The sequence below is a fragment of the Gymnogyps californianus genome, chromosome Z (assembly GCF_018139145.2).
Source record: "Gymnogyps californianus isolate 813 chromosome Z, ASM1813914v2, whole genome shotgun sequence".
NCBI lineage: Eukaryota > Metazoa > Chordata > Aves > Accipitriformes > Cathartidae > Gymnogyps > Gymnogyps californianus.
The window spans coordinates 59548921-59693099 of record NC_059500.1 but is presented as its reverse complement, the minus strand read 5'-3'; the positions used below and the strand labels follow the sequence as shown (position 1 = coordinate 59693099).

The 144179-nt window shown below is 41.3% G+C and overlaps 4 protein-coding genes across 5 annotated transcripts; 2 read left to right on the top strand and 2 right to left on the bottom strand.

Moving 5' to 3' along the window:
• The first annotated feature begins 21752 nt into the window (after window positions 1-21752).
• Window positions 21753-22337, top strand: LOC127027780 (E3 ubiquitin-protein ligase Topors-like). The gene has a single exon (XM_050913616.1). It carries the CDS (start codon window positions 21753-21755, stop codon window positions 22335-22337), a length of 585 nt encoding a protein of 194 aa, XP_050769573.1.
• Window positions 22338-32045: 9708 nt separating this feature from the next.
• On the bottom strand, window positions 32046-79576 carry LOC127027441 (cardiomyopathy-associated protein 5-like). The gene is made up of 14 exons (XM_050913171.1): window positions 79416-79576; window positions 64957-71873; window positions 60185-64899; window positions 57850-57945; window positions 56941-57174; window positions 55184-55206; window positions 53104-53225; window positions 48438-48587; window positions 47245-47391; window positions 43650-43794; window positions 35983-36116; window positions 35102-35201; window positions 33284-33460; window positions 32046-32329 (listed from the first exon to the last, which is right to left on the bottom strand). Exons 1-14 carry the CDS (start codon window positions 79574-79576, stop codon window positions 32077-32079), a joined length of 13374 nt encoding a protein of 4457 aa, XP_050769128.1. The 3' UTR covers window positions 32046-32076.
• A 4073-nt stretch (window positions 79577-83649) lies between these two features.
• Window positions 83650-129895, bottom strand: TENT2 (terminal nucleotidyltransferase 2). 2 transcript variants are annotated; one of them, XM_050913175.1, is made up of 15 exons: window positions 129836-129895; window positions 127157-127352; window positions 126393-126509; window positions 123919-124168; window positions 122718-122832; window positions 122506-122597; window positions 121624-121690; window positions 115231-115300; window positions 111443-111519; window positions 107947-108075; window positions 103853-103896; window positions 97539-97675; window positions 91184-91275; window positions 86681-86760; window positions 83650-84811 (listed from the first exon to the last, which is right to left on the bottom strand). In XM_050913175.1, the coding sequence occupies exons 2-15, from the start codon at window positions 127309-127311 to the stop codon at window positions 84737-84739; spliced, it is 1500 nt and encodes a 499-aa protein (XP_050769132.1). In that variant the 5' UTR covers window positions 127312-127352; window positions 129836-129895; the 3' UTR covers window positions 83650-84736. The 2 variants fall into 2 exon arrangements, with proteins under 2 accessions (XP_050769132.1, XP_050769133.1); XM_050913176.1 differs by having other exon boundaries at window positions 97539-97651.
• A 13588-nt stretch (window positions 129896-143483) lies between these two features.
• On the top strand, window positions 143484-144068 carry LOC127027779 (E3 ubiquitin-protein ligase Topors-like). The gene has a single exon (XM_050913615.1). It carries the CDS (start codon window positions 143484-143486, stop codon window positions 144066-144068), a length of 585 nt encoding a protein of 194 aa, XP_050769572.1.
• Window positions 144069-144179: the final 111 nt, after the last annotated feature.

Here is a 144179-nt window from a genome sequence, read left to right as displayed (position 1 = left end):
ACTCGCTGTATCACTCCAACATTTCTGTTTGCTGAAGATGATCTGCATGCCTCTGCTGCGCTGGAGACAGCAGGTGGCACAGTGTGCCTGTCCCTCCAGGGACTGTTGGGTTATGTATGTGGAATGAGTCTTGTTGGTGTCAACCCAGGCAGGTCTCATCTCAAAGGCGGTCATGACTGCTTCATATCCTGGCTGAAGCTCCAGCAGAGAAGCCAGTTCCGGATGTACGCAGCAAATGAACTGACCTGAAGTGTGGCTTCCTACTGGCACACCCCTCCAAATTAACTTTCGGTTGTTTTTCTTGGAAGAGACCATCCTCCTCCAGGCCCAGCACCTTCCACAAGTGTCAGGAATTTATGGCTTCTTAAAGAATATAAAATGCTACTCAGTATTTTATGAAAACAAGTACCAGTGAGATACCCAGAGTGGAGTTGTAGTGGCATTAGTGTGTGACATGGGACTATGCTTAGTTAGTGAGAGAACTTGCCATATGGTATCCTTTGAAAATCTCCATCCCCAAGCTATCCTGATACCTACTGGCAGGTGCAGAGATTTGTAACAGAAATATTACAATTCTAGGATAAAGTGGAAATATGTGTGTGAAAGCATGAGAAAAACCAACAGAGCAAGGGTTAGAAGAATGGGCTGTGGTCATAGCCAAGGACATGACTGTAACCAATAAAGTTGGTAAACACAGAGGAATGTGTTGTTTACACCAAGACCAGAGAGCCTGTGCTCTGATAAAGCCACGCTCTGGTGCCAGGAGGATGACAACAGAAGTACAGTCTGGTGCACATGCCATTCTTCTTCCAGGTCTCCCAACAGGACAACAGACCACAGCAGCACAGATACCCAAAACTGGGAAAGAAAACACTCAGGAAACTTGCTTATATGTCTTGCTGCTTTGGAATATGTGTGTGTGAGAATGTCACTGGGTAGAAGCAACTTACACAGAGATTTGTAAAATAAAATCCCACTCCCCTTTCACAGGGTCTTGTGCCTAGTCTTCTTACACTAATTTCCTACACAGACAGTAAATAACACTTTAATTTACAACTGGGAACTTGACCTAAAGGAGCCCACCCCTGAAGCTTTGTTAAGAGGTACTTGCCTTTCTCAACATTAGATCTCAAAAAATAATAATTGACAGCCTATTATACCCAGAGGCCATGGGCACTAGCTCCCACCTGCAAGACATTTTGATTGTCTGTTCCTTGAGAAGGATGACAGAAGGTGGGTTAAAAAAAATATGCATATTTGCACTTTCAAAATGTCATTAGTCAAATGGCTGTCTAGACCTGTAACTCCAAACATGTAAATCAATGCCCATTTGGGAGCTCAGAGCACACACTTCTTCTCTTTTCACCTTGTAGGAAATTATCAGAAGCAGTCAGAAGGAAAACTCCCTGCTGTTCCTGACCTGGAAAGTATGCTGGGGCTGAAATACTATTGCCTGAGGTGCCAACACAAATAGCTAGGGGGAAAAGTCAACCCCACAGCGTGGAGGGGTGGGAGAGGGGACAGGATGGGATACGTTACTGCAATAGCAAAGAAAAGATTCAACACTGCAGAGTTCTGTTCCAGTAGTTAATGGAAACGGCTTCTGAAAGAAATGAGAATAAATAAAATGCCAGAAATCAAGCTTTATGCTTGATACGCCTCGTTACTAGCTGGAAGGTACAAAGGCACAGAGAAAGTGCCTATAAAGAAATGGGAAAAGTGCCCGTACTTCAGAAAAATAAACATAAATGTCTTTGCTAACTGTGAGGCAGGTAGTCTGAAGTAAGCAAGTAGCAATAAGCGGGGGAGCTCACCCTGGGATCTGACTCTCTTAGCACTGAGATGTGGAGCAAGTGCTCTGAATCTGGGAGCAGGGCAGAGGCAGCTATGACAAAGAGCCCACAGAAGATGAGGTCTGTCAGATCACCAGAAAAACAGGAGTAACCTCACTGGAAGATGGAGCAGATCAAAGCAGAGGAAATAAATCCCAAGCAAAGGTGATCAGCAGGTCATTCCTGAGATCACTGCTGAATTGCGGAAGTCCTCAGGACAGGTGGCATCTGTAGCTCAGTATCTGCAATACTCTTCTTATATTCAAAGCAAAGCTTATGCCAGCTGGATTATAACAGGAAACCTGGAAACTTTGCTAAAGATGAGCCTCAGCCCATGACTGGAATGGCTCAAGGCCACTTTCCTTGCTAGATGGAGGGACAGATAATTCACCTAGGATGATTCGAAACCCTTGACAAGCTGCAAAGGCAAGACACATGCTAGGTCTGTACGAAGTCTGTACAGTTTTAACCAGGACCAGTGAAACAGAATAGAGGTTTTGTATTGTCCATTTGTCATGAATCTCACTTGTGTACTATATCAATGTGTCACAGGGGCTTCAGAAACTCTTCAAAGGACTGCAATTCTCTGACATCAAGAAGGGACTGGACCTCTGTACAAATGCCATTTAGGTAAGGGAAGCCATCACAGCCGTAACATGCAGTTAGAAGGCAATTGAGGACGCTGGACTAGAATTATGTGAAAGAAAGGCACGTCATTCAGAAAAGCCAGCTACTATTCTTAGGGCCTATGGCTGATACATAAAGGGAAGAGCACATCCAAAATAGGTCAAATCTGAAATGTCACCGCTATAAGTATGTCAGGACTGGTGCAGTCCCCTATGAGATACACGTACAGAGGAATACCATGATTAACCTAATCTCAGACAGTTTCTTGAAAGAAGACCCAGAAACACCTGTGAGGATTTCTCCTGGCCACATCCTGCAAGCTGTATCTGACATCATTTCCAAGCCCACAGCCACTGCAGCAGATGTCAGCAGTTTCGGTGTTGGTGGGTGCAATACAAGTTGTGCAGAGATCAGTGGAAGCCTGGAGCGAATTGTTCAGCTGGTTATCAGGCACCGAAGCTTAGGCAAAGAATATTTAGGGAACATAGAGCTACCTGTAAGACACTTGCTAAGCAAGTGTAGATTCTCAGTATCTTCACTGTCACAACAGGTCACAAGCACCTTGTAGCCTGAATAGACAGGAGCTGAATAGACTACGAAGCTGTGCTTCTCTCACAGTATTTTCTTCTAACCTACAAGTAAATGAGCTGCCAGAGAGAGCAATGCATGTCTATATTAAAAGAAAAAAAGTCAACAATTCAGAGACTCCGTATTGCTCACCAGAACAATCCCTTTATATCAGGTAGCATTACAGGGCCAGCTCAGTAGCTACAGGTTGAAAAGATCGGGACAGTGCACTACACAGTCTTGGGGTAAATCCCATCCTACCATAGGTAGCCCTGCTTAAAGCACATGGGGCTGAGAGACACCAAAACTGCAAAGATACTAACACCTCATCTGACTAAGACCAGATGCACCAGAACCCTTAGGGTTTTTTCCTGTCTTGGCTACAAGCCCATGGAGTGTGTCCATTTCTAGAGCCTCTATCTAGGTTCAGGTTCTTCTGAATGAGACATCTGTTGAGGGGTGAAGGCCTGACTCAGAGGAACTCACAGAACGGTGTTCAGACAACCTTCCCGGGGACTATCTTGCTCAAGAGACGTGGAACCAATACTGCATGTCCAAAACAGTCATTATCCTTGGGTTGCTGTGAGTTTACATGTCATTACCAGTGTCAGTTCTCATCTTTGTGACTCGGAACAGCATTTGGGTGAAAATGGTTTAAAGGCAATAATATTTATGTGCTACGACAGGAACTGAATCTCTAGTGGTAGTTTTTAAAAATAGCAGATATTCTATCATGCACAACATAAAGACTCATGACAACTGGAAAAAAACAGAGCAGAATTAACTGCACTCATGGTTTGCAATAAAATCCCATTGTGGATATCAGACATCTGCAGTCATTATCAAGAAGTAGGACATACTGTGGCTAAACTCCTCAGCAAATTCCAGACCACAGTCTTGGTAATCTCCCAGTTTTTCCATTGGGTGTCTATCAATAAAGCCTAGGGATCTGAGAGGATATCCAGATATAAAATTGCAATTTCTATTGCTTTAAGCCTGAAAGGTGATACATATTTTTCTAGCATCTTGTAGTATCTGGAATTCTCACTGGTGATCTTTCTGGCACAGCCTTTTATGGGACATGCTTTATTTGCTGCCAGACTGCCACAGTGACATTTCAGCTATATAAATGCGATGAAATCTAGCCTTTTCATGCATCCATTACCAGTAAGAAGGCAGAACCTGACCTCCTGAGGAATTCCTGCATCTTCTTGTTGTAGAGTCTCTGCACCACTCTGGCCCTTTCTCAAGTCTAGTACAAAAGCTGTTTATAGAATGCATTAAGTGCAAAAAAAGTTCCTTCTCCCTTATCTTTCTGATAACCTCTGCAGGTCTAACAAATCTGAATTGCTGAAAATTTACTGTTTCTCAGTCCCTCCACTTCTCCTTAGTAATCAGTTCGAACTACCTCAATGAAAATTGAGACCAGTTGCTATTGAAGACAAAACCCATTTATCTTTTAGGCCCAGAATAACTCAGTCCTTCTCTATTTGCCCAGATATATCTTTTTCCAATACTTTCTCTTCTTCTCTCTATGATGGTTTATAAATCCAGGTCATTGATTTCTCCTATGTTTATACCTTCTGTTTGGTATAAACACAGCTAGCACACTAGCACATTACATTTTTAAAGTGTACAACCAGATATGATTCAATATGATAAGAAGCAAAGGGCAAAGGCAGGAAATCCAGCCAGCAACTGGTTGGTGGCTGAGCGAGGGGAACATTCCTGCAGGGAGCAAACTAAAAGATGGCACAGAGCTTGAGTTTGCTGTAGCATTCCTAAAGAGAAAGACTTGGTCAAAATGCCCTCAAAAAGTGGAATAAAAAAGGTTGAAATCTAGACACCGAATACATTTATGTCTGTCCTAAGTGGACAACAAATACGAGATGCTGATCTTAACACTTCTAGGTGTGCTCAACACTAATACAAATTCTAGATAATGCGAGTCTGGGCTGGTGCCCTTTCCATAGTACAAAGGTTTGCAGGAACTTTTAGTTTTCAGGCTCAAGTTTTCCCTGCTTATGCTCAGAAAACAGCTTCCCAGAAGACCACACTACCTGCTGGCCATGTCACAGAGAAGGAGATCCGGTGAAGAGCCGGTCATCATTTTGAACATTTTGCTCCATTAGGCTGGCGTCAGAAGCAACAGGCAATCCAGATAGATGCTTATTGCTGGTTGTTTGAAAAGGGGAACTGAAAGTCTCCTTTCCTCTTAATTGCAAATTATGGCCAGAATATTTTCCTATCATGGATGGTGAAATGGAGTTAAAAGCTCCACGACAACCCCTTAGATCAAGCAGATGGGTAACAGCTAAAAGCTGACTCGGCAGAGAAAGTCTGCATGATCCCATTCCTCTATTCCGGCTTTTGGTTGGCTTAGGTGGATATGACAGAGTAAGGGCAAACCACAGCAGGATCCAAGGCAGAAGGGGGTCTGCAGCAGAAGAGCATCTTTCTTGGCACAAATCAGAACCAAGAAAGAAAGAAAAAAATAAGTAGAGCTCACAAAGGGGATGCATTTTTGCAGAAGTAGAAAAGACAAGCGAGGAAGCTCCCCCCACTCCATGTGTGCGAGGAGAGGCTCATACTCAGAGGAGCTCTGTTGCTTGCAAAGCTTTGTCAGACCACAGGGGCAAAAAGATGAGCAGTTCTAGGTTTTATCAAGGACCCTGGGGCAGTCTGATCCAATGCAACAGCAATACAAGGAGTTAGTTAAAACAGAGTTCTGAGAAGCTAATCAGACTAACCACTTTGGGCTAAGCATTCTTACTATGACACTCTCCCACTTCCTCACCAATCCTTCATCAGGCAGTTTCTCCTTGTTTGTTCCCTGCAGAGCCTCCAGTGTGTCTTCTTGGGTCACCACACTGGGAGCTAATGGTGTTCAAGCACATTTGCTCCTCCATCCTTGCTGCTGTTCTGGGCTCACCTATCTACTGCTTGGTAGGTGATACAGAAGCATTGATACATTCAGATTGCTTTCCAAAAGCAAGAGCTATCCACACATTGTACTGCCATGCACATGCAAACGATTATCCAGTCATATCAAGTGTAGTTTAGCCATCCAGGTCATTTATGTCTAGCCTTCAAAGACTGCTCTACTGGGCAGGGGATATTCAGTGGTCTCCAGAACTAGTTATTTAATTGTTTTCCTTTGAATGCTCTCATTTAACTACCACAAACCCATGAACTATAATGAGACAGCTGTTAGAGGCTGCTACATCCGCGTGCTGCTACAGAGGATCCACCTTTACTTCCCAGCATGAATTCCTAGCTCACAGTGACCTGTACTATATATTACGAAGGTCAGTCATTTGGGAACACAAGCAAAGAGGAAACACTTTGTAGCTTTCTGCACGCCCAGGAGTATTACCGGACTATGAACATGAGATTTGTCCACTAATGTACAGATCTCCAGACTGATGGCTCATGGGAAGCCTCAGGTGTTACTTTGGCAAGCACTGGCTTCCAAGAAAAAAAACAGAGCTCTTTTCTGGAATGGCTCAGTAATGAAAAGCACAAGAAAATACCTGGTAAACACATTATTCATGTGGATGTAACAGCTCTTTCGCAGTTCTGGGAAAAGAAATTATTTAGTCTAATTTTGATGTTGGGGTCTGCAGAAAATCACTCTAACATAGTTTCTTTTATCATCATAATAATATGTTTTCCTTTCCTAGTGCTTATTTTTCTCCCTGGTAGATATGACGTATTATGCTCTTGGGTCTCTTTAAGAGATCTTTTTTCTCTCTCAGTGCTGGTTTCTAAAACCATTCATTTTTATCCTGTCCTCACTTTACTGCTTAAGCATTTGTAATGTTTTAGCACTCCATCTATTTTAATTGAAAGCTTAGCCAATCCAATAAAGGCTGTTTTCTCCCTGTTTAGACTGATGATGTGGCAGGATTAGAATCTGATCCAGGCTGCTATGGGGTAGCTGGCTTATCTTGGTGGGAGAGCTGGAACTCAGTGTTAAATCACTGCAAGAAGAAACTGTTCCAAAACCACACAGATTCCGCACGGTGCTTTCTACTCCAAACATCCTCATTCCCACTGGAAAGAAAAACAGTGCAGAAAGGTGGCAGTGCTCGTAAGCTGTGTGACTAGAGCAGGATCTTCTCAGAGGAACAGCCTCTGAGCAGCCTCTGGCTCCACCGATTGGCGTATGATACCCTTAATAAAAGTGAAGCTATGAGTGGGCCCCGGCTGATATGGGATGAGGACTTTCCCTCTTGATCATATGTAGTTGGTATAAAATCTCCAGTTTAGTGGTCCAGCACTCATAGCTGGTGCTGAATGCACAAGAGGGGAGCTTTTCTGCCTGTCTCAGGGTTGAGGCAAGCTGTAGAGCTGGCATTTGAGGGGCAGAGAGCAGGAGGGTCCAGGAACCTGCAGCACGGTCAGGAATAGGAGATGAACAAAAGCCATAAGTGGCTGGTGTTCCCATTTAGCACTGCCCCATTGAGCAGTATTCTTTGCTAGAAATAGCACCAACCTCAAGTATCTGCCCTTGGGAGGTATTCCAGTTAGAAACTTTTCCGAATTAAGTGAGGAAAGCAGAGTGTTAAAAAGTGCCCAGTCTGGGCAACACTCAAGTAAAAAAAGTGATGCTGGTGTGATTTAAGCTGGAGAACAAGAAATAAATACATAAGTGCAACAAAGAGCATTCACTTTTTTTTTTTTAACCTATTTCTCCAGAATAGCAGCTTTGTGAAAGCGACCTTTTTGTAAAGGGCCTGTTGTATGTTGTGCCAGTTCAAAGGGAGGAGTAGTTTGCTCCTTCACTGTGTTACCACTTGAGTCAGTGTCCCATTGGAAGATGGGTACATCAGCAATTTAATTGATATGCTGTGATTCATTAAGCACAACAATTTGGAGAGAGCTCAGCATTTGGAAAAGGAAGGTTATTCAAATGCTGATGCACTCTAGGTCCAGACGCAATCCCTGTCTGCGGGTGTTGTCTGAAGGTATCCAGACAGAGGAGCTATACTGAGGATTTTCAAATGCCGTGATGCTCAAGTCAGGATCTGATCCCCAGAGCACCCACTGTTCTCACTTGGAGGCTAAGCTCAGCTCTCTGTTATTGTTTATTCTGCTCTTCTGAAGTGCCCAATATCCTAAGACTTTAACCCAGTTACTAAAGCGAAGCAAAATAGTTCTCCTTCAAGTATACCCATAAAACTCTAGCTGACTTCTTAACTCTAATGTGGCATTGGCTAACTAAAGTACCTAGCCTCAAGTATCCAGCATACTGATGTAGTAGGCTGTAGCAGGAGTATCTCTCTTTTCTCCAACTGAGTTTCCAGATGATCGAACATCCTGCACACAGTGGATTCAAATTCCTAGAAGACAATCTTCTATTTTCCAGAGGGATATGAAGCATTACCTTAGGTCATAAGGCACACTCCCTGCATAAGGAATTTCGTCCCGCAGAACAGAGTTAAAACATATCCCAAGCCAGATACTTGTGGACAACAAGTTTGAACTTGGCCTCTTCCAGATGAAGGGTGCTAATAGACAAGGGGTTATCTCAATACATTACTTTGTTAAGTTGATTGTGCCTTAGTTTCCTATGTCACTCTTTCCTTTTTTCCCCCTGAAGAGTGCTTTTTCCCCCCTCAGTCTTTTTGGGATCTCCACTTGTCTTCCTGTTAAGGTGCAAGCTTCTTAAATTACTCATGGTACCTGCACTCCCCCAACTCTTGAGATGTCCCATTTTGAACAGAAAATTAATGCTTTCAGCAAACAAAATCTTTTTGCCTTCTGGGCAGAATATATATAAAAAAATCTGCTTATTGTTATTTCGTCTTAATATTTTTTCAAGAAAAAACCCCAGTAAGATTCCAGGTCCACATCTGTCAAGCATATACACAGACCAGAACCATGCCACCGAACAGTAAGCTGTTGAAAAAACTTGCTTTCAAAATTTTCTTAATGATTTAAGGCATTAGCTGATATAAAAAACTTTCCATCTAACCTGGACACAATTAATTACACCACAAGTAAAAACAAACATCATTTTTCCAGTTAAACATAATGAGTTAAGGCAAGTCCACTCATTTCTGCTTAATAAGGAACCCAAATTGTTTTGCAAGTATACTGTTTTTGTCTTAAATCCTATCATCAGTGCAAATAGGCTGAAACCAATTAGCAGTTTATTAGTGTGTTAAGGTGTCAGTAATACTTATTATATAATGAATCAATGTTTCTGCATTAGCCTTCAGTCACTGATTAAACAACACACTTAAACACAGACTTAACTCCAATTATGGGAACAGTCCTCTGAAGTTATACATGTGTTCAAGCGTGTAAATTATAAAATGCATGTCATGTTCAGTGTAAGTGCTATAAAACCAAAGGCACTCTGAAGCAAGGAAAAATTTGGGCTATGTCTCCTACTGTTGTAGCTTTTCAAAAGGTACAGATGCTTCCATTTCTGTTCCTGTCCCCACTACCACGTTGTTAGTTACCAGTCAGTCAATCCAGAATAGCCTTGTGCGGAGAGCAGCAAAGAACATTGCTGCAGGTCCTAGAGCAGGGTGTTAGGTAGCAGTGCAAAGCACACAGTGTAACGGTGGGAGAAGAGATGCGCCCAGGCCTCCCATCTGCTTGGAGCCCCTTGCACTGCCATTGTGGCTCTGAGCCATCTGTGTATCAGAGTAAGCTGAGCAAGGAGTGCCCTAAGCCTGTAGCATGGTAAGGCATGAAGAGGGTGCTCTACAAAAACCTCTGTCTGAATTTGGAGATAAGCAGTATATACTTCTCACCGAGGTTTCAGGCCTCCAGCCCACGAAGAAGACAAGCAGAGCTGAGCAGTGCCTACGGAGCAGTCACGCCTCTGATCAACGCCAGGCTGAGCCAGGTGCTTTCAAGCTGACCCAGCAGAGTTCACCACCACCGACGGCAGGGTCTGCAGTCTGGTCAGTCCTCACACAGGCAGCATGATTTGCCTGTAGGATTTCTGTACTACCACACTAGCAGCCTGCCCATATCCATGCCCCAAAGAGGGGATGCAGACAGCAATTCAGAGTTGAGAACAACAGTAGCACCCTGCATATGTCTTTTACTTGTAAAAAATGTCTGAAGCAGGCAAGTGTTACTTTTTTTTTTTCCCCCTAAAAAAGAAGAGCCAAAATACTTCATCTTCTCACTGAAGTGATTAATTCTGGCAGGTTTCATCCTAAATACAATAGCAGACATGTAAAGATAGGTAACATTTGCTGTATCAGAGAGTTTTATTGCCTGCCTTTATAGCACTACCATTTCTTGGGGCTGTCCTTTATTGTACCAATCAGTGACCTACTAAATGGTGCCAAATTAATGAAGTACAGTAAATTCACTGCTTTAAAAGCCCTGAATTTGACAAAAATCCTCATGTGAACAGAATAACGCATTTTGAATCAAATAACTCATTTTAAACATGGTTTTCTTATGCCAGTGAAAGGTAGTACCTATTAGAAAAAAAAAGGTACAACTCTTATCCAATACTTTCTCTTTGCCATGTCTGTGTCAGCTCTGTTTCCTCACTTTGATATTTTTGGGGTGGGAGAATTTCACTCCACTGTATCCACTGGAGAATTTGTGACCTAGCTGATGTTCTTACCAAGAGGTAAAAATGAGATGACTAAGATGAAAAGTGATTTCTTCTGTGTTACTGCTGAAGGCACTCTTTATTATCTCACTCATTTTCAGAAGAGAGAGGAGAGAAAGAAAGCTTCCTTGTCCCCTTAAATCTGTGGACAGTGTTTTATCCACTTAACCAGTAAAACATGATACAGGGGACCAGTGAGTTCATAATGTGTTACCCCCTCACTGGGCTGTGCAACCCCTGAAGGCACTCAAGTGCAGTGCTGCTCCCCATGGAGACTAAGTGGTTGAAGCACGCAGGTGCCTGTGCCCCCCAGACCCTCAGAGTCTGGCCCCTTGCCCATGCTTCTGACATTTCTATGCCTCTTCCACCATGGCTCCCAATCCAGCTGAAATGAGAGGATTACAGTTAACACACTCACTGCCTCCATCAGTTGGGTTAGCAGTCTGTCTATTAGTAACCCACGGGTGGATGAGCTTCGTGGTAGCACGGTGCATCTCTGACATCTTCCACCCCAGAAATGTCCTTCCAACCCCAAAGTGGTGGGAGGTGGTGTTGGATGGGGGAAGATCTTCACACAGTTCTTGGGAGCCTGCACCACATAAGAGTGGTGGAACTGCTGATGGTCACCCTGTGTCTGGCAAACAATGCTATTTCATTACTTTGCACCAATGCTTGCCCTCCAGAAACGCCACTGACAATGGCAATGTTTCAGTCGAAACACATCTTATCTCAGCCACATCAGTTTGGCTTTTATTCCTCTATCACCAGCACCCTCTGGTTTTGCAGGACAGCCAAAACCCAAAATTCTTATCAAAAGCCCTGGGTTTTTTTGACAGTCCCATGATATGAGTACTCAAGCTGTAATCACAAGAATCTCCTCACCAGACCTGTCATTCTTTCTTCCTGCTACTAGCTTCCTGCACTGAGCAGCATGCTGCAGAAACACAGGTGTATGTGAGGGCAGGTGCAGTGCCCACTGCCTGTATTGGTGGCACAGGAAAACTTGCTGCTTTCCTTTCTCATTGCCAGACCAAAGTTATCATAGGTATCTTGTATATACTTTTTTTTCCAGAAAATTGTTTTTCTTTCATAGGCTCAAATCAATTGCTTCTTTGACAATAGAACAAGAGATCAGTAAGATGCTTATTAAATCTACAGCTGGTAAGAAGCATTGCAAGGCTGATAGGCATTGCTATTTTGGAGTCCTGCAACACAGTCATTTACTCTGTGGCTGTAGCCACCTTGTGATAATCTTTCCCAGTCAGCAGTCAGAATATCCTCTCTGGAGTCCTACTTCAGTGCCTCGGAGATATACCTACCTCCATTTCATGAGATATGAGTTTCTAAGGAGCTGGTCTGAGACCCTGGAAGTTGCTCTTCAGCCATGCCAGGAGCTAGGGAGCATCTCAAAGCTCAATGGTATTTACTGAAAGTGTGAAGAGTGTTTTTTTAGAGTTTGCCTTCTCTGATGTGAATACACAGCAAAATCAAAGCAAAACAGCCTCCTCTAAACAAGCCTCAAGAGCTCGCCAGACCATAAACCACGATCATACAAGTCTCTCCCTTTGGCAGAGAGCGTGACATTATGAACAATATACCAGAACTGTTAATTTTATTTTTCATCAGTTCTGGAAAGTATTTGAGTGTCAGAGCAGTACACAGCATGCTCAGATGCAATGCTGAGTCTATATCTCAGCTCCCTAGAGGAATGAGGTGGGGTTAATTTTTATGCAAACATTCACATCACAGTTACTTGTTACTTGTTTTCACATATAACTAATCAATATACTCTTGGAGGAACTTGCACAACCTCACTTGAACACCTATCTTAGTGAGTAAATTGGGGATGTAGACTTGGGCTCATCTCCTCCCATCTTTAATCATCTGGCTGTGGTGATAAGGCTGGGAATATAAGTGCTCTGACTCACTAAAAGGACTGGGAGGAACCTGCAGAGTACAAGCTGGCCCAACTGAAAGCTGAATCATCCTCTCAGGTGCCACCTCTCTCCACTCACCCCACACCTATCTCTGGGCAAACACACTTCTAACTTAGGCATCTCGGTCAAGTGGGCCTTGCATCATCCATATAGCTCTGTACAGACAGCAGTGATGTATCCAGGGGCATGCCTTTAAGTGCTTGTCCTCAAGCTTTGGGATCAATACCACTAATTTGTGCCTAAATCTTAACCATTACTGTGCATTAAATCTGCCAGATGCAAGTCAATATATTCTCTTGCTAACAATCTCCTTCTGTCTTGTTGTTGAGAAGCCTTCCCTGTGGCCTCCTTAAACTAGCACAGGTTAAATATATACAAACTATTTTCAAGTAAGAAGCTTTAAGAAGAAGGAAATTGGAGCCTATATTACTGTGGCAGAATGTATATTCAGCAGTGCTGAATGCAAGCAGAGAGCTCATTGCTGTGGGAGGCGCAGCATCGTAGCAGCTACTTGCCTTTCATATAAACAAAGTGCAAGGTGGGAAGGCTTCTGCATAAGACATGAGACAAGACACTCCCAGTGTGCCAAGTCTCTGTTCTGAGCCCAGGTATGCCCAGAGGCTGCAGCACTGAACTTGAGATATAAGAGAACTGCAGTATGAGGACTGAGGAGGCTTAGGGCACTTTTTGAAGTGGTAGAGCAAGAAGAGGTTGCGGAAATATCCCACAGGTTGATTCAGAGCATCCAGGTCAGGAGCTTCACCCTCTTCACTGAACTGACAGCAAACTCAAAGACAGAAGCCTGCCTTTAATCTGGGTGAATGTGCTTCCCAATATGTTCACATATCTCTGGAGTGCCCATTTCTCGTATGAACCTTTTTTTTTTTTTTTATCATCTTATGCTTTTTGATCTGCAAAGGATGGAAAGTCCTTGACTGTAGGGCCCCACTTCAGCTATTTCCTCCCCATGGATATGTATGGTAGGACATTTATAGATGCAAGCTTTTATGTGCGTGCTTACGTGGATGGGAAGGCAGTGGCTAGGCTGAGACACTCCTGGAAGTATGTCCCTACTCTGAGCCCATTTTCTGCCTACACCCCTTTTCCTTTTTGGCTCTCCCCTGATGATTTCACTCCGATACTATTTCTGGGTTTTAATGTCTTTTCTCCCCTTCCATCCACTCCTTTCCTTTCATTCACCTCTGTTTCTTCTCTAAGCTCCCTGAACACCTTTGTTTCCCACACAGAGGTGGTAGCATAGGGGTTGCTCGTCTATTTTTATTTCCCTTTTGATCCCCCCCCCCCCCCCCCCCCCCCCCTCCCCCCCCCCCCCCCCCCCCCATGTGTTTTTCTTCTTTTAGTTCCCAGTTCTGAATCACTTTTCTGTTTTGGTCTTTGCAGAACCATTATCCTCTGAATTGTCTTTGCTCTTGACTATTCAACACCCTCTGGGCTGACTCAGCCCAGGCTGAGTGTGAACTGATTGGGAGTGAATCAGCAGCTCAGTGCTCAGAAGGGAATTAACAATCTATTTACTCTCAAATGATTCCTGTCTCTCCACCTCCATCTCCAGTGACCATATTCCAAATAAAACTATTTATAATCCTCAGATATATGAACAGGCAGAGTGCTAGAGAGGGGCTGTAAAAGTTGCATTAAGGCAGTAGGTGGCTGAAACCATTAAAAGTTTCAAGTGGCAATAGCTAAAATTAGTCCAAATGGAGAGAAGATTATTAGCTAGGAGACTTAAGGGTCCTACGCAGCAGGTGGTCTGTTTCCAGAAATCAAAATGTTCTAAAAACCAGCAAATATCTTTCACATTCAAGTGTTATTTTTATTCAACTCTAGTTACAAAAATGGTCTTTCCTCATGCAGAAGTATCACAAAGCAGTAACAGCAACAAGTACGTATACAGGGTGGGAACTTTTATAGTATACAGAAACTTTTTGTGATAATGTTTTGAAGTACAGTTCCTGAATACTTCATTTCCAGCACTAAGGCCCTTTTCAGACATGCACTTGGAGCAGCCAAAGGATGAAAACCACAGAACGTGCAGAAGCTATTCTTCAGCAAAGCCAGATTCGTCTGCCTCTGGGGAAATGCTCTTGCTAATAGGATGCTTCCTAATTCTTTTACATAGTTTAATATTACTGTACTGCCTGCTGTTCCCACTACATTGGATGCGTGAACATGCGGGAATATACTGTCTGCTGTTGACAATGGGATAAACCAGAAGCTAGTCTATTAAAGTTAAGGTCTTACAATGTCATAAAGGGGATATAAGCGATCAGAGGACTGATTCTGCAGAGGAGAGGGAACAGTGTCTGAATGGCTATTTCTGTAATGGCTGCAGTCTGAATTTGACAGATGTCCCTCTAGATGAAACTGTGAGGTCTTTCCCTTGTTTGTAATGCAACTGGAATGAACTTGTTCTGTTTTGTTCCCCTTTAAAATGACTGTGATCAATGGCTCAGAAGCAATTAGAAAAAGCAGAGCCTTGTCATTTCCCTGAGTTTTTAGGCTTAGAGAACAGGATGATCATCCATGAAAAATGCTTCTTGAAAATTCAACAAGACTCTTGTGCTTCACTCTCTGTGCTTTGCCTCAGCTGAACACATGTCCATGGCTGGCCTGTAATTACAGTACTGCCAAATGGAACAAATTGAAGGGAGAGTACAAAATACAATACCAAAGCTGGGATAGAAAGCGTTTGCTTTGAGGAAGCATCCTTTGATTTGCAAGATGAAGGGTCCAAACCTTTATTTAGGAGGAAATGCCTCAAAATATTCTCCCTTTGGCATCTGGTAAACATTAAGTTTTTAACCAGTTCAATCTGAAATGGGCTTTGAATGTTAGTTCTAGAAGCAACCCTCCTTGTAAATATACTGTCACAGGCCTGCCACAGAAGAATGGTGAGAGACCAAACCAGTATAAATTGCTAATAACCCAATTACTTGAAATAAAAATGTACCACAGGAGAACCACTCACTTGGCCTCCACTTTCAAAATGATTCCCAGGTGATTCGAAAGCTGCTTAAGAGAGCTGTGACTACAGAAGGAAAACAAGACAAGATGGTTTGGGTTTTTGACAAATTTTGTGGTGCCCACCAAGGCAGGTACTACACTGACTTTAAGAAAAGTTTAGCAGAGAGTTGAAGGAACTGCTGGTCCTTCAATTACCACTTGTGTATCATTAGAGGGGAGGAAAGAGAAATACTAGTTTTTTGAAGAAGACAAATAATTTCTTACAGGTCAAACCCATTTCAACAGGTTTTACATTTCAGAGGCTAAGGTTTTAGTTAACAACAACTGAGCTTTACAGAGCAACCTCTGGAGAAGAACAATTCAGCTGTTTTGAAGCACACTGACCTGCTAAGCAAATGTCTGGAGGGCTGGAAATAGAATATATTTTAGAGTCAAGAAAATAAGAGATCTTACTATTTGCCCTTTCTTCTTCACTACTTTACTTGAGGAACAATCCCATTACAAACATCATTACAGAGAAATTGTCTAGCTCTTGCACAAATAGATTATTAATGAAAATGTATCCTAAGAAGGCCAGCTAAGGTTTCCAACTGACTGTGTGTTTCAGTGTCACATGATGTCATTTTGTTGCACACTGGTTACTGAGAAAAAAATGAAAAGAAGGAACTCTGAATTAAAAAAACAGAGCTGTTTCTCTACAGACAGAACCACTAAGGGATGGACATTTCCATTCAACAGAATAATCAACTGCATTAGCCTTTCAGCTGCTCATGGTCCCAGTGCAGTGGGAGTAGGATACAGACTCATTCTAGGCTCCTTTCTTCTGCCTGAACTTTTTTTTTGAGGACCATCTGTTCTGCATATCAAATTCATAAGAGAAAAATCTTTTCAGTTTTAGAATTTTAAATCACTTTATCTCCCTCTTCAGTTTTCTTAGTCTTCTTGTTAGTTCTAATTTTAACGATATATTTGGTATTAAAAGTCAGAGAGTATGTTGAAGTGAGGAGTTGCGTGGCCAGTTAGGGAGACTGTATACCCCTAGAGTTTATGGATACACTTTCGGACCCGAGTCCTTTAGTGCTCATTCTGCTTTGGCTTGCTGCAGCCATAGCAAAGGCAGTGTGACGGGGGTGGTTCACGAAACCCCACACAGAGGTCTCCTGAGGCCCACCGTCTCAGATCCTGGTGGGAGGCAGGGACATGTGTGCAGCGGTATGTGAAGCCAACTAAGAAGCAGCAACTACCTGCATAACATTTTACTGTGGCTAAAGGTCCAGACTAGGCAGTACAAATATGAATCCACCATCTCTTCCCAAGGGCTCAACTTCTGGCAGCACGGACCCTGGCCTGGATTTTCTGAGGCATTTAACGACAAGTGGCATGAGAGAAAAGTCAAATGGAGAAATAAATCAGAGCTCCACTGGTGGTGGCAGCTGTGGCCTAGAAAGGAAGAGGGGCACAAAAGAAAAAGAGGTTTAGGCTGTGCAGAGGGGAAAGAACAGCATCATGGAGACTAAAATATCTTTCTATGCACCTGCAGTATTGGGGCATAAAAGAGTTGACTGCCGGATAGCCCATCTCAAGCCTTGGGAAGTTGTGCTATGTTCCACATCAAGATCCCCAGCACCGTGGAACAGCACAGTAATTGCGAGGTCACTCCTCTCTCATGCCATTTTTCAGCAAAGGAGTGAATTTGGTTTCCCAAAGAGATGATAAGGACTGACTCACAGTGCCTGGTATTTGAATGATATTGGGAAGCCGGCCTCTGTAGAAGCTAACGACTTTAGTCATTAGCATAGTGAAGGTATTTTTTGCTACTGTTCCTGGCATGCATTCAGAAACATTACCATACCACCAAAATACTTAAACAGTACAATTTGCTCAGAGTGGACTTTCAGATGACAGCAGCTGGAACCAACCAAATCCTATCAGAGACTTGGTTAACAAGTGCAATTCCTGGCCTCCAGTTCACAATCACTGTCCTCAGCTAAGTGGATCTGGATACTGATTTATTCCTCAGATCTTTCAGTGTGTGTCTAACAGAAAAGAGGGTGAGACGGCCAGGGTCTCCTCTGCATGATTTTCCTTCTGCAACTGTCATGCAGTGTCTTTTCTTGCATATCACATACTACATGCTTTTCAGGACAGGGAATGATCACTGCTGTCGTCTGACAGAGAACGATGTAAACTAATTGTGCAAGTGCACATCACTGTGACACACACAGGACCGCACTACCACTTTTGCACTGCAAAAAAAAACTACAAGTCATGTCTAGCACAGGCAGATGCCCTGGGTGCCGCATACAAAAGAGTGCTATTGGCAGTGCACTGCTGTGTCCCGCTCCAAGACTGCGGCACAGGTAAAGGAAATAGGATATGGCTGGAACATCCTCTTCTGGCTAATCCCAACTGTTGGGTATTGATGGCACCTGGCCACAAGGCTTCTTTATTTTATGTGAAGGATCAGGCTGGTCCAAGAATGGAAAAAAGTCACACATGAGCTGGAAAATTATCTTTCCCTCTCCCAGTTCTATACAGAGCACTGCTATAAGAGCATAAAGGTGGATGAACTGCCAGTGAGCTGATCTAGATTTCCCTTTCAATACCACTGAGAGGATATTCCTCCTATAATCTCATACATTTCTGATAAACTTCTTTTTCCAAAATTGTATAGCTCCAGCTGAACAATATTTTTGTACTAGTTCTTGATATGGCATACCAGAAAGGAAAAAAATATTGCCGTGTTTTCTTACAAAGAATTTCTTCTCACCCTCTACAGGGAAGCAAAAGATAAATACAGCACAACTGTCCTAATCAAAGGCCATATTTGTGCAAAATTAAATGAGCTTCTCAACAGCCATCAGACATAGTTCTGTTTTTGAAAACAATAACACTGTAGGGTTGGGATCCTTCAAATTCCTTCTCAGATGAAGAAAAACAGAGACACTCCAGTGGGAAAAGCAAAGATACACCTAATCTTGGGTCCTGACAACACTTTCTGTGCAGTTCAACAGTTCTGTTCTTGCCATGTATTGCCCCCTTATGGGCAACACGTGACCAGAAACAGCAACAAAACAGATTCTTGAAAAAACCCTATTATTTATAAATTATTTATTGGAAAATACGTGTTTCTCATCTCCAAAATACCCAGATGGAAGAACAATTACTGTAAGAAATAGGAAGTGGAGGCCAGGAGTTGTGAGTCCACTGCTATTCTGGAGAAAGTTCAATGATTTGGATGCTGGAATAGGAGCCTACGCAAGAGCCTGATGATAGTCACAGTGACACAAGGCTGTGGGAAGACAGAAACAGAGCCCAAAAAGACCCTAACAATAGGAAGAGGGTGAAAATCCTGAAGAACAAGAACAAATACTCTGAACTTAGGTAAGAATATATATTTACACGTGTGGGGTGGGAATAATTGGTTTTGCAGCAGTATTTCAGGAGTGGCTGTGTAGGTTTCACTGGATCATAAGCTGAACAGCATTGTGCTATTGGACAAAAGGGAAACATTGTATGGAAGTACATAAATTTAAGTAAGACTTAAGGAAAAAACTCGTCTTGACTCAGTACTAGATTACCTCTATTTCTTGCATTAGACAATAGATGTCAGGAAAAAAAACCCCCGCAAAAAGAGCAGATCAGTTGGAGAGCATCCAGAGAAGGAAAAGTCGCTGTTCAGAGGTGTGGAAAATGTAACTTCTGAGAAAATAGAATAAAAATTGGATTTAAGCAAAGAATAGAGTTCCCTATTGAGCAGAGACATAATAATGTAAAAAAGTATCTGCAAACTGGAAGGAAATAGACCTTTCTGCATGTCAGTTGTGAGAAAGGTTCCTGCTTATATCATAGCAAAGAACATTTACATTTGGCACAACGAAAAAATCTGGAGCCACAAAAAACATCAAGTACCAGATTGCTTGTCAGAGAGGTTACAGAATTTAAAATCTTATTGGACAAGAGAACCTCCTAGAGCAAACCAATGATGAATTCTGCACACCAGCCTTCAAGACTGTGGGCCTAAAAATAGCTCCAAAATGTTGCCACAGAGACCATATAAGATGCTGGTTAAGACTGCCTTAATATTTATAGAAGGAATTCCAAGGCAACTTCTTAATATTTACAGAAAGGACCCAAAGAAGTGGCAGAGCAATGTAAATCACACATCAGAATGGACCTGTTAAAGGATAATGAAAATGACAGAAAAACTGAGAAGTGTGAGATAAATTAGCTAGGATGCTATCAGAGATTTAGAGTCAGTTTTTAACATATAGAACATTTGAAACACAGCTGAGAAGCACATTTTTTCCTTTTGTCTCCTCTTCGTATACAGTGTCTTGTTTTCATGGCAGGAAAGATGCAATAAAAGGGAAAGAGAAAGAGCACATATTCTTTACCCTCCAGAAGAGGTGCAAAGTATCAATGGGATTCCAACTTCAGGCAGTATTGATAACCCAGGACAAGCATCTCTTTGCCAGTGATTCTGCAGCTGGAGCATACTCTGAATAGACTGTGTCAGACATCTCTAAACATGCCAGTTACTCACTAGAAAATAACTGTTGCTCTCAGTCTGGGTCAGCAATTGCTCCTTTCCTTCCTCTCTCTCTCTGCAAGGGCAGTTCTAGAGCTCTGGAAGAAGATCAGTAGACACTGCACCTTATGGAGATTACTTTATCTCCTGTGGTAATTTTACAGGTGAGAGGACAGATCCCCGCTACACCAAGCAAGTACTGAGCCTCAGCTGGCCCCAGCTCCCCACTAGGTGCATAGCCAGTGTTTCTCAAGGCTGGGCTAATGCTACCTGGGCTGAGGAAATGAATAAACTTCATTAAAGTGTATAAAAGAGGGCAGACTTTCAGAGCAGCCTGGGTTCTGATGGCAGGACTCCTGTTGCAGACCTACAAGCAATAATCTTATTGAGGAAAGAAGTGAGCCTTCCTCACATTCCCAGAGCACCAGGGAAGTCTGCAAGGCAGTGGCTGGCTCTGAGCTGTGCTTGGTTCAGATAGTGACACAGATCGTGGTGTGAGGAATAAAGCCATTGGTATCTTTTTGGAGATGAATGTGCTGAGAGCCACTCACTTTACAGTTTCAGCTCTCCTCCTCCTCCCTGGATGGAAGTCACAGCAACCAACTCCCAGACTGCAAAGGATTTGCTTTCTCCTGAAGAAGCCTTTGGTTGCTAAGCAGTAACTATGTGGGCATTAGACCTCCACAAAATCTTGGGGATCTGCCTCACCAGAATGTCATGGTGAAGCTCAAACATCCCACTGAGATGTGATTACATGCAAAGTTTCCATTATATAGTGCTAATTTTACTGCAGCAGCTGCAAATAGTTTTTTTGAAGGGGTTAGAGAGGAGACTTTTGTCTCCTTGCGCAGGTGGATTCAGAATGATGATCAATGGTATGAAGTTTAGTTAGAAGCTGGTAACTAGCGGTGTACCCCAGGGCTCAATACCAGGTCTAATATTTTTCAACATCTTTATTAATGAATTGCATGATGAAGCAGAGTGTACCCGCAGCAAGTTTGCTGATGACACAAAACTGGGAGGAGTAGCTGATATGCTAGAGGTCAGGCTGCCATCCAGAGGGACCTTGACAGGCTGGGGAAATGGGCTGAAAGGAACATCATCAAGTTCAACAAGGGGAATTGAAAAGTCCTGCTCCTGGGAAGTAACAAGCATCGGTACCTGCTGGGAACTGGCTAACTGGAAAGCAGCTATACAGAAAAGGACTGGGGGGTCCTGGGGGTCCATCAGGACTGTGGACCTCCACCCAGAATGCTGCCTTTGGGCTGAGCCTTGGCTGGTGGGGCTGCTGCAGGTCCCGCACAGCGGCTGTGCCATGGCTGTGGGCACCGCTGAAGACTCCCAGCCAGTTCCTCCGCCTTCCCTGCCTGCCTCGTTCAGGTACCCTGCGCTAGCTCGAGTCGTGCTGGTTGTCTGGGGGGAGCAGAGGGGGTGGGGGGTCTTGGACTGGGGGCAGTGTCCCTGGGGGGAGCCGAGGGGGACAGGCAAGTGGGGAGGGCAGCCTTGGGGGCTGGCTGTCCCACAGGGCTGCTTCTGCTGCCGCTTTTCAGCCCGCAAGGAGACCCTTCGAGAGGCCCTTGCCTCCTCTTTCCCCCCCCCCCACTTTCTGGGGCTTGCTTTCCTTTCCCTTCCTAGCGCCAGGAAAGCTCAGGCACTTTGAACCTCTCTCTCGGCAGGACATGGCCTCGGGTGCTGAGGAGGCTCCGGAGCCGAGCGGCTCTGCCGTGACGGCCACCGCCAGCCAGCTGCAGCGGGCAGGGCGGTGGGAGGCAGCGGCAGGCAGCCCGTGCTCCATCTGCCTGGGCGAGATGGACGACGCAGCCTCCGTCGACGGATGCTTCCACACCTTCTGCTTCGGCTGCATCCGGCGGTGGGCTGCCACGAGAGCTGCGTGCCCGCTCTGCAGGCAGCCTTTCGACCGCGTCCTGCACGCCATGAGGGCGGACGACGACTACCAGGAGTACGTGGTCGGCTCGTCCGCCCGCCGGCAGAGGACCGCGGCCAGGGAGCGGGCGCGCAGCAGATCCCCGCAGCGGCGCTACCACCTGCGCCCGAGGCTCAACACCAACGAGCCCGCTGCTGGGAGAAGGGGGCCTGCGGGGAGGCGCCGAGGGGTGCGGGGCGACGCAGCTCCAGAGCGCTCCAACGCCTCCGCCCGGCAGGCTGCAGGGGAGCGCCCAGCCAGCCCGGCGGATGGACCTGTCCTCCGCTACGACCTGGTGGCACTGAGAGCACGGCTGCTTGATTTCTTGGAAATTCAATAAAGATTTAGAAGCTTTTGCAGCATGTTTGTTTCAAAACCAAAGCACAAGCCATTGCAGGGAGTGCTTTCCAGCCTCCCCTCCCCCTTCCAACCACCAGGGCAGAGCTGTCTAAATCCCTTGAGCATCTGCTGGGCCACCTGTCCTGAAGACCTGCGAAGCGAGGTGCCATGGACAGAGGCCATGCTGACAGCCCTGTCCCTGCTGGGTCCTCCTGTCAGTACCTCTGCACCCAAACAGCCCCTGTCATCCTCCAGTCGCAGCCCTCTGAGCCTTTCTCTAACCCTTCTCTACAACAGCAGCCCAACTCCTCCAGCCCCAAACACTGTGGCTGCGGCTGGGAGACAGGAAACATCAGGAAACAGTTTTTTACCTTGAGGGTGACAGAGCAATGGTACAGGTTGCTCAGAGAACTGGTGGAGCCTCCAGCCTTGGAGATCTTCAAAAGCCACCTGGACATGGTCCTGGGCAGCTGGCTCTAGGTGGCCCTGCTTGAGAAGGGAGGCTGGACAAGATGACCACCAGCGGTCCCTTCCAACCTCAACCATTCTGTGACTCTCTGATTCAGGCAATGGAGCTTTCAGATTGGTAGATCTTTGGGATTCAAGAGGAAATGGCACTATTTTCCAAAGCAGCATATATAATGAAAGATATAGACCATCTCATTTGAGTTACTGAGTAACTCAGAATTATGTGGCTGGGAAGCATTACCCTATCTTCTGTTCTCCCTCGAAGTTCCATACAGCCCATTTTTCTGAAAATAAAATACTCTTCTTCTCCCTTCCACCTCAGTTACAAGAACTGGTCTGCTGGCATAAAACTGCCCAAATACTCTTCGGGGGCACTGGGGTCATTCCAGGAGTGAGATCAGAGAAAACAATGTTTTAAAGATTTGTCAGTTCTTGTTGTGAAGCCATACTTGCATGATGTACTCCCACACATGCATACTTTGACTCTGTAGACTAAAGTAGGAGAAAGTGAGAGCGCTTCGCATACTTCTGCAGTCACTGAATTAGACACTTGCAAAAACCAAAATCAGTGCTGTCACTACAGCCTGCAGGAGAAACGAGAGAGAAAATGTGATACTTGCTATGGCTGCTAGTTTGCTTACTTGTAGATATTACTGGTTGTAGATATTACTTTCGGTGGGTGCAAGGACACTGCAAGCAGGGTACAAACATTTTAAAAGTAAAAAGCAATCATGTGCTTGCTAATCCACGAGGTAGGTAGGATTGGGGACAAACTTTTTAGCAGGGACTGTTGCAATAGGACAAGGGGTAATGGTTTTAAACGAAAAGAGGGTAGATTTAGACAAGATATAAGGAAGACATTTTTTATGATGAGGATGGTGAAACACTGGAACAGGTTGCCCAGAGAGGTGGTAGATGCCCCATCCCTGGAAACATTCAAGGTCAGGCTGGATGGGGCTCTGAGCAGCCTGATCTAGTTGAAGATGGCCCTGCTCATTGCAGGGGGGTTGGCCTAGATGACCTTTAAAGATCCCTTCCAACCTGAACTGTTCTATGATTCTACGATTGAACAAGATATTGGGTGACTGTTAGTATGCTTACCACACTGGTGAGCCAATGAAACAGTCTTTGCTAGCCAAGCAGGCATCATTCAGGAGGGGTGATATACTCTGGTCCCAGATGAGAGCTGGCCTGGATTCATGGCACAAACACCTTCCCCCTCCTTGGAGAGAATGGGGAAGCTTGTGGAAGGGATTACAGAGTGCTAGTTGCACATGGCAAGACAAGAATTACCTTATGAAGCAATTTTTCTTTTTAAAAAATGCCTATTTGTCAAAAATGGACTGTGCAAATTTCAGTGAGTCTTGCAGAACAATAATTGCACTCTTCCAGAATTACAGCAAGAGACACGTAGCTGTGAAATTGCTGTAAGTCGAGTGCACATCACACTTGGCTACCACTTTCAGCTGCAGTTAGGAGTTGTTGCTTTGTGGATACCAGCTGTTTCATGTGCCAGCACATTCTGTACTCTTTCTGCCACCTGATTTGAAACTTGCCATTTTGTCATTCCTGTGTTTTTTATCCCCCTAAGTGTAGAAGCCAGAGGCTGAGAGGGGTGGTTTAACAGTTTACTCTGCTGCACCTCTGCAGGGCTAAGAAAGGGCAACTGCACTCCAGCATCACGGTCCTTTTTGGCGGCCCCCTTGGTGGCAGTCCTGAGGAAGCTGGCCCTGCTGGCAGCATCTGTCTTTCTTCTCACTGTTAGCCTCGTTTATGCAGTTTTATTCTCCTTTGTCTACAAACCAGACTGGAAGTCTCAGCTGAAGCAGGCGGTGAATCGAGGATGGCTGTTCCACAGCTCTCAGCTGTGGGGGGTATCCAAGGAACTGGACTATGTCAAACCATAGTGTGGGAACTGTCACTCTGGATTCATTTCAGTGCCATGAGTCTGACATAATGTTTGCTTTTCCAACATGTATGTATGTGATCCATAAGGTTCATATACAGTCTAATTAACTGTATATTAAAAAGAGGAGTTAGACGTGCTGTTACATATCTGTTACAGGTTGACAAAAATAAGCCCCTGGTCCTAACATCCAGCATATCTCTCTTGCCTATTCACTCCTTCCTTTGTGCAGTAAAAGTCAGCATTCGCATCTTCCTTGGTTTACGACTCTATAACATCTCCAAGCTTTCGCTTTCCTATGCTAACATCCTGCTGTCTACACATGGGTGGTGCCAGTCATGGATTTGCTGCTTCGTTAGCATCCTCTTGAGGGTTACAGCCACAACGCCTTTCCTTTAACCCATTACTTCATAATCTTTAATACGTCCTCCATAACCACTGCACTGCAGATAGTAGAGCTGCCTTGCAGTTTCAAGACGGTATATGAGCAGAGCATGTGTACCACCTTAAAACACAGATACTTATCTATAAAAGGCAGATAACTATTTTAAGCTTGGAAAGTTAAAGCCAACCTGTTTAACTCAAGATCAAAACTATACTAATTAAGGGAAGAGTTACACTAATGTGAAGATCTTAAATTATTTCTAGTTTTCTTTGAAAAACAACAGTGTTAGTTTATACTCGTAGAACTGCTTGGGATTTCTTGTAACTCGTTTTGCTATTAGCAGAGATACTGCCTTTTTAAAGATGAGGAATACACTACAAAGCAGTTGGAAAATGAGCATTCAGTAGCAGAACAACAAATGCTTCCTTACAGTGGGCCACCACCCCACGGTACTCGGTGGAGTAACTGGGGAAGAGGACTTTTTTTTTCCCCCCCTGGTAAATTGAATGTGACCTACCTACCTTTGTCCTGTTAACTCAAGCAGAAGATGTGCCTCAGGCATGATTAAGGCCCAAAGTAAGCCCTTCCAGCATGAACATTTCTTGCAGCAGAAATACTGTTCAGAGGGACTCTAACTGCTGTGCTCCTTCTGTGAGGATTTCTAGGGTCCAGCAGCTGTGGAAGAATAACTGGAAGAAAAGCTGATGGCATTTTTCCACCATGGATACGCAGGTGTCCTGGGAATCCCACACTTCGAGGAATTGTCTGATTTATTGCTCTTTAATTACACAAATGAGCCACATGTGATCAGCAAGCCCAACCTATTCAGGCTCCACTGAACTTACTGAACGTGTGCAAAAATAACTGCAGTGCCATGCAGCAAAACTGAGTCTTGCTGCATTGCAATCGCAGAACGTAGCATCAATTTCTGCTGGAGAAGCGTATAATAGAAGTATATGGCCCTGAGCTAAAAAATGCAATTTTTAGCTTGGGCTCAGTGACACAATGGGCTTTTTTTAAAACCCCCAAGAAATGCCCTGGTTTAACTTCCAAAATCTGCTTTTATACTCTAGAGAGTAATGTCCTTTCTGTACATGGGCAGGCTATTAATATGTGTTCCTGTGTAAATCTGCTGTGACTGAACCACAGAAAACTCCTTACTTATCTCAACACACATTCTTTGCTTTGAAAGGAAAGCCCTCACTTGGTACATTAAATACCGATACACGTTACTTCCTAAGCACTAGCAGTCCTTTAATAGTTATTCACACTGCCAGTTGCACATCTTGCACATATTTTTATTAACATGTGTTTCAGAAAAAAACCCTTCGTGGGTAGAGGGAATGATACTAGTATCCAGTGTGGGACCCCAACACCAGTGGATGCTGTTGGAGCACTGCACAAAGCTCCCTCCCTTGTTACAAAGTATTCAGAGTTTATTTGTATTGTTACTTTTTTCTGAAGGCTGTGCTTCATGATACAAGTATAATTGTTCAGTTTTGTGTTTGGGTTTTTTTTTTTTTTTTTAAAGCAGGAAGTGGACAGACATACATAAAACACAATTACAGAATTAGGTAAAATAATCTCTGTTAATTTTACTTCAAAATGTAGTTTTCTTCTTTGTGGTGAATATGAAAATAAGAGTTGTGGGACTATGTATGCAGCGTGCCTTCTGAGCCGGGCTCATGAAGTGATGTGAGATAGACTTTTACAGCCTCAGAATGCTGGGCTATATAAACTGATGCTCAGCTAAAGGCCTCCTTTTGCCAGCCCCAGCATTAAAAGCCACACTGGCTTCTTGCTTGCTCAGCAGAAGCTAGTTCTCTCCTGTACCTGTTGTGGCCAGGGTCCAGCTCTCCATCCCTTGCTCCTCAGTAGTGTGGTAATGGTCTGGCACGTTGAAATTCAGCTGACCACTGCATTAACAGTGCTACAGGTTACTCCCATCTCTGCTTGCAGCACTGTTTCTTTGGGGTTGAGAACAGTATGTATTAGGAATATGGTGTCTCTGTAATACAAGTCCTGAAAAGGAAGGTGTCATTTCTGCACAGCATTTCCCAGAGTGGAACTGCACTTGAAATTATGCATTTTTTAACTGTTGACAAAATCATTGCAGGGTCTGGGGTGGACTTCTGTTCCATTTCCTTCCAGGTCGTGCTCCTGTAGGAACTGTGCTGTGGAGTGGTCTCTGGTCAGCAAATGCTGCTTTCCACTATGGCAGAAAATTGGACAAACTCAGTATGAAAAATGAAGGTACTGTTCTAGTTCAATCTCTCTTCCACAGCACATGGCTGGAAGTGGAAGAGATGATCTCACTTCCTTGCTGGTTGTGTGACTATCTGAGCACACTGAGCTTCTTGATAGCTAGTAAATCGTCCTGGTTTTGGCTGGGATAGAGTTAATTTTCTTCCTAGTAGCTGCTATAGTGTTATGTTTTGGATTTAGTATGAGAATAATGTTGATAACACACTGATATTTTAGTTGTTGCTAAGTAGCACTTATCTTAATTTAAGGACTTTTCAGTTTCCCATGCTCTGCCAGCAAGCCGGTGTGCAAGAAGCTGGGAGGGAGCAGAGCCGGGGCAGCTGACCTGAACTAGCCAAAGGGATATTCCATACCATGGAACGTCATGCCCAGTATATAAACAGGGGGGAGTTGGCTGGGAGGGGTGGATTGCTGCTTGGGCATCGGTCAGTGGGTGGTGAGCAATTGCATTGTGCATCACTTGTCCTTTCTTGGGTTTTATTTCTCTTTTTTTGTTATATTCCTTTTCATTACAATTATTATTACTATTATAATTTTATTATTCTTAGTACTATATTTTATTTTACTTTAGTTATTAAACTGTTCTTATCTCAACCCACGCGTTTTACTTTTTTTTTCCGATCATCCTCCCCATCCCACTGGGAGGGGGGAAGGGTGAGTGGCTGCGTGGTGCTTAGTTGCTGGCTGGGGTCAAACCACGACATAAATCCATCAGCAAAATGACAGTAATGTAATCATGATTCCACCACAGAATGTGATTTTTCAAATCCATTTTAAACCTTAACATGGCAGAGGTCTTATTAATTATTCTGAAATGAGGATGATTCAAAAAGACCACAATTTCATGTTATTCTTAAATCCATCTTTACACACCTATTCAAAACCCCACAGTGCTAACAGAAATCATATTTCACATATATATCACAGACAATATCACAGTACTGTGGATTTAGCAACAACTTATTGGTACTGTGCCTTACTGGGTCTATGTCTTACAGCAGGCTTAGTGATAACATGTAATTAAGTTCCACAATAGTGTGTGTGTGGGGGGTGTTAATGTACCTATTTCTAAAATAAAGCATCACTAGACCATTTTCAGTATAAACAGTTATATTTCAGTGACATTCCCCTTTTTAAAAGCAAAGTAGTGCCTGCATGCATGTGCACCGCACGCTCTGCAGTTTGCAGATGCATTGCCAAGTTCCTCTGCCTGACGTCGCACGGAAGCATTAAACTCTCTCTGGAGCAGAAAGACCTAAGTGAGGTTTGTGGATCAATACTACTGATACTAGCAATATTCCAGTTCAGCACTATTTTGACAGTAGAAATTAATGTTTCTCTTCTTACAGTCAGGCCTATATTCTCATCTCAGTGCACAAGGGTTTATGAGCCTAATCTAAAACCTGCCGAAGTGAAAAGAAATCGTTCCTTTTAATGCAATGTGTTTCAGATCAGTCCAAATATTTATTAACAATACTTACAGTGTTAGGCATCAGCTTTTGTACTTTCAGGATGAAAACAAACGCCAAGTTACTGGTGAACTCTTTTGCAGTTCTTTGTGTAATTCTTAAAATGTATTTCTATGTAACTCTAAGGATGGAACGATGACCAGACCATGTACATGTACCACTCAACCCTGCCAGCATTTGCACAAAGTCTTAGTTACTATCAGCTAAACTAACTAACATGCTTTGCTGAAAAATAAGTCATACAGTTTTTGAGGTATTTCTAAATGTTAAATTCATCAAGCACAAGAAAAATACAGTGACTGGGAGTTTTTTGTCTCTCTCTTTTAGTATATGGTTACAAACTATGATGGCCAGAAAAAAATGGATGCAACAAGCCTCAAAATCTCAGTTCATCTGAATGCAAAGTCATATGGACTGCACTGTACATTCAAGCGTCTGTGGACAGTTACCTTCTGGAAAGTGAATTCCTGAACTTGGTGCCACTTCATGCCTGTCAGGCAAGTAAAAGATCGCAGCAGATGTACCTCTAGGCTTTCCAAGGGCAGGAGAGTTTGCACCATGTGTTATAAGTCCTAGCAGCTTAATTGTGGCTTTCAGGATCTGCTTTCCTCACTAATATGAATTTTCTCCCTATACTGAATGTTAACTCTTGTATATTGTTTTTTGTTTAGTGTGCACTTTGTTCCATCTCTCTGAACAGGATATTCTCCCTAGGCATTTCTTCATCTGGCATAGCTTAATGCAGACCAGGTTTAGACATTCAAATTAGTACTGGTTAGGCTCTTTGAGTGACATTTTCAATTTAAAATACTTTATCCAGCTGTCACATAAACAGTAAATACACTTTTTGATACTGCCCAATCTAAAAGCTGAACCTTATACAAAAATTACCAAGAAAACAGGGTCAGGCAGTTTTTCAAAATGAACCAAATATTTCTAAGAATGAGGTGCCTCCAATAAAAACATTTTGCCAAGCTCAAATATTGCAGTAGTACCTGAGTAATAATGTGTGGCAATAGATGAGGCTTTCGCTTTTCATGTTAAAATTGCTATTTACTAATACGCAGTTGCCTTCGACAAGGCAATTGCTTCTTGCCTTCATTGAAAAAGCCACCCAAATAATTTCATGCCATTTTGCTCTCCTTCTCACTGGCTATCCCCTTGGCAATACATCACGTTGGTGTCCATGAAGCAATCCCACATTTGGGACAGCAGCGACCAGGGTGAGGAGAACACAGGTAAAATCGCCCAAGTGCTGTGATTTTTCAGGTTTACTTCAAAGCATCACATTAAGCTCTGGAGATAGCCAAACCTGCAGTGAGCTCACTGGCTGTGGGAGCCTCAGGAATGCACCCTGCCAACACCACTGACCTGCCTCTTAGTTTATCACCATCTGCTCTGTGTGAGTTTCCAGCCTGCCTTCTGCCTCCTCCTCCTCAGCCTTCATGATAACGCTACCCTCAATACCCTTTCTGTCTTTCTTTCCCAGTTAAACCTGGACATTTTTCTCACAATCCTCCACACCTCTACAAAACACTCACTTGAGCCAACAGGACACTACCTTGCTTTTTCATTCCCCTCTCTCCCCAGCAGGGACTCAGAACTGGCACTCTTTAATTGAAATGCCAAAAAGAGCTCTGGCTTAAAATAAACGGTCACAGTATCTTGTTTATCTTGCCTCAACCACCCCACTGGAGCTTGCTATGACAGTGTGGAGTGTGGCTCCTCTGGGACACCAAGCATACAGCAGGCTAAAGCAGCAAGCACATGCCTTGGTGGTGTTAAATCATAAATAAAACAGCAGCAGCAGGCACCTCCTCTGAGCATAAAAAGCAGAGCCTCCCTGTAACTCATTTAAGTCCTCTCTTCAGAAGCAAACCCTCTCCGTTAGACTCCTGAAATCTGCTTTACTTCGGGGAGTACAGCTCTTCAGCTGAGCTCAGAAATGAGTCTGGCAGTGTAGTCCCCTGCGGCAGAAATCTCCAGAGCAGGCACAGCATGAAAAGCATTGTCCACCTGCCTTAAGATTAATTTCCCCCCAGCATTCACTGGAGTTCAGCACCACTGGCACTCGTATGTTCAGCCCTTGGGACAGGCAAGAAGACAGCCATACCACCGATGTGTGAAGTGCTTGGAAAAACGGTTTGAAAAAGCCAAGGGGGAAAATCAGCAAGCATCCTATTCCTCTGCTGGCACCAGCCACTTTTAGCCTGCCTGTTTTGATGGCCCTGAAACACTGTGCCTCACTGGTGTGATGCTGGTGCTAGTGTAGAGAACAGGAGGGAGCAGGGCAGATGCAGGAAAATGTCCACAAGCCTGAAATTGGGAGCATCAAATCGGTATGTGCAAAGGTAAGAAGTGATGGAAAAGGGGTGATCCACAAGAAGGTCGCTGGCAATTTGACTCTTCCCTCAGGTCCCAGGTGGCAACCTTCCCTTCACCATTGAAACCACCTAGCCAACAAATTGAGGATGAGAAACATAGGGAAGACTTTTACCACTACTATCAAGTTTCCTCATTCATGTGTTTCATGAGTAGCTATTTACAGGCACAGATATTTACTGACACAGTCAGGTAGCTGTCTGTTAGTCTGCTGTGAGCAGGGTAGATAGGTGGTGCATACTCAAACTTTACATGACTGATATGAAGACTAGTCTGGGACTCACTCATTTTGGAAATGTGCAGATCTCTAAGTTTCCAAGTTTTCTTAATTTGTGTATTTAAAGAAAAGAGTTGGCAAACAATAACACAAGATACGTTAACCTGCAGAATGGCTCAGTTGTTGAAATTTTTGCACATTTTTCAAACATATCATCTTGGATTCAGGCTCCGATTGTCCGGGCAAATGATGAAATGATGGCTTTCATGTATTGCAGTGAGAGATACATTTATTTTATACACAGGCTCATCATCAACTTTAAAAAGACAGCTAGCACTGTCGCTATTTTCACAGGGAAAGTGCATTCCCCCCCCTCTTAAAGTTCATATCTAACAAAACTTTTTTCCCCTCAAAAGTACTTCTATGTATATCATTAGGTGCACACTCTATCTGAAGGAGTCGATTTTCTCTCCAGGCTCAGGGTGATTACATGGCTGAGCACTAACTACAGTTACTGTTGATGTGGGGGAGAGCTGTGTGCGTGGCATTCATCGGTGAAGACTAGACATCCCTCCCTGACATCCCCCTTCCCCTCCCTGTCCCCTGACACTGTAATTGTCAGTTTTCCTGACAGTATGAAGCAGGGGATTAGCTGTGCTTCACGAACTCCGGCAGCTCCATGCCCGTGCACAGAGTAAGCGCTCCAGCCTTCTCCAGGGCAAAGGCTGGGTGAGCAGCATCAGTGAATTTGTGCCTGATGGCAAACAGCATCAGTCCTCTCTCTGCATTGAAGAACAACAGTCTGCCGCCACTGTAATCCAACAGGATGCCAATCCTGGCCGGGTGTTCTGTCACATGGACTTCGCTCATCACACCAGTGTGAAGAAATCTGTAAAGAAAGCTGCGGGAAAATGGAAACCAGAATATAGTGAGCCTCCTCATGGCGATTTACCAGAAACAACCTATGGCTTAATTCCCACCTATTAAGAGGTGGCTGCATACAGCAGCATATCACGTGGCAACAGCATTTTGCTCAGTACATAAGCAAGGCGAATGTGGCATCACTCCAAAGTCCTGCCTGGCATGCTGATGAGCCCTTTCACTTGGCATCTTTGGACTCTCAGGATAAAAGCAGACTTGCTGTAATTATATTTATCTGTATCTTTCTTACTACATGTCTTTGTGGGGATTTAAGCACGAGCTCTGCTTTGACAAAACTCTTTGCATCTCAGATGTTTCATTTAGCTAGTTATGTTCATGCATCTATATGATTTCACACTAAAAAAGGCACACTTGTTTATATCAAGAGCACCTTTACACCATTAACAGGGTTATGCCTCACAAACCTCCAAGCAGCCAGTCACTGGCCTGCTGAAGACTACCCCAGCACCCTGCAGTCCTGCCACAGTGGCAGGTGGGTACCTATCACTGTGAAGGACAAGGTAGGAGAAGGCATTCCCTATGGAGGCTTGACATTTCCTGCAGATGGAAATAGATTCTAAAAAGACTGCATTTATGGAAATAAATACACTTGCTGGGATTTTACGAAGCAGTTCAGGATATGAGCCTGGAATGACAAAGCAGTGGCAAATTAGTTTTTTTAAGTTTTATTCACTGGCTGGGTGAAAGGTGGTAAACTGGTCTGAGATTACTTTTATTTTTTAAGGTGCTTTATAAGATTTTTTTAATTAAGAGGAGGTCTAAAGCTCCTTTGTAGTTGTCCTTTTCTTATTACTCAAATTTGCAGAAAGAAAGCAGATGGATCCGTTCTGTTCTTGTGATTCTTGAAGTTGGCCAGCTTTATTTACATGAAGGACAAGTAACTTCCCAAGCAACTAGACTGACTCAGCTTTACCTGGTTTGTGTAGGACAGCAGCGCATGCACCAGGAGGTATCAGTCAGCCCCAGGACGCTGCTCCGTGATATTGCCTCGTAGCAAATGCCAATCCTGTAACTTCTGCAGGCAGAGACAACGATTTCCCAGTAATGATGTCCCCGAGCAGGCAGCAGTTCACCCAGGACTGAAGGAAACCTGTTTGTGGAAGAGGCATACAGTAAAGTCAGTGTGGTGGTAGATCAACCATATTGTGATATTTCTTACAGTCATGTCAGGCAGCAGCATCGAAAACTACTGATTGCACTCTGTTCTTCTAATTGCAGGGTTTTATCAAAGATTTGAATGTTGTCACTGAGAGTCATTTCATCTTTGCATGGAGATGGACTCACCTTAAGGAGTGAAAACATGCAACTTTACCCCAAATTATATGAAGCTAGCAAAAGGTGGAAAAGGTGACTTCGGAGGCAAAAAATGGACCTCAAATTTAGAAGGTTTGTTCAAACTAGAAAGTATGGCTGTTTGAAGTAGACACAGTGACAAACATCTTGTATGCATTCAGCTGTAACAGTAAAAAAAGTGCTTAAATCAGTAATACCTCATTGCCTTTTAGGAAGCCATATCAGTATGGCACAACTTATACAGGTGGGCCTGTGCTTGTGATGGGACTGATATCAGTATGTCAAAAAAAAAAAAGTTTGCAATGGATGGAGCTAGCCTGGTACAACTGTTCTAAACATATCACAGGAGCACTTCCTAGTTCTCCAAAGCCACAGACGCTTTGGAAAACGTTACAAATAAAGCCCTCAGTAGAGGAACAAAGTGTGGAAGATGGATTACTTCTAGTCATAATATATTAAAAAATAAGCCCACAAATCTGGCCTTCTTGGGGCAGCAACAAATTGCTTTGAGACTGAAGTGCTCTGAAGGATTAAGCAGTGACCATGGACTGAGGCAAACCCAGCAGTCCCAGCAGGTACCACTGCCTTTGACTTTCTGGCGGTTCCTCAGTGTGACACTAAGCTCTTCCCAGCACCTACATCAGTGCTCCTCCTGGCTTTATTGAGATATTGCAGTGCTTGAAAGGGGGGTAGATCACACAAAGTCCAGGGGCTGCATGACTGAGACGATTCAGCAGTTCTACAAAATTAGTTAGGACCATGTGAAAGCTACCTACAGGCAAAAATAAGAGTGAGGAACTCTCCTGGTTTTGGCTGGGGCAGAGTTAAGTCTCTTCTTAGTAGCTGGTACAGTGCTGTGTTTTGGATTTAGTATGAGAATGATGTTGATAACACTCTGATGTTTTAGTTGTTGCTAAGTAGCGCTTATCTTAAGCTGAGGACTTTTCAGTTTCCCATGCTCTGCCAGCAAGCAGGTGTGCAAGAAGCTGGGAGGGAGCATAGCCGGGGCAGCTGACCTGAACTAGCCAAAGCGGTATTCCATACCATAGAACGTCATGCCCAGTATATAAACTGGGGGGGAGTTGGCCGGGAGGCGCGGATCGTGGCTCTGGCCTCGGTCAGTGGGTGGTGAGCAATTGCATTGTGCACCACTGGTTTCCCCTCCCCCCCTCCTTTTTTTGTTATATTCCTTTTCATTGCTATTATTATTATTATATTTCATTATTACTATTGTTAGTATTATATTTTACTTTAGTTATTAAACTGTTCTTATCTCAACCCACAAGTTTTACTTTTTTTCCTTTCCTCCTCCTCACCCCACTGGGAGGGGGGAGGGGGAAGCAGCTGCATGGTGCTGAGTTGCTGGCTGGGGTTAAACCACAACAGGAACCCATCCTGAACCCCGCAGGGTGGTGGTGCTTGTCATGCTGCTACTCACCCAGTGAATTTGGTTTTCTCAGGAAGGCGGATCACCATTGCATTGGAGGAGATTTGCAAAGCGGGATGGGCTGTGTCGCTGAGCAGGCGAAATCGAGTTCCTGGTACAATTCATGACAAAGAAACACCAGTTCTGAGAGGCTGGCAATGTTAACATGAGATGAATCATAAAATGTTAAGCAACAATTACTGCCCTCTTCGCTGGGCAGAGTTGTGTCTGATGGCCGGTAGGAGTGACAGAAAATTGGGTGTGAATGCAAGGAGTCTTCCAAGCTGTGCCCAACCGGGATGGCAGTAACATTCAGAAATGTAGCTAGGTGATAAAGAAGTCTTCAGTATTTAAGAAGGTTGAATAATTTTCAATCAATTGCTTTTTCAAAATAGCAAATTTGAATTTTGAGGCTGGTTTGGAAGAACCATTCATGATTTAACACTACTTATCTGGAAACATTAAAGTTTAAGTCATCCATTACATCTTAAAACTGCTCTGCATACTTCCTCATCCCTGAAACCCGAAGTCCATAAAGTATTAATTGTGAGGGTTTTTTTTAAGGTCATGGCATCTTTTACCAGAATGCGCTCTGCCAAACTCAAGCAAACCGAGATCTCTGAGAATATTTAATAATTTCATATCTCTGACAGAATTCAACGTTTTTGCTTCTGAGGTCACATCAGTTTTACATTTACATAAATATACAAACTTCAAGTGAAGTAGTCCCTGATTGTGCTAATTTTAAGCAGATAAAATACAGTCCCTTGTATCTCAATAACTTGCTCACTCCCGTATCAGAAAGTTCAGGTATGATTTCCGGAGGAAAATGCCATCTTTGGCTGCTTTGCCCCTCCATCCCATTGTTTTGACATCAGAAAATGGTGATCTACCTTTAGTTGAGATGAGAGCTGCTTCACTTTGTTCACTTGTCCCAAATGGGTTGACAGCCCTCAAGTAGAAGAAATAGTTCACATTGGGCTCCAGGGATACTTTCAGTTCAGGTCTCTTTATACCAGCAAAAGATCTGCAAATTTTGAAGATTTCGATACATGAAAAAGTATGCAGATATCCAAACCAGGCAAGACTAATTTATGCAAACAGCTAAGCCACCAAACAGTATTGTTGACTACTGAAACAACAGGCACCACAGAGAAACTCCAAACCGGAAAGGTGAACACTGTTTTCACAAACAACTGGGTTATAAGGAGCTTCGGCATTTTACTTGAGAGATCCTCCTTACTTTGTCTGACAAATTTTCAGGCCTTTGTTCCTGTACCACCTTCTCACTCAGTGCAGTCATTTGGTGTAATGCTCACTTTATGTTCATTTTGCAGTGTAAGTCATCGCACAAAATGCAAGCAGCACAGAATGAAATTCTCATTTGCCTCCTGTGAAAAGTCTGCTTTACAAAATGAACAAGCTTTTGAAGAAAAAAAACCCTTTTAATTAATTCAGTTGCATGACAGTGAATACACTTGTGTTTGTACTGTCTGGCCACATGCTCCAGATCCAAAAGAATGGATACCCTTATCTGAGACCACACAGAAACCATGCACTTCTTATGATGAACTCCTTGCTCACAAATTGTTCATCAACAAAGTCTTGGCTCTGTCTCCCCCACAGTGCTGTGCACTCTAACAGGCTGGTTTTGCAAGAGGCAGCAGCAGGGGAACTGCCTTTGCACAGTGCCCTGCTTTGACTAAGTCTCCCCTTTGTGGTGCCTCAAAAGCTCCAGCCCTCACATCCTCAACTGCTGATGTCTTGACACACTGCTGGAAAGCGAGAGTCAGCACCCACTCAATCTGCTTCGCAGGTGCTTTGAAGTGCCAGTGAAAGTACTTTGGATGGCTAGAAAGATGTCAATTTTATTTTCTATATTGTCAGGAGTATGAAAGATGGGCTTAACAAGTTCTCATACACTGGATCCTGATTTTCCTCATTTTTGCCTTGTATGATAATGGCAAAGCCAGACTGTATATACCCACTGCATTGTACACCTGCAGGTAAAGGCTGTTTATCTGTATAAAGTAGATAATTTCCTCCCAGAAATGCTTATAGGAATCTTCAAGGCAAGTATTTAAATTCACGAACAGGAGACGTGCGTTTGGAGAGCGTGCAAGGCACTTTCCCTTCCACCTCAGGTTTGAGAGTGGAGCCCAGGATGGTCTCCCTCCTGCAGGTACTGTCTCTGTGGGAAGCTAGATTAAACAAATTACCTTTTCCAGCACCAATTACTGTGACCCCAGAGGAGGTAAGGCAGGCAAATCAGCAATCAGATCAGATCGTTGCTATTCATTTGTAGTGACTGTTTTTCTGCATATGTCCCACCAGAGAGCAGTACAATCTGAGGAATAACCAGTGCTCATCCATCAGGATTTTTCACATGCCTGCCTCTGCTGCATTTATCATATAAAGGTGACATCCCACAGCCCTACACACACCAAATTCCTGCTAACACTACATAGAGCTCTGTGTCTAGGCCGATGGCATCCTGGGGAAAGACTGGTGCATCATCCTTATTAGTCTGTAACAGGTATTTTGTACTGACAGCTGTCATTAAAAGTGATTGAAAGCATTGAGAAAAAGCATTGGGTGCTCCTGTGTTCTGTTTTTTCAATTTGAAAGCATTTCAGAGAGTTTGGGGCTCTTGCATGATCAGTGCGGGGCCATGCTGCCTTTGGGGAACATGTTACATTAACGCTGGAACTGAAGCAGTAAACAGAAGTGGGTTGCCCAAACATGGTAGCAATTGCATGGTTTGCTTCACCCCCGTGACTAACCAAAGCCCTGACCACGACAGCACTTCAGCAAGGCACTGAGAGTTTGGCAGGCTGGTCGGTTCTTACTGAAAGGTTCAGGGAAGAGGTGCAACGTGATGAGTTGCCTGACGAGAACCTGAGATCTTTAGACTTGAAAGAGGAAAAAGGCTTGTCTGAGCATAGGGGACAAGAGAAAAAGGAAAGATGAGTTGAAGAAAAATACAAGATGGGAACTGAGCAAGGAGGCAAATACAAAAGAAGTGAGAGAAAGGAAAACTGGGATGGAAGCAGAGGCATGGGAAAAGAAGTGGGCACCTAAGCTTTGAAGAAATTTGTCCATGCTTTCCAGACAAGTCTCACCCAATCTGTTCCTTAAAAGCACCATCCTGACCTCTTTGACGTGAATCTGAAGCACAGACCACCAGAAAGAAGTCTTGATCAAATAGTCACAAGTGAGATGAAGGCAGGATATGCTAAGCTATTTGTCGGAAGCTGTTTGTGGCAACATGTAGATCAACATGTCTTAAGCACAGTGATGCCCTTGATACGACTCCCTCTTCTGTCTTCTGGAAAATGCCACGTAAGTCAGCATCTTTCCAAAGAAATTAGGAGATCTTCTTTTTCACTATGTGCTATTTAACTGATCATTAGTTAATAAAACACAAAATCGTTTCTAAATCCAAGTAGACAGGCACATTCTGGTCTAATGAGTACGAATAGACCTGGGGTATTCATATTCTGAAGTCTGGATCCCAGAGCCTGGGTATTCAGAGAAGATTTTCGGTCTAGCCAATTGCAAAATAAGGTTAGCCATCGAAGTTCAGACTTGGGTCTCTTTCAAATCCGAAATTCTCCAAATCAGGATTTGGTTGCATGTTTAAATCTGACAGCAATAGCATGCCTCTTTTCAGTTGTAATAGTGAGACAGAGAAGTCTGGACTTTAAGCAGATCTGGTCAGTAAAACAGTGATCAGATTTTAGAATAGCATTCTCTGCTTGGTAATATATTTTAGCCAGCTTTAAGCTGCCTAAGAATAAGAGCCCATCAATTTTAGCTATGATTAAGGCTTAAAAAACAGTCCTCCTGCTGCCAACCAATAAAACAGAATATGCCAACAAGAAGGTATTTCATTTGCAACACTCTGAGCCAGGTCCAAGCTCACAAGAGGCTGCACACAAAGAAATAGGTCTTGCTATCCCCTCTCCTTCTGTCTAGAGGATAGAGTGGAAGGGGTAAAGTAAATACTGAGGCCTCCCCAGCAATCACTGTAGTTTGTCATGCTTCAGGTTGACCCTGCAATTAGTGATAAAAAAGACAAGGATGAGGAGAAGGTATGATTAATGCTTAGCTTACAGCATACAGGTCATGTGTAGGAGAAGGGAAGGGAAAACGCATCCTGACTGTGTTGGGGGAAGCCTGCTTCACTTCCGAGTTCTTGTAACAAGCATTGCAGCTAGATCTTCCTCAAGCTCACTTTTAAGTGTTGAACTGTGTAATTTTGGTCATGAAAGAAAGAGAAATCCACCTACAACATTTCTAATGTCAGCTATTTTCTACTTTAAATACACCTGCCCACTTCATAGATGATTGGAAATGTAATAATGTTATTATCAAAGCATGAGGCATCCTGGCCTTTAGCCTAAATGTTATCATATTTGCACTGTCCCCACGATGTCTTGGTATCATGATACAAAATTCAGTGCATAGCAATTCAAGAAACATTTGAAGTTAAATATTTTAAGTATCTCCTCTTAACCTCTCTCTTCATAAGAGGAATCTTTAAGTCTCAAAATTCAGTCTCCAAATTTCAGGTACGTGCTATTCAAAGCAGAACAGAAAGGAGTTACATGTTTCTTCACCTTTAAATTGCCAAGGAATATTATAGTAGCAGTTGTCTGTTAAATTTGTGATTTCCCTGGTTTTAGGGAAATCTGACACTGTGTTTTGATGCATGTTTCTCTAATCAGCATCCTCATTTATTTCAAGGAAACAACGTCTAGAGGATATTTTTTAATATTGCATAAACCCAGCAAATTATATGCCTCACAGTGATTCAGAACGCCCTCTGTGCTGTAATTGTCATGTCCACCCCCAAGATCCCACTGAAACAGCACCTCCAGACCTGTGCTGGTACCACCAATGTGGAATTAGAGCTGAAAGTATGCAAGCTTCTCAAGATACATGTAGAAGCATACAGAAGGGTTGCATCATGAGCGGAAAAAAGCTCTTGAAGCTAAAAATAAAGAACAAATAGCTCTGAGTTTGCTCCCAGCTGTGCTGCATGCTTCCTTTCCTCTCCTCTGTCCCAGCTCTGGCTATTCTGGGGTTAGATCACCAAAGCACCACCTGCAATGGTCTTCACTGCTATCCGAGACGGCAAGCCCAGCGCCGCCAGAAGGGAGGAAGATTCCCTATTTTCCACACCTTGTTTCCTGAGCTGGCAGGACAGTCACGTGGGCAACGCAACAGGAGGGAGGCTTGCTCTCCTTTTTCCAGCATTAGACCTGCTCTATAAGTAGACAGAAAATTTTGGTTGCTAGCAGTGCCGGTCTCGCATTGGCGGAGAGGATGACACTCAGTCACTTCCACTTTTACGAACTCACCACATATTGTACTAATTTCTGCCTCCCTGAGTCTTACAGATTTCTCATGGTGTGATACATGGTTTCCATCTGAACAGCCCACACACTTAATTCCTGGACTACATTTCTCACAGTTTTCCATCTTCCACCCACAGCTCCATTGACTTCTCAACACAAAGAGGCTGAACGGTGAGAAAATAGCAGAGCTCTGGAAATGGAAAGAAACATTTCAAAGCCTCATAAAGATTCCGGAAAAAGAATCAACCCAGGAAGGACCTTTAAAACCACAGCAGCAGGCCAGGGACTCATTGTTGCAGAAGATTTAAGATGGTTTTATATGAAAACACGTCCCTCAGGTGGCAAGCTGGCAAGCAGACAGAACCCAGAGAGGAAAACACAGAGGTTTTTTTTGTTTTTTTTTTTTTACAGTATTTAGAAGGAAACTTTTACTGAGGATTTATTTCCAGATGTGCTTCAAATTCTCTCCCTGCGGAGCTGGGACTGCTCCAGGACTGCTCCAAGGACCTCCTTGGAGATATTCAAAAGCCACCTGGGCAACTGGCTCTAGGTGGCCCTGCTTGAGCAGGGGTATTGGAACAGATGGCCTCCAAAGGTCCATTCCAACCTCAACCATCCTGTGATCGTGACATGCTGAAGGCTACACGGGGCCGGCCCCGACTAGGGGCTCCACACTCGCTTCCGGCTATTTGATGGGGGCATTTCTCCCTGCCGGCTCCCTTGGCAGTGTTCCTTGCCTTGGGTGAGCTCCCAGAATGACATCTGTGAAAGCAGCCTTGTGGGATGGGACCATGCCCCTTTCTCCAGGACTTCCCTTGGATGTCCTTCCCCGACCTCTGCTTTCACGCTGTGCCCCCAGCAGCAGCTGTATGAACTTTCCAGGGTTGCTGAGAAATGTGTTTGAACTCCCATCCAGGGACTGGGAAATCGCTCAGCTACAGGGCCGCCGCAAGCATGATAGGCACAGGCTGGCTGTCAAAGGGCCCCACATTTGGCTGGTCCCCAAGTTGAGTGTTGCTCAGGAAACCTGTGAAAGACAAACTCCAAGCTTTCAAGGAAAGCAACCAGAAGAAACTACAGCATTTCCAGGCCCAAATGCTAGGTGTGCATAAAGACAAAGTTTTATTCCACCTGATGTAGGCACTTGACACAGGAACTCTACAGGTATTATTTCCAGAAGGCAGCTTCTCACTATGTCAGCTACATAAGGAATTGATTTCTAGGCCTAACTTGCACCTTGGGGGCCTTGGACAAGAGCAATACAGGCAGTATGCTCCATCTACCAGTGGGCTCTTTTTTCCTTGGCTTTATGCAAAAAATTAAATAGAAATCTTAAAAAAAAATTCTCCATCACTGAAACATCTTGTGCCCTTACAGAAGCTTTCCAGGTTAATCTCACGGGGTTGCTTCTGGAAGACGAAAGAGAGGCATTGCTTTGAGGGAAAATAAGTGGTAAAAGATGGTCTTTGACACTGTAAAAAGAGGTCAGAGCCCTTCTATAAATACAGAAATTTAAACTAGAGCAATTCTGAGAAAATTCATGATTTTGTCCTGTGGGCATCTTTCACACTTGTCACAGTAAAAGGCCAGCTTCTGCCCACATGGAGGCCAAAAAGCCAAATGTGACGCAGTATAATTATAAACGTGTTAGATTTCGCATGAGGTCACTTGAGAAAGGGAATGGGTCAGTTCTGGCAGCTTTTTGCCATAGTTATCACCACACAAGCAAACTGCTTGGTGTTAGCGACACCTCGCTCACGGATTACAGAAACCGGCACACTTTCTGGTTCATTTTTGAGAAAAAGAGGCAAATCCAGCTAACAGCAAAGAAACTCGAGGGCAAACACACAGCACAGGTTTTGGGAGCAGCTACATTATCCCTGACCAACAGTGACTTTGGCAGGTTGACAGAGACCTGATGGCCTCATGAAATATGTATGAAACAAAGCAGATCATGGCTGCCCTCTGAAAGACGGGAGGGCTGGGCAAGACCTTTTCTTGATTACATTAATGCAGCACGCTGGTACTGCGTGAAAAAAAGGTCTCCCAACCCTGCAGAAGTTTTTTATTTCAATTTTTAGCCTACTTTTGTAAGGAGTAAGGCGTGCACAATTTCACTGTTTTTCTTGTCTGCTAGAAACCTGTGAACCCTTTAGTCCACTTAACTAATTTTGACTGCAGGGGGTGGAGCTCTTCCCTCTCTGCCACATCTCCATGAAGTCCATGTGAACTAGACCCCGGGTGCAGACCCTAATCAGGCTCCCCAGGAGGTGAAGACAACAAACTCAGCTGGGCTGCGACTCTTCCACAGGGTCCCGTATGGCAAGTCACCCCCCCACCTCCCAAAGCTTCTCAGACCTTTGCAACTGTATTTTGCTAGAATATTGTTGTCATTGTTTTTAAAAAACAAACAATCAAAAAAACCCTAGCCCTAAGGACATACAGAGCACCACATAATTTTCTCTGCATTTCAACATAGTGCATGGTTTCACAGCTCAGTGGTGCCTGCGTCCCTCCTCGCCCACTCCTCTACACAGCACAGACTTAGCGTAGGGGAAACCAGAGAGGGTCTGGCATAAGCAGACACCATCCCCAATGTCAAAGCTGCTCTTTGGGCTGCTCTTTGACCCCTGTGGCATGCCTGCACAGCCGGGCAGTGCTGAGCTCAGCTGTGCTTTGGGAAGCATCTGCCCACACACCCAGACAGCGCAGATGGGTCACCAGTATTACTGGGACACCCGTATCACCCTTGCTATGCTCCAAGCCAGCTCCTGTCTTGTTCACCACAAAGCAGACAGCAAACTGGGCCAGGATCCTCCATCCCAATCCTTTCCATGGAGCTCAGCTGCCCTCCCCTGCCCTGCCCGGGGCCATGGCTGCTGCGGGGCAGCGATTGCTTCCCCAGCCAGCACAGCCCTGCAACTTCTGGTTGACTGCAGACAGTGCAGACTCCAGGGGTTTGGCCCCAAATGAAAGGGATTGCCTGGTTAAGCAGAATGAAAAGGAAGTATTTTTATGTCTCAGCCTAATCTCACAGATTAGAGTCCATCCTGTAAGTTCCTCAGCACGCAGAAGCAGATTTCTTCCTTGTGTGGTTGAAGGCAGAATAATCTCTTGCGTAATGACCTGCGGTCTGGGGGACACTCATTAGCGGCTGCCTAATCCGATCGAGCGGCGCTTGTGACTGTGGCACTGACCTGAGACCCTCTCCTTCCGGCGAGTGCTGTCGGCAGTACTCCAGGGTGAAGGACTCCGCCGACGCCGAGCCGGCACACCAGCGGACAGTGGCCATGTCCCAACACACCGTGCAGTCCTCGGCCTTGATGGTGGGTGTGGCGGGCGCTGGGGACACAGGGACACGTTAGCAGTACTGCGAGGAGGGTGCCAGCGGCTCGAGGGGGATGCTCGCGAGGGAAAGGAAGAGTCATTTCCCCAAAAACCCACAGGAGAGTTGGTTTTGCCCATCCAGCAGTGTTCTTTTGCTTGTTTGTGTTTCAATGGCAGAGGGCTACATTATGGGGAAAAAACCCCACACTGGGAAAGTCACTGTGAATATTCATGCATTTCTGCACATCCTTAGAACGCCCATGCAGATTTTTATGCCCTTCCTCCAGCACATTTTCCTCATTTCTGCCAATCTTCGAGGAGCAGAGCACCAAGGCAGTACTGCCTACAGCTCTCCCTGCATCACCTCAATCCTGCCCTCAGCAGTCCCTGCATGAACTGCATCAGAAACAAATGTGCCACTGCAGAACTGACAGGGAGATGCTGACTTTCTGTTTAAGTATGTCCTGTTTATTTTTGCAATGCTAAAATTTGGTCCTGTAATTTCTCTTTTTTAGAGCCTCAGTTTAAGAACTACAGGCCCAACTGCAAGACATAAAACAGAATGTAAAATAGTGCACTGAACCCAAGTAATCAAAAGCTATTGTGTGAAATTGCACATCCGACATCGTAGGCTGAAAATGGATTAGTTGTATTCACCTGCTCTTTGCCTTTCCAGGGAATAGCAACATAAACGAACTGTACAACCTTTTGTTGAAACTCGTATAAACAGTCTTAATACCAATCCTTAAAAGAAAGGTTATTAATTAAAAAAGGTCATATAAAGTTATTTTTCTTTTAAAGGGATCGGGTTCCATAGGAGGCCTAAGATGAAATTAGACAATTTTATGACAAGATAATCTTATAAAACTGCAACAAGCACTCCACATGCATTCCACTTTGTAAGAAAAAACAGTTTGTTATTAGTAGAAAAGGAAAGAAAAACACCCACAAGTACATATCAATTTCCTCCTTTAGTGAAAATCATGAGGTTAGCAGTTCAGGTTAAGATGCACTTGATGTTTTACTACAGGAACAGCTAATCTAGGTATGCAGTAGAACAATGAATCTGTGGGATAGATCCTCATCTGGTAATATATCTGTGTACCTCCTTAGCAATAATCCCTTAATTCTCTTCTGACATATTTGATTATTGTGTGTTTTTAAATGCACCTGTTCCTAAAGAATGGAAAATTAATAGCTAAATCCCCTAATACCTGCATTCAGCAACTGACACACATACCCACATTTATGTATGTGCAAACAGTATGTCACAAGACATCAAGCTTTTTTTTTTTATTTGAAACTATCTGTCTAAAGAGTAGATGGAGTGAGCGTACCAGAAAAAGTTGTTATTGTGCTTTGGAGATTTTTTTAACAAATTAACTGCAGTTAGAATCTGATCTCCTCGTAATATTCCAGCACTCATTTAAGTGATCTTGTAAGAGGCAAAGAGCCAAAAAGGGTAAGCTCTTACTCTCTCCCTCAGATACAGGGTGAGAATCACATAGGTTTTGAACAACAGAAGAAGGTGCATTCACTCCTATGTCTTTAGGATTGCAAAGAGCCTTCACCTGGAGATCAGTTTGAGATGGATTGGGGGCGTGGTAGAGGGATACTTGCTGCCTTCAGCATCATCCCCTTACAGAAAATACAGCTTGGAAGCAGCATGTTCCCCAGGGGAGGGGAGGACAAGCTGTGAGTTTGGGAGGTGGAGAAGCAGGAGATAGGAGGTGCTTGAGGGATGCTGCAGCACCACGTGCCTGTGTTCCCCACAACTCCCCAGGCCCACTGCCACCTCCACGAGTGCAATCCCAACAGAGAAACCTTGTGGGAGTTCCCAACACCTGGAAGAGGCACAGCTTTGATCCACTATTAACGTGTACGTTCCCGTAACTGCATATACCAGCAAATTATTTTCTTGTATGTGCCAACTTTTAATCTGAATTACTAAAAATAAACTCTAAATTCTTGCTTCTGAGTTCATTGGGCTACTTGAAGAATCAAAGTATTCTAGCTTTATATCAAAGTAGCTGAGCTCACACCAAAGAACTGGTTTCCATTACCGGTGCTCATCTTTCCGCCTTTGGTGTTAAGGGGGTGCAGCAATTTTGCATCAGTCAGTGCTCGGCAGTGTCCCCGCAAGTCCATCTGGGGCTCAGTGCACTCCAGAGGGAGTTCACCTCAGCCTGAGGTAAGGTGTTTAATGAGCCCTTATTTGATCTAGTTTATTTGTTTTCTTAAAGAAACAGGCCAAAAGAAAGCATCAAAGACTTGAGGAAATTAACTTCTCTATAGAAGGCTTCAGTTTTGGGAAAAAGAATGGTGAGCCTGATGCCAAAAGTCAAAGACAGTTCTTAAAAATAATGGCTTCAGAGAGGCGAGAACACCTTTTTAAATTATGATTTATTAGCTAGTAATAACTCATTATTATTTAACCATTTCACAGGAATTCTGTACCATGCTCACAATTACATTGTTGAGGCCATAAAATTTTAATTTCTATTTTGAACTCTCTGGAAAATAATCTCTGCTAAAAATATGAATAGCAAATTGAATATTAAGGAGAATTATCAACAAATTTGAAGTCTACTGGATTAAGCAAAAGGCTTGAAGCTGTGGTTGCTGCCAAGTGGTTTCAACTATACACTCAGTGTTTTACAGAGTTATTTCATTACAAAATTGTTAAATACCATCATTGGTATTTTGTGACTGCAAGAACGGAATGATTGTTTTCATCCTGTAGCACTAAAAAAATTGTCTGGCAAGAGGGCCTCAGACACAAGATGCTTCACCTTGCTCGTAATTCAAGAAGCAATAGTTTCGTCAATACAAATTATTAAAGAAATTAAAGCTCAGAAAAATTAATCAGTCAAATAAAGCTCATAAACAATACTCAACTAATTACTCATCTTAATTTACGCCACTTAAACAGCAGCAGAGCCTCTCAGCTGCACCTGAAATTTGTGTCCCACTGAGCTAGACGCAGCATGTAACCTTGGTAAAGCAGGCCTTCCCTTGAAAAGCTAGTAATTTAAATCAATGCAACATAGATGTATTTGGGAGGATGGCAGAGAGGCAAAAACCACAGCTGTCACCTCCATTTTCCACAGGAGGAGCAGCAGCAGCAGGGAGCAGCCGGGTGGCTTTCCCAGAGCTTCCCTGGAGCACTGCAGCACACTCAGAAGAGAAATTCATAACGTGCTGCCCCAATGCCCCAGTCACAAGGCCCAAGACTGGGAACATCTTCAGATCTGAATGCCTTTAAGTTTCCTCCCAGGAGCGATTATGCTGCTGTCTCTCAGCAAAAAGGGAAACAACCATGAGTTGCCTGCTATCTGCCAGATGGGCTAAATGAAGCAGTTTCTTCTGTTTCAGTAACACTATGAACTAGAATTAGTCTAAGGACCTCAAGCTTATAATAACCAAATGCAAAAATAATAATCAAATGCCATAATATGTACATACCCGTTTTAAAAATGGCTTTTTCACTGGGTAAGCTACAGCCTGTGCCATTCACAGCCATGATCCACACACTGTAGCAGCAATCTGGCTCCAGGTCCTCCAAAATGCAGTGGCTCTCCTTCACCGTCACTCTGTACTCTTCCACCAAAGCTAGGAGGAACACACACATGCATGGGACATCATACTTGCGTGTTGCACTGGTAGGGCCTACGACTGTGTCTCTCAACTAACGTGTAAAAAACAGTCTATTAAAAAAATCCAGAAAGCGTTGCTAGCCAAGATCTCCATATTTCTCTATGACTCAGTTTTGACAGAAATTTTCTGATGTGCCCTTGAGTTGAGTGCACTCAAACCCCATTGATGGCAAGGCAAGATTATGGCCCTCAGTCCTACTGAGGACTAGACTGCAAATTTGGGACATAGAATCAGCAGTTATCAACCCTGGTTTCACTGCTCTATAACATAACAATTTCTCGTAATGGACTTTATAGCTCTTAGCTGTGAATCAGCTATTATAAAAAGCCCTTAGCATCCTTTAGCATGCACACGCATACACACACGCACCCACAAACACACATGCACACTGGATTTGTGCAGAGCCCAGTTGCTTAAAGTGACTTTATGATCAGTCTGAGCTTTTAAATGAATAAGCATTTCAATCCTCTTTTCTCAATTTCATATTTAATATTTGAAATATTTTAACGTCATTTTGAAAAAAATCTTTGTCTACATGTGGAAATACTGATTATCTTTTCCTGTAATTTTTTTTATTAGGACACATTCTGAAGTACATGCAGGGCCCTAAAAACCTAATGAAACCCATCCCTCTGGGAGCTCTATCTGCAGTCCCCATGAGTACCCACAGGGCAGCACGGACAGATCCTCTCTGAAGGTCAGGCCACTTGATGAAAGGGCACCTCAACAGGGATATTGCTGCTTCTCTGCAAACAACTGCCCTGCACTTTACAGACCATGATGTTTATCTTGCATTTTGGGGGATGAAGGGGAGGAGAAGGAATGGCATCTACCTCACGCTGTCCTCCACTGTTACCCATCCTTAGTCCCACGCATGATATCTTCACAGGCCCTCCTGTCTCTGCATCCTGGGCCCTCCCCTGCAGCTTGGCCTCCCCTCTACTGACCCCAGACCAGAGCAGAAAGGACTCCTGCCATCATGAAGGCAAGACCTTACGCACCCCCCGCATCTTTGCTGGCTTGCGGCTCCTCCATACAGTAGACCTGGAAGCAGTCGATGGCATCCCCGTCATTCACAGCCCAGTAGACAGCAATAGAGGTGCTGGTGGCCGAGTTTGGTTCCTGAGGTACGACAGTTGGTGTCTGTGGGACTGAAAGTCTCCCATTGTTATTCACACTCCTGTATTTTCAGCCAAATTACCTACAGGTTCGTGAGGCAACCTGGTTGCTTATTTTCACCCAGGTTGCTTATTTCCATAGAACAACTACATCAAGAACATGAAATATGGAATACCGGTGCAGTTCTAGAGCAATAGGTCCTCCTAAACTAGGAACAGAAAAAAGTAATTGCTCGGCATTGGAATCTGTGCATTTCCCTCGCAGTCTGGACAAAATAAGATGCAGTCCTAGTACTGGGACCACCTGAACCCAGTGCAAAGCATGTGCCCACGCCCTGCCAAGGTCTTGGGGTCCTTCCCCATGGGGCAGGACCATCATGCAGATGAGTCACGGCACAGTTGTTTGTTTTCGACCTCCAGCAGGGAGGCTGCCAGGGCTGTGGCAATCCTGGACATGCAGACCTGTCATACAGCTCCAGCGATCTCCCTCCTTTCCCCAAGAGACCTGCTCCCTTCAGTCACAGAGAGAGCTCTCCAGCTCTGCGCTCCACTTTGAGGCATATGTGCTGATGAAACCCCAAGAGACTCCTGATAACTTCAGACCACCTCCTCAGAAAGGCCAGAAGACCCTGGAGCCTAACGCAGGCTCCTTTGGGTGACCACCTTCTGCATTACCTGACCTTGCCTTGCAGCACAGGCACCAGAGGATAGGACACCTTATGAAGAGGATGCTCGTGAAAGCGGAGACTGAAAGCACTTGTTTGTAGCAAACAGGATGGGATAGCTCACTGATAGGGAGACAGAGCTTGCAGAAGAAGAAAGCCTCCTCCAGAGACAGACGTATGTAGCTGATCCCAGAAAGGTGGGCAGGGGAAAGGACCTGCCACACCAGGGAGGGATTCATGCAGTGTGTCAAATCCCCTGACATTAACAGCAGCAGAGATGTGCTTTAGGCAAAGGAAGGCTCTAACAGCACTGGGGAGCAAGAGGCTCCCTGCACCCTGTCCAGAGGTGGACTCCTACTGCAGGTGCACAACTAGGTGCTCCTGCCTGGCATAGTCATTTTCCCCACAGATCCAGTGGACAGAGAATCCTTGGTGCGCAGGTGAACCCGAGCTCTGCCAAAGCACCTGAACCCTGTGAGACAGCCAGGAGCATCCCTCACGAAGAGTGCTTCAAAGACCTCCAAGGCTCCCCAGATTTCATATAAACTTTGTCTCCTGACCGGCATAGATCCATCCCTGATGAGATATTGTTCTCCTCTACGATTATGGCTTAAAAGAGAGGGAGGGGAAAGAAAGAAGCAAAAAGCCCCAAAAGATGTTCATTGTTAAAGTGATTGCAGGGAATGAAAATACATGGTTCTATTTCTTCACCCAGTAAATTTCCATATTGCATGAATTCTCTTAGAATCTCAGCAGAAAGCTTTTGCTTTTTTTCAGTTATCTTCACAGTAATGATGATGATCCCCTGTGGCATGAACAAGGCAAATGCAGATGCTGGCTGTTTCCTTATGATTTATACAGAGAGCTACCAGTACAGTAGGATTACATCTGCTTCCCATTGAAAAAAATTATCCTTCTCATTGCTAAAAACAATCCACATTTTGTCTTTTGACTGCCTCTAGGGTTGGTCAATTTAAAAATTGTTCGTCTTTAGGAAAAGACTTCCTTTCAGTGGACCCGGTGGGGAAACCAGCTTTTTTTTTTTTTCCTGTGAAGTTGCCTGGAAACCACTATTTATGATCACAGAAACCCCACATCTGCAAGATTTATTATTATGCCGAATCTGAACAAAAGCTAGTTTAATGAATGAAACTTCTGAAAAAAAAGTTATAGATCAAAATTCGGTTCGGTAACATTGAGAAACATTTGCTTACTAATTTCCTTTTGCATAATATGAAACAAATTTTTGAAAGGAAGTAATTTCAAAGCAAGAATTTGAACTATTCTCTTCAGAAACAGAACATTTATGTGTTATCAGAGTGCTGGTCCCTTTTAAAATGAATTTTAGTCAAAGAAATGAGATATTTGCACCACGAGTTTGACTAAATCATATTTTTCAACAGACAAGTGTGACATTTTCTCATCAGTTCAGTTTTCATTGAAGTGCTGTGGTGTAAGGAACTTTTTCCATCATGCCACCTAATCCCCACAGCCCCCGGGAGAAAAAATAATAATCCCAAATGTTTTATGGATATTTACCCCTTTCCAATGCAATAAGAAATAACATTTCCTTGGCTTTGGGACTTGAAGAAGGAGAGCAGTTACATTCCTCTGTGACTCTAATGGAAGATTGTTAAAATCAGCAAAGGTCCTTGCCTTCTGGTGTAAAACGGCAGGACTCATGGCAGGCTTTGGAAATAATAATTTTTCAATTTTTAAATTATTCCCACTCTTCTTGTGGCAGAACCTAGGTTCCAGTATGCTCTGTGGCATGTTGCAAGGGTTTTTTATGCTTATGCATTTGTTAATGGGGGTGGCTTACATGAAAGGAGGAAGAATATGAGGGAAAGGGCTTTTCATTAGTGGATATGGAAAATTTGGAAATGGAGGGTGTTTTGAAGGAAAGATGTTTCCAAAGTGGTGAAAATAAAGTTCTATGAAATTGTTCAGGAAAAGACTGTACTTTCTGAAGGAAAACATGTGGAGTGGAGAAACATGGCAAATTCACATGTATTTCATCAAATGGCTTCAGTCAAAAAAAATTCTGAGAGCATCTGACATTTGCCTCCAGTATGTGACAAATGATGTACTCAAGGCGTTCAATTCCAAATAAAGTTTCGGGTAGGCATTTACCTCTATCTTCCTTCAGGAAGGGTGTAATCTTGGAAAGAAAAAAAAATATATTTTATCTACTGCTTACCAAAGTAAAAATCACAATAGCAATTGAAACACTTGGTAGTAGAAGTGAAGAATGAAAAACAGGTATTTTAGAAAAAGAAGGAGAAGAAAGTATGAAGGATGAGAGCATTGAAGGTCACTTGCTAGTGGACAGTCATTCATTTCCAGTTTGTCAAAGCAAACTGGTCTGGAGCCATTTGGTGTTCAGCAAACATAGTAGCTAATGCAAATCAAACTGAAAAGCACATCTCAGCAGTTTAGGGAAAAACATGTTGGAGTGAATTGTGGGAAAAGGAAATACAGCATGACAAAAATGGGTCTGTCCTCCTGGACGACCTTGCCAGTAGGTAGCAGCCCAGGAGGAAAGAATGGTTGCACCCATGGGACTGCAAGAGGAAGTTTAGGAACTAAACCAAGACAAATAGCACATTTGTACCACTAAGTTAACTCTGAGAATGGATTACAAAAAAGATCTTTTTATCTGACTTGCTAAAAAAATGACACTGCGGTAATGTTGCATGCACAAATGCCTGTCCAACTTCACCTGAGAAGCTTTGAATGCCACAGGCAAATTCATACAAATCTGACAAGGAAGTTAAGGTCTCAGAGATATTCAGTTCCTCTAGGTCTAATAAAAGTAGTGGTGTGGAGGAGAGAGACAATCTCCCCATAGTGACACTGCTGAGTGCACTCAGCTCTTATTAGACACCAGAGAGTCTGCGCAAGACGGCATTCAAGTCTTCTCCAATGTGCCATTAGGCACCTGAAAATCCAGCCAGGAAACAAAGCACCTTAGGGAAATCAGTGTTCTAGTTCCAGTGCTCAGGGACCAAACACGGGAGAAAGAGGCTTCGCTTGAAAAGCCAGAGAGTGACTATGATGGCACTGGTGCATGTGATGGTGAATGGGAGGTCACAAAGCATGACAGTGACATGCAAGATCCCTAAACAAAACTTCTCTTGAGAAAGAAACATTGGAGTGAGACCCTGTTATGAGGAAAACGAATCCACAAATTGGTGCTGACAAACTCTTCATTGATGGCTGTCCAGATCCAGATAATTTCTATAGGTGTATGTACAGGCAGAGCAGAGAGCCCACACAGGCAGGCTTTTTACAGGACACGAAATATCAGCTAGAGATTAATAAACCACTTTATCGTGCGCAATTTGCACTTCTGCCCTCCAAAGCAGAGGCTGTTTCCAGCTACAGTTAACCACTTTCCCTTCACGTCCTGTGGGGTTTTCAGGTGCCTCCGTTCCCTTGGCACAAGCCCAGGGACCTCGGCTGTCAGCCAGCCCCTTGCTCTCCTCCCCACACCAGCGATGCTGGGGCTGCCCCTCTCAGAGGAAGAGAGCTCAGGAGACCCTTTGATTGCCTCTTCTGTCCCCGCCTGCAAGGGAACAGCAACTTCTTTAGCCCGGGGAGATTTACAGATAGAGAACTTCTGCTAGTCTGAGATACAGATATCTGAAATGATGGAAGAATCCCCCACTTTAGCACTTTTCCCTCTGTTGCTCATCTTAGTGTCCTACTATAAGCCAAACACTTCTGCACAATTAGACTTCATTTTACATTCAACTCTGATTGCTAATTACATGGTTTGCAAATTTATACTTCTCAAATAGATTCTGTTTTTAGCTTCCTAAAATTTCCAGAGCATTGCCAAAACATTAGCTTTTGTAAAGACGATACTCAGAGATTCTTACCAGCCACATGTTTCATGGAGTGCTGGTTGCTTTGTCCTGGACTGTCCGCGTAGTGCTCAAACAGTGCAAAAGCACTGGGCACCTTTTCTAAAGAGAGAGTAGTATCCATTGCAGAAAGTAACCTATTTGGAAGAAAACACATAGCTGTCTGTATAAATCCCTTGTGGCATCACATAGTTTTCCAAAGGCCAGAAGCAAAGACCATGCGACATACGCTTCTGTAAGTATTTCCCATGAACTTGAGGACAACATGCAAGGAGAAGCTGTTTCCCTGATTTTGAACATTTAGAGCATACTGTGATTTCAGATCAGGAGCACAGTGGGAGTGCACACAGTCTGTATACACTTAACCCATGAGAACGTAAGGATTTGAAATTCACAACAAGACTCCCAAGAGCACAGGGGTTCGGACTTACTAATGCAGTGCCTTTAAAAGTTACAAACCTTAGAGCTGAACTACTGCAGCTGACTCCAGAAACATAATGTAAAGCAGCTGCTTGTGGCAAGCAAAAAAAACATGAGAAGGAAGATAGATTCCACTTAATTAGCCCATATTTGCTGAGTTCATTACAGGAAAAAACACAACACATTTTCAATTCTGAGGCAGAAGCAGCTTCAAGGAAATGAAAGATAATTTTTTTCAAGGCAACTGAATTTTACCTTTCTCCTCTTCTTTTTTTTCAGTCACCAAAGTAGTTAATTATACATAATCTTAACAAAGCACAACAAATATATAATATACTTTCTTTATAAAAACAGGCATTGTTATATAGACTTGTTCTTAATCTTTTTTAGCAAGTCAGGTATTATCAAAGTAAAGTAATAACCAAACCCATGCACAAAACAGAATAAACTTTAAGTTTAGTGTGTAAGTAAACAAGTAAAGACCAAGTACACAGAAAGCCTTGGAAAATTGTTTTGTCCCATTATACCTGCTCTATTCTTATGCAATAAACTACATGCAGATATGTGGCCAGACTCTCACATTTTGACTTACAGCAGGTGAGTCCAAATTTATAGTCCTAATTCTGCAGATTAATAGGAACCATGAAAGGGTGTTTGGCACATTCTCTTCAGATCGCTCTCCTGGGGTTGTAATTTGACCACGAATTGGAACCCTCATGTCATTGTTATACCCCAGTTCATGTCAGCATGCGTATCGCTGTGATGGCTGAGGCAGCACTGACAAGGGTATGTTTGATATGCACTGCGCAATGCCCAGGCCCTTTGGGCAAAGTCAGTGGTGGTGGTGTGGGCAAGGCAGGTTTGGGGGCTTGTACAGGAGGAGCCTTCGGCCAGCCTGTCCGAATATTTGTAGTTCACCTTGGAAAATTTATTGGGGGAATACGGGCTTATAATCGAACACTTCTCTCAAAAAGGATGGGTCTCACCAAAATGACTCCCTTGAGGAAATCACACATGGCAGAGGACTGTTTGCGATTGTATGTATCTACTGGTATGTGCAGGCGGGCCAGGATGCAGCTGTGGTGAGGCACCAGCCTTCTGACACATCCTGAATCAGGCAGTGCCGATGAAGAGGCATGGGAAAACATCAGCCCATAGTCTCCTGGTAAGGTTTTGAAAGCTACTTAATCTCTTTTTTTCCTGGAATTGTGTTCAGAAATATAGTCCAACAACCCCAGCCATGTGAGTGACACTTTGCATTATAACCTTTCAGAGACCAGGTAACACAGAACCAGACTAGTGAAAAAAGAACATACCAGTGATGTCTAAGACATGGAAGCACAGTCAAAATGTTTTTTAGTATATATGTGTATAATAATAACTACAAGGAACATCTGTTTAAAAATGTCTGTGTAGTGATTTAAAATTGAGCTGAAATTTTTAAAAAGCTACTTGTTTAATTGATGTATTACAGAACACATTCAAAACACTTCAAAACCAGTCAGTTACAGCAACAAGCATAAAACTTCTTCTCTTAATTTCATTATTTGCAAGGTTTATAAAAATAGCTATGAATATTAGCAGTGTGTTTTCAAAGCTTGCAAATACTAAATGAAGCATCCAGCATGCCAGGCCTAGTACTCACTACAGTGCACTTAACCCATACTTCATATACCTTTTATTCAATTCTTTAGAGGACTAGAGAAGGAAAAAAAGAAATGTATTAACAGTTTTTGAAACCCTGAAAATGTTGAAGAGCCACTCATCTAACAGTCTTGCTACTCTCCACAGACATAAAATGCACACAGCTTTATTGACTTGATGTTGTCTGGGATGCTGCTTATTCACACCAGCAGAGAATTTGGTTTCTTAAGAATATTCCACTTCAAAGCTCTGGCTCAGCAGGCTATTAGAGTCTAAATCTGGTTTTAAGCTCCTGAGGGGTCACTATTCAATATCCAGGTTTAAAGACTGGAGCACAGTCAAATACTTTCTTAAAACAAGGCTTTGACAGAAAGAAATCACCTGCACATTAAGAACATTTGAATCCAAATTCTGGCTGAAATCTCCATTATAACTTCTTATTACTAGAAGCTGGGTGAGATTTGTACTCATGGAGTGAGAGTTTCTCCCATGCTCCATGAATCTTCAGCTAGTGTTTCCTGGCTCATGAACAGAAAAGTTCCTGTCCTTTATCACTACCAGAAAGGGGCAGGGAATCTAATAATTTTCACACCCCACAAAAGAATTTCAGATTACAAAGTTATCTTTTTGCCAAAGCACTGATCCAGTACCTCGCAAAGTTCAGGAAAATAAGCTATATTTTTCATCCATCCCAAAATAGCCAACCTACCACAGCATTCACTTGCTTACAGGATACTAATACATTGCGTAGCTTGGAGCAGGGGAGAAAGCCAAATATTGCTCCACCATTTCTATATCTGCTGGTATATGGGCTGGGGGCTTGTATTTGGAAAGCTGTTTTATTTTGAATGAATGATCAGTCTTTAGACAGTAATTTGAACTTTTCATTTCTTGCATCCTAGCATAGTTTCTCTGCAACTTCCAAACTGTGTGCTAATTCTGTAACGGGAGAAGATTATTGTCCCATAAATCCCATCCCCTTCAAGACTGCTGATACACTTCTACAGAGGAGAATGTGCCACGGCTCACTTATGGACAAGTCTTGCAGCACAAGAACAATCTTGGAGGACCCAGGCCATTAATGATTAACTTGCAAGACCCTCCGAAACCAGTTTGCAACTGACAACTGTATGAGCTAGGTAACCAGTCAAAACAAGGGATGTTTTTTACATCCAGAGAGGGCCATTACAGACACGCACCTCACACGCACATTCCTAAACCTAGCCCATTGTCATGGTTTAGCCCTGGCCGGCAACGAAGCACCACGCAGCCGCTCATTGTTTTTCAGCAGTAAACATTTATCACAGCCTCAGTAATTTGAGCGCATAACTACTGTCTGTGTCTGCTCATTTTAAAAAAACCACAAAACCCCCACAACTCAACAACAACTCTGCTTCAGATAATTTTCAATTACACTTTCTTGTTTCACTTTCATTTTTCATACAGTAAAGTACCTTTTACTCTAACATTTCTTACTCCTCAGTGGATAATTAGTTCTAGATAAATTATCAAACTGTCCCAGCCTTCTCTTCACAAAACAAAACAGAACCATTTTAATGGCATAAGTCATGTTTTCATCCTGTGCATCATCTTTGCAATTGTCTCTGCGCATTCACATGACAAAAGCAAATGATCTAGCAGTTTCAGAGCGGAATAGCTGAGCTTGCAGGATTTAGCTTTCTTAAGAAAAAAAGGAAGGTAAATAACTCATTCTCAGCCTAGGTACAGTATAAGTGCTTTCCTAACCAGTATCATAAAAGCTACAGTATGAAAGCCATTTTTACTTACATTTAGGAAAACAAATCCATCGAGTTCTTCCATTTCTTTTACTGTTGTCTCCAAAGCTTCCTTTGCTGAATCAACAGTTTGCTGGAAGTTAACCATCTGCTCATACAGGTACTCCATTTTCATCTTCTTCACTTCCTCAAAGTTCTCCGATTTCTCGTCATATTGTGCTACCACTTTCTTAAGCATCTCTTCATTCTGCTTTTCCAATAACTCTGCATTTTTCTTACAGTTTTCCTGCAAAATAAAACCAGATGTAAATAGGTCTGCAGAATAAAATTACAACATTTAATGAATACACAGAAATTCTCAATTACCCATATATGAGCCATCCACCAGACTCTTTCTGGCATCCTGACAATAACAGAACTTTATTTCTGTAAGCAAGCTCATCTGGGAGAAATAATGCTAGAGAAATACATTAAAAACAATGGCAGATTTTTTTTTACTGTTAGTGTTTAAAATTAAACTTCTATATTTAAGCACTAAGACAGGAAGTCTGACTACAAAATAGCTAAAAATCCATACTTTCAACTGAAATTAATAACGTCCTCAAGGCTTAAGAACTTGGGCATTAAGAACTTAAGACACTGGGCAACTCATTTAGATGCTTCATACAGGATTCTAAATAAAGACACAAACAGTGTGAGGTTTTTATAAGCATAAACAAAATTACAGGAACTTTTTCCTCCAGTGCTTGACAGTCACATATTCCAGTTTGCAATAATGCGCAAAAAAAGCAATCTTTATCTTCCCCTAAAGTTAACACCTTCCAGTGGGAGAAGTCAATTTGAGGACTGGAGAAACAGCCTGTTTTAGTGGAAGCAATGACGCTGCAAAACAAGGCAAGCATATCTTAGAAGTAATTTTGTAGAGGGAAATAAAACTAGTGTGATAAAACACTGGACTTACCTCAACAGAGTTAAATAGCGATTCAATATCGCTCACAAACTCTTCAGTCTTCATTGACTTTTCTTCCAGTGCTATTAGCAATTCACTTAATTGATCCTGAAATTTAAAATGTTTCAGTAACATAAGCATGTTATTTCATAAAGTTTTTACATGCAACTTATTTTAGCTGAATATTTTTGTTTTGCCATGAGCCACCATTGGAACAATTGCTAAATTAAGTTCAAGTATCGCCCTGGCTACAAAGACAAGCACAGAAATAGCAACTGGAACAGTCACAAAACTGTTTCCAAACCAAAAGAAGTGAACTCAGTTCGACAAGGTGCTGAGTGCCTATACAAGTTGTTGAAAGTTACGAAATCCAATGCAGCTTTGCTAGAGACTGAGGGTACTCAACGCCTCATGAGGGTCCTCGAGAGATCACAGGAACAAGGCCATAAAAAGGAAGATAATGCAGGTCATTATGAGGCTAATAGATTACGCAGTGTCAGGATTCTTTACATTAGAATTTTCAAGATATTTCCTATAAACCAGAATTCATCAAAATCACTGGTTGAATTAGATGTAGAAACAAAAGCAGTCCAAGCTGGCCATCTGCTCAGGTGCAATTTTTAATTTATATAAATACTTAGTTTTAATTAGCTGGCATAAATCTAAAAGGAAGGTTAACTTCCTTTGGTAATGGCTTCCTATTATGGCAAACTTCTACAGCTAGATCTGTTGAAAACTAGCATATGACTTTCCATTAATTAAAAATGTCACATTGGACTGTACGATTGAAAGCTCACTCTATAAATATTTAGGGCCAATCACCAAGATTCGGAGGCAAACTTGTGTTTGTCAAGATAACCTATAAAATCTGACAGATGCCATCCATAGCTCTCTTCATTCACTGTGAAGCTATGTTCCTACAGTTAAAATTCAGGTGACAAGCATTTTGCTATCTTAATGTTTTCTCAGTAATTATACAAAAGTAACAAGTAACATACAAATGCCGTCTCAGAGTAACCTGAGCCCTGAGTGCCAGAAATCATGTGAAGCCAAGCCTGTGTTGTGGTCAGATTTCACATTGGCTTCGTGTCTGTGCTCCACAGCCAGGGAGTGATATCATGGGATGTTTATTTGCAGCTTGACTCGCTGCAATGCAGGTACACTCGAGGGATAGCTAGGGTCTGTGACTTTATTACTGAATTACTGGTGGCTAATTATCACTTCTAAGTCAAGCATGAATGGCCATATATAAAAAGCAACTCTGCTGTCATACATCTGCACACCATGGAGACAGTTTGTAAATACTGATATTTGAAACTGCCACATTGATTCCTCCTACTTTTAATTTCTCTTTTTTGCGTATGAATTAACATAAAGATAACATAAATACCATCAATACGAGGCCTTCTGGAATTTTAGTGAAATTACACAAAATCTGTATTACCGTCAACTGAACATGTGTCAGGAAAGAGACCTCACTTTTCAGATACTGGGGTGAGATTAAATAGCTGGTAACCAAGAAAGGAACATCTGTATACTTGTACATGAACAAATCTAATATGGGAAAAGTGAGACATCACATGCATGCTGTTTTCACAAGCAGAACTGCAATTTAATGAAGAATAGGTTCCACAGAAACAAAAGCATTTTCACTAGTATTGATAGCAAAAGACTAGGCTACTGAAATGGAGGGTATTTTTATCTATCTTTTAGAGTGGTACAGCTTAGAGATAGTGGGAAGAAGTGGGACTTGCTAAACTCTTACCTGTTCTACAGCTAAAACACTATTGGCACAGATCAACATGAACTGAATAGAAAATGAGGATGGTGTTTCAACAAAACTGTGCAGTGTAAACTGTGTAACTTGTCTAACATCTCCGAGCAACCAACACATGTAACTGGGACAGGGAACACTTTATGATGATACTGGTCCCCACATATGGAGGTTTCTGTACCTTGTCAATTGAAATGAGCTGCTGTTACTGAAATTTTTTTTCATAGAAACAACACACTTCCCATTTCTCCCCCTACACATACAAACCAGAACGAACTTACACAGGCAAGAAGGCTAAAAGATGGAAAGTCTGGTAACAGCTACATATAAACAAGGTCATTCAAACTTCTGAACAAATGAAAATATCAGCTTAGCAAGCCTAGGACTCTAGAGAATACCTTAATAAGACAGTCTCCCTTCAAGATCTCTAACAGGTGTTATGGAATAGTTTTTATTTAATAGATACCGTGACTTAGCCTCTGGACTGCTCTCTGAAGCCTCTCCCCTGACAACACAGGAGGTCTGGAGAAATTAGCCTCAGTAGCTCCTTTCCTCACCCAAATTAATTCTTACCTTCATCTTGGCTGCAGCATCATCTAGTGTTGTGACTTCATGGTCTTTATGTTCTCCAAAAAGCTTGTCAATAGCAGATATTGGGCATTTGCAGTGGTAACAGTATGTGTCTGCATGTGCTTTCTTCAGTTCTCTTTGTGGGCTCTCAACTTGAGGAATGTTTGTTGCTGATTTTTCGGGATACATCACCACAAAGCCTGAATCTTCAAGCTCAACAGGTGTTCCTTGCTCTGGCTCATTAACAAACTCATAACTATCACCAGCATGCTCAAAAGAGTCCCTGTCTTCAAATAATAGCTCCTCGTGTGTTAATTCAGATGATATTTCATCTTGCAAAAGTTCTCGTGTAATCACATCATAGTCCATTGACTCAGCAAGATCTTCATAAACCTCAGGGTGCTGCTCCTCTCTTTGTAAGTCTGGCTTCTCTGTTTGCTGAATGGTAGGGACACAGGGAAGATTTTCCTGAGTATACTGATCATCTTCACTGTCTTCAACAGGAATCCTGACATATGGGACATATTTTTCCATTTGAGGAACTGCTGTTATGTCATGCTGTTCTTCCTGCTTATTAGCAGCTTCTTGATATGCAGCTCCCTGATAATCCACTGGTTGACTATATGCTTGATGACTTGATTGCTCTGGCAGCTCCTCAGTTGTTTCTACAGGTACATTTTCTTCTTCTCTTTGTTCAGTGGTATCAGTTCTTGCACCTGAAAGAATTACTTTGCTTCCAAAAGGAATGGCATGCATTGGTTGACAAATTGTTGCTTGAATGTCACTGTCAACTTGGACTCTCTCTCTCTCCACAACACCCCTTTCTGGCAGAACCTCAGTTCTGACACATTGAACATCACCAGATCCCTGCTTGTGTTTGTCCTCTGAACTCTGAACTGAAATTCTTCCACTAAAGGACTCTTCCTCTGGTACGTGATCCTTTCGAGGCCCTATGGCCTTACTTGGAATTTCATCTTTAAGAATGTATTTTTCAAAATATATTCCCGTTCCATCATCTGTGTCTGAATTTCTACTAGGGAAAGACGCATTAGAATTACCACTTTCCTCATCAGAGGGAGTCTCATCCTTTGCCTTTTCTCCTACTGCTTCTGCATAGAGGTCCTTGTATAAAAATGACAGAGCAGGTGGCTCCTCTAGAAGCTCTGGATTAACGGCAGCAACAGTGGTAGGGAACAACAGAGATCGTTCTAGCACTCCCTCTTCTGAATCAAAAAGTGGGGTCCCTGGTGACTTCCGTTCATCTTCTACATTTGTAACCTTTTTACTGCTAATATCAATTGATTTCTGCAGAGGTAAAGGTTTTGGAGCATCTGCATAGGACTGCATTTTGCTTTTTCCTTTCACAGTACCGTAAAAGACTTCATCCAGATCCTCCAGTAAGGAAAAGTCCTCTTCCAAAGTACCTACCTCAGGGCTTTCTTTAAAAGATGTGGCTTCTTCCACAGGTTCATTGGGATCTTCTGTCACAGGAAACAATGAACTTGGTCTTTCAAAATGTGGCTTAATTGGGGATTTGTCATCAATCAACGTATATTTTTCAAAATAATCCATATCGGCCGTACCATTATTAGGATCCAACACTGCATTATTATTGTTTTCTGGCAACACGGGATTTTCTTCTTGTGTTTCTCCAGTTTCCTCAACATTATCATTTTTGACCAATTCTTTTAGTTCATGGCTTGCAGGCTTTCCCAACATGGAGCTTTCTGCAATTTCTGTGGTTGTTCCAGAAGCTAGGGCTCTATGGCCATCATCAGCTAATTTTCTTTTAAATGAAGGATTCGTTTCCAAGTATTCTAGTTTATCTGGCATGTGTTTACTTTCTTCTTGATCAACAGAAGAAATATGTGTAGGAGCATGAATATTGAGTATTTCATAACCTTCTGAAATTATATTAAATAGATCTTTTTGTTCAGTAGTCTCTGGAGCATACTGACTGTCTTCTACAGTGCTCACATGTTCCATTTCTTCCTCTTCTCCTCTCAGGTAATGTTCAGGCACTTCAGACACTTTGTCTGCCTCCGGATGTTGCATTGCTTCCATTTTTGTAGGGTTTCCAACGCTAGTTTCACACTCTGGAACTTTGTCTGGACCTGGATTATGTCCTACCAGAGATGGTAAATCATACCTTTGCATTCTGTGACTAGTGTCTGAGGACATTTTGTGGGAAATTTCACTTGACACTGAATCAGAAACTGTAAACTTATGTCCTTTATTCTTTGTAGCACCATGAACAGTAAGTTCTGTGCAACTTCCATGTGGGAATTGTTTTGATCCAAAATCAGAAGCTTCATTTGGAGGAAGTCGGATTCCTTGCCTGTCTACTTCTGCAGCTCTTATTGGACTAATTGAGCGAGCTTTCACCTCTTCTGCCAGCCAGCTAGCTAGCCCAAAAGATGGAATATCTGGATTCTGCTTTTCATCAGTACTAGCGCTAACAGACTTCATCTCTCCTGAAGAAAGGCTACCCCATTCACCAGAATAATGCTGAGTTTTGTGTGTCACAGTTTCATAAACAAGATCTGATGAAACAGCTCCCAGATGCTCTAAGGATGTGTGCTTTTGGTCTGCAAAATATCGTTGCATTTCATGTCTATCCTCTCCTTCAGTATAAATGCCTGAAACTATGTTAGATTGCTTTCCAAGCATGCCTACTATGTCGGATAAAGATGATGGAATATTTTGTTTCTCTTCATCATCAGTGAAAGCCACTGATACTGACTTTTCAGGTAACATACGAAAAGGTGCAAATGAATCTGATGACACTGCTTGCTGGTCTGCTACAGCAGTCACCTTTGACTCTGTGGTCACTGACCTTGGCACTGTCTGCACATCAGGTTGCACTTCTTGCTTATCCTGCTCAGTAGTGAATTTGGGGGGACTTCTTAGCTGCTCTGATGACACATATTTTGTGTCCAACAAACTATCTTGGGATTCTTGCTCATCTTGGTCTTGGGTGTGCATTAGATACATACTCTCCAACTGCACTGTCTTCAAGCTTGCTGGTTTAGGTGAAGAGAGCTGAATTGTTTGCAATTCTTTTTCATCATGTGGTGGAATTACATGTTTACACTCTGATTGTGCAGACTGGGGAACACGTGGCTGCATGCTTTGCTTTTCTTGTTCAGCAAGGGACCATGTGGAAACCAAATACTCAGAGGCTGGTTTTGAATAAGGTGGAATTTCTTGCTGACATGTTTCATCAGCTGGATAAAATGGAACTGAAGGTTCAGACTGCAGTTTTGAAGGTGCAGTTAAATAATCTTGACTTTCTAGAGTTTCTGCTTTATCTGTAGAGTATGATAAATTTAATTGTTCAGATTCTAATTGTGAAGCTGTGTGGAAGTAATGTGCAGTCTGTTCTCTCTCTGTTTCAGGTAAAACTACATGTTCAGCTTCTGACTGTGCAGCCAAAGGCAAATGTAGATGATTTTTTGTATTCTCTGCTTCTTTTCTTGCAAAGAAGAAACGTGATTCAGGCTGGGCAGTTTCTGACTGCTCTGTTTTACAGTGGGTGTAAGATAAATCTAAGTGCTTGGGGGACAGGCTTCCAGTTGCAGGTGAAGACTTTGGACTTCCTTCTGGTTTTGTTTCAGAGACAGAATGTGAAACACCCAAAGGTACAGACACTGTTTGTTCAGTAAGAGATAAATATGGTTGAATTTTTTGGCGCTCTGCTTCCTCAGTGGAAAAGGATAAATCTTGTTGTTCAGTTTCCAACTGAGCAGTTAGAGATAAAGTAGCCCCAGTGTCTTGCTTCTCTGAATGTCCTGCTCTCAGCGGGGCCATTTCATGCTTTTCTGCTTTGTCAGTAGGACTTAATAAATCTGATTGTCCAAAGTCTGGTTGTGCAGTTCCATGTTCCTCGGTCCTGCCAAAGGTATATGATACAGAAGGTGTTTCTGGTTGCTCTGTTTCGACAACAGAGTGCTGCAAATTAATGCACTGCAGTTCAGGTTGGGCCCCCTCCCTCTGCTCCATTTCACCCATGAAATACGATGTCTCTGGACGCTCCAGCTGGGCAGTCTGAGGTTGCTCTGCTTTGCCATAGGAGCACAATAAATCTGGTGATTTCATTCCATGAGTCTCTGCTTTGCCAAGAGAATGTGACAAATCTGGACATTTTGATTTTAGTTGTTCCAGTTGCAACTGTTCTGCTTTTCCTGTGGAGTACGAAAAATCAGAAGGCATGAACCCTGCTTGCACAGTTTCCTGTTCTTCTGTTTTGCTGAGTGAATGTGATAAACCTGGTTGCACTAAGCCTAACTGTGAAGCTGGTTTCTGCTTTTCTTCACCAAGGGAGTGCAAAAAGCCAGGCTGGGCCATTCCCTTTTCCTCTAGTTTGCCCAAGGACTCCAAAAGCTCTGGCTGTTGCAGTACTTCTTGGGCAGGTTGTGAGTGCTCTGATCTGCCAGCTGGATAGGAGAAATCCATTTCTTCCACCTCTGGTTGTTCAATTTCATGGTGCTCTTGTCGACCAATAGAATATGACAAATCTGGAGAGTTTGATTTCTGATGTGTAGCTTCCTCTTCCATTCCTCTAACAGGATAAGAGAGCTGTGGATGTCGCAACTCTGGCAATACCACTTCTTGTTCTCTTTTGCCAGAAGAATACAACGAACCTGTATGTTCCAGTTCACCTTGCACAGTTTGCGTTTCATCTGTTTTACCAAGGGCATATGTTAAATCTTGTTGCCCTAAGTCCATTTGTGTTGCTTCTTGTGACAGTGTTTTGCAAATGGAATATGATAAACTGGGAAGTTCCCGCTCTGGATGTGCCATTCCCTGTTGTGCTGTTTTTCCAATGGGATGGGGTGTTACAGATTGCTCTGATTTCCGTTGTGTAGCTGGTGCCTGCTCTATTTTGTCACTGGAATATGCCAAATCTGGATGCTCAACCTCTGGTTGTGCTGTTCCTTGCCGTTCTGTTTTGCCAGTGAAATGCAGCAAGTCCTGATGCTCTGCTTCCACTTGAAGAGTTTGTGGTTGCTCTGTCTTTTCAGGGCAAGATGATAAATCTGGTTGTTCTAACCCAAGTTGTGTGGTTTCTTGTTGCTGTGTTTTATCAGTGTAATATGATAAACCTGAATGCTCCAACTCTTGTTTTGCCATTTCTTGTTGCTCTTTTTTGCCAGAGGAATACAAGAAGTTCTGGAATTCCTCTTCCATTGGGGCCCTATTTGGTTGCTCTGCTGTGCCACAAGAACTTGAAAACATTGGCTGTTCCAATTTCAGTCGTACTGTTTCCTCTGGGTGTAATGTATAGCTCCCCCTCTCCTGTTTGATCTCCAGTTGTGCACTTTGTTTTTCTTCACTAACAGAAGTGGACACATCAGAGTGCGGTACTTTGCCCATGGCATCCGAGACATCTGGATGTTCAGACTCCAGTGGGGCAGCCCACGATGGCCTTGTTTTGACAAAAGAATGCAAAAAATCATGTTCTTTCAGCTCTGGCTGTGGTGTTTCATGAGGTTCTGCTGTGCCAACAGAGAATGACAAGTCTCCATATTCTGATTTTGCTTGGGAATTTTGCAGTCCTCCTGTTTTCCCCATAGAACACTGCAGCTCAGGGTGTTCTGCCTGCGTTCCTGCACCTTCCCATTGCTCTTCTTTGCTGAGAGATGACAAAAAATCACCTGGCTGTTCCTGCTCTGCTTGAATCTTTTCTTGTTGCTGTACTGTGCCAGTGGAATGCAATAAATCTGGATACTCCAAATCCACTTCAGCAATTTGAGGTTGCTGTGTTTCACTAATTGAACGTGACAAATCCATTATTTCTGCCTCTGGTTGTATGATTTCACGGTGTTCTAATCTGCCAGCAGATAAATCTGAACGGTTTGATTTCGCATGTGCAGTTTCTTGTTCTGCTTCACTAACAGAATAAGATAACTGTGAATGTCCCAATTCTGGCTGTGCTTTCTCGCCTTGTGCAGCTTTTTTGAAAGAATGCAAGAAGCCTGGCTGCTCCTCTTGAGCAGTTTGTGCTCGCTCTGTTTTGCCAGGCCAAGATGATAGATCTGGTTTTCCTAACACCAGTTGTGTAGTTTCTTGTGTTTGTGTTTTATCAATGGAATATGATAAATCAGGATGCTTTGGCTCTGGTTTTGCCATTTCTCTTTGCTCTGCTTTTCCACTATGAGATGATGCATCCGGAGCTCCTAGTTTCTCTTTTGCAGCTTGTGGATGCTCTGCTCTGCTGACAGACTGTCCCTCATTAGGGCGTCCCAAGGCTGTGTGGGCTGTGTGCCCCACTTTGTTGGCAGGGGATGCCAACTCTGTGTGGCCCAGCTCCAGCTGGGCAGGTGGGAGTTGCTCTGTTTTGTCATGAACATACAACACATCTGGCTGTTCCAACCCCAGCTGGGTCGTTTCCTGCACTTTGTCGCAGGAACGTGCTCGACCAGGGTGTTCGGGTTTCAGCTGTGTAGTTTGCAGTCCTCCTGCTTTGAAAACAGAGTAAGGCAAGTCAGGATGTCCCTGCCCTGGTTCTGCCATTTTTTCTTCTTCTTCTTCTGCCGTACCCACAGAATGGGCCAAATGTGGAATTTCCACTTCTGGCTGAACCGTTTTCTGTTCTGCTTTTCCAAAGGGGTAAGTTTGCTTTGTTTCTTGTTGTACTCTTCGTCGCACCTCTGTGTTGTCCAGAAGATATATCACATCAGTGTGCTCTGCCTCTGGTGGGGCCATTTCATCATCCGGCTTGTCAATGGAAAATGATAAATCTGGTTGTTCCAAGTCCTCCTGGGCATGTTTTAATTTCTCTGTTTTACCAGGAGAATGTGGTAACTTTTCTTGCTCTAACTGCTGTTTTGTGGTTTGCTGTTGCTTTTCTCTGCCAACAGAAATTTTTCTGTGTTTCTGATCCAACAGTACTACTTCTTGTTGGTTTGTCTCATCAGTGGAATGTGACAAATCAGGATGTTTCATTTCCCATGTTGCAATTTCTGGCTTATTTTCTCTGCCAGGGGAACACGTCAAATCTGGATGTTTTGAGTCTATTTGTGCAGTTGCTGGAGAAGCTCTTTTTCTGGCCACTTTAGGCAATTCTTGATGTTTAGACTCAAACTCTTGAGTTGCTTGTTCTTTGGCTTTACCAAAGGAAGATGATAAATCTGGATATTTTGATCCCAATTGTGAAATTTCTTGCTGGTTTCTTTGGCCATCAGAACATGACAAATTTGGGCATTTAGATTCCACTTCCATACTTCCATCTTGTGCTGCTTCAGCCAGGGTTCCTGGTGAATCCAAATGTTCTGATTGTCGTTGTGTTTCTCCCAGGGAGTATGAGAGCTCTGGATGTCCTGACTCCTGCTCTATGATGTTGCCTGGTTTTGGTTCCCCACTGTTGCATGAAAAATCTGGGTATTCCATCACCAGCGGTGCAGTTTCTAGTTGCTTCAAATGCAATGGTAAGGTTGGGTGTTTCAGCTTTTTTGGTTGTTCAGCTTCATGAAAGAAATATGACAAATCTGGATATTCTGAACTCATTTCCATTTCCAGTGGAGCTTCTTTTCCACTGGAAGATGGCAAAAATGTTTGCTCCAGCTCTAGATGTACTATTTCTTGTTGCTCTGTTTTGCCAGTAAAACATGAAAGAAATGGTTGCTCTGATTTGTGTTGTGTCATTTCCTCCTGCATTTCTGTACTTACATAAAATGTCTGTTCTGGATATGCTGGCTCTGTTTGCATTTCTTCTTGCATTTGTTCACTGAAAGAATATGGCAAAGATGGATGCACTAACTCTGGTTGAGCTATTTCTTGCTGTGCCAAATTAATTTGGTCTATGACCTGTGGCTCTTCTTTCCCCCGGGTTTCTGACAAATCTGAATACTCCATTTCCATAGCTTTTTGTTGGGCTGTTTCCTGCTGTTCCAGCTCTCTTTGTACTATATCTTGTTGTTCCATTCTGCCAAAGGAATATGATATATCTGGCTGGGCCACATCCAGTGGTGGTGTTTCCTGTTCGTGACTACCAGCAGTGGAACAGGAGGGAAGTGACTGCTCCTGCTCCATTTGTGCCATTTCCCAGGGCTTTGCTCTGTCAATCGAATGCGAGGAACCCAAAGATCCTGACTCCACTCCTTCTTGCGTTACTTCTCCAGTGGTAAATGAGAAATCCCTATTTTCTGAAGCTACTTGTACATTTTCGTGTTGCTCTGCTTCACTAAAGAAACATGATAGCTCTGGACCTTCTAAGTCTCTTTGTACAGCTTCTTGTGCTGTTTCACACTGGGAATATGGTGAATCTGCTTGTTCCAACTTTAGTTGCAGTATTTCCTGTTGTTCTGTTTTCACAGTGGAATATGATGTCTCTGGCTGTTCTGCCCTCAGCTGTGAGGTTTTATGTTGCTGTTCTTTTCCAGTAGAATATGACAAAGCTGGATGCTCTGACTGCAGTTGAGTAGTTTCTGCTTGCACTCCCTTGGCACGGGAATACAGCTTAGCTCCAGGTTGTGAATCCTGCTGTACAGGCTGTGGCTGTTCTCCTTTGTCACCACAATATGATGCAAGAGAATTGTCCAAATCTGCTTGTGCCAATTCTTGCTGCTTTGTTATATTCATGGGATACGGTGAATCTGAAAATGCTGTTTCCAGATACCCAGTTTGCTGTGTCTCAGCTCTTCTGGTGGAATCCAATATATCTGGATGTACCAACTGGAGTTCTGCAGTGTTTTCTTTCTCTGCTTCTTCCATCAAACATGATAAATCTGAAGGTACCAGCTCAAGCTGTGCTGTTTCTTCTTGCTCTGCTTCTTCAGGGGAATAAGACTCTGGCTGTTCCAGTTCAAAAGGAGCAGATTTTTGTTTTTCTGTTTCTTCCCTGGAAGAGAAAAACTCCTGTTGTTCCATTTCCAGCTGTGCACTTTCTGATTCCTCCACTTTTTCCCTGGATAAAGAAAATTCTGGATGACCCATCTCCAGCTGGGCACACTCTGATTCCACCATTTCTTCTCTGGAATATGAGTAACCTGGGTGCTGTGTCTCCAGCTGTGCACTTTCTGATTCCTCCACTTCTTCCCTGGAAAAAGAAAAGTCTGGATGCACCATCTTCAGCTGTGCACTCTCTGATTCTACCATTTCTCCTCTGGAATACGAGAAGTCTGGGTGCTCCATCTTCAGTCGTACAGTTTCTGATTCTCCAGTTTCTTCCCTGGCGTATAAGAAATCTGGACGTTCTGTCTCCAGCTGTGCACTTTCCGATTCCTCCATTTCTTCCCTGGAAAAAGAAAAGTCTGGATGATCCATCTCCAGCTGTGCATTCTCTGATTCTTCTGTTTCTTCCACGGAATACGAGAAATTTGGCTGCTCTGCTTCCAGTTGGGCACTCTCTAATTCCTCTGTTTCTTCCTTGGAATATGAGAAATCTAGATCCTCTGTCTCCAGCTGGGCACTCTCCGATTCCTCTGTTTCTTTCATGGAAAAAGGCAATTCTGGATATTCTGTCTCCACTTTTGCACTCGCTGATTCCTCTGTGTCTTCCCTGGAATATGACAAATCTGGATGCTTGGTCTCCAGTTGTGCATTCTCCAATTCCTCCATTTCTTCTCTGGCATATAAGAAATCTGGATGTTCTGTCTCTAGTTGTGCACTTTCTGGTTCCTCCATTTTTTCCCTGGAAAAAGAAAAGTCTGGATGCTCCATCTCCATCTGTGCACCCTCCGATTCCTCTTTTTCTTCCTTGGAACAAAAGAAGTCCGGATGCTCTGTCTCCATCTGTGTTCTTTCTGATTCCCCAGTTTCTTTGCTGGAATATGAGAAATCTGGATGCTCCATCTCCATTTGTGCACTCTCTGCTTTTTTGTTTTTTTCAATGGAAAAATCAGGGTAATCCAAATCTACTGCTTTATTTATAGCTGAAGTTTTCTGAGTTTCTTCTGTTTCTGTGTGAATAGGATATGAAATACCAAAATATTTAGAATCTATCTTTTCAGGAATAGGTGAATTTAGTTTAATTCTTTGCTCCTCTGTTTCCTGAAGGGAGGAGGAAAAGTCTTGGTCGGACTTTGTTTGCTTCTCTAAGTGAACATTTTGGGTTACTGGTGGTGGGGCCTTTTGACTCCCTTTTTTTTCAGCAGAATACAATAGACCTGAAGGCTCAGTTTCTGACAGTGCAGTTGTTGATGAGTGACACTCAGTTTCTTGCTTCTCTGTTTCATCTACAGAACGTGGTAAAAGCATGTGTTCAGACTCAGATTGTGCCGTTTCTGATGACTGAGGAATAATATCCTCCTGTCTTGTTTCAGATGGAGTAGAATATTTGGATTTAGCTGATGGAGCACTAGGTAAGTAAGACTGAACTGCTGACTTCTGTGCTTCCCTCTCAGGATGTTCTGACACAGGTGCTGTAGGCAAAATAGGTTGGGTACTTTCTCCATCTAATTCATTTAAAAAATTGGCTGAAACAGATTGTGGTGCAGAATTGGGCTGAATTTCCTGCTCCTTTGGTTCATCCAGATGATCTGATGCTATCAGCAGGCATTGGTCTGGTTTCTTGTTTGCATTTTCAGCTGAGGGAAGCGGCACTTGTTTCTCTGATTTATCATCAGACTCTAATGAAACGGAGGTTGTTTGCTCTGTTATTGATATCTTGGCTGCAGGTGAAAAACTTTCGTGTTTCCTGGCTTCTTCAGGAGGGCAGGACTTCAGTGAATGTCCCGATACCTGATTTGGAGTCTCCAAAAGATAGTCTTTTCTTTCTTCATGTTGAAGAGTTGTTTCTGCACCAAAGCTTGAAAATCTGCTTGGTTTATCTTTTATTTTAATGGGTTTAATATTTTCAGATGGAACATCATCTTTATTAGTAAGTCGTTTTTCAAGAGGCTTTGTTGGTGAAGAATAGCTTTGATTTGCACGTGCTGTGGGCTGTTGTCTTTGCTCCCTTCTTCTCTCCGATAGTGTTTCAAGACTTCTACCTCTTGCTCTCTGGAAAGGTTTTGGATGTGTTGCTTCTGAAAGTAAACTGAACTTCTGCAATCTTTCTTTTACTGATGTTTCAAGGAACTGTTCAGAATCTCCTGAAACTGAGCTACTTCTCTGGATTCTGGTTTTCTCCAATGTTTCAGGGGCTGGCTCAGTCCCTGAAAAAATTGAGTTGAACAGCTGGATTCTAGCTTGTACTGGTCCTCCAAGGATCGGACTTACTTTTCTCAGTCTGCTCTCTCTAAATATTGATCTTATCGGAGCACGTTTTACTGGCTCTTCTGTGATGTCCTCCAGATCATCTTTGTCATCCAACATCTCCTCATCTGTGTCTTGTGCTTCCACCTGTTCAATGTTCAACACGGAGGCCTGCACGTCTCCTAGAACAGTTCTTGGTTCTTGCCTCTGCATTCCAGAAGAGTCACGTTTTTTATTGCCCTGGCCTCCCTTCAGGCTTGTAGCTATCGGCACCCTATTTGAAGATTTGCGCTTCCTTTTCCGAACAATCTTACCTTCATCCATAATAAAGATAACTTTTCCTGGAGGAGAACCTACCGGTGAACTTTCCATACTGTAAAGATCAGAAGTTGTACTAGTTTCTGAGGCCCAGGGAGTAGAACATCTGCTCGAGCTGGTTTCCCAGGTTATCCCACTGTCTTCACTTTGAACTGTTACCATAGAAAAGGAAGGGTTAGTCATGATGTACTGCAGCTTGGGTTTCACATCTTCGCTTTGGATAAGATCTTTTAAACTAAAACCAAAAAGAACAAAAGAAAAAAAAAAGCTGTAAAAACACACAACATTAAATTATTGCAGTAAAATCTAAATTTTTGCATTAAAGCAAAAATACTTTTCAAAGTTGTAAAAATACTGCATGTGCATAAATTTTGAAACACAAACATAAGCAAAGTCATATTTCATCTGACAAATGTATTTTAGATAAATTTTTGTAAAGCTGCATGTTGCAAGGTTAGTTCAATGAAGGGGAGGTGTTTAAATGCTCTTGACAATGCAGGAAAAACAGTCTTTGATCTGACCTTGTTTTGCCAGTGTGAGATTGAGCTGATTCTGGGGCTATTCTCCAGTGCGTGGTTATCTCACAGTGTAATTTAAACCTTGCATTAAACACTTATAAGATACTGTCAGTGTTTTAATAGCATCCACACTTGCTTTGCGCAAGTGTAAATGATTATACAACGCTCAAGGGAGTAGAGAATCTATCCTCTAGTTTGTTACTGTCTTCTCATATTCATCCTTTAAGCACTGTACATATTTAACAAAGTAATTCAGAATACATTCAACAATAAAAATATACTGAGCCCTCCCCAAAAGAAATAACAATGTTTTATAAAGGTAACTTTAAACCTTATGATATGAAATCAGTACAGTATCACATGCTGCAATCAAATCTCTCTCAGTTAAAAAAAAAGGCTGGAGAAACATTTTCTGGGAAGCTCTAGAAAAAAACCCAGTCTTAGAAATAAGAGTGTAAAGAATAGCAAAAGCAATTAAAAGACATAATAATTTTTTTTTAACAGTATTTTTAGGGTTGCGATAGTTATTCCAAAAAAAGCCTAGAAAGGGTAATCAAAACACTCAAGCCCAATATTTCTTGGGTAGACAGTAGTTCATTTAGGGAAATCATATTAGTAGCTGATGGAAAGAAAGGCAGAGTGCTGGCAAAGGCAGAGGCTTCAGTAGAGAAGAAGTGGTGAAGCCTCTCCCACTCCCATGGAAAGATGCAAACCTACGGCCACACAACGTCCTACTTCCACTGAACAGAGGGAAAGGTCACTTTCCAGGTGACTAGGATAAAGCACTTCTTCAGCAAGAGTCAAGAAATCTGTCTCCTGACCATGAGATTGGAGAAGCAGAACCCGTCTGACCAACTGCCACAGGCTGCGACTCAGCACCACGCAGGTGCCAGGGACGCCTGCAGGCTGCAGAGGTGGGGGGACATCCCTGAGGAGAAGTTGGCATCGCTCCGGAGGGCGCTGAGGGCCTGGCAGAAGGCAGCAGTCTTTGAAGGAGGAGAAGAGGAAATCCTAAGGAGAGCCATAATCATTCCATCAAGCAAACTCTCTGAACCGTAAGATTTTTGTAAAGGGCACTCAGCAAAACTGCTCAGTACCTATCGGAAGCAAGAAGGGAATCCTGATACTAGCAGTGCTGGCCTTACCTTTCCATGAATTTGCTCTCCAGAGCACAGAACAAGAAGGGCTGCCCTGGGCTGGCACATGCTGCGGTTTATGCAGACTGATGCACAGACCATCTCATCTCTGATATCCTCGGTGCTAACTGAAGACTGAAGTCACCCTGTGGGACAACAGCCTGACCAGGCAGTGGTGGGACAACACGGTATCAAAGTCCAGTGATGAGCTTAAAGCCAGTTGTGGTGACTGGGCTGGCCTGGAGACCATGACTAGCAGGACAGCTTGGACTAAAGCCCGCAATTCAAAGCGAGTCTCACAGTGCAATACTAAATAATTGCATCTTAGCCAAAAAAAAACCAAACCCCAAACCAGCCCTCAAACAGATACAAAACCCAGGATGTACAGTTGATTATCTGCTTTGGTGTAGTACTCTCTAGCAAGGCTAGCTCCATAAGGTAAAATTTACAGGCTGGAGGAAGAGGCAAAGCAAATAAATCTATTCCTACTTTGTTGCTAGCTTTTCCTTTGCCAGTTTCACGGCTTGGCATTAGGTTGACTTGGGCATAGCAAAGTAAAATAAAATAAAATAAATCAATAGCAATTGTACTAAGGAAGCTTTCAGGTCTTACTTGAGTCCACAATAACAGATGACTAAACTTTTTTTAGATTTTTCAACTTCTAAATCACCCTCATATATTTTTAAACCTATTTTTCTGTACTACCTGGTATTATTAGATAAAACCCCATGCAGAACAGAGCAGCACTCCCACTTCAGCTGATATCAGTGAATAAGAATGGGCTGCCCTGGCCCTGCCTATGCAAAAAGCTTGAATTATTCGCATCATTGTCTCATTTCCAAGGTTGCGGTCACAGTCCGTATTCCTCTGCAGTGCAATTAGATGGTGCTTTTTATTTTTAAGACCAGAATGAAAGACACGTAAGTCAAGTATTTCCTTCCAATATACTTCCAAATGCTGCCCTAGTTTTGTATACAATTTGCATGCTGCACAGTAGTAGCTGGAAGACCCCTCTCTAGTCAGAGGAAGTGTCTGCCATTGCAAAAAGACGTTTGCAATGTTTCAGCTCCGTAAATGCAGATATGAGGCCACTGACATCCAGGGACAAAAGCCAGTGCTGCCTTTTTTCCATGTAGACATTTCACACCCTATCCTGTTGCCACATGTGCTGTCAGCTTTTTATTTCCCTGCTAGGACATTGACTCAAACCTTTTATAATTCTTGAAGACACTGACAACCGGTTTTGTGCTTCCTGTCGTAACAGCTCAAAACCAGATTTTTCTTATCGCCTCCTTCTGCTTCTCACAGCCCTCTGCTTCTCACTATGATTTCCGTGCTGTGTCCACTGGGATTTCAGGTTTCTAGTCCAGCCTGGCAGGCTGGGCGCACATTCCCTTATGTATCATACCAGGGAAGAGTTTTCACCTCCCCAGCTGCCGGAGCAGTCATGTTCAGACACGCTGAGTGAGGTCTGTCCATCTGTGCTACACCACCACCACTGCAGAGAAGCACAGCCAGCCCATCGGCTTTCTAAAATCCTCCAAAGCCTCTCTTCACCCTCTTCACATCAGACCTTGTCACTCCTGGTATCATGAAAATTTGTTGCTGTTTGCTGCATAACACCTCGCAAGCTGAAAACAACCCAGATAAAATGACTGAGATGTCAAGCTGTGGCAGCGGCCTGCACCGACAAGATCTCTCATTCCCTGAAGGCTCCTACTCCAGCCCTGCAGGCACAGTGCAGGGAATGTGGAAATTGGTATTGGCCAGCTTGCCTTCCTAGTTGAAGGAAATACTTTTTTTTTTTTTCTGTGTTTGTGTTTTTGTTCTTTACATTCCCGTAGTTTCTGCCTTTACCACGCTGCCCCTTTCCCCCACAGCAATCAGTATGCTCAGCGAGGTCTCTGCCTATTGCTCTGCATTTCCTAGGGCTATAGCTCGTCCATCTGCTTCTTCAGGGTAAGAGGATTAGGAGCTACAGAAAGTCACCACTTTAAACCCAGCCTTTCACTTGTTTCACAACAAGTTTCAAACCTTAGCACAAGGTTTCACTACTGCTAACTTCGTTCAGTGTTAATGATGTCCCTTCTGGCAACACAGTGGCTCATGCATTTGTCCAAATTCAAATGAATAATTATCTAAAAGCAGTAAGAGGGCTGCTCGCTCTGCTACAAAGCTGATTTTTATTAAGAGTAGCTGGGAGCCAGGAGCTGGGCCCGTCTTACACATTTTGCTCCATCCCCGATGCTTGCAAATGTCTGGGAAGGGACACAACCTGCTGTGGTGCTGGTCTCTTTTCCAGACATCAGGTCATGGCATGGCCTGGTGGCGTTGCGGGTCGCAGCTTCAGATGCTGCTTGAGAAACCACAGCATCTCCATGCCCCAGAGGTCTGCCTTGCTCCTGCACTCTGGATTCTCCACCATACAGGTTGTGGAGGGAGCACAGGTATCGAACAAACACTTCGGTCTGGGTGGGAGACTTCCTTTACACAGTGATTTAGTCACTTTGTTGAGACCTAATGGGGAACTTCTTGAAGTCTGAGTGTTATTTTAGATCCAAACTGCGATGTAGACCTTTATCAAGGACTCAGTTAATATTATCTAAAAGGCTGAAGAGAAACAAAGCATGGAGTGCCCGGTTGCAGCTGCTGGCAGGGGCTGGGATGCGTGGTGGGGGTCACCAGCTGCACCGCTCCCCGCTGCAACGCCCCCACCTCGATGTTTTGCCCCGTTCAGCTGCTCCCGGTGCCCTTTTGCTTGAGCCTCTGCCCCGCCGTGCTCGAAATGGCTCGTGTGGGGCAACGGAAAGCCTCCGCTTCCCGCTGCCCTCGCCCTCGCCACATGTATGCCTTGGAGCCAGTGGCAGACAAATGGCTCTGCCAGCCCCTTCCACCCTGGCCCAAGGCAGGTGCTCGCTCATCTAGGAAACTAAAATCACACACCTTCTCCCCACATCCTTCTCTGGTTTGAGGAGGGTATGGCAAACTTTTTCTTGGGAAGACAAATCCCCAGCACTCCCCTTCCCGCACCTTAACCCACCATCCCATTTACTCTCATTTCACTCCTTCGCTCTCCTGGATGCTGCAGCATGCTCCACGTGGCAAGCAGTCCCCTTCGCTGTGGTTCCCCTTTCATCCGTTTTACTAATCATTCTAAGCTAGACTTGGCTCTAAAGCTTCCACACCTCTGATCTTCTTGTGGAGGGACTGCTTCATTTAAAAAAAAAAAAAAATTAAAAAATAATTGCAGAACTCCAGGACTTTCTCCTGATTTACTGGTCTTAGGTCACCAGTAAATGAATAGATAAAATGAGCCCCATACCAATTCCAGGCAAACCAGCTACCGGGAAATACGTATAAATTGGCTGCAGAGCCATTTTTATGTAAGCCTTGCACACAGACACATCCAGAGACCCTCTCACTGCAAAAGGAAATCAGCTGGGAACGGTCCGAGAGACAGAACTGTGTCAGAGCAGCTCACCCATCACGTAGCTGTTAGAGACACAGATATTCCAGTGGGTATGTAAACCAGTTAACCAGTAAATTATTTTCCTATAGCTAGACTTAATTCTCACTGTTACTAACACAAAAGCTGCTGCAGAGGGACTGGTGTGGAAATGGAGTGGGTCGGTTAGGGCTCAGGGGTTGGTGTCCCGGAGGAACACCAGGGCTCTTCTGCTTCTTTCACACAGGCACTTGCTGACCTTGGGCCAGCCATCTTGCTGCATAACTCTCTTATAAAATAGGTATGAGGATATTTAGCATGCTTGGAAGGTAGAAATAGGAGCCAATGGGGAATTTCCTGCTGAGTGCAACGTTGCACGACCAGGTGCTGTTCAACTGCATGTAGAGGAGGAAGACAAAAGCAGCAGAGAGCTTGGGGTTGTTAAAAATAAAGCAATGATGGCAGGGTCCAGGACAAGCTGTCTTCAGCCAACTTTGCATATTGGTTACACCTCCTCTAAGCTACGTTTTCAAAGCACACACACACACAAAAATCTGTTCTGCAACAGGGGCTTGAAAACCTGTTTGTCAACAGATAAGTAGCTTACACCCTGAGTAAGCATGTCCCAGGGGCTCGGCCCGGCTGTTCTTGCTTAGCCAGCACCTCCCAGGAGCTTTGCCCAGGCACTCAGCACAGAAGGCAGCCTTAAGCTCAATAACCGTGCTGACATTTGCAACAACAAAATGTAAGCAATTAAAGAGTTTTATTTAACTTTACTAAGCTATTGCTGAGTGCTTGGTGCAGTTACCGTATCTGTGCCAAACCCAAAATTTTACATCTCCTTTAACCTAATTAAACTAATCAAATGGATTTAAATACACTCAGTTACCACTGACCACAGCTGTTAAAAACCTCTCCAGTAGAGTCTGACCTCTCTTATTAGTAAGATGGTTAAGGACAGAGATAAACTCTGCAATGCTTAATATAACTGAGAGCTAAAGGGAATGGTTGCTGTGATTTAATTAAACAGTGAGATTATTAAGCCTGAGGCTTGCGTTGCAGAGGCTGCCAGCCAGAAGCAAGACCCAGCTGCGGGGAGCTGCTAGCAGGCACCCATGGAGAAGCCGTCCTCCCAGCACAAGCATTAAATAACTGCGAGGCTACATAGATTTCCCTCCCTTTAAGGGAAAAGTTAGCCATTCCCACTTATGTTTTACAACTTGAGTTTTATTATTAGCCATTTAATTGCAGATTCCATTGAAAAATATCCAGTCAGTTGTGTTTTAGCTGCTTGCAGTGAATAGCTCCACTCCACCGACTTCAGCTGGTTTTCTCGTAGGGTTGCACCCATGTGCAAGTAATGTTTACCAGCACATAACCCCTCTCTCTGCCAGTACAGGGCTGGAGAGTCAACATCTCCCTCGAAAGAAAAAGCAATGTTACACACTGGGTGTGTCCCCCCCACTTCTTTGGAAAACTGGCTTTCTATTGCCTCTGCACAGAGGTTTTCCTACAGTCCTGAGCTACATTTCCCTGTTTGGTTTTCATTCCTGCAGCACCCAGAGTGCATTAGGCTGCACAGAGCTCCCCTGCCTCTCTTCTGCCATCTTTTTTCTCCTAGTGACCATCAGCAATGTCAGAAAGCGCTTTGAACTGTGATACACCCAGCGAGGTTTGTAAACGTGGGATGGCTCCACAGCACTGAGGTTTTAGGAACTGTATGACCCAAATTTCTTAAAAAGCTGATTTCTGGAAATACCTTAAACTGTCAACATTGATGTCTTTGGTTCTTCCTACAGTATTCACCCAAACCCGACAGGCTTTACTAAAGACAAGGAAGAAATCTTGCAACCTGATATGTGCTGGGGGACTCTCAGGCCTCACGGTCTCTTTTTGAAACCAAGAGAGCTGGCACGGCTGGAGGAGTCCATCCGCGTGGATCGGGTTGCAGATGCCTCTGCATCCTGCGCAGGACCACGGCCATGCGCTGGGCGCCGGGCCACTGTCTCACTCGTTATTTTCCTGACGGTAGGAGCGCGATATTAAGACAACAAACTGTTTCTGTGCAAAAGTTATTAATAAAAAAAAGAATTAAAACCCCGCAAAATTATAAAATATTCCTCATTCCATTCCAGAAATCAGCCACACAAATCGTGACCGGCAGTGGTGAGCACGTACAACAAGTTTTTCCTTTTTTGGGGAAGATGAGACTGAAGAGGGAGGGACAAGTGGAAAGGAAGAAAGGGATGTAAAAAGGAACAGATTTCAATGCACCATTATAATCTTTGGCCATTTTCTCCCTGACAAGCAAATCTGCAGAGCATTTAAGATCAATGTGTGACAAAGAGTCAGCCGGAGAGGGAGGAGCAGAGGGAGATGCCACTTGAGCTGGCACGCCAGAGGATCTTTAAATAGAAAAGCTTTCAGGGAACTCAGGGCAGGCGCTTACTGCACAAAACTTAATTACAGCCATACCCATCCAACCCCCCCCCCCCCCCCCCCCTTAACAGCCCCCTCACACTTTTTATCTGCAGGGAAGGGGGAAGGGAAGGGGGAAAGGAAGGGGGAAAGGCACTAAAACCAGCACCGGACCCCAGCCCTGGCATCCCCCTGGGCTGGTGCTTTGGGATGGAGCTGGCAGCTCCCCCTGAGGCTGCGAGTCCCTGGGGAGCCAGTACCTGTTAGTCAGCTCCTCCGCTTCCTCCGGGTCCACAGCCTCCTCCTCCTCCTCCTCCTCTTCTTCCTCCTCCTCCTCCTCTTCCTCCTCTTCTTCTTCATCCTCTACGAAGGACGAGGTCTCAGACACCCTGTCACACTCGGCACCATGGTACCCCTCCATGCCCTTTCCAGCTCAGGCCCTCGCCGGTGATTTTTACCCCCGACCCTGTCCTCCCCAGGGTTGCCTGAAGCAACTGTCATCCCCAGCAGCTCTCGCTTCTCCTGACTCAGGGCAGTCTTTAAATAGAAGTCAGCGAAGTTACAGCGCCGAGTCGCTGCTGGTCCTACCCTGGGTCCTAGCACCAACCGGGTGCCAGGACACGTGGCAAAACCCGACGGCCATCTGTCCGGCTGCTCGCCTCCTTCACCTGCCCGCCGCTGCCGACGAGGTGTTTTTACAGCAAAGCCGGGGCAGCCGGGCAGCGGCAGGGAGGAAGGGGCTGGGGCCCCAGCGGACCTTCCCAAGCCACTTCTAGCAAATTTGGGGTGGACAGCACAGATGAAGCGCAAGGAGAGTTTTCTTGTGGCCCCAAGAAAAGGTGCATTTAGTACATTCAAAAGCAAGTTCCACCCCTCAGCACACCCAGAGTGCCTCAAATTTGAGCTAGAGAGGTCAAATACAATTACTAGCGGATGAGCCTAGGACACACGCCTTTAATAATTAATACCATACTGTAAAAGGTATCAGACGCACTGTAGTTTTTAACACCACACAGGGAATATATTTGAACCCCCAAATTTGTTGATGTGTTACATCACAGGACATTTCAAGTTTCCTCTTTGAGTGGACTTGAACCAATTTTAATTTAAAGCAAAGACAAACTACATTATCATGTAGGGTTTAGGTTAAGCCACGTTTACCCTTTATTATTCTGCATTTCACACAAAATGCAGTGCTTTTCACAGAAAAAATGGAAATATTTCCAACCTGTACTAGCCAAACTAATGACTTTTTTAAAAATTATTTTTTAGAAGAGGGGGAGAAGCACCGAAACTGATTCTAAATAAAGAACTTCCAAGTTATTTCAGGTATGAAACATTGTATACCCAGTATAACTCTAATCTGATTTTTTTCTTTTTTTTTTTTTTTGTTCTACAAATAAATAGCTGGTTACAAATCAATTAGCGAACTCTTCCTTGTGTTATAACTACAGAAACACACAAGCAGGTATTTCTGAGCACAAGCTCTGTCTGCAATGCTAAATTAAAATTCTACTGATAGATTCACTTGAAGTAAAATATTTCCTAAAGACTACGTACAGATAAAACCTGTCTGCTCTCTTGACCTACTCACTGAGGTACACAATTTAGAAGGTCAGAACGTAATTTCTCAAAGAAGTGTACTTGAAACAGATACTAACTTAAACTCCACATTTTATCACAAGCACAGAGACAGTGTACGCAGCACAATGAAATTTAAGGTAGAGGACTTCACATTCTTTACATATGGAAGACAAGGGCATTATGATCTTCTAGAAATATACAAAGCATACATATATTGCACAAGTTTTGATTTGGTCTTCAGCACAGCAAGAGGAAAGTAAGTACCCTTTTACCAGAACCCCTTCAAATTATTTCCAGACCTAGTGCTCTCCCTTCTGTACTTCTCACAACTTAATTTGACCTGTAAGTTGACCAAAATAGGATATTCCTTCATGCTCTTCCTACAAGCATCATACTCTGTAAAATCAATGAAGGAAGATTTATATCAAAACACACAAGGATTAGAGAAAACAAGACAAACATAACAAAAACAAACACTACAAAATATACGTCAGATAACCTAGAGCAAGTAGAGTCCATTAAATCAAGAGTGACATTCTCCAATTGACTTAAATTTAACACCAAATATACTGTGACTTGAGTCCAGTGACCCATGTTCAAGTAAAGCATTGGTTCCAAATAAGCATTTGGGATGGTATTCACAAATGCTAACTTCAGGTTATCTACAAATCGTCTTACATCCTTTTACCATGGCTGCCCATTTCTCCCAAATAACCATGCCACCCTTCAATTTGAGTCTTAAAATTGGTTTATATTGAATTCTTTGTAAGGGATTCCTTAAAAATAACCTCTCATGCTGTCGGAACACCTTAAGGTACAGAGAGTACACTTACACAATCACATTTTAGGAGAAGTGAGAGCAAGAGAGCTAGAAGAGGAACTTTAAGTTTCACAGTATACAGCCCTACTCTTACTGAATGGGAAGCTCTTGCTAATGTTTGGTCCTCCTGTACACCTCTGAGCCTGTTAATTAAAAGCACTGCTAGAGGACTAAAGACAGTTCCTAAAATCCTAGATGAGACACTAGCAGTTTCTGATGCTATATAAGGTGAGAAATGACAGGCAAACCCAATGCCAAAATGAGTAGTCAAAACTAGTCCTAAAATAACAAACAGCTGAACTAAAGCATTTTTATTTCAAGGCAGTAAGAAGCCTCAGAGAAGGCAGCAACTTGCACATGCTGAAACCTTGATCAGCCATGAAAAACACCTTTTATCAAAGGTCTCCCAGAAAACTATTCCTGCTAGGGTGTACACCAAGGGATAGGTGTGTGAAGGTTTTTATTTTGAAGTTGAGGAGAACGGAAAACTTCACGCTAAGATTTATGACAGCCATTAGTGGATTTCTCGCTCTGGATACCTGCCCAGAGTAGATGAAAATCCAGGTCATTAAACCTCTGAACAACTTTAGACTACGCAGAACTGAATCCAAAGTTAGTTAAAGTTCAGCTCCTACTCACTCTCCCCAAACCATTTGTTTTGCAGTATTTTATCTGAAGTTTTCTGACAGAAGTTGCAGCCCACCATTTAACAAATATCATTATGTTCACTCACGGAAACTAGTCCTGCTCTTGTTTGCCCTGACAGGAGAATAATATAATGTGACATCTGGTGAAATTTGTTTTCCAGACCTCTCAGATTATTGTTTAATATGTGAGAGCACTGCCACTTTCTGTGCTCTTGCCAGATTACCCACTAGCTTCTTTCGCTGAGCTAAGCCAAGTTACACCACCTTGCACCTTGCTTAGCTAACACAGTAAATTACTGGGGAGTTTTCTGTTGTTAGAGAGGATGTCACAAACAGGCTTATCCCCAAACAACTGGGGAAAACTACCATCTAGGCTTTATATTTCTGATTAGAAATGTAGCTTATCAGAAGTACATAAACTTGAGAAAAAAAACACAAAAGGATTATCTTGAAAGACACAGGCCGTTGTGGTTACAGATCTTGGCTTGTATTAAAAAGATCACTGAGTTGGTGGGTCAATTTTTAACGGAGTTGCATGGAGGAACCATGATTTTTTAAACTATTTTAAAACAGTTAGGAAGAAGCAGTTTCAAACATAAAGCAGTAATTTAAGGTGTGAGATATGTTGACACATTCGGTGATGCAATGCAAACTCGTAAGAGATAGACATGCATAAAGTTTTGTGCCTCACATCCAGCTCACTTGAAATACATTTTTGCCAAGTTTGGCATGTCACTTCTTAGTTATCCTACATTGGGTAAGTTTTAAATTTTGTAGACAAAAAGATAGCCAGCACCTTTTTAAAGAAAGAGCAGCCCTCCCCTCTCCCCAAAATCCACCTAGGGCTTGTAGAGCATCTTTGAATCCAGACATCATCCTGTACTAAAAACTTGTGCTTCCATTTTACATAAAGCAGGTCAAAGTGAATGTTTCACTGAGACCAAGTCTACCATCTTATAAATAGGAAGGGCAGTGGGGGGGGAACATATGCATGGAGGGAGAACATTTTAGTGGATTGCTCGAGTCGGATTAAAACTGAAAGACTGTTTAAATTGCAGAACAAAGCTGTTTTAAGAAGCAAGCCAAAATCTTACATAGACTAGATCATGATGAAGTGTGTAGTAAGTAACCTCACAGCAGGCAAATAGTTTAGTTTCTAGAACTTCTAAATTGTAAAACTTGAAATAAATTAAAACTTAAAAGTTTGCACAAGACGAGATAATGCTTGTTATTTTACACAGTTATAAGGGTTTTCACAATCTCATTAGAGATGGCAATAGATGAAACTTTTACCTGTACACAAATGCAGCGCAGAATAGCCATACAGAACTTTATGATTTGCAACAGGGGCCTTACATTTACAGGACATTTCCCTTTCTGCTTAATTATAGGAAATATTTTAAATATGCAGTACAAAATAACATAAACTGGAAAAATAAGCTGTATCTTCCATATGTAAACTTTATTCCACTGGACACCATACAAAATACTGAACTTAAATGAAAATATGAATTCGACATCAATGGTAAGTACAGTTTTAACAATGAATTGGTCTTCAATAACAAATATATGAGAGGCACAAATTGTGCTACAGGAGGTCTAAAAGAGGGTTCACAACTTTTTTTGGAAAAGCTGAAATTTTCAAGATTACTTATTTAAATTCAATTTACAGTAGCTGACCAATTTACAAATATTTACACAAAATCAAAACAGAAGCCCAGCTTATTGTAGCAGTGGTAGGGTTGTGTGGTGTTTTGTTTTTGGTTTGTTTGGGTGGTTGTGTTTTGTTTTGTTTTTTTAAAGTAGACATCAAATATGTAAAAGGAAGCACTAAAAAGTATCTTGCCTACTCTGTGTGAATATGAAGCATTTATGTATGTTGATTTATCCTTTTTTATTTCAACTTCTTTGTAGTAGAACTGTTGCTTGAAAATTCCAGTTCAGATTACAGTTTTTGATATCCAGAACACTACTAACCATAATCTAGCTTAATTTTCATAAATTGTTGCTTGTTGTTCCATGTTCCAAAGGGAAATAAAACTGGAAAGTGCCAAGTTGAGCAAAAGTGCTTACTGCAATTGAGCAGATGTAAAGCATGGGCTGTCTCTTCATCAAGAATTGGGTACTGTGCACAATGCCTTAAGGATATAGTCAGACGTGCACATTGTTTAGCTCTGAATGTCCTCATTTCATGGTTAAATGTGTCTGAATTAATGATTACACAAATTATGGAAACAACAAGTCAGTATATTCCCATACTTTCCTTAAAATGTATTTATTCTTGTGGTTTGCTGTTTGAGTTTCTTCTAGAAGTCAACAATGCAAGCATTTTCAGAAAACGTATCTTTGAATGAACAGCTGTATTAACAAATATCGATAACAAAATATGCAATCTTTCTTATAAACATTTCCTTAACAAAAGTTTACAGAGAAAAACATGTCATAAAAAACCATGGGGTAACTACCTCTTGATTTTGATACTGTTCTTTATTTCAGCAGGATCCAATAAGAAGAAAGTGAAAGAAGTTGGTTATCTTTTCTGTATGGTTGTTCTTAAAGCTAATACACAGTTCAGGTCTTTCTTGTCTCGTAATACCTGCCAAGACTGGGGAAAAAAGTACAAGGTTTTAAAAGGCTAAATAATCTTTGCCATTAATACTTAAATACCACTGTAAGCAGCAAGCCTCACAGATCCACAAAAAAAAGGTTGATTTTTTCCCCTTCTTGAAAAGAGAAAGGTTTTGGTTTTGGGGTTTTTTTTAAGAGAAGAAAAAATCCAAAAGGTACACAAAATGCAACGAACTATTGAGGAAGGTACAGCCTTTCAAGAAGAGAGTGTATTTGTGGAGACTGAGATGTTAACATTATTTAAGCACTACATTGATATTCTGACTGCAAAATAATTGTCTCAAATTCACACGTCAAAGTTCCTGATACACGATGTTATACTCTGACATTTCCAGAACTTAACTGTGTCTTTAAAATAGGTTATTTCAATTTTCTGCTGTATTCTACTGAGAATTCCAGGACACATCCGTCACATCTGTTAGGCCATGAACCTGCAAATACTGCATTGACCCTCCTGTCTTTACGCAGAATTCATTTAAACCACAATGTGTAATGAAAACCACAGGAAGAATAATCTCTCAAGGGCAATGAGACAAACAGATTCCTTAGGCTTCTTAAAAAAAGTGCAAGACTTAAAAAAAGTACTTGCCGTTTTAAGCAACTGTCATTCCTTATGGTTCCTAGTAAAGAGGAAATTTTTTCAGGGCTATAACACTCTAGTATATAGCTTCCAGACAGCTAGGATCAAATAACTGCTTTTACATTTTTCAGAAAACCACACAGGTTTGAAACCAATTTTTAAATTGAAAACTCTGAAAAGAGAAGTTCACTCTGATTTCACAGAACAGTGAGAGAGCCCAAACTACTTTGTAAACCACTACTTTAGCAGATTCTCAAAATCAAGTATTTTATGTAAAAGCATGTGAACAGTTCAGTATTTTGTATGCTAACATGGTTAAATAGAAGGAAACTGACATTTCTGAACAGAATTACAAAGCAAAAAACATCCTTTTCTGACTAAGGCAACACCTTATAGCATTTGTTCTATTACAAGTATCTGGCATTGATTTGCTTTTTGCTGCAGAAGCCCTCAAGATATTTAAGGACTTGATTAACTGGAGTAAACAGGAGCCTCCAATGACAGCGTAACAGGGGAGTCTAACTGGTTAAAGCTGGAAGCCAGTTCTGCACACTAATCCCTAGTCATCACTACATTACGAATAGTCAGAGATCTCAGAAAACTAGAATTTGCGCTGCAATTCCAAATGCAATGCCTATGATAGGAGACAAGCATAAAAGAGAGTTGGTAGCAAGGATTTTTAGAAAAAGGATGTTTAACCAAGGCCTAAATCTTTGCTTGCTTCAAAGAGTCCTTGCCTCCTCCACTGACTGGAACAGTGAAAGCTCCAGTTTGAACTACCCATGTTCTAAAATTATGAGTGTGGTCTCCCTAAAGAAGAGTACCAATTTAATTCATTTGTCAAAAACCAGCAGAAAACCATTGGTGGCAATATTTCTAAAAAAGGGATAGTAAGAAGTATAAAACATTGTTTATTACCAGTCAAATTCATGTAGGAAGAAATAATGAATGAAGATAAAGTTGTAATTCTAAAGCTATTAACCATCACTAGAATTTTAAACACTCAAGAAAAATCTAAGACAAAGGGTTTACTATTTCAAGTACCCATTTCAACTTAAGCCTGATGCTTAATGGCAGTCATTAATAAATACTCTTACTAAATAATTTTCCACAAAATTTTTAAAAATACATTTGTATTATATAGTACAAAGCATAAAAATATTCATAACACAAACATCAGAAACAGGCAGATTCAATGACTAGCATTTGCATAACTATCTTGAAAACCAAAATGACCAGAAAAATTAAATGAGATGTACTTTTTACCTTCAAAAATTCATCTTTGATAATATCAAACTTCTGTTTTTCATGTACAGCTCTAGCAGTGTTTGTCCCATCAAAGGGCTCTGCAAGATCAAACACAAACATTAAAGAAATCTAGAGCTAGGCTGTCTTCACTGAACAACCAATCAGACAAAACCCAGAAGGGTCAACATACCATTGCTTCCCAAGAGTGTTTTGAGTGGCTGATTCTACTTTGCTTCTCAATCTTTATTTCTACATAACGTTCATCCAAAAAAAGCCCCAAACCCTGAATGCTCTAATGGTATGTAATCCATAATAAAGTCAGGTTATTGTATCTGTTGAAGCACACTATGATTGTGCTGAATTTATGCATCAGTAATTATTTGTTACTGCTTAATAGTCCGTGATGACACATCAGAATATGATTTTGCATATTAAGATGTTTTGAAGCTTACTACACATGAACATCTTGGAACTGTTCACTTTAGATTCATCTCATTCAACAGCTTCTCAGTGAAATACAAGGAGTACACTAAAATATGTACTATAACTTTTTATGTAAGATGTATCACCTGCTGTAAAAATATATTTTATCAGTTCATACCTATTCTACAGTATCTATTCATAAGTTAACAATTTGGGGCTTCCACCTTCTAACAGACTACAAATTTATGTGATGTTTTCCCCTTTTTTTTGCTAATATAATTAATACTTTGGATTTTTTTTTTTTAATTGAAGGATTAAAAAAGTACTCCTTGCTACTGATAGGGTTGCCAACATTAAAGCAACAGATACTAAAAAATTATGATGCAGAGACTATGTATTACAATGCGCTACAAAACAGATTTTACAATCTTTTTTGCCTTACTAGAGAACTACTTAAGTAAACAGGGTATATTTCACACTGGCAGAATGTATGAAAGTCCTTAAGGGCCACAGTACAACAGAAGTATTTGCTACAGCAGGTAGCTTTTTTGTTTAGTTGGGTTATGAATTGCTTTTATTCAGATAGGGACATATAGCAAAACAAAACATTAAACAGACATCAGAAGGGCTTATGCCATTTTGGAGACTGGGACTTCAAATTTGGAACACGCTCCATGGCATTGGGTTTTTATTTCTGCAAGCTATTTAAATTCACAAATAAATTGTTTCATGCAATAAATGTTGCATTTGGCAGGTTTCTAAAAGGTTTCTCTTCAAACTACCTATAAAGTTTTCAGTGGATGTTTACAGGCAGATTTATTTTACTTTAGAGCGCATCATACATTTAGACTGGAACAAAAAACAGTCAATCAAATAAAAAAGGCACATAGTCCTCTAAAGTCAGTCACATAATTTGACACAGTGACCTACTGCCACTAAGAATTCTATGTCCCTTACCATGTGAAGCAGTACAGCATTTCTTTTGTGTGTCTTAAACATGATGTTAACCGTTTCTTTAATGCTAGGACCTTTACGTACTTTATGTTGAATCAAGAGATACATATTTTTAAAGCAACAAGAGCAAAGCTGTACAATCTTCTGAAACTGTCAGCGGGAAAAAAGGTACTCTAGTCACAAAAGCTGACTCACATCTTCCCTTTATTCTTCCTGCATATTTACTGACTGTCAAAAGACAAACTCATTCCCTGGAGCGCAGCAAGAATAATTTTGCAATCAGCTACTATTTACACCACTACATTTTCAACCCATCAAGACAGTGAGAGTCCATCATAAGTTATTTTGTTCACACAGAGAAATGAGAATATTAAAAGAAAAAAAGGAATACAACTTCAACACGGATGCTTGAGGGAAAGGCTAAAGGGGATCATCTTTCCAAATGAAAATACAAGAAATCCTAGAACTTCAGAACTGCTGCAAACCAAGCCCTGAGGAATTATTTTTAGAATTATTTTTAACGTGTGGATCTAACAGATTTTTTAAAAGTACAAGCATGAATCAGGTGCAGCTTAGACAGCTTCTGATCCAGTTTCCCTAAATGAATATCAATTTAATTGTCTCACAAAATTGCCATGTTTCTAGCTTTTCCAAACAGTGTCTTTTTCAACAGGACAGTGTATGAAATTATTTGATATAGACAAGATTTAAACTGAAACCAGAATAGTCACTAGCAATTTAGAGCTTCTGACAAGGAATGTTCACAAACATTAGCTAAAAGCAGTGTTCTCTGTATTCCCATAATGGTAATAGCCTGCCAGATTTTAAACTATCTGAAAAGAGCATCTCTACTATATTTGTTTCTCCAACAGCAGAAATACAAGTGAGAATCAGTCTTAAGGCCAATAAAAATTAAAACAGAACACAATTTTTTCTTTGAGCGAGCCCAAATACAGTGCTATGTGCAGAATTATGACAACTTGCAGGCATAGACTTGTGTAATCTATCAACAAATATATTTAAAATATTAAAAAATATATGCAATAATAGCAATTACTGAAATTTTAGTCCACTAACTGGAAAATCTGACAAAGACTTGGAAACCAGAAGGTGTTGACATGTTTAGCTAGCTTTTAAAAGCTTCTTCTCAAAGTACACAGAAGTTTATCTACATACTTTGTTAAACTAGTTCAGCTTAACAGCTGTTATAAACATGAAACCTACTTTGAGTTGAAATAGGAAATTTAATTTTTCCCTTCCAATTTAGAAGTAAAAACTTGGTATATGAGGCTAAAACCCACTCTTAATAAAGTCTTGAAGCACACTGTAACAGGAAGGAATAAGATGTGCCACCTATAGATAATTTTGCTTTTTTAATAGTTCAAATGCAAAATGCACTCTTAAGGAAAAGTTGTATGTAATCGAGCCCATTTAATACAAATTCTAAAGTGCCTATTTTGTATGCTGATATTCTATTTTCCAACCTGACAGAAAGAAAAGCTAATTATTCAACCACTTTGTAATGTCAAAAAAATTGAGAGCTTGAAACACATAGCCCCGCCACAACACAGCGGATCAGCATCATGTGACAGCAGCAGACACAGCTGCCCAGCATTCCCACCTCCCACATTCAGACCAGAGCCTTGGCAATGTCTGCACTATGCTATCCCGAATTCCCACATTTCTCAACTTTCAGACTAGAGTCAAGCGTGCAGTTGTCTTTCAGTGGATTTTTTTCCCTATGACTGGTAGTTGATTTTTTCCCCCAAAGGTCAAATAAAGAACAGGAATCCCATCATGTGGCTTCATGCTGCCATCCATATGATTACGGCCAAGTTGGTGAGCTCTGGGCCACAGAATAACTAACTTCACCAGTATGTAATTATTCTCTGCACAGAGCAGCACAAATGCAGAAAGTTACGTGCATGCATGCATGGGTGGACTCCCACCCCCAGCAATCTTGAGGAATGTGTGTCCAGCCACAGGACTTCTGCCTTATCCCCCCCTCCCCCAGCAAAATTCTCCCAGTCTCTGACAACTCTTTCCATGCCATTTGGCTCCTGTCCAAGTTTTTTTCCTCTTTTATCCTAAAACTTCAACCCTTGATATCCTGATACTACTAGCCTCCATTTATTTACAGCTAGGGCCCAGGCCACCTCTCCCATTTCAAACCTTCCCTCTTCACCCCAGTGTCCTAAACCACCTACTTCTAATTCTGCTCCCATTCCACCCTGGTTCCTTATCCATGGTCCCTTGTCCAACCAGTTCCCCTTCACCTACTGCATTCTGATTCTCACTCCCCTTTTTCATCTCTTTGTGTTAACTGTTTCCAGTTACACGGCACCTCTCAGTCCCTTCCCTGCTTCTCTTTTCATTCTCCTACCATCTCAATCCTTCTCTTGGTCTATTATCTTCTCTTTCCCTGGTCCAAGCTTCATATCCTACGCATGCTAACTGTTCATCTTCTCCATGTAGATTCCCCATGGCAGTTGAAGGCATCACATGAAGCAGGTTCCCTGTATAGGGCTACTGCCCAGCTCAGCCCGCACTAAGAAGGCTCAGACCTGCAACTCCAAAAGGTAGCCTGGATTTATGCTCCAGTTCTGGAGGGCATCATACAGTCTCTGCAGAAACTGTACATTCACAAGCCAGACAAAAGTAGTAGCCACAAGGGGATCAACATACACATAATCTAGTCACTGCTAGGACTTGGGATGCCACAGGATTTCTAGAACAAAGAATATTCTTAGAGAGTAATCTAGAATATGTGCCTTCTGGGTTTTTTCAGAAGCTCAATCTTGGCAAAACTGACAAGTATTTTTGCAGAGCAGGAAAACACACACTACTGTCATAAAGGCTATTCCTTGTCAAAGTCCTAATCCCTGTTCCAACAGTAACAGGGCAATGAGTGTTCTTGAAGAAAAGGTCAGGAGAACTATTTTTAAACACTATAGAACTTAAAGCTTCCTTCTCAAATGTTTTTGATGGGACTGTTTCCAAAACTATTTATGTTGGTTAAACTTGATTTTCTACATAAATATATTACACATATGCATTATTAAAACACAACCAAGGCAAGTCTAATTGACAGATTTACGTATTTAGTGTCTTAACAGTTAAAAATAATGCAGCTTTACATTTTACCTTCTACACAAATAAATTTGTTTCTCCATTCAATACCATCAGGTCTTGGCATAGCTTTGGCCTCACGAACTGAAATCATTTGATGGCTCCAACTAGGGAAAAGGAAAACAATTTGCAGAACTTTTAACTCTTGGTTCTAAATTAATAGTATCAGTTTACATTAAAAAATTGTCAAATTGCTATGTCATAAGCCTGGATAACACAGTACTTGATAATAATGAGTAATTTAGTGTAACAGTATAATCTTCATAATTCACTACATAAGAGTAACGAATGATGGGTAGGAAACAAGAAAAATTTTCCACAAACAGAAGTTTATTTACGAAAACATCTGCAAAACAGAACATCACAGGTATCTATGAGTAACATAGATTCATGACAGAATAATTTTTTCAAAAAATAATGTCAACTTGAATATGGACACCTATATTTATTTCTAAGTTCAAAAGAAATTATAGCCTCAAACGTATCTTTCAGAATTTTCTGTGGGGAGAAAAGGAACATAAGGAGTTTAAGTGCAGATGAAGTCACATACTGCATTCCATTAAAAAAATATTCACCAGTATAAAGATATATAAAGATAGCTTGCTTACAGACCAGCATTTCTGGTGCAAGGAACCTATTATTAGAAAGCACTAACACTTTGTGTATATATATGCTGAATTTTAGATCTCCTACAAGTGCAACAACAGAGCAACAACTCAAATACATGTTTGAAGATATTATATCGCTTTCTGCACACAATTTCACAATAACAAAACCATAGGAAATGATCACACTGAAACAGGAACAGCAGGCAGTTTACAGGGCAATCTTTACGATGTGCCAAGCATCTTTATGATCTTTATCATGCTTGGCACAACAATATGCCAAACACAATGGAAGCCAAAGGAACCACTTGCAGTTTTATGTTCTTATCCACCCAGCCAGTTTTCAGCTGCTCTTAACTAAACCAGGGAACTACCATATCAGCGAAACGCCTGGATCACCAACAACGTGTCACCGTACACCCCGACTAAATGGGACTTAGAAACAGCTGGGTAGCATGCTGCTAGCTGTACTGGTGTTACGTACACCTGATGTGATCTCCTGACTGAATCCATCTTTTGACATAATGCAAAGAGAGAGGAGCTTGGCTGGGTGCATCAACCACCTGCAGTAAATCTGTAAATATCAACTGTAAAATCAAAATACAGTCTATAATTCATCAGTTAAATTTGGAAGAACTCTGTCCTTCCTAGGCCACAGATCAGCTGTCATAACTCCATCATGAAGTCAGTGGTGATAAGACAGTTTACTCCTGCTAAAAATCCGTGCCTGTAATTCTACAAATTATCTTGGATACAACTTATGATTAAAACCACTTACGAAAGTCAGCTGTTTGAATAACTGTACTTCATAGAACATGCACATTATTCTTTTATTTAAGAATATGAATAGGGCCTATTTCAAAAAGGTGCAGGACACAGCATATGAAGCATAGTTTAGGATACCTCAGATTACTTATTCACCCACTGCTGTGCATATTTAGATTTCTCTTGATATATTCTTTAGAAAATTAGTACAGGTGATGATCATTTCTAGCATTCAATGCAAACTAAAGCTTTCATTCTAATCCATCACTCTCCCTCTCCTTAATTCCCATTGTAGACTACTTTTGCAAGAATTAAATATTGTGAAGCACCAAATACTCTCCTATCATGTCTTTTTAATAAATTACCATCAACACAAGCTTAACAAGAAATTCAGATGAATTGCTCAAAAAAACCAAACACAAAGAGAGGCAAAAGAGAAAAAGTATGTGACTAGAGCATCAAAGAAGCTTAAACTGCAGCTCCAGAACATTAGTCATGAGCAGAAGCTCACAGTTCAACTCTTCTGCTTTTTCTAAAAGCTTATTTAAAAATCAGAGAGATCCAGGCCGGGGGGGGTGGGGGTGGGGGGGGGTGGGAAGTCACACAACAAAGTATCTGATCTGTGGTTAAACCAGGCAGTATTGTTTCACTTCAAACATTTAATTCTTCTCTTGACTTCTTTTTCTCTAGGTTATACTTGGCTTGATTCCTCAGGAAAAAAAAAAAAAAAAAAAAAAAAGCAGCAGCATTTATAATACACTGGTTTAGCAAAAAGCAACGAAAAAGTGACATTTCTAGCTATTTAAACAGCTTTTTATTTAAAGTTGAAAAAAACTACTTTATCTAATAGTCTCTAATAGTCTCATTAAACCTTCACTAACCCTGCCTTGGTACCAAAATCAGCCTGAATTAGAAATGAATCACTAATAGCAAATTATTTTGTGTATCAAATTTTAACCACTTTGGCTTGCACACAGTAACTTCCGTTATTGCCAACACAAAGCAAATATTCTCCGCATACATGCTTTCAATCCATAAATTAACAATAACCATTTAAAAAGCTATTTCAATTATCAGTTATTTCTGGTGTCACTGCCCACATTAGGTATGTGCTCCTCATGGAGAAGGCAAGAATTTGAAAGAAAAAGACCAAGCATTTCCAGGTGTAAGTCTGTAAGAATACACTACAAATACATTAAAAAGTTTATCTTTTCCAGAGCGTTCCTGTAAGCCAAAGCCACTTGCATAAACACACTAAGATGCGTACAAATTGCAAGCATATTTAATTCAACATACTATTAAAAACTGATCCCTTTATTACCTGACCAATTCTACCTTGAAGAGAGCCGTGAGCAACTGTATTTTTGTCACAATAATGTAACCAATCTTTTATCATGTCCACCAAATAAAACTTAATCAGTGAATGAACTCAAACAACTGCCACGTAACCTGAAACAATAAATTTAAGAGAAGTACAGTCCCAAAGGACAATCTCTAGGTTCCCTAGCAGTAACTTCAGGGGAGCAAGGCCTTGCTTCAAGGTCTCACTTTGTAAAGAGACAGCCAAGTGAAAACCTGCTGCCTTCACTCACAGCTGCAGAAATGAAATCAGACACTCTCTTCAGAGGGCCTGGTAAACATGGACCAGTTTCCAAATACTTTCTTTTAAGAACACCTCCATACATTTTTTACTTGGTCACGTTCACTGCGTGATCAGCGGACCTTTGATAGTTTGAAATACTTAAAGTTAAAATGGCGTTATAAGCATAGTTTTAGCCAGCTGTATCATGAGAAACATTATGCAGACTTGAACTCTTATGTCAAGCTAATTATATAACCATGTCGGCAAATGAAGCTTTGCCATATGTAGTGTGTAAGTCCAATATATGCAGCAATTTCCAAATCACATTTCTGGTAACTTATGAAGGAGGATAAAAATTACTTCTTATGGACACACCGAAAATCCCAGAGTAGGACTGTGGAATTGGCACTGTGTAAATACACGGTAATCAGCAATTTTCTGAAATAGCTTATAGTCTAAATAGATAAAGCAGATTAAAAGCATACGGGAAAAAAACACAGCACAAAGAGATGAACTTATTCACGGCTGCACAGCATGCAAGGCTTCCTTTGTGCCCCACTCTTTGGGCCCATCCTGCCCTTAAATATTATTCACTACATCAAGTAAAATAAAACACAAATTTTAACTGAAATATCTAGTGGCCTTTGCTGGACTGAGGGGGAAGTTTAAAACAATGTATCTCCATCTTCCCTTCATTTTCCTGACCAATACATGTAAAACAGTTGATCCGTTAAGCATTCCAGGCAGGTGGCGTCAATGACTCATTCTGTCCAAAATTATGATCTTCACACATGATCTGATCATTCTTGACTGCATGCTGTTCTTTCAGGAAAACAGATCCTGTGTATCAAACCTGGTAGTGTTCTGTCCTACTCCATAGATAGGAATCTACGAAAGTCACTTTTATGAAAATTGAAGTAGTGTTCTCTTTAGTAATCTTTTCATCAAACACATTACAGTTTAATAGTGAAAGTTCACTGGCACAGTACAGGTCATTTAAATGTGACCCAACTTAATAGTCACAGTATCTGAAATATAATTTCAAAATTTCTGGGCATAAAAACACTAGTACATGTTTTACAGGGAAAGCAAACGCTGAAAAAAATACTTATTACAGCAATGAAAATATTCAACACATTCAGGAGTGAAATACTAGTTCTTCCATGAAAGGCAGAACTAACAGAGCCCTGTGTCACATGTATTTAACTCTTATCCTCATTCCCACCTATAACATTGTTTCCATCAGCAACCTCAAAGCAAAGATAACAGATACTGTGGGTAGTGTGACACTGTACTTGTTCTCATTGGCTGGCTATCATGCACACACAAATGTTTAAACACCATGTTCTGCCCGCCTTTTTCCCCGCATGGGCATTAATTTGGGTTTCTCTTCTCCAGCTAATTACCAGGTTTTATGAAACTATACGGAATTTTAGTATCTTCAAGATACACACCATGGTCCTTTCAAACAGGATTTATAGTTGTCAGGGATACGCAGATGGTCAAGTAAACAGTACACCTGACTAAGTTTTATTTCCGTAGCAGAAAGAGTTAAAAATAATATAGGTTGCTGCGTGAGGCACATCATTTCCTAATATGACTTCTCAGCTATGTAACATTTTCAACACAGGAATTCTAACGGCTATTTTTTACAGGTTTTTGTTTTGTTTTAAACAGAGTATCACCAATCAAATGTTTAAATACTTAACAGGTACTTAACCCTGGAAAAACAAGCCAGATATTCTTTTTTTGGTTGGTTGGTTGTTTTTCAAAAATCTTTTCTTCCCTTGATGTCAGCAACTATCCTATCTTCATTGTCCACTTTTTCAAGCTTTGTTTTAACCAGAAGCTCCCCCATGCCTCTGTGATTAAATCTAGGTAACATTTTTTCCTCATTTATGACCATCATGAAAAATAATATTCAGGGATTACCATCAGTTCAAGTACTGATATTGCAGCATTTTTAGTCTTCATACTTCTTAGTATATCCTGCAAGTCTAACAGCAGACAAAAAAAAGTTTTCCTGAACCAGCTACTGACTTATGCAGAAATCTGCTCTTGACTATGTTCACAAGCACCCAAACCAGAAAAGTGAAATTAGGTATTTTTTCTGCATTCGGACAAGATCTTCTCCGCTAGCTTGCACAGGCAAACCAGAAACTTCTTCCTTAGCGGAAAAGATATTTACTTTCATATATGAGAAGATTAACAGCTCGTTATACAAACAAGTAGTAAAGGATGCATCTAGTATCCCACATAAATTATGAGCTTGAAGATATCCTCCAGCAGTGTCTTCTAATTTACCTGTTTAGCAAATAGCACCTTGCCAGCTGAAAAGACAACCACTCAGGAGAAACTTTTAGGACAAAAGACCATTCCCTTATCTGCAGAGACCGTTGAAGGAAAATCCTGTATGTGAAAATCTCTCAGAATCAGGCTCAAGCATGCACAAAGAGCAATTAGTTCATGAACTGCCACAGGCCGTATGGATTTAGCTTATATATTCCACATGTGGTGCACACCCTAGCGATGGTTTCTTCTAAGGATTTCATGATTGTTCACTTCTTACATTGAAGTAAAACATGAATACTTCAAAAATCATGATGACTATCCAGCAGTTATACATTTTGTTCTCCTTCCAGGAAATGGATATGATGCATATACACAGGACAGCAACATGTATGAACCAACTGCCTCAGAAACAAGTTCTTTTGAAGATCTTTAAGCTTATTGAAATACAACAATTTGATATTTTATACGGACAAGCACTTTTTCTAAGAAATTCTCGAGTGACAATTTGGTAAAATGTTCATAATCTACAGTTTTCTCAGATACCCTCACAACTTTAGCTTCTCTTCTACAAGAAAGTCCAGATGCCAAAATTAAACTCAGATTCAGCAAACCAACAAGGCTAGCGAACCCACTATATATGGGAGAATTCTTAACTAGGTGTGGCCTATATTGATGTATATTATAGTCAAAGTAAGGATCCATCTGGTCAGTTACCTCCACTGACTCAGGGTGACAGAAGACAAGTGCAGCTATTAAGGTCCAAATGATTCATATCACAATCAATACCTTAAACTACAACTAAGAAGAACAGATCTTTCTCACACATGGATGGGCAGTTTTAGAATAGTGTAATATAACAAAACCCAGCTATTTTTAAAGGACAAAGCTCTCTAACTTCTGGCAGCTATTTTACAGTATAGGGTGCTTGGCTAAGCAAAAGATGTCAGACACTCTTTATCAGCATTCCTGTTGTCCTATAGTCTTTTCACCCATTTCCTCTCTGTCAGTTACCACTCCTGCACTACTGCTATTCCTTCTCTTCAAGGGTTATAAAGTGTTGATATATTGAATAGAAGGAATCAAAGTTTTGCATATTCTAAAACACTAAGATGAGCTTATTACTTACTCAAATTCTGTGGCATAATATTTGAAGAAGCCTATTAGCAAATCTCCAAGGCTTGATCCATTTTTTGAATGGTAAGGAGGAATGGTACGTGGAGCTTGATGAACAAGATGCAACTGCATAGTAGGATCAAAAGATTCCTGTCAAAATAAAATCAGAGAGTATATATATACACACACACAGCGCCTTAATCTAGGTGCATATATTTTTCACAATAAAAAAGCTGCCTATCATTTGCTTATTAGAAGTTCAAGGACAACTTACAAGCAAAAGACTCTTATTTATTTTGTGCTTCTCTGTTGGATACTAGTTACTCCCCCTGAACTCAGGTAGAAACATCTTGCACAGGAGTGTCTGAGACCATCCCTTGCCTTCTGTTTGCTAAAGAATTTTAACATGGGAGAGTCTTTGAGCTGGACTTCCGTTTACATGCTAGTAAAACCACATGAGCAGAAGCTGAGTAAGGTAGCCTGCACTGAGCTGGCTGCAGTTGAACTGAGATAGGGTAGGTGAAGCTAATGCACTTATCGACAAGTTCCCATAACTGTGGTACAGAAACAATCCAAAAGGAAGGCCTGACTTATTTTTCCCACAGCAGAGTTAAAATTGCATCTGAAACCCACTGGCTCTAATATGAACCTGCATCCTCTCACATCATGAGTTCAAGGACTGCAGCAGCACCTCCTCTAGCCAACCTATCTGAAAGAATAAAAAAAAAAAAAAAAGTTATACAAAAAACCTGAATACACAAAACACAGCGTTTAAGCTGAAGTATACTCTTCTTCGGGGGTGGGGGAAGAAAAAGTCAGGTTTGCTACAAACAAAAGTCACTATTGCTAGCTTAAAAAGGAACCTACACAAGACTAAATTAACATGGTTTTAGATCTCCTATACTGTTTGGGTGTCCATTGCATCCTTTAGATTCTTCTGAGAGACTGGGGTACATGGAGGAGAACAGATCTTCTCTTGCTAGAGAAACAATTTTTAAAACCTGGTAATACCCAGATACTACATTTTACAGCAATGATGTGTATTTTAAGGAAAATGAACCCAAGATACACAAGAGCAAGCTTTACATTGACAGAAAGAAATACATCTATGTAAATTCAGGGACCTATTCAGTCATTACTGTATCTCCCCTCTCACTCCTTTGTTATTTTAAAGAGTAGGATCAGGCATGACTCAAACTTTACAGTACTAGAATATCACTGGAAGCACTATACACTTAATACTGTTTCCATGTTCACGGCTGGTAGTGCTTCCTCTAAGAAAAATATGGTTAGCGATCAAACCAGTAAGACTGGAAGTTTGGGACTCCCGTCCTCTTTTGCCAATTCTAGCAAAACTTCCTGGAACCTTGTGCAACACCTTCTGGGAAAAAAGGTCATTCTTCCAGGTATGAAAAAATTCAAGTCTTGTTCTCCCATGATACAACTTCACATATAAAATATTATTATAGTTAGCAGAGCTCAGAATTTAACAGCTTACAATCCAACAGAACATACCAAAACCATGGAGACAGACAGACATAAAAAGCAGATATGCAGCCTATAAAGATCTAAAAGGGGAACAGCTCTTCCTATGTTATACAGTATATACAGTTTTAACCCTAACGTTAATCAGACGGGTACTAGAGTGAAAGTCACTCCTTGCCCATTCCCACAGAAAGCTGTAGAAGAGTCACAACAAATGAATTTAGTATTAGCAGTATAAAAGCTCACGAGGAAACGGACACAGGGGGCAAAAAGGGAACGACAACAAGGGCTGCTGACCTCCAAAAAATACAAAACAGAAATGCAATGAAATTACTACAACAGATGTCTACTAAGACTAGTAAGTAAATGTTTGGAGGCAGCAGACATTTTTGAAAAGGACAACAAGATTTTTTTTTTTTTTTAATGCTTTGAATGTTCAAATGCCTGAGAACTTCTCAACTGCAAGAAAAATCTGCCACCACAGTCAGGCTGCCATCCTGAGCAGCTAAAAAGTTAGACTTTGGGATATTATTTTTCAGAATAATAAGCAAGCTATTTTCTTTAACACTATTACAAACTTTGAGAGGATGTTGCTTTTTTCTTATCAATCTTGACCTTAAGTACATTTTATTTGGTTTATATACCGATCACAAGTAATTAGTTTTTATTAGTGTTTGTACATAATCTGAATAAGAAAAAATAAATCAACAATTATACTAATAGCAAAAGACAATATATTAAATAGAGTTGTAATAAAACTTATGGCAAAAAAGGAGAATACATGTGTGCCTGTGTGTATGCTTACATCCAGAAAAAAACAAAAGAGCAAAAGAATATCAAATACAACTTTATCCAAAGGTATTTTTTCAGGAAGATATTAGCAGTTAATGAAATAAGAAGTTACAAAATCCTGCAGAGTTTTAAAATCACAGATCTGTATTTTGAAAAGGGTGATTATAATAGAAGCATAGTCCAGATGAAGGCATTTTTCAGGCTATTTAGTTTGTCTGTTTCTTCACTGAATTTGCAACTGACCAAAAGTCATGTAAGCAACAGTGATAAAACCAAAAGACTCCTCATTTGAGGAGCAGGAAATGGACCACAAAGATTCCCACCCATGACAGAAGATATAAAATTCCTAACCTGCATTAGAAGGCAATTTTCTGAATCTTCATCTAGTAATTAGCATTAAAACTCCTCAATTGTGCAATCTAAATTTATGATGTTTAATTTTTTTTTTTTCAAAAGCAAGTTCAAGTTTATGAAACCTGCAGGTCCAAGTTTTACCATGTATATTAAGTACACTTGCCTCACAAAGGTCAGGCAAATCAAAGTTTTCCTTACTCAGAAAGGCATTTGCCTTCAAAAAATAAAGGCATATTATTCTATACAAGTGCTCTAGTAAAAATGCAAGTTACGGTCTATAGCAGCTCATCATTAAAAAACCTAACCACCTAGTTTAAGAGACACACGTATAAATAATTCCCATCTCCACTTGCTTTAGTGTTTATACCACTATGAAAATGACTCTTAAAAAGACAATGAAGTATTACAAAATAAAAAGCATGACTGAAACTACTTTTCTGGAAGAAAAGATTTTTTTTTACACTAACTAAAGTAAACTGCTAGTCACATGTTTCTAATACTGTTAGTCAACTTTTTTTTTTTTTTTTTTTTTTTTTAAACACTGCGAGTTGCTCATAACCCCATGTAGAAGAAAAAGAAGTGTTTCACCCTTCTGAAATACAGAAAATTTGTTATGGAAGAAATTGCTATTACCAGATTAGAAAGTTTTACATGTAAAACCAAATTAATCATTACTTAAAATTGGGTATGGGGAAGATTTAATGAAAACTTCTGTCAAGATGTACCAATATTCAATATATCAATAACCAACAGTGTAATTTGTTTAAGGTCATTTCTTAACAAAGCAACCACTCAGTGTCCAGTGAACAAGAGGTCAGACCAGTCACAGGATACCTAGGCTTATTTTTCTGCTTTGCCACAGACAACCAATGAAAATCCATTTAACTCATGTTTATACTCATAAAAAGTGCAACTCAAAGAGTGAACCAAATTGTATCTGTCCAAGGACTGACTCCCATGCATGAAGGAGCTACAGTAGGCACCATCCCATCTTCTGCCCCACCCTTTGCAAGATATGACTGCTCATGAAGCTGAGGCAGCAGAAACAAAAACATGCTCATGCTAGAGTCCACGAAGTTCACAATCCAGAGCACTAGTGGAGACCCACCTCCATCTGAATTTAAGCTAATATGCCAGGCTGCTCTGGAACATTGGAGACTCAGGCACACGTTCCATTCTGACTCCCAGTTGCAGCAATGTTCACCTCTGGCAAACACACAGGCAAAACAACCAGAAGCCATAACCGTCTAAGCTACCACAGGTTCTCCAGAGCTCATCTGTAAAAGTCTTGACTTGCATCCAAGTTCTATATAGACTTCTGAACCGATCAACACATTTTGTGGGCTACTCTCATCTACCCCATCTGGCTGGTGGGGCAGGAAGCCCCAGAATCCAACCCCACATTTGATATGGTCCAACACTCCCTCTAAACTAAGCAGATGCAAAACACATCAGCTCGCTGCCAGCTGGAGACTCCCCCATGGCAACAGAATGCACAGGTGGGCAGATCCGGTGGCTTTCCAGGACTTCACCCTTCACATCTGCAGTAGGGATATACTGAGTCACAGAATCTGCTTTTTGTTTCTCGCTCACGGTAAGCATGTCTTTTTTACACAGCACCTACAATTTAAAACAAGCAGTTTCCTTCAAAGCGCAGAATTATTTTCAGGCTGCAGAAAGAGCTGCAGATTTGATTTAGAAAAATTGTAGGTAGGGTGGTTTGTTTCAGAAGGGGAGCAGCAGTATTTATGTGTAGTATCAGGATGGAGACACAGCTTTGACCACCTACAACCACAAGAAAAACGTATGGTTTCTCTGGATACTGACATTTGCCCGTGCTTTGTAATTATTACCACAAGCTACAAGACCAGAACTGTTTTGGTGTATTTCTCATTTTCATTTTAAATTTCTTTGCAATATAAGTATTCAGAAAATGTAACTTTCACAATTTTTAAACACTTAATTATATTCCTAAAGGAGACAGTAGACCAAAAATATTTGCAAATTTCTAGCATAATTTTTTTTATCCTAATCCATAGTTTTGATTTGGTTTTATAGTAAGCATGTATAAAATATTATTTTTATTTTATTAGCAATCCTAGAATATTTAGTCCATCCTCCAAATGCAAGATAACTAACAAAAACAACAACAAAAATATCTACATTGAAACACGGTAAAAAAAATGCTATTCTTACAGAACCTGCAAGTGATTTACCACTTTCACATGACACAAGATGAAACCTTGCATTTAGTACAAATTCATTACATTTTTCAGCTTACGGTATTGTATACTTTTGCTTTAATCATTTAAGTTACTAATATCTGTATAGTGCTCTGAAGGCCTTTACACAGTTCAAAGACTACAAATATAAATGTTTGCATTATTATTACAAAGGAGTCAAAAGTTACCAATTCGTACAGCTGTTTTCTTTAAATTACGTGCTACACAAAACTTAAAATACTACCGCATATGAGCTTTAAGCAAACATAATTAGCAAATTTAGCAATTCAAAAAACCCATCAGATAAAGCTAAGTGTACAAGAAATGAGAAACAGCTTCAAATGCTTTTGAGCACTAACAATGAAGAAATTAGAAGGTATATAGTACAGTAAAAAAATCAGAGGAAAAAATAAAGACCATAAACATTTAGCACAGGTATGCCTAAGCAGGTTTACAAAATAGAAATAAAACTGCAGCGTACTATAGCTCAAAGCTTTCTTCTGCATCTCGATTATCCTAATCACCCCAAATGGCTGACACCACAGTATTTTCTCCCTGATGTACAGTGTCATCAAATATTCCCATTTCAGCATTATAGGAAATATATGCAAAAGAAAGAATGGCTTTCTGATACTACCTCAGCACAATTATCAGCAACAGTAAAAAACCATACATAGACAGTGACACTGAACTATGGCAACTATGAATAAAGAAAAATTTAAAAAGTGACATTTGAGAGGAAAGGTAAGGAGGAAGAAATTGAGGAATTTCTGTAAATAAGTTATAGCATAGAACTAGTCAGCAATAGCTCTTTTGTCCCCAGACAAATATGTAGGAGGGTAGTTCTTATTTCTAAGTAATCTTCCTTGGATTAAGTCTCACTAATTACAGTCTTAATTCTGCAGAGGATCAAAGCATACTGATTCACAGAGTTCTCTGGAAATCAACAGAGTATGATCTGGACCTAACAGCAATGTCCCCAAAAGGTGTTTTCTTGTTGGACTGTAAGCCCAGTTTTGTGAGGTCTCAAAAGTCCCCTTAGTAAACATGTATCATTCACTCTCTGCACCCAGAAATAATCAGGCAACTCCACAGCTGTGGAAAGGTACGGAATTCTGAAACACCACAGCTGGAGGAAAAAACACTACTAAATGTATTAAGAAATAAGAATCAGAAAGTTACAGATCACACAGGGATGTTTTCAGGCCAGCATAAAGAGAATTAGGTCAGCAGCTCTCATTAGCACTCGTTTCCAACTGTGTCTGAAATCTTCTCATAGATAACAGACCGTTTCCACTAAAGAAATTATCAAAAGCAGAAAATAACCTTTTTCACACTTACGTTTAGTGTATCAATGACCAGGCTTACAGACTGTGTTTAACTTAATCCATCAAAGATATTTAAGAATTCATATATTTTAGATAAGCAGATTTATATACATATATGATGTAGTAAATTCATAAGAAACACTTACTGGGTAATTTTTTTGGAGGGATGGAAGGATGGGTTCAGGTAGGGCTATAAAAAAAAAAAGTTTAAAGTTGCCGTGATTCATGTAATTCACAGGAAACAATATCATATTAACTACACCAAAGGGTTGGACTGAAATTCCATCTTAAAAACATCTATCAGGAACTTCACTTTCATGCATTTTGTAAAATAAAAGTTATTCGGCAAATCTTTCTATTACTTTATTTTGTATATAGTATAAGGAGTTAATTCAGCTAGGGGAAGCTGTTACTAAGATACTACTATTTGTAGAAGACATGAAAAATTCTACAGCAGCTGGGTATGACTTCACTTTTAAAATTCATCTTAATTCATGGCTATAAGAAAATTATCTAGATTCCCTACAGGAAAAATCAGAGCTTCACTCTTTTTTTTTTTTTTCCCCCCCTACATCTAATACAATATGATTCAATCACAACACAGGAAGTCTCCAAATACTGCAAAAGTACACATTCTTCAGCTGCAAAGTATTACATACGGAGTCTCCAAAAGTAAGCTAAAGATAAAATGCCCAACATACTTAGTAGGCATTGCTAGCAAAATCCCCATAAAATACATAAATACAGTCTCATGCTGTTAGGTGGTCTACTAAATGGCAAACAGGTTATAAAGCTAGTGCAGACGTTAACGATACTAACAAACGTTAACGATACTAACAAACACAAGATGAACTAAACAATTGTAACTTTTATGAAAGTCATGGATGGGGAGAGCATCTATTGCACAATACAAATAGCAGGGAAAAAACTCATCTCCCAGGTTAGGTAGTCCTACAGATAGACAGAAGAAAATCCCGAAGTATTCACATCCCACTCAAGCCTTAGAGCAGCTGCAAAACTGTTAGAGTGCTCCTCATACTAAAGCTTTAACATCATGTCTTCAGCGTGGTTTTTTTTTAAACAATTGGTCTACATCATTCACTAGGCAGAATGATAATTAAGTCCAGCACACAGGACTTCGACTGGGGACTTAATTCACCCTTCAGACAAGGTCTCACAGGGAAAGAGATGTTACAGAATCCTTTTTCCATAGGGACTAAGAATCAGAACAGCAGAATTCTCAGAACATGCTTGGGATATCTTCAAAGGGTATACCATATTAATCAGCAGGACTGCTAAGAATATGATCACAGCTGCTTTAATAATATTTTTATTTTGTTTGTGGGTGTTTAGAAATATGCAAAAGCATCTTATTTCTGCAACATCTTGGATAATTTCCAGTTCTCTGTCACACTAAAATAAAAGGCAATAAAATCTGAGCACTACAAGCAATCAAAATATTTTATCTGGGTCTATATGCTATACTAAGAGGATGGAGTTAAGGGGAAAAGTTACCACTTACCACTAGCATTTGCCACACGAGTTTTCGTTTTGTTACTGTACAAGATAGTTGGACCTGTTACCTCGAGGAAAGTTCATGTACAAGACACTGATATATCTACAAAATAAACTCAAGCCACACTAACCTTAGATCCAAAGACATCCACACAAGAACATGGAAATGGATTTAGTAAAGAAGTTTGCCTAGTGAATACAGGGACACTATTTACTGCAAAAGAAAGCTTTTATTTTTATTTTTTTCCCTCCCAAGTAACATCAACAAAAGCTCTATTACAAATTCTATGACTAGGACACAAGCTACTTTCAGTAGCATCACATGCATGTAGCATAAATGAAGGGGGGGGGGGGAACAAACCAGGTTAAAATCTGCATGAATAAAACATCAGAATCTAAACAGCTGGTGCTAGATACACGTCCAGAGACACACTTCAGCCTTTTTTTAGCAGAAAAGGCTGATGAAGAACAGGTAAAAGGCTCCTCTTTGGTTTGCGGACTGCTGATAATTCCCAGGCAGCTGACCGATCACAGTTTTGCATGAAAAGGATTATCTGAACTTTTTTTTCCCCTTCCCTTCCCTAGACAGCTGTGGCACCTGCCACAGATGACTATAGCAAATGCCCTCATGCTTGCAGGGTTGTTAACATTCTGGCAAGCCTTACACGTTTATACTTCCTTGTAACTCCTACCCTCTTCCCTTTTGTGCGTTACTTTTATGCAGAGCTCAGTAATTGGCTATCCATGACTGCATACAGCATGCAATACAAGTCTCTAGAATAACTGTGATACAATGAAAATGGATTTGGAGAATAAATTTCAAAGTGAAAAGACCTGTTTCCATTAAAAGTGTAACACTAACTATCAAATGCTTATCAAGTCACTATTAAGATGGTCACTAATTGCTAGACCATGTGAAGATACTTCTCTTCTCCTGCTTGTGCTTCACCTTTGCACAGCAATCTTCACATCCAGTAGTTCCCAACATTTTCAATCCTGTATCTAATAATCACTTCGGCATTTTTAAGTTCTTTGCCATTTCATCTCCTCCAAGTCAACATTTTTTTGTTTGATTAATTCCCCCCCCCCCCCCCGAGTGTGTATTAAGGATCTACACTGAAGTACTCAGTCACCTACAGTATGGTTTCAGAGCTGTGACAGACTTGGCCACATTTTTTCTTTCCACAGAAACAAAGAAATCTATGGAATTCCACCATAGTAGATGTAGAGAAAGAAAACATAGTCACTGGATAGCCTAGCTTATGTCCTACTGTCCTCATGATTGGTACATTAACAACAAGCACACAGTATAGGCATCAAAGAATTCAGAAGTAACCCAGACAACTGGATCCCAAATACACAAAACGCCCTCCTAGGTCCTCTACTACACGTACTGTTCAGCTGAAAGCAAGCCACCAGCTTGAGTCAACTATCATAAAAAGCTTTCCATCCTAGTACAGAGTGGGTGTAGCATGATCTTGAAACTAATAAATAGTTGGCTATCCACTCCACAGCAAGTATCTACATTCCAGGCCAAACAAGCTGTCAGAGGAGCTAAACATTGTTTCTACCCGATTTAAAAAAAATTAAAACCTACACAAACTGACAAAGAGGAAAAGTCTAAAATGAGAACCTATGCAATTTGTCCACAGATACGATCATAAAATTTTAAGAACCAGTTGTCATTAAAATGACATGAACAATAATAATCAGCACATTACCAAAAAATTACAACAAAGATGTAGAATGAATACAAGCAGCAAAATACAGTCTATACATGAACTGACAGGAATTAAGAAAATACTTCTACAAGCATGTTATTCCACAAGAGGTACACTTCAGGGGTTCCTTGCGCTCCTTTCTGAAGCCACTTATCTCCCAATAAACAACCAAGAACCTCATACTGATCTAAATGATTTCTTAAATGATTCCTTAAGCAAGAATTGCAAACTACAAAAATCACAAAACGTGGACTTCCTCTAATGAAAGAAAAAAATAGGGGGATAAACTCATTTCAATCTATTCCTCAAAAACATTTCTGGACTGCATGGGTTTCTTGAATTCTCAACAGGGATCCTCAGTTTCTCAGGTAAAGCTCTCCAGCTCCATACACATGTTCAATGTTTCAATATATTGAAGTCACAAGAAAAGATACTGCTACTGGCAGTCAAATATCCCAACTTCTAATGGTCTTAAAGACAGTAATCAGTGGAAAAATCTAACCACATGGTAGTGCATTCTTGCATATACATGCCCCCCATGTTCAGTCGTTCACTCACCAGAAGACAGAAAAATGACCCCACAGCATTTGTTGTCCCTGTGAACTTTCTGGGAAGTTCCCAAATTAAAAAAAAAACAAAACAAAAAAACCCAACAAACCAAAAACCACTGAAATTGTTATGTTTAGGTTTTTCCCTTTGTTAAAGGGCAGATTTCTGTTAACTAGAGCTTGAGTTTATTTTATAGTTACACAGTGTTCTGCAGGTGTATTGATTTTTTTTTTTTTTTTTTAAACCTTTTTAAAGCTGGTAACTCTGCCTCCAGAGAAGAGGTCCACTTGTTAAAGAAAAATGCAGCACTAAGGAAAGGGAGTAAACCCACTTTATTTTCAGATTTTTCTGTGTGGAAGATGACTCCTGCTGGTGTTTAATTTTATTAAAGAGGAAAACTACACAAATACAAACTTAAAAGGGACAGTTTCAACATGTAAAAAAAAAATACTTACTCTGTAAATAGTGCAAAACCATCAACACAAGACTATAGCTGCTTAAAGTACCACGACTGGCATCATTTATGTCATGAAAACTCGCCCACTTCTTAACAACAAGTACTAGTGGACGAACTCGATTCTCAACTGCAAGTAAAATAAATACATCTCAAAAAAAGCACATTTAACTAGACAACAATCAATCAACATTTGTTCCTACTTGATCAACACGATACTCTTGTATTCTAAGGTTACCTTTTGCAACTATTTTATAGAATTTACTTAGTTATTCTACAACTACTATCCATCTTATAAAAATCAGAAAAAAATATTTGCATTTGAAAACAGTCTTTTGAGTAGTAAGATCCACAGACACATTACAAGGGGTACGCCAGGTAACTTGCAGATAAGACAAAACTGGATGCATCAGTCAATGCAGCAGTGTCACATTCTACTTTTAAGTTCTCTCCAGTTCATTGTACTAATTTTCCCTGAATTAACTTGCTGCCAGGACAGACCACATCTACTTTTTATTTTTTTTTTAAATTTAGGTTATATAAACTTTGAGGGCAGGCAAAAGAATTCTCCTGGTTGGAGGACACCGAGGTCATTCTTAAGTTTTCCTCATAATCCATGAAACCAGTAACCCCTGCATACAAACATTAATTTTAAATTTGCCTTGTCCTCAATAGCTTTTTATGTAGATGAGATGTTGGATACAATAACTCATTAAATCAAGACGTATGCTTTTCATGAGGAAAGACATAAATACAGTCATATTCCAGGTATGATCTTCTGAATTTCTGAGGAATATAGATAGCCTTCTAATTAAAGTAGTAATCTGTTGTAGGGAGATGTCACTCACCACCACCTCCTAGGGACCTCGCAGCGCACTTAATTTATTATTTGCGGGTATTTGGAAGCAGATCATCAGCTCAGTCAAGTGCCTTATGATGGCCTTACAATGCCTTACATGTTCTGGAGTATCTTTTCTAACGTGACATCATTGTGCAAAGTTTTGTATTCTGCATATCAGGACAGGAATATATCAATAGGTAATCACTTTATCCAGGACAACAGGCATCCTACAACAGCACCAGTCGGGGTGCACTCTGTTATTCTGAACACGCTATTAAGCATGCGATTTTCTCACAACCTGTTCACAGTGGTTCAGCACACATGTCCCTGTAAGTAGTACTCGTCTCGGATGAATGTCCTAGATTTGGAAGACCTCTCAGAAACAACAAAACTCCTTACCACCTGTCACCTCATTCCCAACATTATTCACCAGTGGTTGAACTAAAAAAATATGACTATTAGTATACTAACTGTGAGATACAGAAGAATTACTGTACAGACATCATATGAACATGCATTAACTGAAATACAATTTTTCCATGAGAGAAAAATGCAAATAGGCTCAAATTCCAAACAGGACTCTTCTGTGTGTGTGTGTCACAGTAGAAAAGTTCTCTTTTTTGTTGACCTTATTCTGAGATAAGATTTTCTGTCTGCTAGTGCCTGTAATCAGTATATAACAAAGTTAGTGTGCAACACGGCCAGTAAACTTTTCCTGATACTCTTTCATCACTCAACAAGCTACCCCCCTCAAGAAAATGCCCAGTAATGTCATTTGCTGAAAGCTAAAAGGTCCAGCTTCCACTAACTGAAAAATACCTACCATCGATTGCTGATTTAATTGCAGACATGCCTCCTTAGGCAAACAACTGATAACACAACAGCACAGACTTCAGTTTCTAGCTCTGCTTAATCTACCTACATTTTCTGTAGACAGTCTGCTTCACTTTGCCATATCATCTTTGATGTTTTCTACAGCACCTATGCACCAACATAGAAGAGTGATTTCAAAACATACAGAAGAGCATCCACAGAAATATTTATGAGTTTGTTTGGGTTTTTTTCAATCATGTTCACTAAGATAACTAGTCCCTTGTTTGCCTTAGCATCTAATTTGTTCTAATGGAACAAAGAGACCCATATATCTTCCACATGAGAGGTAATTTGATCTTTTTTTCTCCCATGCAGGGTGAAGCCCTTCAGCCACAGATTTAAGTTAGCAGGCTAATACATTTAATGCTATCCACTCTGGTTGATATGACTTATAAAAGTATGTAAAGAGACTGTCTGATAAAAGTTTCCATTTGCTTTGGTTTGCCTTATGTCACCTGAGAGTTTTGTGGTCCAAAGAAGACAAGACAGACTACTCTTGATACAGTTTGCCTATTTAGGAAGGTCTAGCACATTGAGGAGATAATCTTTTCTATCACAATTCTCCCTTACCTACTAACTCACTCCTTGACCTCAAGAAAATAACAATATTTATCTTTCATCAGGAGACAAAGTTAATTTTGCTGGCCTTATAAAAGTGGGCCCCAAGGCAGAACAGAAGAAAAGGTGGGATACTAGGACCCCTTCCACTGCTCTTTTCATATCTGGACTCTTGTCTGCCCTACAGTGATTTGCTGAGAGGGATACGGGAAATCTGTGGCAGAAGCTAGGAACAACTATATCAACATTAGATTTGGTGAAGTGACCCCTCACCTGTAGCCATGAATGACAAAGATTATTTCCCTAACCTTTTTAAGCTTGGAAGGAACTCCTTCTCCAGGCATACCGCTTCCTGGACGTATGAAGAAATCACAGTTAACCAACTGATCCAGGACAAGTTGTAGACCCTCCTAGTAATGTGAGTATGAAACACTGAAACTACTCTGACTGAAATATCAGTAAAAATTTACTAGTAAAGGTAACTTCTACAGATAACTTCCTACCCTAAATAGAAAGGAATTCCTGTACGCAAGAACTGAAGAAGGTGGTAAAGGAAGAACCGCAAATGGCCTAGAAGAACTAGCCTGAGGTCCAGTCCTTATGTATTTAACCGCCAAATGACACTGTGATGCTAAGTAAGAAAACCTTAGTTTAGCACCAAGAGTGCTGTTCTTATTTTTTTCTCTTCAGAAGTCTGTTTCACAATCTCTCCCTAAAATGCAAACTCCTGAGGAGACACACACCAGTTTTGTTTTGGGGTTAGTATAAAAACTGAAGCAATATTTTGGATTTCCAAGGAAAGACTGTAACAGCATACAGACACAGCTAGCTATCAGCCACACATCCTATCAGTGGCTGTAAGGAAATAAAAGAAACTGGAGATTATACCTCTAGATAATCACTAGTATAACGATCTCGTTATCTGCAGAATACTGAAGCAGCCCTTGTAGTAGATATGTGGACCTTAATATGAAGAATCTTTGTTATCTGCTGAATATTATAATATTCAATCAAAAACATAACTAGCTGATATATCAGTTTTCTCCATACATTTAGAGTGAGCAACAAGAACTTATCTTAAAGCTATCTAATGCAGCTAATTAGGTAATTTTATATATATACAGTAACCTAATATATTCAACTGAATTTTAATAGTCTATCAATACCAAAATACAAATTCAAAAAGCAAAGCTTGTAGAAATAAGAAAATACATTAAAAACTTACTGCATGCATAGGTTCTCAGAAGGAATGTATTTCTTATTCCTACAACATTGTTTACATTCAAGTCAAACTCCACACAGCTATTGGGGAGGAGAAAAGAAAAAGAATCAAGCATCATGGTATTCAATTTCAGAATATTTATTACCTACTTAGTGACAGAGGTGGAGAAATGTAACTTTAAGATAATACTCTAGAAACTTTCTTCAGAGTTTTGATGCTGTGATTTCTACTCTGGTTTTGTTTATAGTACTTGAATTGCTTATAGACTTGAATTCCATTGTTATAAAAAGGTAAGTATTGTTTTACATAGAGAATACATGTAGATCCAAATTTAGACCTTAGGACAACTTAATACATAAAATATTTTTTTTGATTTTTAACAAATCTTTCTCCCAACTAGACTTGCACTGCATGATTTACTATGGACAACTCTTGATGCCAGGAAGGATTCTCTGCGGTATTAGTTTCGTAAATCGTGCCAATGAACTGAGAAGGAGAATTGGAAGAGGTCAAAAGGTAAGAATCTCTTTTCTGCAATGATGGTCAGAGACAATCAGCAAGCACTTTGAAATGAAAACTGTTTATTAGTAAACATTGCATGTTTTGTGATAAAACAGTTTTAATAACTGTTTCATGCTGTTAACAGCAAACAAGGCAAACAAGCACTACCTGCTTTATTTGTATCACATCCCACCCCAAAGTTTGAATTTCATACTGTATATACAGCTTAACTACTCACAGTACTCAAGAAACAATATTAAATTCATAGTCAACAAGCTATAGCAACACTAACTCGCAACAAGAAGAGCCTATTATTTACAAAGAAGTAACTATCTGCGATGTTCAGCTATTTCCATTTTATATATCCAAGTCTCATTTGCACAGCATTTGTTTGCCTGAATATTCCTCTGGATTTTCTTGAATTATTGCAAGGGGAACATGGACTTGGAATTGTTTAAACTGGATAAAACACATTAATTTGATGCCTACAAAAGGTTTTTGACATCATTAACTACATTAAAACATTCTTTGCATCGAAATATTACATAAATTTAAACCTGAATTAATATCAAGCATAACTTTTTAGATGTTTTAAAAGCATAGCACATAATAGTACAGGAAAAAACCAAGCTTGAGCTACTGCTTGACAGTTGTAAAAATAAGTATAAACACCAGTAAGAATTAGTTGTATGTGCAAATATAATGAAGAAATACGTCAGGCTGCATGTGTCATTCCAGTTAACCCCAAGTGACATGATTACTATTTAGCAGATGCTGGTATTGCAGTTATTTTGTTCTTTAATATGCACATGTAATAGATGTTGCAATTATGGCAACTGAAAAAGGTTTTGTATTGTTGGGACTCAAGTTCTACTAAAAGCACTATAGGAGAGGAAAAGAGTCAACTGCACATCAAATGTAGCAGAAGAGGAAGCTTTTGCATCCTCTGTAGTACAGAAATCTTGTTAATTAATCAAAGGCTTGTCTGGTAGCAGAGCCAGCACTGGAATTATTTCCTGGGAAAGACTACAAAAAAAATAAGATAGTAAGTCTTTAAGTGCAATGGATCTTTCCTTACTGTTATAGCGCTAAAAAAAACCTTTAAGATGAAAAAGGAAAACAAACACAAAGTGAATGCTTTCTTGTTCACCAAATCAAAGTAAGTGGGAAATGGCAGTTTTCAAGTATATATGGACCATTGGCAACACATTAGAATCCAGATGCAGAGATACCACCCAATGAATTCTACCATCTTCTCCCAGCAGCTGGGCATTAAGAAAACTGGCTTTCACAGGAAGCTTGTCATGTTTAGTTTTGGCTAAAACAAGCTTAGCACCCTGGGTACAGAATATCCAATCCATTTTTCAAGACCTGTGTGAAAAAATGAATGAGTGTCCATGTATGTATGTGTATGAGCCTACGAAACACAGAGGCCAGTAAGAGATTGGAAAGAGACAGATGCTTAAATAAAGAGACAAAACACGAGGTGACAGGTTATGTAAGAGTAAGATAACTGGAGGGGGGGGGGACCCAAAAAAAACCCAACCCAAAGTCATGTTGTTCCCTGCTGCTCCCCTCTTCCAGAAGAACAACACAGGAAACCAGATGGTGAACAGTACTGGTTTTTTTCCTCTGAAAAAGGTAATGGGCAGCTTTTAGTCTAAGAAGATTATACTTTGATTTAGTAGGAAATAAAGAATTCTTTAAGTCCTGTCTGTAAGGTATATGAATATCATGACTGTTACTTTTTTTTGCAAGTGACCGTAGTATGGGCTATAAATGCCTACAAAAAGACTTCAATCTTCTGATATAACCACTGCCATACTTAAAGTTTCTTTTTAAAGTTTATTTTCTGATTTTTAAATTGGGAAAAAAAAAATCTTGCTATAACCCCATGATTTATTCAATATTTGTACCAGGAATTTACCATTTTGTGTATCTATGAAAAAAGTAGCATTGCTATATGTCACTAAGTCATACAACCCAAATTTTAGCTTGACAAGTTTAATACTTTCAGAAAGCATCAGAGAAACAACCTTCTGTACTGGTAAAGGACAAAGTTACTAGATAAAAATTATTCAAATTTTTAAAAGGTAGGCAAGTATACAGAAGTAAATATGGGATTAGGTGTAAACAAAAAAAGTATAAAGCAAAAACCCTAACAAGTGTTATATACTCAGATGCAAGAAAAACTTAAATGGATGATATTTATTAGTTCAAATTGGAAACATGACAGATTCAGTTTTATCACAGCAGGGTTTCTGCCCTGATAAAGGTATATTGTGATAAAAGCATATGGTGATAGGCTTTTATAAAAAGAGGCCAGAGAGGTGGGCTTATTTGCTTTTAAAAGACACAGACAGGGTTACAAAATTTTAGAAGCATATAGGCAGGATAAGACAGATACAAGAGAGTTGTTCAAAGTCCTATTTACAAAGAATAGTCAAACTACGTTATTACACGAAGGTGATACATATAAGTCTTACAAAATCTAAGCCCATAAATATAGGAAGATTTGAACATGACTCAGACTCCCAACAGATTTGAGTGCTTTGCACAATTTTTTTGTCAGACACTTATCGCACACAAGAAATACATTGTTCTGTCCTAGTACATCCCTCTCGATTATTCATCTTCACGTCTTCATAATGAAGATACAATGAATACAGTAACATACAACACATCCACTTCTCTCCAATTACTTCCCCCTTCTAAAAAAAGGCCATAAAATTAGTACCTAACACTGTGAATAGAACATGCAATACTACTTTGTTAAACACAGAATACCTCCCTAGAAGACAGAACATGCTCTTCTAAAATGAACAAAAAGTTTTTAATCGAGAAAACAACATAATCACAAGAAACTAAAGTTTGTTTTAATGTTGTTTGTACAGTGTAAGAGCTGTGAATTAGTCCTTAAGTAGCTCAATAGTTATGTTTGTACAGCAAGCAAAATTATCTTTTACAAGTTTTCTTCCCACCGTTGTTTTTCCGTCATGAACCATTTGTCAACTGGAGTCCACTATATACAAATAACCCATAGAAATATGTGATGTACTGCTACTGATTCACATCACAGAAACTAAACAGCATCTCAACCACAAGAGGTGTTTCAGGCCATCAAGAAGTAAGCTGACTGCCACTGCACACTAGCTGTACAAATCTGTAATGCAACTACAGTACAACACAAATAAGCAAAGCATGACTTCAGTGGGACTACTCATATGGACAGTACATAGAGTACTTTCCCATATCAGAGTCTAAAAAATGATGTTGAACAGAATACTTGCCTGACTTTATCCCTGAACTTCACTATTGGCACTTTTGCTCGAATCAGCTGAGGTCGCTCAATGTAGCTTGCTGAAAGGGAGAAAAATATGCAATTCATTTTCATGTAAGATGCTGATCTTAAAAAAAGATCCTACAGTGGAGTCATATTGACTGATTTACAGAAAATAATAGCTTATTAAATTTAGCAAAAATATTCTCAGAAGGGTTGTTCTAAACCAAGTAACCTTTAGCACCTGCAGCAAAAATACAATCTAGGAAAGCGTGTGGGAAAAAACTGCACTAAACATTAGAGAAAAACATCAGTGGCAGATTTTTCTGTGGGAAGCATATACAAGAAATTTGAACATAAGGAATGCAGTTCTACAATGTTTTTACTGAGCAGTACTTGTAATAGAAATCCTGAATAGTTACAATTAAGGTTCAAAAAGAAGGGAGCAAGAAAATAGCCATCCAAGATGGCCAGACACTTAAGCCCAGCACTACATTGTAGCAACAGGCACACGATCAGCCGCATACTTTTTAATCGTGTCTAGTTTGCTTACAGTTGAAATTATGTATTTTACTGATCAAAAAAATATTAACATAACTGCGTCTTCACTATGCATTGATTACGCTAAAAAACTTCCTTTAGAAACTGTTTATTTGACTGATAAAGTACATACCAAGAAATAAATTTCCTATCAAATTGTTACTGAAAACAGGACAACACTTTCCCTCAAAAATGGGATAAGCTTTATCTGCCTTTTGCTTTAATGGTGATAGGACGTGCAATAAATATACAATCACAGGACTGCACCTCAGATGATTATCCACACAGTATAGACACACAGGCTCAATGCGAGGCCATCCAAACCCAAACATACTAAGCTCTGCCAGACTCATACAGTGCCACCAAATGCACCTTTACACTCAGCTCCCCAAAACTGTTGCATCAGTCGTATTATCTGTGATTTCCTTATTCTTGACAATATCTCAGGCTACATTTAGTAGCTGCCCATAATCCTGAATGAGAAATGCACCCAAGAAAGTAATGGAAAAGACAAAGAAAAGCAGAGCCTGTAGGTTACATGACATGAATTTGGGGAAAAGGCACAATTGTAGTCATTTCTTCTGTTGCAAAATCTAGGACCACTTGAATTTGCCCATATCTAACATGATACATTTTCCCCTTGCTTCTATAAATTAACGTCAAATTAGCATAAATAAGTATGACAAAGCTAGCAGTAATGCAGACCAAGAATAACCTTAAATCAAAGCTGATCTTCACTTTTTCTGGGGGGGGGGGGAAAGAGGTATTTCTATCAGTTTGGATCGCAACCTTGATTAAACAGGATCATCTCCATTGCATTTGGATGACAACTTCAGGTTTGGTAAAACCCTACTGTGCAATATTCAATTAAAACAAATTTTACTTTTTTTTTTTGAGACTTTCTGAAAGTGTTTTATGGATACACACATTTAGACAGATTTGACCCGAGGTAATCCTTTATCTGGATTTGAATGCATTGTATGATCCTAAGCAACACACAGACTGGCACTCAAAAAAAGAGATCATCTTATTAACTTACTAATTTTAAAGGCAGAATCTTACAGAACTCCTATCCACGTTCACTGAATGTACAATCTAGTACAACTTCCTACAAACATCCCCTCTTTCTAGCTGCACCTGCAGACACATCCAAGCATCCCTCCTCCAACATCCCAGAACATTCTTAAAGCAAAGCTATAAAGCGTGTAGAGCTCTCTGCGTCCTTTCCTTTCACTGCCAAATTTAAGACAAAGATGCCCAACGCATTAGCACATGGTAGACAACGGTGGGTATCTATCTGCATGCCATAGCAATTCCACTTTCCTCACTATGACCCTTCTCAAGTGCCCTTCAGAAATTAACTGAACTCATTCTAGTGGCAATACACTTCCAAACACATCCTTGTCTGCACATGCCTCCGAACACTTGACAGATGCTTGTGCCAACTTAGCTGGCTAAGAAAAAAAAATAAATCCCAGAACATAATCCCAATCCGTTTCCCAGAGTGAAACAAAGCAAAGAGGACATTAGAAGGCAGTAACTTGCTGCTGGTACCCTCTTTTCTTGGCTCACACCCATGACACTGTTACAAGAATCGCTATTGTACATTAGATTGTCATACATACAAGGGAAGAAACACTCACAAATATAGGATGTGGAACTCTGAAATACATACAGGTTGAGTAAGTGCCTTAGTAAAATGACTATCTGACCTTGAAGCTACGACCAGAGGGTCTACACCAAAATACACATAAAGAATCCCACACACCTGTTCCACAGTTTTGGGCATGTCTATGAAAAAGTCACGAATGCCACTTCAGCTGTAGTGAAAAAGAATACAACTACTTCAAAGAAGACTAAGCACTGTTTCATAACTAACTTATTCATGCAGAATTTCAGATGAAACAGCTTAAGTCTCTCTTTTCTTTTACAGAATAAAAGATTAAGCAATTGTACAAAATATTAATCCCAAACATGGTATATGCCAAAAAGATCTTCGGCATCCTGCACATGTAGCCTGCTATCATTGATAGGATTACACTATAGAAAGAGAAACTGGGCAACACAGAAGTCTGAATCTAGAGTCATGAAGAATCTAGGAGGGTACAACCCAGCACAGGATGAATTAATCGTTGATGTTTGGAATTCACTCACCCACCGGCAGAGTCCTTCAAGGTCATCCATTTGAGTTCAAGTTCCCTTGCTTGTCCTAGCTGTTGCATGTTCCCCACTAGACAACGGTTAGGTGGATTCCACTCTGATACCCTACTCTCAACACTACTGTACCTCTTTGTGTAACTAAGAGAAAATGAGCTCTTTGTTATTTATTCAGATAGTAAACACCATTCAACTCACTACTCCTAAGTTGTTTTTCAAATGAATCCTGCTTAGATGAATCTGCAGAGAGTAACCAGTCTGACGTTTACTCTCATTGGTTTGGATTATACTCTTTTCAATACGTTGTAACAGTTATCACCCAAATTCATGTTTCACTTTTCACGTTTCTAAAAGATATTGGCTTGAGTGTACAGTTCTGGGAATGTTAGCCAATGCTGTGTAAAACAGGTGTCTGCACAAGTAAGTTGAAAAGTTAGACGTACTCTGCTAGGCTTTGAAACAGATCTTTGAAACAGAAGACACATTACCGCTATCCTTACATCTCTCTACTCTAGGAGAAATACAACACATGCTTTTAAGACTAACACATCCCACAAAAACAGTGAATAAGTATCAGAAGCTTTTTCCTACTTCACTCTGTGACTAGACTATTCAAAAAAAGGACACATCTTCATTTCAGTCGGTATTCTAGATGCAGAATGACAACAGAGAAAAGCCTCTGCTCTAAGACTTTAAATCTGATGGGCTCAAATTCCTTGCTCATACTTGTTACCTTTTGCAAGCCTGAAATTAAAATAAGCTGGAGCTTAGATAAAATTTGAATCCACTTCCCAAACCTCCTAGAACGCGACACTAATCTAACAACCACAGTTAACTGTATATAAAGGATAAAAGAGATGGCACTTAAAGTTCTGAAGATGATTTACCTAGAAGACAGACAAATTGTGAAAGAGATTGATCTAATCTGCACTTGGAATGCTTCCTAATTTATCAATCAGTCACGGAATTAAGGTGAAAAAAGCAGAGAATCACACTCTTCTTATAGCCCTTATTTTGAAATGTACAGGAACATCACAGAGTGCAAGAACAAAGAGGAAGATGTTAGGAGAGGCATAGCTAGAAAAAACTTCTCCCAAGTTTCTGAACTGAACTGATCTGGAAAAAGGTTAAAAAAGGTCTAGAACACTACCTATGTCACAAATCTCCTCCTTGTTTCTTTTTGCCCTTTAACTCCTTCACAAAATCAGCCCAAGAACTTCGTTTTAAGTAAACAAGAAAGGGAGAGGAAAGATAAGATGCTCTCTTACATCTTGGCACATACTTTGTTAGCTTTTGTGTTTGGCCCAAGCTATGTTTATTTCTGTTCTCTTGTGTGAAGCAAGGAATAAGTTTAATGACAGCTCACACACTTGTTGAGAACATGCTGCAGTCTTTCTTCTACAGAAGAAAGAACAAAATACATTAGTAGTATTGTCAAAGAGGGATTACCTTGAGATTACAGGATAGCATCATACATATTAACTGGACAGCACAAAACTTAAAAATAATGATCAGAAGAAGCTTCATGCCTTTTCAGTTGTTAAAAAGCATATGCAATAAAATACAGAATACTGTTGGAATGAAATTGCAATTCTTAAAGAAGCTTGGTACAGACAAATCTTACACTTGCTTGTACACAGCAGCAGCATACATGCACTGCTAATCCTTTAGAAGGATTCTAAAAGGTTCTGGTTCAAGCTGAAGTAACATCTCAAAAGAATTACAATTTCTGCAGGCTTTTTCTTTTAATGTATGTACTTGTAGATCCCATCCTTGATGATCAAGTGGCAGCTGACTTCTTAAGACAGTAGAAGGTAGGAAATCACTTTTAAAAACTGCAGTTCTATTAAAAAAAGAACTTAACAGTCAATCTGGAGCTGACAATGAACAGCCATTTCTAAGCATGTAAACCTGACTCCACAAACCCGCAGGAGTGCCAACAGGACACCACTGAAGTGCATACTGCTAAGATTGTTTCCCTAAGGAAAAAGCATATGAATCTATTAGCTTCTGAACTCTAGCCTGGGGGAACTTCATCCCCAGGCCCAACCAAAAGCAACCCAGAAGCTATTTTGAAGTTACAGATGACAGCAATTATATTTGCCTAATAAGCTTTAATCACAATAACTGGGCAACCCCCTTGTTTCAAAAGTACTGAACCTAGCATAGTTGAGCAACAGTTTGTAAATCAACTAAATCCAAATGGAAAGACCCATATGGCAAAGCCTTTTCATTTTGAATCAGGTGAACATTTTCAAACAACTTTTGTCTGTCAGTTCTATCCACAGAACATCCATACACAGACACAAGGACAGATGGCTAGGTATAGGAATTCATGCTCATAGTGATGTTAAGATTATGAAGAGATAATCTAAGAGGTCTACATACCACAACTAAGAGAGTCTGACAGGAGCGGTAATATCAGCAGTGTTTTGTCCTGCCTCACCTTCCAAAGAACATTTTGATTAAATGAAGTTGACCAAAGACACTTGCAAGATAACAGAGAATTAGGAAAGCATCAAAAATGAGCAATGGCACAAACAAAAACCTCCAGAGATCACTCCCACATGACCATCATGTCTTTCTGATACTCGTATTCCCTGGCACACACACTTGATTTTGTCTAAAGCTCTGTCACAGAACACAACCTCTTGAAAAAAGAGGGTTATAGCTTATTTAGATGCTCCCTTTCTGATCCTTGAAAACACAACTATTTTATCACTGTGCTTCTCAGAAAGCACTGGAACAACTTGCATCCTAGGCAAACCCGGACTAAGTTCTGGACTCCTTATGCAAACACCAACTTACAATAGTAATAAGCCATTAAATATCAGATGCCTATTCTGTGATGGATCTATCAAGTCTGTCTTCAAGTAAGCTGTTGAAATCTGCACATGCACACTTGCCAATGAAGAAATTTTGAAGTCTGCATTTAAATTTATGGTTTGTTCCTTTTACCATTGCAGGACTGTTCATAACAGCAATACAAGGAGTGGCATCAAAGAATATATCACAAGTCTGAGAAGTAGGGGGACACAGTCATTGATATCAATAAATGACAGGGTCTTTTACAAGTCAAAGGATGGTACAAAAGCCTCTTTGAAGTAGGAGGCTTTCACATTTAAGTCAAGAACTGCCCATCTGAATTCTTCATCTGAAGGGAGTCTAAACAACAACTTACAAGAACTATGAATTGACCTGTTTCTCCTACATGTGCCGGTACTGTCAACATTTAGTATTTTCTTCACTAGGCACCTAAGTTAATTATTTCACTGGTATCAAGGCGGCCCCTCCCCCCCAAAAAATTACTTCTACAGAGTCTACTGTGAGTGACATCTTATTTTACAAATTCTTAGAGTACTGCCCCAGGAAGGCACTGCAATCTAAAAGAGTAATAAGAGTTCACTAACAGAGGTTTCCCAAAAAGAAATCTACTCTCCCCACCCCCCAATTGCGGTCCACCATTCAAAAGTCATTTTAGATGCGACCCGTTCTTGAAGTTTGCAAGGCAACTGTTATGTTTTTCTAATTACTATCCATCAGCACCAAGACAAGTAACATGACTAAATATTTATAGCTTTTCTCCAAACAATACTGTGATTAGAAGCTAGACAAGATGCAACTACATAAATTAGTTACAACTGTGCATCAATACTTTTCCAGAATTGCCAATAATCTTACCACCTCACTGTAGCTGGGAACTTACAAAGTTTAGTACTGAAGAGTTTTTGGACTAAGCTGAGTATATGCCTTGCTTCAGTCTTCTGATTTACCTGAAATAGGATATTAAAATTAAAGAAAAAAGTCGGTAGCTCTCATTTAGACATTCCAAGTAAGCATGCTTTACTTTTCAAATAAAATTATTTCTCAGAATTAGACATGAACGTGTATACCAACACATTCCACAGCCTACATATATGTTTAGTGCGGCAAAAGCCAGACAGAACAACTCATATTCAATAGGCAAAGTAACTATCAGACATTCACAAATCATAGAACTTGATGAAAACCTAGCCCCACTTACACAAAAATGTCCTTTCCTTCCTTTTCAATGATGCTTCAATTCTTTTAAAATTATGCTGTTTAGATTTCTTTTTTGTTCCATCTGTTCACTCAACCTAAATTCTACTCATAAATATTTTCTCTCACCAAAAATACTTAACATATTTTGCATATCAAATTCCTTCTTATGCCTGCTCACTAAAATTAGTGGCTATGAATCCAAATAATGAAATAAAAAAATTGTACTTATTAAAAGTTGTTCCTGCATCTAAAATGGGTTAGAGTTCTCTAAACAATTTTGTTCGTAGTTCTAGGCAATTTACTTCTCTGTTTTGCTGTGCTTTTTTCACTTACGGAGTGAAGGTAATGCTTATTTTTTGAATGTTTTGTTGGGTTAAAAGGTTTATAGGGTTAAATTCATATTTGCAACATTATTGGGCCCGCAGTTCATAGCTATTATGAGTGCAAAAATACGTTGCTAAATCAAAAGGATTTGACCATTTGTTTCTCATTTTAGAATCCAGCCTTATAAAAGCATATACATTTTAAAAACACACTTTAACTATATATGTTTTAAATTACTTACTGGTTCTTCTTTAACCACGAGGCACAAGTCACCATCACTGCTACGAGTGCCAAACCCATTTAGCGAGGACCCAACCAAAAAGAGTCTGCTCTCTGTAACAAAAGAATTACAGAATAAAAACTGATGTGACATATCATAGTTTAAGAGGAAGGAAGAACCGCAAACCTGAAGAACATTCAAACTGATATTAAGTAATCAAATTTAAAACATACGTGGAAAAATTCGCTGAATTTCTCTCTGGAGTTCTGTTCTGCAGAGCTCTTTTCTGTTCAAATCACAGATCTGTTGCTGACATGCTTGAAACAACTCCAAAACCTGCTGACTTAACTTGACACACACATTCAAAAAGTAAAGATACAGAGAAGTGAACATTCTTTCCTGCCAGAGATGCAATTACATGAAACACAGAAGACTGCACTAAAAAAAAAAATCCAGCACCATTTTGCACAACCTATTCCATTGTCTAGAGTTTTACCACACTTGAATTCATATTGAACAACTCTGCAAAAGAAATTTCTGCAAAGTTTTTAAATTTAAATTTGTTCAATCTGTTATTAAATGTCTATCCACAGTATCTGCAGCCTTTCAGGGAATAAGCAGTGAAAGACAAGAGATATCTTCTGCTGATTTTAATGTCAACAGTTTGCCTACCAGTAATAGGGAGAAAAATGAGTATTAAAACTGATTTAAGTTAGCTTTCTTTTTTCATCCCACACAAATTATTAAAGAAGTAGTCAGATCTTTGGTGGAAGGAGGTATATGCTGTATGTTATATGCTATAATCAACAGGCATATTTATAACAAAAAAACCTTCTGTCATGTTGGTGCAGGTAAAGTATGAAGACTGATCAGCCACATGCTTTTTTTTTTTTTTTAATTAAAAATGAGCAAAAAACACAGTTCCAACTCCACTGTCCACGTAAAGAAGACATCCTCTTCTATATTCCAGAACAGCTAGGACAGTAACTTTTATCTCCTTCTGAAGAGACGCAGAGGACATCTTTACAGGCCCAATACTGTATTTATTCAGAATGGGCTTCTCTCACATTACTAGGGTGGGTTTTTTTCGTCAGGATTCTCCCCACGCCCAACCATGTGACAAATGGATGATCCCTCCAATTTCTACTTCCTGGAGCAGACATGTACGTTTCCTGACATTAGTATGGAAACCAAACCCCACAAGCAAACAACACCCCTACCCTCCAAAAATCCTCAAACCCAAACACACACAAGGAGGCTATAAGACCACAGTGGCAGCTACACTTACTGATAATCCTTCTAGTGACAGCTCAGTGATAGAGACCCCATGACACCGTCAAAGAACCTTGCAGAAAATTTGTGGTCTCCCACAGCACCATTGGACCCTGCCTACTCAGAAGACAGACGTAAAGCACATGCACAGAAAGATACTACCTTATCTTTGGCCACAGGGAGTGTGGTTTCTATAGGGTCTGGAAACAAAGCATCTCGCAGCGGAGGGACACATCCAGTTAAAACTGGTATGCTATGTGCACGGAACAGTGGAGATTGAATTGATCCTGGGAAGGAGTATCTACGTTCTTCTGGTACAGGCACTGCTTGGTTAACTACAGTTGTTTCAGAATGATGTGAATGAAACCGCTGCCGTTTGACATCATGTGGAACACTTTGTTTACTTAGTCTCCTAAAAAAAAAAAAAAAAAGACACATACACAGTAATTCTGCTAGTTTGCAAGCTCCAATCTGTGATTAAAAGACAGTTGCTACAAAGTACAAATACCAATGCTTAATTATGTGACTATTTCACCAAAAGCAAGTATTCTACGGAAAAAAAGGTGTGCCCATCCAAGATATTAGGTGAAATAAACCTAGAATGGGAAAAGAGAACACACAACTGCAAAAGCGCAGCTACTCTTGAAGTGAATTGATGCAGCTGCTTTACAAGAGTGTCTGTATTAACCAACTGAAACCTAAATGGCAAGTTCAGTTAAGCAGGATGGCTTGGAAAGCTGGCCATACTAGTTTGGGGACAACATTTTTTTTTTTTTTTTAAAGATACATACAGACTATATAAGGGTACTTTTCTTTTAAATCAACGTAAGTGCAGTGAGAAGTTTTGTGAGTTCTGAATACCCAGTGATAAATAAAATAAATTCAGTAGTGTGGAGGTGAGAAAAAGAAACTTATCACAATAGCCATTCAAAATGTAGCATTTGTCTGTGTCTTAGATTGTACAGACAGTAAACTGTGTAATCTGGGCAAAAAAGAAACATATTCATTTGATAAATCGAACTAATGATTGTATTAAGCTACAAAGGTCATAAACCTAATGTCTCATTTTTAAACACTAGTCTGTATCTCCTCATTAAGTCATTTGTCACAGGAATTCAAATATATTTGAAGAGATATAGCGATCTTACAGACAGCCCCTTGGCATCTGAACTCTTCATTAAGAAAAAGTTGTACTGAAAGCTGGGCAGTGGTTGAATACCGTGGTCCAGTAAGGATAAAGAGAGGACATTCATGTTTTGTTTATACATCAAGTATTGCTTAAAGTTAACCAGTATGGTGGTACTCACACATTCTTTTAATTAAAAAGCACGAAATCAAATGTTCATAGGTATCAATGAATTAACAATTAATAAAACTGCAGTCATTTCTCGTAGTCAGAAAAGCTGGCATCAAAGTAGTTTGGGGACCTGGACAGATAGTATTATTAATAATAAAAATTTAACTGAAGAGATCTCAAGTCATCATTTCAGTTTTCAAGTCTGAAAGAAGTTCTGATAACATTACCTACCCGCAATCTTAAAGGAACTCATAATGTAACGTTAAATCAAAACGTAATGCTGTTTCAGCCTATTTTGACTGAGAAGAACTTGCATGAACTCATGTTAAGCAAAAATACCTTAAGAGTTGACTCAAGATCTAAGGATTAACTAGTTGACTGCAAATCTCCCAACACAGCATAGCTTTCCATAAACCAGACTGGTCAAGAGGAAAACATGCATACAGCATGAAACCAGGAACTTCCTTAGTTCGTGTGATAGTTATATACTCAACTACAACTTAATACCATATATTTAATTGTACTTATTTTCTCATCTGTTAAATCTGGAAGAGAAATAGCATACAGGAAACAGTTTTGAAGACAGATTACATAAAGCTTCCTCCCTATCAGCTGATTCACAGAATTATTAAAAACACTTATCAACTACTATTTCTGAACTGATAAGGGGAAGTGATTTTTTTCTAGAAAGTTAAAAGAAAATAAAACCATCCATTCATCTGAAATTTGTCTGTCTGTTGCAACTAAAGTAACAAAGTTATGTAAATTCAACTAGGTTTAGTTTTTTGAAAAGTAGAAAAGCTATATTTCCATAAAATTCCTCTTAAAAAAAGAGAACTTACATATGCTTGAATTTAGCACTTTGTATTTGAAAAATAAAGCATCACATAATTAAGAAAATCAGGACAAACATCTAGTGTGTCATCAGAAAAACATCACAATTCCCATAAAACATTGAAGGTGCAGTCTTACTCTTGACAAATTAACAGGAAGAGAACACTCAGTTTATTAATACAAACCCTCTTATAGTCAAGCACACACAGACTACAATCTACTATAGTATTAAAATAAAACACGTAAAAATCACAGTCCTGTAAGGCTACAGCTATTGGAAGAGGAAAAGTACACATACTAAGTCATTTTTGAGTACTAGAAGTCTCAAAAGCAGGTACCTGAACACTTCAAAGAGCCATGACATGGCTTGTTTCATCAAAAAACATTTTACTCAGTATTGCAATTTCTAACAAAATTCAAGTTGCACAAGACATTGATATTAGACATGCTTCACCATGGGTACACTACAACCAGAATTAACCACACACACACACAAAGAACTTACTTTCTTCCTCGGAATGACGTCGGGGCATCAGATGTACGTACTGGACTGCCATTTCCATAAGTCATTGGCTGCAGTGTAACAGCTGGAATAGTTGCAAGGTTCCCACTCAAAAGAGTCCTGGAAAGACGACAGTCTGTAACTGTTATTCATATGATAACTAAGATGCTTTTTATGGGTTGGTAGTTTTTCTTAAGTGAATATTAAACTCAGCAAGTCCTATCATTTTTTTCTTAGAAGCAATACATCTGTCTTTTCTATTCAAAATGAAGAAACATTTCAGGGTACAATATATTTCTCGTTAAAAAATAGAAGATGGTGATTCTTCACAGCACACGCATAAGAATAGGTTAGCAAACAAATTAACTTAAGGTACTGTTAAATTTAAGAGCCTGAAGAACACTATGGTGTCTTCAAATCTAGCCCTAAGAATACATGTTTCTTCCCCCTCTCATCTCCTCCCTGTTTTCCCCAGCAAACAAATACAATTGAAGATCTTTAAAACTGAACTGTGGATTATTAACTCTCATCAGTGCAATGGCATCTCACACATTACACACAATGCAGGAGAGCATTACAACTTGCAGGTCACCAACAGAAATGATACAGCTTTGTGTTACACGTGACACCTTCCTATCTTCTAAAGTTTAATGCAGTTGAATGTTAAAAACAGTGAAAAGCATCCTCCATAAACAGAAATACTTCTTTCAAAAGACTTAACTCTCTTTTTCAACCCAGTCCCCACTATCAAATCTTACTGTACTTACTCTGCATTCTGAAAACTAAACTGAGCATCGATAATTTGCTGGCGAGAGAGAAGAGCAGGCGGTATACTTAGAGGAAGCTTATTGAAGAAATTACTCTGTTGTTGATATTTTGGAGGGAAGGGTGGATGACCCAAGTTGGAGGAATTTGGGAACATTCTCCTTTCTACTTGAAGTGAACATGTATCCTTTTACCTACCTTTAAAAAAAAAAAAAAAATCTAAATTAGGCAACAAGAAATTCTAGTTACCTTTTAAACTCTTGGTTTAAAAATTCAAATAATCTAGAATACATTTCCAGAAATTGCTTAAAAGAATTGTGACTGTGTCCTTTCAGGACAAGACACTAAATAAAAATACTATATACTCTTAAGTTTCACAATTACTACTTACTTTATTTATAAGTGAATTTTTATTTGCTCCCCTCCATTTTAAGTTTAATTTTAGAAAAATTACATGATACAAGATGTAAGAGTTTTCATCTCAAGAAACATATTCCACTGTAATATGTTAATTTTCCTTTTTTCAAGCATTCCATGATGAGGTTCACAATATATGGGAAGAAACACTTGACTACATCATAAGAACATGAAGATGCAGCTGATCATGAACTATAAGTAAAATTAACTTTTTTTTCATGACATGATATGCAAAGAAGCCACCAAATGATGACAGCAATTGGAAAGTAATCTACTAATGCTTTAAGAATATCATATGTACAGTGTTATTTTACGTTTGTGCTTACTGAATGGATTCTGTGATAGAAAAATGTAGGTTTACTGTCTTTTAAATTTAAAATTGATTCTGGCACAACTGACTGCTGTTTGATCTTGTATCATTATATGCATTACACATTAGCAGAAAGGTTGGATGAAAAAAAAAATCTTTGCCTCTACCGTAGGTTAAACTGCATATTGCATCCATTTGCAAATCATCAGTATTTTACTTAAGCTCAACTTATATGTTGGAAACAATAAAAGTTCAGACTTTACATTGGAAAAAACGTATCAGAAGATTTTTAAAACCAGTTATCAGTACTGTACATATCTCTTAGCTGCAGTGAAAACCTGACATTATTTTCAAGTTTCTTCATTTGTTTTTTTACTTCAGTCTTAAATAAGAACCCTGCCAACAAAGAACATGTGTCACTGACAAACACAGTTGGACATGATTGATCTCAATACTCTGCATATGAATATTTATCCAATTAGTGCAAAACAGGGATACGAATACAAGAGGAAGAAGTTTTTTCAAAAACTTTTAACTGGAACATTTAGAAGTCGTAAGAGCAATGGCAGTATTTCCCTAATTATTACATAAAAACCTTTTTACGAACCTAATGCTACAATAAGTGCCAATAGGCCCATGCCCTGGCACAGAAATCCTATCACCACACAGTAGTCTAAGTTTGGATAAAATTAAAGTATCACTTTTAGGTTCTCTCAATTTCCAGACTAAATACATATATATATATATAAATTGTATTAACAGTTACATTAATAGGCATTCTCTCATACACTGAAATAAAATCAGTTATTCCTAACTGTACTGTAGTAAGGTCTCACTGTTACCACAGCCCTGAAGTCTTCTTTCACCTACCACTATGGACTGTTGTCCTGTTTCAACCTCCTCAGACAGCTCCGACTGTCACTGCAGGCAGCGTTAGCACGGAACACAGGCAAATAAATACAGGTTTGACTTCGTTCCTCACTTCCTGTGATGACAATGCACACTACTGAAAACCTGGTACTAGCTACATGGACATGGCTGTACTAGCTCCAAGAAAAAGCTGTCAAGATTAATGCTCTCTTAGTTTTTTCTGTCTTTTTTTTTTGGGGGGGGGGGGGGGGAGGGGAGCAGAGCCAGGGGAGGGGAAGTATTATGTATTAATGAAAATTATTTTCGGGATGTTTACTTTCAATTCTGCTGAAGAAACAAAACCGAATTGCATGACAGGAAAGTCACCTGACATCTACATTTAATCTGAATGATATTTATGTGCAGTCTAAACTTTTCCATTTCTAGTATAGACAGGCGATGTAACAACTGTTAACACACCTCATTCATCTCTAAGCAGCCGAGGCACTCTCAGCATCACACCGTATACATAAGCAGTTTATGGACATAATTCATCAGTAACAGAACCGTGCGTCAGAATTCAAGATTGAGTTGCAAAAGTAACGCGTTCATTTTAGTCTCTGGAGTTGTAAATACCAGAAAGAGAAGCTGCTGTAAATACCAGAAAGAGAAGCAATGAAGGAGTTACCTTCCCAAAACCAAAACAAAAGAGTGTAGTAACACTGCTGTCTCACAGTAGCTACAACGGCATTTACCGTGACTTTCAGCACAGATTACCTTGGCAGAAATTGCCAGGCTCTCCAAAAAGTTTCATAATCGTTACAATTCAAGTACACTTGTCCCAGTGGGCACTTTTTCCAAATAAGCGTGTACTTTTGGGGGAAGCACACAATTAAATACGAACACACTTCCCGTGCAAGCAAGCCCCAGCGCACACGCCGCTCCCGCGGCGACCGGAGCCCCGCCAGCCCTCAGCCTCAACGCCTGGTGGCCCAGCGGCAAGAGGCCGGGGCCACCCTCCGCTCCTCGGGCCCCGGGCCCCGGGCCCCGACCCCCCGGCACCTCTCCCCACAGCCACAGGGGACCCCCGCACCGCGAGACTCACGCCGGGCCTGGGCGGAGGGAGGGAGGCAGGCAGGGCGGGCCCGCGGGCGGCACGGATCAGCCCCTCACCCGCAGTCTCCCCACGGCGGCGCGGACCGGAAGAGAACAACCGCTCCCCCAGCTGAGCGCTGCCCTCTCACCCGGATGTAGAGACGCCGGCAGGAAGTGACCGCTCCGCCCAGCTCTCGCGGCGCTCCTTCGCCGCCGCGCCCCGGGCCTCCCTACCGCTCGCGGCACGGCAAGGCGCATGCGCAGGGGCCGCCCTGGAGCGGCGGGGGCGCAGGGGTTGGTAGCCGTTAGTCGGCGGCCCGCCGGTCAGGGCGGCCACCTCAGCGGCAGGCTGGCGGCGTGCGCGGCCCCCCGGCGGCGGGCAGGCCTGGGGCCGGGACAGCTGCCCGCCGAGGTGCTGGGGGTGCGGAGAGGCACGGGCGGGGCGGGGCGGGGCGGGGCGGGGCGGGGGAGGCCCTGCGCACGTTTCTGCGCAGCTCTGTCAGGCTGCGGAGGGGCGGCAGCAGCATCGCGTCCCTGTAAAGGCGGAAACCCGAAAGCCCGGCCTCACGGCCTGTCTTTTCTCTGTCCCCAGCTGTCATGATTCGCACGTGGCCTGTCTGACAAAGATCTGGCGGCCTTTCTGTGCTGATGAAGGAATAAAAGGCAGAGGTTACAGCTCACAGTGCTCCACTGACAGCCGGTTCTGGCTAAGGCCAAAAGATAGAAACGACAGTGCAGGTATTCTGCTTTCTAAAGTTACTGACCAATTGTAATTGAGCTACTGTTCAGAAGTGTGTCAAAAAGATAATAGTTGAATAAGTAAGTTAGGATTTGGCCACCAGAGATTGTAGGTGTGCTAGGATAAATCCCAAGTCAAGAACGGGCTAAAATGCTTGCACCCTGAGGGATCAATAGTTCAGAAGATAAAAGCCAAGTCAAGATTTGATTCCTTCCTCTGGAGAAGGACAATTACCATAAGTGAACTCTTGGCATTGAGTAGGTACTGAAACAATAAGTTTGTGCACACACAGACAGGCGGAGCTTCGATCTTTGAGAGGGAAGGGGTAGGCTGTGGTCTTGCTCAGCTGAGAGCTTCTTGCCTGAGGGCTTGCTCAGCTGAGAGCAGGACACAGCTGGAGTTGTCATGGCTTAAAGCTCTGGCCACTCATAGATAGATTAAAAGGATAAGAAGGAGACAAAGTGCAGGGGTCCAGGTGAAGTGGGACTGCAAGTGGACTGGCAAGGGAAGGTTTGGGCTGCAAAAAGAATCCTTCTCTCAGGACCTTTTCATCTTGGCCATGGCTTGGGATCCTTATAAAAGGGTCAGCCCATGGCTATGGTTAATATTACATTTATGAGAGGCAAACCCTAGTGGCATATATGGAGTGAAGCTGCAAAGGTAGTGCCAAAGGAAAGTTTAGCCACAAAAAGATTTCCCTTAATAATTTTTTATTTTGGCTATTTTTATTTTATTAGTATAATTATTTGAGGTCTTAGGGTAAGGCTCAGCACATGGCTTGGGTTAGGGCTAGGGTTTGAGTTCAGAGAGAGAGAAAGCCTAGAGTCCTAGGTGGAGTGGGACTGCAGAGAAGCTGCCAAGGGAAGGTTTGGACTGCAGAAAGTGGGTTCTGGGCAATTTTATGGTTAGAAGAGAGACAGTTCCTAGGGCTGTAGTTGTGGTGGGTCTGCAAAGGGGCTGCCTAGGGACGGTTTGGTCTGCAGAAGAATTACCCTCAAAGACTTCAGTCAGGGCCATGTTTGGCTTTACCTGGGGTTAAGGCCCTGGGCTCCTTTAGGGTGAGGAGAGGACAGTTCCTAGGGGTCTAGCTGGAGTGGGGCTGCTGAGGGAAGGTCTGGGGTACAGAAGGAATTCTCTGGGGACTTTTTTATCTGGGCTGTGTTTGGGGCTGTCTGGTGTTAAAGCTCTATGCATTTCTAGCATTAAGGTTCGAAGAGGGACAAAGCCTAGGGATCTAGATGAAGCGGGGCTGCAGACAGGCTGCCGAGGGAAGGTGTGGGCTGCCAAACCAGTTCTCTCCTGAGACCTTTTTCATCTGTGCCAGAGCTTGGGTTTTCTGGGCTTAAGGGCTATCTGGCCACTTTAAGGGTTAGGATTAGAGGAGAGACAAAGCCGAAGGGTCCTGTTGTGGTGGGGCTGCAAAAGGGCTACCAAGGGCAGGTTTGTGCATCACAAAGTATTCTCCCCTGAGAGCTTTTCCATCTTGGCCATGGTTTGGGGTCTTTGGCTGAGGTCAGCCCACAGTTAAGATTAGGGCTAGGATAAGGGATATGGTTTATAAATGTTACAAAGTCCCAGTGTGAGTTGTTTGGGGGGGATGTTGATAAGGATTTGAAATGGGAAGTATTGGCATGAAGGAAGAGTTCTCCCTGTGAAGGAATTCAGTCCCAAGAGAGCTTAAACAGAGGATGAGTAGCATAATAGATCTTTAGTTTCATGAGAATCCTACCAGTGCCCTGTTATGCAGGACTTCTATTTTCATCTGTAACTCAGCCCACTTTATATGCTATTTGTTTGGAATCAAAACTTAACTTACCGTTTTCTGCTCAAGGCAGAAACTTTGTGTCTTTAACTGTTGAAGACAGTGATATGACTCCTGATAGCTGGAGTTCCCCATTTGGCCCATTCAGATGGTGTTCTCCAGACCATTTGACCACTCTTCTCACTATAATCTATCCATTAACCAGTAACATGTCATTCTTCGAGGTTTCTCACATTTGCCATGGGGCCTACAATAAATGTAACCTAATACAATCAATATACCTGGTAGCAGGCTGTGTTTATAGCAGTGTATTAAGCATCAACATTTTCTGTACAGCGAAAAGGAAAAAAAAAGAGATTTAGGAATGCACTTACCTGATTAAAGTAACTTGTGTTGCTCTTTTCCCTGGTCTCCTTTTCCTCTGCTCCTTGGCACAAGACACCTTGATATTTTGTGTTTCCCTTAATCTAGATACTAAATCTAACCATTTTTTTTGGCACAGAGTGTTCACTCTTAAGGATTTTTTTCCCCATGTCTTACCTGCATCCACTTGTCAAAATAGCTACACATTTCAGTGAGGCACCTGAAATAACCTGACGTTTTACAAATCACCAACAGCCTTCTGAGACAAATCTCTGTGCTTTGACATGCTGGGAGCTGTTTTATTTTTTTTAATATGTGCCTTCTTACATCCTGACCCTGACTGTGATTCTCTTCTGTCAGAAAAGACCTACAAAGCCTTTCTTCTGGTTTTAGTCATTCAAGCAAAGAATCGGACCGCTGGTCAAGAGATACTCAACTGAACAACTGTACAACAAGGAATTTGAGAACTAGCACTAGAAATTCCACCAGATCCCCCAAAATAGAATAGCATTAGGACCAGTTTTGTGTTTCTGCCTCCAAAGAGAAATACTGCTTTAGGATAAACATGGTGTATTTATTGTAACAGAACAGTTTGTAAAACTAATTTATTGGAACAACAACAAAAAAACTGAATGACCAATGAAAGAAATTTATGACCTGTAATAAAAGCAGAGGCTGAATTCAGCCTCTAAAAACTATAAACAATATTTAGTTCTGATGATAGACAGAAAAGAGAGTGGTTTACAGAATTCATTAGCAAAGAGGTCTCTGATAAACGAGCTGCAATCTCTCTCAGAATGGAAACAATTATGCAACATTAAAGTTCCTGTTTGGTGCTATTTGCAATTTTCTGAAACTTCTAGAGCTGAAGTGCTCCAGGTGTAGTTGTTGTCAGAAGGTAAATAGTGCTGGAAAGTTTGGTCAAAGCAGCTCAACGTTCAATAGTTCAAGGAGAAAAAATGAAGGGAAAAACCCTATTCCTCTATGGAAACCTTTGTCTAATCTTAAAAAGTCTATAGGCTCTTTTCTCTGTCCCTTGGCACCAGAGAAGGCCTATAGGAACTGAGACAGGTGTTTGTTTAGAATGTGCTTTACCATAGCAAACAGCCTTATGAAAGAGCATTTAATAGTACTGCTTTTAAAAGCGTTACCTGATTAAGAGTGATTAAAAACATGTACTCATGTACTCATCCTTTCCCTACTGGGAAATTACTTAACTTACTTGAAACATTTTTCAGTTTCAAAACCAGCTGTAATATATGATCATTTATGATGTTATTAGTCTCCAGGACCAGGTCTGAAATAATGAAACTTGTATCAGTACAGTGCTTCATTTTAAGTATGCCATTTTCATATTTTGTACCAAGACCAAACATGGCAAGTATATTAAAATAAGAAATGTAACTCCAATGAAATAAATGGAGGTATAACAGGGATTAATATGGAGCAGGATCCACAGTGAAGACTGCAGCTTTTTAATCATCATACCCATATGATATGCTTTGCAGTTTGTTTAGAAATCAGGATATCCTGGGATTGAAGCCAAACCAGAGACTTAGGTCTAAAATAAATTTTAAATACCAGGCAAAAAGCAGCTTTCCTCAGGAAAACAATACAAGATTTTAATAATAATACAAAGAACTTAAATTAGATGTATGTTAAGAAACAATATTAAGGAGGCACAAATCAATTGCTGAAGGTTGCAGGTGTCCATGTAAATATCCCCCACATTAAAAGTAAGATTCAAAAGTTTAGCAAGTAAATACTGAAATTAATAATTTTCTTAATTAAGCAAACGCAGTATTTTTTTCCCCACTGTGCAGCATCCTAGTTCTGATGTTCAACATTCAGCCAGGTTCAATGATGTTCATGTATGCCTTTATATGCTTGCTTTAGTGCTTTTTAAGTGAGAGATCAGTTGATATATTTATTAAGTACAATATGCTAATTTTTGTATAGGTATATACATATAACGTAATATACAGTACTGTATTTATGAAATGTTATTAGTGTATCATAGGCATTGATATGAAAGTGTGAAGTAACTATGTGTCGTGAATCCTGATTTAGGATCCTGCCAACGACACCAATTTGTCGCGAATGAAGTTGTTTAGATCACTTAAAGAATCACCGTCAAAGGTATTAGCAAAGGATGATTTTAATGTGAATTTGTAAAAGTGCGACTTAACAAAGTTCGATGGCAAGGTTCACTCTATTACTTACTACATGTGAGAAACGTGCAAAGGAAAACTGAATTAGAATCGAGTTAGAATGATTCACACAGAGACTGGAGATGCAAAAGGGTAAGGAGACCCTCCTGTTGAGTCATGAGGTTCAGAGTGGAGCCCCTTCCTTTCTAAACTTGTGATGGCGTTTAGATGTGGCTAGATCCAATCTTAGTCCCGGACTTGGTCAACGGTTTATGTCTAGTGGAATTAATACAAGGGTAAGGAAAACCTCCCGTTGAGTCACGAGGCTCAGAATGGACCCCCTTGCTTTCTAAACTCCATCTGAGAGAGGAGTCTAGATGCGGCTGGATCCAATCTTAGTCTCAGACTTGGACAACGGTTTATGCCTAATAGAAGGGATACAAAGGGTAAGAAAAATCTCCCATTAAATTACTGTGCCAGTTGTCGGGGAATGAGTGATTATGGATCCTATACGACTTTGAGGTAGCAGCAATTTAAGATATATCAACACTGTTACGATAAATCACAAGATTAGGTTATATGATTTTTTTAACAATACTTAATCATCAGCCAGTTATCAGAGTGATTTAATAAAGTTTGCTTTCAGCACTACAAAGTTTCCTAAATCAAATTGCACACACACACAAACACACCAGACACAGATACAGAGGTTAACCTATAATGAAGATTCTTCTCTCTCTCGGCCAATTGTGATAAATTATTGGCACCAAATGATCTTTAAAAACCTCATGAAATCTAATTGTAGTGAATTACTCACTATTCTCCTTCGTTAGCATTTGTCAGCAGATGATCTTTGACCCCTTCTTTGTCGGCATCTATCAGCACACGATCTTGGAAGTCCTCGCAACATCTACTACTTAAAATCCTCACGAAATCTACCGAGAGGTGTCCCAATTCAGGGGGAGATACTGGGTCACAGCCTGTTGCGATCCTGGAGAGCTCAAAGGGTCTCACATAGGATCACTATTTATAGGATCACGAAATGATTGACTTTGGTCAGTGTGTTTCCATTCTGGCCGTAATTCTTGTCAGGTAATTCTGGCACCCTCCAAGGCAGGCCATGATCCAAGCAGCAGGAGTTTCAGGTACAGTTCCAGGCAACAGGAGTTTCAGGTATGGTTAGGGAGTGCCTAATCATCCTAACTCACTGTACCGTAGCCAGGGTAAGAAAGTACCAGATTGTCCCAACTCACCGCACAAGAACACAATGTTGGCTGGTCCTGACATTGCAACCTGGCTCGAGGGGGGCTGCGCCACCACATTCCACCCCATGACCGAAGTCAATCTATCTCCTCCACAGAGTGGTGGTGTGGTTGCCTCTTGCCTCTGTGCCTATAAATAGACAATGCTGCATTTCAGTTATAAGTTGAATGAAAATTTAGAATATGTTAGGTTAACCTCTGTAACTATTAAAGAGGCATATATGTTATTTCATCAAATGGGATTAGACAACATTATATATGAACACCAAGAACACAATGTTGGCTGGTCCTCACATCGAAACATGGCCCGGGCAGGGGCTGCACCACCACACTATGCAAAGATGTATGTTGTATCTAGGAATTCCAATTCAAAATTATACAGATTTTATAAATCTATTGTGCTAATTTATAGCAAAATATATATTTACACTTATCTTTATTTGGGATGATCTAAAAACATGTCTATATATGAATGATCCCTGTATCTTTTTCAGATGAGTTGTTTGTACTATGCCATTTTAGATTACCGTTGAAAAGACACTGTTTGTTTTTGATGAGAATTAAGGCTGTTGTGATAAATGGTTAATGCTGTGCACTGGTTAGATTAATGAGTATATTTGCTAGTAATTTCATTACTTCAGTGCTTCGCTTTTGTAAATTTTGTAATTAAACTCCTTTAAATACAGCTTTTTTAAAGGAAGGTCTGAGTTCTGTTTTCCTAAATTTTAATATTTTCTCTTTTGTGTGAATAAAGACAAGTTTTAAAATAAACAAACAGGGTCATGAATTTTGATTGAAAACACCGGATGATGCCAATTAATTCTGCACAACTCTACAAAACTGTTTTTTTCACTTAGTTTTGTTTTAATCCATTGTACTCTTGGGAGGATATTCATGTTCCCCAAGTCTTAAACTAGTCAGTAAAGTTTTTGAAGGGTTTTCCTGATATGTCAGTTCCTGAGGGTTAGGTATTTAAGAAGGAATTTGATTATTTTCACAAAGGTCTAGTAGATATTTCACTGTGGCCCAGCTTTTATCAGTGGCTGAGAAAAATCAATTTAGGGTTAATGGATCTGGAGGTAATACCTACTCATTAACTTAACTTTGTGCATATATTAACATCCCCAAACTGGGGGCCCGACAGATGCAAACTTTTTTCTCTCTTGAACTAAGCGTTTTATAGAGAAAGTAAGTATTACCTCTGCTTTGTACTTGACTTTACTAAATTAAGCATGCACTTAGAAGTTATGAGGTCTCAATGAGCATATTGAGATTTGAACAAGTTGGGAAGGTGCTACTATGAGTTAATAAATAAAATATAACTTGCTACCTGCTATGTCTTTTTCTAATATTTCCTATGTGCAGTGTCAAAGGTTCAGTAGGGTGTGAGAGCTAGCTGTTGGTGGTCAACTTAAATTCTGTTGTATTACATTTCTTCACTGTCTTCTTCAGGTTTTTATGTCTGGTTTTGCTTGCTTACTTGTTTGTGGAAAATGCATCTGAACGCCCAGTTTATTTGATTCAGGAGTTTTCCCATGTTTAAGAACTAAATTTCATTAGTTGGATGTAAATGATGACAGTATTTTATGGAAAAAAAACTTTATGTAGTGGCTTTGCTGGCAACGATGTGTGCCTATCAACTAAGAAATTCCTTAATTTTATCCCCCCCGGAGCAGATTATTAAAGAAATTACTGTTCTGGGTATTACAAATCTCCTTATGCAAAAGCTATTGTAAAGTTTGCCAAATTTCAAATACATTTGGCAGAATAAGGAACATTTTCATGTACCATAAAAACTTTGAAATAAAATGTACTAGTGTTTAAGGGTTTTTACTCAAGAAATCAGAACATTTTTATTAACAAGTTTAAAGATAAACTTTACAATAGGTGGAAATGTGTTTTCTTCAGGGCTTTTCTATGAAGCCTTACATAGGAATAACTAAACCCATGGTTTTTACTTAGCATTTAAGTCAAGCAGCCTATAAAGAGTTGGACCTATATACTTTGGCTCTGAAAACCCAGGTCCCTCTCTCTCAAGTTGCTAGCATTTATGTTACTAGCAAGCTATAAAAGCGACTTTCATTTTAAAATGCAGGCAGCCAAGAGATGGACAGATATCAGTGTGCCCAGACACACTTGCTGAAGTCAGTTATGGAAGGCTAATCAAAAGTTACAGGTTCAAAATTGGAACAGTTCTTTCTAATGCAGCAGTAATCCACAGCGTTGCTTTTATTCACAACCAGCATTTTTCCAGGTGCACTTGGTATATGTTCTTTAATGAGGTGTAATTCAAATAAACTAATTTTTCCCATTTTACATTTGCAGACGTGTTCCTTCTTGCCTTCAGTTTTAATCTGGCATTTTCCAGGCCAGATAGTTTTTCAGCCAGTGTCATAGAGGAAATGAAACAGGGCTCCACAGGGAAGCTGCCAGCACCTTATCTATGAAGAGGCTACCACATATCCATAATACATTACACCAACTTGAGGCAAGTTCAGTCTTTGTTGTGAGCTATGTATTAGTACAGTTTCTTCTGAACAATTTATAATGATGCTGTGCAAACTGGGTTACTATTAGGAGTGCTAGAAATGCCAGGTTTCAAAATAATACTCCTATTGGTAAAAATATTCAGTGTGAAATACTATATTAAAGCAACACTGAAGCTGAGCTTTTGAAATCACAAAAGGCAGGAAATGCAGAGTTAAGGTTGCCATGGAAACCTTAACTCTACACCTTTAGGTACATAGTATGCTATGGTTTTAATTACTTCCTCTTTACACAACTCTATATAGGTGTCCTCCTTTTATTATGTGAATTCTAATTATATTGAATGCTATTTATAATACATATTAATTGCACCTGCTACTCAGCAAACATCAGAAATCAGGCGTTAGGTGTGGCTGACTGTATCTTGCACTCTAGTATGAAGGTGACTGTATGATGTGAATATTATGGCTAACTTATGGGCCAAGGTATTAAAAAGTGCTTTTTCGGAGTTAGAATTGCACAGTATGGCCATCACATTACACAGTATCATCACAAGAAGAGTAAAATCTTAGAAAACACAGGCAGTTTACAGGAAGTAAACTAAAAATGGTACATCATGGAAGTTTAACCAGGATGATGGTATACTTCTTCAGCAAAGTGTGAAAATACAGCATTAGTGCTTTACAAATATGCATTGTTCCCTCTAGTACTTGATCTTGTACTTCACAGGACATAGCTCTTGCTCCTTCTCCTCCAGTTTCCTTCCCAACAGCTTGGTGAGCAGTGTGAAGCCTCTGCAAAGTTTGCATTAGGCTACAAACCTGAAAATTCTCCGGCCCAATTCAAAATTCCTGTATCTGCCTGCTAACAGGGCAGATTTATATGAAGTTTTGTTTTCTTTTAATTAGCCATTGGCTCAATTGATATGCAACGAATGCCCAGATGTTGAACATTAGGAAAACTCAAGTGGAGAGACCTGGCAGCAAGCTAACATCTTTAGTATGGTATCTTGAAAGGCTTAGCAAATTGTACGGTACATTGCTCAGAAAAAGTCCTCTGTCCATGACAGCAATTCTTATGATGTCTGGGAGAATCTGTTTCAAGAGAGGGCACACTTGCAACTAAAATTTCCAGTATGTTCATTAACGTTTGGAAGATTGTAATCAAAATAGTGTAAATAAAAGGATGCCCTGTGAGAAAGATGTTAAAATGAGCGTCATTAACTTTTATTTCTCAAACAGCTGGTAGCACTTTTGGCAGCACTGTTTGGGTAATAGTAAATATATTTCTAGAATGTATAAATATTAAACAAGGTGAACATGACGTTCAGGTAAAGTAAAATCTTTATATCTTGCCTGGTTTCAGCTAGGACAGAGTTAACTCATTCTTAGTAGCTGGTACAGTGCTGTGTCTTGGATTTAGTGTGAGAATAAGGTTGATAACACGCTGATGTTTTAGTTGTTGCTAAGTAGCGCTTATCTTAAGCGGAGGACTTTTCAGTTTCCTATGCTCTGCCAGCAAGCAGGTGTGCAAGAAGCTGGGAGGGAGCATAGCCAGGACAGCTGAACCGAACTAGCCAAACGGGTATTCCATACCATGGAATGTCATGCCCAGTATATAAACAAGGGGGAGTTGGCCAGGAGGTGCGGATCGCAGCTCTGGCATTGGTCAGCGGGTGGTGAGCAATTGCACTGGGCATCGCTGGGGTCTTTTTCTCTTTTTTTTCCCCTTTTTTTCTTGTTATATCCCTTTTCATGACTATTATTATAATATTTCATTATTATTGTTGTTAGTATTATGGTTTACTTTAGTTATTAAACTGTTCTTATCTGAACCCACGAGTTCTACCTTCTTTCCCAAGTCTCCTCCCCATCCCACTGGGAGCAGGGCAGGGGTGGGGGGAGTGAGGGAGCGGCTGCGTGGTGCTTGGCCGCTGACTGGGGTTAAGCCATGACGATCTACAGTTTTCGTTGGCAGCTACTTCCTAGAAAGCCAAAACGCAGGCTTCAAATGTGAAAGAGAGCATCTGGCTGCCTCCTGACAGCTGGGGTGGCTGCCCCACCAAGCCCTCTGCCCGCGGGCTCACCGGGAGGACCGCACAGCCGTGCTGAGGCAGGCCACGAGTTTGCCCATGGCACTGTCGCACTAGTCATCTGCTGACAGCAGCGACTCGGTGCTTAGCGTTGCTTCCCCCCCCCACTTTTTTGGGCCCTCCTGCTGAGTACTGAAGGATGCAGGAGAGGTTCTTTTTGTGTCCTTCCCTGCTCCTTCCTATCAGCCAAGGCTAGGATGCTTACAACTCTGGAATTCATCCATGAGCTGCTTTTTCCATTCCCACACACTGAATAACCAGCTGAGCAGATACGCATCTACTTTCTTTGATTCTTTTCTTCTCTCTCTTTTGACAGTGGGCAGTGGAAGTTGCTCTTTTTTTATACGGAACTGGCAGCCTGGCCTTGTTTCCTGTCATAAGCAGGAAAAAGATGCCTCTAACCCTTTGCCAGATTGAAACCCTTTTCTTTTTCCTAGGACAAACCATTTGAAAAGGACTACCTCAAGTTTTCACCGTTACTCAGACGCTTCTTACTTAGATATAGGATCTAATGCAGCAGTACTCCAACTTTAAAGGCCTCCTTTTCTGTAAGAATGTTCACCCACCCCTCTGGCACTTAGACATATGCTCCATCTTCTGCCCTTGCCCAGGGTTTTTTTTCTCTTGCCATGGAGATAACTATCTCTGTTCCCTGGTCTGTTGTCTACCGTGGTGGCACGCACTTCAATGCTCTCCTCTTCCTGTAACTCCATCACCTTTTCTCTCCCCAACATCCTCAAAACAGCAAGCCACTCGTGTACAAAACTTGCAGTAAAGTCTGTCCTGACTCTATTCAGTTCAAAGCCTGCGCTACCCACCTCAGTTTCCAGCAGATGATCAGCTTCTTGTACCCCTAGTAACAAACCCTTTCCTTGCCCCCACTAAAACTCTGTCTATTCCAGCAGACTCTCGGGCCTCCTTCTCTCTCCTCTCAACCTCCTCCTCTGCTCGCAACACCAAGTTACTCCAAATGAGCTAGTGTTTCATCTCTTTTCTTTTGTATCAGAATGAATTTGTCAGATGTCTCTGTTGCGTCGTACTTAAAAATTACAGCTTTGCTAATTCATTCTTTCCTTTCCATCCAGGCTACCTTTGGTTACTTAGGCATGGCTGGAACGAACTTTCTGCTATCAGCAAATGCTAGTCACACAAGACAAGAAAGGGAGAAAAAGCTGAGACGCTTCAAATGATGTGGCTGTAGAGTCAGCGTGAGGACTGAGAAGACCATCACCTCCGAGTTTCTGCCATGCTAAGGCAGGAGTTGGAGGCTGGTGACTGGCAGCATACCCGGGGGTCAATACTGGGTCCAATATTTTTCAACATCTCCATTAATGAATTTGACGATGGGGCAGAGCGTACCCTCAGCAAGTTTGCTGATGACAAAAAACTGGGAGGAGTGGCTGATACACAAGAGCTTGTTCTGCTGCCCGGAGGGACCTCGCTGGGCTGGAGAAATGGGCTGAAAGGAACATCATCAAGTTCAGCTAGTAGAATTGAAAAGTCCTGCACCTGCGGAGGAACGAGCCCGTGCACCAGTATATGCTGGGGGCTGGCTAACTGGAAAAGAGCTTTGCAGAAAAGGATCTGGGTGTCCTGATGGACACCAAATGGAAAACAAGCCAGCAATGTGCCTTGGTGGCCAAGGCGGCCAGCAGTCTCCTGGGCTGCATTCGGAGGAGTGTTGCCAAATGGTCGAGGGAGGAGAGAGCTGCGGCTGCTCAGCCTGGAGAAGAGAAGGCTCAGGGGGCATCCCATCGAGGTGTACAAATGTCTGGAGGGAGAGTGTCAAGAAGACGGACCTGGGCTCTTGCCACTGGTGCCCAGTGACAAGAGGCAGTGGGCACCAACGGAAACATAGGCGGTTCCTCCTGAATATCAGAAAACACTTTTTTCCTGTGAGGGTGATTGGAGCAATGGCACAGGTTGCCCAGAGAGCTGGTTGAGTCTCCATCCTTGGAGATCTTCAAAAGCCACCTGGACATGGTCGTGGGCGGCGGGCTCTAGGTGGCCCTGCTTGAGCAGGGAAGCTGGACAACAGGACCACCAGAGGTCCCTTCCAAGCTCTGGGGCTTTCCCCTGGCAGACAAGGGGCGAGTCCTTCTTCCCTGACAGTCCTTGGAGGAGCCCAGTCAGGGCACTCCCTTGGAAAGGAGGAGGTCACTGGGGTTCCCCACCTGCATTACTGGGCTGCCCATTGCCAGGTTGGGGGGCAGCCCCAGAGACCCCTGTGATGTCACTGGGGGGCATCTGTGACGGCCCCAACGTCACTGCTCTTCAGCAGCCGCAGGCTCTGTCCCGCTGCCTTTGGTCCAGGGCTCCTGCGAGTGCACACGCACAGCGTGCAAGCTCCACCAGGACTGTGGACCTCCACCCGGAGTGCTGCCTTTGGGCTGAGCCTTGGCTGGTGGGGCTGCTGCGGGTCCCGCACAGCGGCTGTGCCGTGGCTGTGGGCACCGCTGAAGACTCCCAGCCAGTTCCTCCGCCTTCCCTGCCTGCCTCGTTCAGGTACCCTGCGCTAGCTCGAGTCGTGCTGGTTGTCTGGGGGGAGCAGAGGGGGTGGGGGGTCTTGGACTGGGGGCAGTGTCCCTGGGGGGAGCCGAGGGGGACAGGCAAGTGGGGAGGGCAGCCTTGGGGGCTGGCTGTCCCACAGGGCTGCTTCTGCTGCCGCTTTTCAGCCCGCAAGGAGACCCTTCGAGAGGCCCTTGCCTCCTCTTTCCCCCCCCCCACTTTCTGGGGCTTGCTTTCCTTTCCCTTCCTAGCGCCAGGAAAGCTCAGGCACTTTGAACCTCTCTCTCGGCAGGACATGGCCTCGGGTGCTGAGGAGGCTCCGGAGCCGAGCGGCTCTGCCGTGACGGCCACCGCCAGCCAGCTGCAGCGGGCAGGGCGGTGGGAGGCAGCGGCAGGCAGCCCGTGCTCCATCTGCCTGGGCGAGATGGACGACGCAGCCTCCGTCGACGGATGCTTCCACACCTTCTGCTTCGGCTGCATCCGGCGGTGGGCTGCCACGAGAGCTGCGTGCCCGCTCTGCAGGCAGCCTTTCGACCGCGTCCTGCACGCCATGAGGGCGGACGACGACTACCAGGAGTACGTGGTCGGCTCGTCCGCCCGCCGGCAGAGGACCGCGGCCAGGGAGCGGGCGCGCAGCAGATCCCCGCAGCGGCGCTACCACCTGCGCCCGAGGCTCAACACCAACGAGCCCGCTGCTGGGAGAAGGGGGCCTGCGGGGAGGCGCCGAGGGGTGCGGGGCGACGCAGCTCCAGAGCGCTCCAACGCCTCCGCCCGGCAGGCTGCAGGGGAGCGCCCAGCCAGCCCGGCGGATGGACCTGTCCTCCGCTACGACCTGGTGGCACTGAGAGCGCGGCTGCTTGATTTCGTGGGAACTCCATGAAGGACCAGCTGGCTCCTCCTGCTGCTGCCCCCGCACCCCAACGGCCCCTGCCATCCTCCCCTCACAGCCCTCTGAGCCTTCCTCTAACCCCTCTCTACAACAGCAGCGCAA

Excerpts from the sequence above, each read along its gene's own strand:
- LOC127027780 (XM_050913616.1), top strand. The coding sequence starts at position 21,753 with ATGGCCTCGGGTGCTGAGGAGGCTCCGGAGCCGAGCGGCTCTGCCGTG.
- TENT2 (XM_050913175.1), bottom strand. The coding sequence starts at position 127,311 with ATGTTCCCAAATTCCTCCAACTTGGGTCATCCACCCTTCCCTCCAAAA. Across the intron at positions 121,691-122,505 it reads TCGTGGTTAAAGAAGAACCA|GTAAATCAGAAGACTGAAGC; the intron begins GTAAGTAATTTA and ends ATCCTATTTCAG. Across the intron at positions 108,076-111,442 it reads TCTGAGAACCTATGCATGCA|TTGAGAATCGAGTTCGTCCA; the intron begins GTAAGTTTTTAA and ends TTTTACTTGCAG.
- LOC127027441 (XM_050913171.1), bottom strand. The coding sequence starts at position 79,576 with ATGGAGGGGTACCATGGTGCCGAGTGTGACAGGGTGTCTGAGACCTCG. Across the intron at positions 47,392-48,437 it reads AGCCAGCAAAGATGCGGGGG|CTTTGGTGGAAGAGTACAGA; the intron begins GTGCGTAAGGTC and ends TGTTCCTCCTAG. Across the intron at positions 43,795-47,244 it reads AAAAGCCATTTTTAAAACGG|CGCCCGCCACACCCACCATC; the intron begins GTATGTACATAT and ends CTGTGTCCCCAG.
- LOC127027779 (XM_050913615.1), top strand. The coding sequence starts at position 143,484 with ATGGCCTCGGGTGCTGAGGAGGCTCCGGAGCCGAGCGGCTCTGCCGTG.